The 137,636-nt window shown below is 49.2% G+C and overlaps 3 protein-coding genes across 3 annotated transcripts in view; all 3 read left to right on the top strand.

Moving 5' to 3' along the window:
• The window catches only part of LOC139264168 (ubiquitin carboxyl-terminal hydrolase CYLD-like), a 34,650-nt gene extending 16,617 nt beyond the window's left edge, over positions 1-18,033 (top strand). Inside the window, exons 7-10 of the mRNA XM_070880254.1 lie at positions 915-1,023; positions 6,101-6,219; positions 8,910-9,120; positions 16,416-18,033. Coding sequence (XP_070736355.1) covers positions 915-1,023; positions 6,101-6,219; positions 8,910-9,120; positions 16,416-16,600 — 624 coding nt within the window. The 3' untranslated portion in view covers positions 16,601-18,033. The remainder of the gene's footprint in view (positions 1-914; positions 1,024-6,100; positions 6,220-8,909; positions 9,121-16,415) is intronic.
• A 13,104-nt stretch (positions 18,034-31,137) lies between these two features.
• Positions 31,138-64,096, top strand: LOC139264748 (E3 ubiquitin-protein ligase TRIM7-like). The gene is made up of 6 exons (XM_070881783.1): positions 31,138-31,921; positions 37,123-37,218; positions 39,646-39,876; positions 43,586-43,608; positions 48,984-49,117; positions 63,474-64,096. Exons 1-6 carry the CDS (start codon positions 31,427-31,429, stop codon positions 63,992-63,994), a joined length of 1,500 nt encoding a protein of 499 aa, XP_070737884.1. The 5' UTR covers positions 31,138-31,426; the 3' UTR covers positions 63,995-64,096.
• Positions 64,097-79,237: 15,141 nt separating this feature from the next.
• On the top strand, positions 79,238-125,857 carry gars1 (glycyl-tRNA synthetase 1). Its single transcript, XM_070881782.1, has 17 exons — positions 79,238-79,480; positions 82,791-82,892; positions 88,635-88,737; positions 92,920-93,061; positions 95,130-95,218; positions 95,945-96,021; positions 101,306-101,451; positions 101,698-101,847; positions 102,997-103,159; positions 103,519-103,683; positions 104,444-104,552; positions 108,590-108,734; positions 112,151-112,236; positions 117,888-117,997; positions 121,044-121,137; positions 123,230-123,420; positions 125,543-125,857. The coding sequence occupies exons 1-17, from the start codon at positions 79,256-79,258 to the stop codon at positions 125,657-125,659; spliced, it is 2,214 nt and encodes a 737-aa protein (XP_070737883.1). The 5' UTR covers positions 79,238-79,255; the 3' UTR covers positions 125,660-125,857.
• The last annotated feature ends 11,779 nt before the right edge of the window (positions 125,858-137,636 follow it).

Genomic DNA, 137,636 nt, shown 5'->3' with positions numbered 1-137,636 from the left:
CTCTCCCCTCCTCCCCCTCTCTCTCTCTCCTCCCCTCCCTCTCTCTCTCTCTCTCCCCCCCCTCTCTCTCTCTCTCTCTCTCTCCCCCCCTCCCCCTCCCCCTCCCTCTCTCTCTCTCTCTCTCTCTCTCTCTCTCTCCCCTCCTAATCCCCCCTCTCTCTCTCCCCTTCTCCCCCTCTCTCTCTCCCTCCCTCCCTCTCTCTCTCTCTCCCCCCCTCTCTCTCTCTCTCTCTCTCTCTCTCTCCCCCCCTCCCCCTCCCCCTCCTCTCTCTCTCTCTCTCTCTCTCTCTCTCTCTCTCTCTCTCTCTCTCTCTCTCTCTCTTCCCTCCTCCCCCTCTCTCTCTCCCCTCCCCTCCTCCCCCTCTCTCTCTCTCCCTCCCCTCCCCCCTCTCCTCTCTCTCTCTTTCTCTACTCTCTCTCTCTTTCTCTCCTCTCTCTCTCTTTCTCTCCTCTCTCTCTCCCCTCTCTCTCCCCTCTCCCTCCTCTCTCTCTCCCCTCTCTCTCCCTCCTCTCTCTCTCCCCTCTCTCTCCCCTTCTCCCCCCCTCTCTCTCTCTCTCTTTCTCTCTCTCTCTCTTTCTCTTTCTCTCTCTTTCTCTCTCCCCTCTCTCTCCCCTCTCTCTCCCCTCTCTCTCCTCTCTCTCTCTCCTCTCTCTCCCCTTCTCCCCCCCTCTCTCTCTTTCTCTCTCCTCGCCCCCCCCCCCTTCTCGTCTCCCGGATATGCCCCCCCCCCCCCCGCCCCGTGTGGGTGGGACCCGGGAAATTCCAGACCCCAGGCATCTCTTAATAAAACCAAGGTGTGTTTTTTTTTAACAACCTTCTCAACTTGCCCTGCCTCCTTTTTGATTTGTGTGTCTGAACCCCTGGGTCTCTCTCTTCCTGCACCCCCTCTAAAATCAATTGCTTTGTTGCTTAGGTTCCGTCTTGCTTCATAATCCAGATGCCTCGCTTCGGGAAGAATTACAAAATGTTTGAGAAAATCATCCCGTCGATGGAACTCGACATCAGTGACCTGCTGTGCGACAGTAGGTAAAAGCGGTCACGGTGCGCGGTACAGCGTTGGTTCGCCGCCTCCCGCCCGCAGCGGCGAACGCCCAGTCTCCGCACCTCTGCCGGCTCTTGCCGGGGGGGAATGGGTGAGGAGGGAGGGAACTTCGGGGGCCGGGGGAATGCAAGTCACGGAATTTAGAAGAATGAGAGGGGATCTCATAGAAACGTTTAAAATTCTGATGGGATTGGACAGGTTAGATGCAGGAAGAATGTTCCCGATGTTGGGGAAGTCCAGAACCAGGGGTCACAGTCTAAGGATAAGGGGTAAGCCATTTAGGACCGAGATGAGGAGAAACTTCTTCACTCAGAGAGTTGTGAACCTGTGGAATTCTCTACCACAGAAAGTTGTTGAGGCCAGTTCGTTAGATATATTCAAAAGGGAATTAGATGTGACCCTTCCAGCTAAAGGGATCAAGGGGTATGGAGAGAAAGCAGGAATGGGTACTGAAGTTGCATGATCAGCCATGATCATATTGAATGGTGGTGCAGGCTCGAAGGGCTGAATGGCCTACTCCTGCGCCTATTTTCTATGTTTCTATGTTTCTATGTTTCCCTGCAGGCACGGAGGGCATTGAGAGAGCGGTCGAGTGCGGGTTAGCCAGTGCTGCCTGCCCGCCCTGTCACACTGCACGGTGTGTGGGGCAACGGCTCATATCAAGCCCAAGAAATCACAGAGGGAGAAATGTTCCCATTATAAAGTAGTAGAATGTCACCCATTGATTTCAGGCACACTCTGAGGAAGATAGAAACAAGAGTAGGCCTGTTGTGCCATTTTTCTGAAGCGGTATCAGAGAGAGAAGACCAGGGTGATGCAGTAGATGTAATTTATGGAGATTTTAAAAGGCCTTTGATAAGGTACTCCATAATAGACTGATGAACAAGGTCAGAGAGTCAGGGGACAAGTAGTAGAATGGATAGTTAGCTGGCTTCAAGACAGAGAGCAAGGGTAAAAGGTAGCTATTCTCAGTGGCAGAAGTTGGGCAGTGGTGTTCCACAAGGATCAGTGCTGGGACCACTGTTGTTCACAATTTATATTAACGACTTAGACTTTAGAATGAAACACACACGGGGTGAAATTGCCCCTTTTTATAGTGCTGTTAGCGTGTGCTAACGGGACGCGAATGATTTATCGCCTGGGGGTGGGCGATGGAAGCGACCCGCCCAGAATGCCACGGTCAAACGGGTTTGCGAGGCGCCTCTTACTTTTCTCTCCGGGCGGGGGTTCACACGGCAATGATGTCATCAGTGCGCGTGCGCCGAACCCTTATCGTGGGACGTGAGATTGGCACGGGGCGATGTCAACGACGGGCCGCCCTTAAAGGGAGAGGGCCTTGTGCGCAGCCGACGCATTTTTATTTTGTCGGCCCGACAATGGCGCCCACTGGTTCGGCCGGGCTGCCAACATGCAGCCCAGCACCGCCCCCCCCTCGCCCCCCCCCACCCCCTCTTGGGTGCTGTGTCACTGGCCCAGCCGAAACCTTCTCTGGTGGCCGAGTCATTGCTAGGTAAGAAGGGGAGGAACAGGTGATGTGTCAGCACAGTGCTGAGCCTCACGTCCCGCTACCGCCCCCTGGAGGCGAGTCATGCCTCTGACACCGCCCCGCACATTTGTTTCAGACAAAGACCCCAATTCAGCAGCATTTAGCGGCCCATCTCTCACTAAGCGCTAAATATTCATTTAATTGAAATTGTGTGCCCCAAACAAGGTGCCTGGCAATTTCGCCCCCTACAATTTCTAAATTTGCGGACAACACCAAATTAGGGGGGATAGTCAATACTGAGGGGGACTGCAACAAATTACAGAAGGACATTAATAAACTTGCAGAATGGGCATATAATTGGCAAATGAAATTCAACTCAGATAAATGTGAGGTATTACATTTTGGTAGGAAGAATAGGGAGGTCACTTATTTAATGGAGGGTGCAAGCCTGGGTGGGGTTAGAGGATCAAAGGGATCTCGGAGTACAAATACACAAATCGCTAAACATAGCGACACAGGTTAACAAGGCCGTAAAAAAGCAAACCTTCACTCGGGTTTATTTCTAGAGGTATAGAATTGAAAAGTATAGAAGTTATGCTAAACTTGTATCGAACCTTGGTTAGCGAACACTTGGAGTACTGCGTACAGTTCTGGTCGCCATATTATAGAAAGGATATAGAGGCACTGGAGAAGGTGCAGAGAAGATTTACAAGGAAGATACCAGAAATGCGAGGGTATACATATCAGGAGAGGATGAACAGGCTGGGTCTCTTTTCTCTTTAAAAAAAAAAAGGCCGAGGGGTGACCTAATAGAGGTCTTTAAAACTATGAACAGTTTTGATAGAGTGGCTACAGAGAGAATGTTTCCACTTGTGGGGAAGAGCATAACTAGAGGCCATCGATATAAGATCGTCACCAAGAAATCCAATAGGGAATTCAGAAGAAACTTCTTTACCCAGAGAGTGGTGAGAATGTGGAACTCACTACCACAGGGACTGGTTGAGGCGAATAGTATAGATACATTTAAGGGAAGGGTAGACAAGCATATGAGGGAGAAAGGAATAGAGGGTTATGCTGATAGATTTAGAGGAAAGACGGGAGGAGGCTGGAGTGGAGCATAAACACCGGCATGAACTGGTTGGGCCGAATGGCCTGTTTCTGTGCTGTATATTGTGTGTAATCCTACTGTGCCGTGGCTGATCTGTACCTCAACTCCAGATATCTTCTACCTCCTAATCCTTTCCCTCTCTCTTATATCTCGCTTTTCTCTCACGTTCTCTCCTTCCTCCACCTGGGTGAGCAGTGGCAGACCCAACGCCCGAACCCCAGCAAGGTGCCCGCGCTTGGCAGAGCACAATCTGTCCCGTAGTTTTGCCTCAGTCGAACATAAGAACATAAGAAATAGCAGCTGGAGTAGGCCATACGGCCCCTCGAGCCTGCCCCGCCATTCAGTAAGATCATGGCTGATCTTCGACCTCAACTCCACTTCCCCGCCCGCTCCCCATATCTCTTGATTCTGGTTTCCTTTCACAGATTCTTTCTCTCCGGTGTGGGGAGCAGATTGTGCCCAGACAGTAGGGGTGGGCCGAATGAGCCTATCCCCTTATCCACCCCTTTCCTTACAACCCATTGTATGAACAGGATTGTAACGCGACAGGATGTCTATAAAATTCAGTGACACAGAAGAAACCCAGTTTTAGGGATGGGTAACTAAAATCGACAACAACAACTTGTATTTATATAGCGCCTTTAATGTAGTGAAACGTCCCAAGGTGCTTCACAGGAGTATTATGAGATTTAACAGTTTGACACCGAGCCACATAAGGAGAAATTAGCCCAGGTTACCAAAAGCTTGGTCAAAGAGGCAGGTTTTAAGGAGCGTCTTAAAGGAGGAAAGAGAGGTAGAGAGGTTTAGGCAGGGAGTTCCAGAGCTTGGGGCCTAGGCAACAGGAGGCACGGCCACCAATGTTTGAGCGATTATAATCAGGGTTGCTCAAGAGGTCAGAATTAGAGGAGCGCAGACATCTCGGGGGGTTGTGGGGCTGGAGGAGATTACAGAGATAGGGAGGGATGAGACCATGGAGGGATTTGAAAACAAAGATGAGAATTTTGAAATTGAGGGGTTGCTTAACTGAAAGCCAATGTCGGTCAGCGAGCACAGGGGCGATGGGTGAACGGGACTTGGTGCGAGTTAGCACACGGGCTGCCGAGTTTTAGATCACCACAGTTTGCATAGGGTAGAATGTGGGAGGCCAGCCAGGAGTGTGTTGTGGAGTAGTCAAGTCTAGAGGTAACAAAGGCATGGATTAGGCCTTCAGCAGCATATAGATTGGTATTTGAGATCCAGTTAGGGTCATTCTCCTTGGAGAAGGGAAGGTGTACAGGAGATTTGATAGAGGTTTTAAAAATGAAGAAGAGTTTTGATAGAGTAAATAAGGAGAAACTGCTTCCATTGACAGGAGGGTCGGTAACCAGGGGACATGGATTTAAGGTAATTGGTAAAAGAAGCAGAGACAACATAGTTTCTCCTGATTTACTCTATCAAAACCCTCCATAATCTGGAACACCTCTATTAAATCTCCCATTAACCTTCTCTGCTCTAAGGAGAACAACTCTTCTTCAATCTAATCAAGTAACTGAAGCCCTTCCTCTCCGGAACCATTCTCATAAATCTCCTCTGCACCCTCTCCAAGGCCTTGACATCCTTCCTAAAGTGTGGTGCCCAGAATTACTCCCAACTGAGGCCTAACTAGTGTTTTATAAAGGTTTTGCATAACTTCTGTTTCCCAAATGCTCTCCCACTGAAACATGCTCCATGTGCCCAATTTCATTCCCCACGACTAGATCCAGCTCTGCCCCTTCCTCGTTGGACTGGAAACACACTGATCAACAAGGTTCTCTTGTAGACATTTCAGCAATTCCTCCCCCACTTTGCCCTTTATACTGTTATTTTCCTAGTCTACATTGGGATAATTAGTCTTCCATTATCACGACTCCACTAACATGGCTCCGGTAGGGGAGGAGTGTAGAATGTTTCAGTGTAAGGGGTGTCACAGTTGTGTGAGGCGGACTGGTTGGGCTGGGTGCTCTTTGCCTTTCCGTCATTGTTCATGGGTTTATTTGTAACCTTCAGGGCTGCTGACCGAGGGCCGTGCGGCTCTTTGTCGGCCGGCACGGACACGATGGGCCAGAATGGCCTTCTGCACTGTAAACTTCTATTTCTATCTTGCCATTTGCCTGCAAATTTGCTGCTCTATCTCCGACTGTGAGTCCTGCATCCTCCCTTTCCCTGCAACCAAACTCCTTGGGAGCCATTGAATCGCCTTTTTTGTCTATTTATCAATGCTTGGGATGTGGGTCTCGTGGGTGAGGCCAACGTTTATTGGGCATCCCTGGTCGCCCTTGAGAAGGTGGTTCCGCCTTCCTGAATCGCTGCAGTCCGTGCGGTGAAGGTGTTGGGTTGGGAGGGCCAGGATTTTGACCCGGCGACATTGAGCGAACGGGATATTGACCCGAGTGTTTCCCGACCACGCTGACCAGGACCAGCCTAAATGTTTTCCGATCTCTCCAGGTCCCAGAGAATGCTGTCTGTGCGGAGTGCTGGCCACTCTGGAGTGTGACGAGTGCTTCAGGGACAAGCTGTTTTCGAAAACGGGACTCAAGCAGTACTGCGACACGTGTTGGTGTCAGGTATGTGACCTGCGTCCCGCCCATGGGATAGAGCACGGTTCTCTTGTTGTATGTGTGATCGGACTGTGAGGGTATCACAGGATTGGCCAATCTTCTCCCAGAGTGTCGATTATCGCCACTGTGTCAACCAATGAGTTGGAAACTGTAATGTATTTGCTTCATGGGTTCTTTGCTTAAGAATTCATTCCAACACATTGCTATTAAGAACCAGTTGGTTTATTAACAAAGGTTTAACAATCACACTACACATTACCAATTCATCCACTAGGCTCACAACTGCATACTTCATCGTGGATGGCCCAGACCCAACTGGCTGGGGTTTTATTGAGTCTTGTGAAGGTCACGTGACTGGCTGAGCCACTCACAACGCAACAGCTGTGAGCGTGCTCACAGGTCCATACATTACAGAAGCTGGGGCGGAACTTACGGCATAACTCGCAACAAACAGTCTATATACAGGTGCAACTTCCCGAATCCGGAACTCCGAAAACCGGAATTGTCCAAAAACTGGACATTTTGCGCATAGCTGATGCTAGCGTCCGGAATCTGGAATTATTGTCCAAAAACTGGACATCTTTGAGGCAAAACTCGAAACTTGGCAAGGATTCGATCAAGGATTCGGATTTCAGACAAGAAAATCAAGTATGAAATCCGGATTCCTCGATCGAATCCGTGCCGGACTTTGGGTTTTGCCAGATTACAGACCTCGCCGCTCAAAACTCGCCGCGGATTCAGTCGAGGATTCCAGATTTCAGATTATTGATTTTCCTGTCTGAAATCCGGAAAACCCCAAAAAATGGAATGCACTCAGTCCCAAGGATTCCGCATTTTGGATGCTGTACCTGTACTTAGCAAACAGCAAAACAAACCAAGTTTATTTACAGTGTCTATTTAAACAGTCTCTATGAACGACAGCAAACAGAGCTCATGACTGAAACTATAGCAACCTCTCCCGATAAAAGCAGGTCATTTCTCCAGCAAAATGCAGTCAGTGGAGGATAGTTGCATAATACAAGTTGTGTGGGTAAAGTCAGTCTCGGTCACTGACACTGCCGTCTCCAGGCCTGATTGACGGAGCAATTACCCAATCATCTCCAGTCTGGTATCATGACATGCAGCCATGCTCTCCTGCCTTATTTGGGATCGGACTGTGAGAACATCACCTTCCTGTCCAATATCCTTCCCACACCTGGTCCTCAATGCATGCATCATGCTTTTATTGTATTTGTTTGTAAATCCATGTTTAAAGGGAATGTTTATTCATCTGAATTGGCTTAATCCTGAGAGCCTGTGAAAGGGAAGCGCTTACACACCCAAGACCCACTACTGTGCCTCTAGGTGTTGCTGTAAATCTGTGTGGAGAACATTTCCTCCGCTTGAACTACCAGGAATTGCTTTATCACCAGTATGCTACTGAAACTGACTGAACCTCCTAAAGCACAATTTGTATAAAGGCCTCAGGACATCCCAAAGCGCTTTACAGCCAATGAAGTACTCCTGGAGTGTAGTCTTTTTTTTAATTGCAAAATATACTTTATTCATATAAAAATTTGTACAGTACATTCAAAAGCAGTTCAGTACGTTTAGCTGCGGTCAGCAATCCCATAACACTACATTTGGGTGCTGACGGCAGTTCCGTTCGATACATTCCCTTGTTTTCCAGTTCAAGTACAATTCGGTACAATACAGGATACATTGTAGTACATTCGACAAATGACATTACATGTGTCACAATACAGTACACGGAATGGGTGACGGTACATTTACACTTTTCCTTTCCAACGTGCATCACGAAACAGACCTTGCATTGTACATGGCACAACATAAGTGTTTACAGATCATGGTGCTCCATGTACACAAAAAGGAAGTTACAAGTACGGCCCGAGGGGGGGTTTTGTACTGATTCCTGCCCCAGGGTTTATCGGGGCAGAAGGGCTTTAAACTGTGGCCCCTCCCCCACCGTGCCTTTACGGCAACTGCACCAATTTTAAGTACGTCCCTCGGCACGTAATCCTGGATCCGCTCAGGGAACCACCCGACAGGGTCCGTCCTCTCCTTCTTTCCTGGAGTGTACACTCTTGGAGTGTAGTCACTGTTGTAATGTAGGAAACGTGGTCGCCAACTTGCGCACAGCAAGCTCCCACACACAGCAATGTGATAATCATCAGCTACTCTCTTTTCAGTGGCGGTGGTTGATTTCTAAATATTGGCCCGGGCACTGGGGATAACTCTTCTTCGGATTAGTGACGTGGGATCTTTTACGCCCACCCGAGAGGGCAGACGGGACTTCGGTTCAACGTCTCATCGAAAGACGGCACCGCAGACAGTGCTGCACTGCACTGCTAGTGTCAGTTCTCATGTTCGCATGTGCAAAATGTCTAGTGAGGGACTTGAACCCACGACCTTCTGCCTCCGAGGCGAGGGCTGACAATTGTCTGGTACCTCCTCATGCCCTACAACCCTCCGAGATCTCTGTAACCTTCTCCAGCCCTTAAATGTTGTTAATTCGGACCTTTCTGTTTGCCTCCCGAGTAAAGTTCAGTGCCCCCGGCCCTCCCCATTCGGCAATGGTTTCATGATGAGGCGACTGTTTGGTTGAATCGGGCCGGCGTTTGAGTCTTGTTTCTCACCGGACAACGTGGATCCTGGATTTAACGTTCCCTCCTGTTTTTTGGGGATCCCACCCCCAGGTACATTCCCACTTGGCCAGAAGGAGCCACAAGTCCACAAAGCTGATGTGCCCGGCCGAGTACCTGCGCAGCCCCAAGGTGATGGTGCCACGGGAGAAGATGCAACTGTTCGCCGTGCTCTGCATCGAGACCAGCCACTACGTCTCCTTCATCAAATACGGAGCCGAAGACCATCACTGGATGTTCTTCGACAGCATGTCCGACCGGCACGGTGAGAGCGGGGCAACGGGATGGGCAGCAACAGCTTGCATTGATATAGCGCCTTGCGCTTCACAGGCGCGCTATTGGACAAAGAGCCGACAGAGCCATATAAGGAGATGTTGGGACAGGTGACCAAAAGCCTGGTCAAAGAGCACCTTAAAGGAGAGGTTGTGAGGCGGAGAGGTTTAGGGAGGGAATTGCAGAGCTCAGAGCCCAGGCACCTTAAGGCACGGCCACCAATGGTGGAGCAATTAAAATTGGGAAGGCATAAAAGGCCAGAATTGGTAGAGTGCAAATATCTCAGAGGTTTGTAGGTTACAGAGATAGGGAGGCTTGTAGGGCTGGAGGAGGTTACAGAGAAAGGGAGGCTTGTAGGGCTGGAGGAGGTTACAGAGTTGGGGAGGGTTGTAGGGCTGGAAGAGGTTACAGAGTTGGGGAGGGTTGTAGGGCTGGAGGAGGTTACAGAGATAGGGAGGCTTGTAGGGCTGGAGGAGGTTACAGAGATAGGGAGGGTTGTAGGTCTGGAGGAGGTTACAGAGATAGGGAGGGTTGTAGGGCTGGAGGAGGTTACAGAGATAGGGAGGGTTGCAGACCTGGAGGAGGTTACAGAGATAGGGAGGGTTGTAGGGCTGGAGGAGGTTAGAGATAGGGAGGTTTGTAGGGCTGGAGGAGGTTACAGAGATAGGGAGGGTTGTAGACCTGGAGGAGGTTACAGAGATAGGGAGGGTTGTAGGGCTGGAGGAGGTTAGAGATAGGGAGGTTTGTAGGGCTGGAAGAGGTTACAGAGCTAGGGAGTGTTGTCGGGCTAGAGGAGGTTACAGAGATAGGGAGGTTTGTAGGGCTGGAGGAGGTTACAGAGCTAGGGAGTGTTGTAGGGCTAGAGGAGGTTACAGAGATAGGGAGTGTTGTAGGGCTAGAGGAGGTTACAGAGATAGGGAGGGTTGTAGGGCTGGAGGAGGTTGCAGAGATAGGGAGGGTTGTAGGGCTGGAGGAGGTTACAGAGATAGGGAGGGTTGTAGGGCTGGAGGAGATTACAGAGATAGGGAGGGTTGGAGGAGGTTACAGCGATAGGGAGGGTTGTAGGGCTGGAGGAGGTTACAGAGATAGGGAGGGTTGTAGGGCTGGAGGAGGTTACAGAGATAGGGAGGGTTGTAGGGCTGGAGGAGGTTACAGAGATAGGGAGGGTTGTAGGGCTGGAGGAGGTTAGAGATAGGGAGGGTTGTAGGGCTGGAGGAGGTTACAGAGATAGGGAGGGTTGGAGGAGGTTACAGAGATAGGGAGGGTTGTAGGGCTGGAGGAGGTTACAGAGATAGGGAGTGTTGTAGGGCTAGAGGAGGTTACAGAGATAGTGTTGTACGGCTAGAGGAGGTTACAGAGATAGGGAGGGTTGTAGGGCTGGAGGAGGTTGCAGAGATAGGGAGGGTTGTAGGGCTGGAGGAGGTTACAGAGATAGGGAGGATTGTAGAGCTGGAGGAGGTTACAGAGATAGGAAGGGTTGTAGGGCTGGAGGAGATTACAGAGATAGGGAGGGTTGTAGGGCTGGGGGAGGTTACAGAGATAGGGAGGGTTGTAGGACTGGAGGAGGTTACAGAGATAGGGAGGGTTGTAGGGCTGGAGGAGGTTAGAGATAGGGAGGGTTGTAGGGCTGGAGGAGGTTACAGAGATAGGGAGGGTTGGAGGAGGTTACAGAGATAGGGAGGGTTGTAGGGCTGGAGGAGGTTACAGAGATAGGGAGGGTTGTAGGGCTGGAGGAGGTTACAGAGATAGGGAGGGTTGTAGGGCTGGAGAAGGTTACAGAGATAGGGAGGGTTGTAGGGCTGGAGGAGGTTACAGAGATAGGGAGGGTTGGAGGAGGTTACAGAGATAGGGAGGGGTGAGGACATGGAGGAATTTGAACACAAGGGTGAATCTGGCAGTGCAGTGCAGACGAGGGGGTTTAAGATGGTGGCTGAATGTCAAATGAAAAGTCTCCTTTTTCAGTTTGATGCTGTAGAAATGGCCTTAAAAACCAAGCTGTCGGCATAACGACGGCAAAGTCCTGTGCAATATTCACAATTTGTCACTAGATGTCGCTAACTCCTTTAGTGTACAATATGTCTGCTCATGTCTAACAATGCTCCCCCGCCCCACCATGCATGATAACAGGACCCAATACTCCCTCACGCCTCTGACTCAGAAGGTTGTGAGTTCAAGTCCCAGTCGTTGGATTTGAGCACAAAATCTAGGCTGACGCAGATTATCTGGTCATTATGACGGTGCCGTTTGTGGCAGCTTGCTGTGCGCAAATTGGCTCCTCGCTTACGACATTACAGCAGTAACAACACCAAAAATACTTCATTGTAAAGGGCTTTGGGATGTCCTGAGGCCTTTCACACTACATGGTTGATCTTTAAGGCACTCCGTTGTCATGGCACCTATGGATGGGCAGTAAATACTGCCTATGGTCAATTTATTTTTTAAACAGTATTATTTTCAGCAACTGAGTAGGGGAACATAGTATGAGGATGAACAGTAAAGAGCACAGAGGCTGCAGGTTTGGTCCATAGTCTGTCCACTGGGAGTGAATCTGTGCTGGGCCAGGCCCTGGGGACAGTGAGATTCAATGTTTTCACCAACAACACAACCTGTATTTATATAGCGCCTTTAACGGAGTGAAACGTCCCAAGGCGCTTCACAGGAGTGTTATAAGACAATAAAAAATATTTGACACCGAGCCACGTAAGAAATTAGTTCATAAGAACATAAGAAATAGGAGCAGGAGTAGGCCATTTGGCCCCTCAAGCCTACTCCGCCATTCAATAAGATCATGGCTGATCTGATCATGGACTCAGCTCCACTTCCCCGCCCGCTCCCCATAACCCTTCGCCCCCTTATCGCTCAAAACTCTGCCTATCTCCGCCTTAAATATATTCAATGACCCAGCCTCCACAGCTCTCTAGGGCAGAGAATTCCACAGTTTTTGACCCTCTGAGAGAAGAAATTCCTCCTCATTTCTGTTTTAAATGGGTGACCCCTTATTCTGAAACTATGCCCCCTAGTTCTAGATTTCCCCACCTGCTCAACCTTTCTTCATAAGGCAAGCCCTTCATCTCAAGAATCAACCTAGTGAAGCTTCTCTGAACTGCCTCCAATGCAAGAATATCCTTCCTTAAATACGGAGACCAAAACTGCACGCAGTACTCCAGGTGTGGCCTCACCAATACCCTGTACAGTTGTAGCAGGACCTCTCTGCTTTTATACTCTATCCCCCTTGCAATAAAGGCCAACATTCCATTTGCCTTCCTGACCACTTGCTGTACCTGCTTGCTAACTTTTTGTGTTTCATACACAAGGACCCCCAGGGGCCCTCTGTACCACAGCATTTTATAATCTCTCCCCATTTAAATAATAATTTGCTTTTTTATTTTTCCTACCAAAGTGGATAACTCCCACTTTATACTCTATCTGCCAATTTTTTGCCCTCTCACTGAGCCTGTCTGTAGCCCTTTGTAGATTCTTTGCGTCCTCCTCACATGTGACCAAAAGCTTGGTCAAAGAGGTGGGTTTTAAGGAGAGTCTTGAAGGAGGAAAGAGAGGCGGAGAGGTTTAGGCAGGGAGTTCCAGAGCTTTGGGCCCAGGCAACAGAAGGCATGGCCACCGATGGTTGAGCGATTACAATCGAGGATACTCGGGAGGGCAGAATTAGAGGAGCGCAGATATCTCTGGGTGGGCCGGGGGGTGGAGGGGCTGGAGGAGATTACAGAGATGGGGCGGGGAGGGGGGGGGGGGGGGAGTGGCGAGGCCATGGAGGGATTTGAAAAGAAGGATGAAAATTTCAGCAGACGATTGGACGGGACCTTCCTGCACTGTTAAAGACCAAAGTGCTGACTCTTGCTGGTTTGCATTCCGTCGCATTCGGAGGCGAATCTGGACAGGACCGTGTCGCAGTGCAGGTTTGAGTGAGGGGCCGTCACCACCCAGCCCATTCCCCCCCCCTCGCCTGACCCACGCATACTGTGCTCAGTCTGGGAGCCGCACTTCCGATGGAAGGAATGCAGAGCAGATTTCCCAGAGTGTTACCAGGGCTCCAAAGATTAAATTACGAGGCGCGGTTACATGAACTCGGCTTGAGTTCCCTGGAATGTCGAAGGTTAAGGGGTGGTTTCAGCGTTTTTTAGGGTTTTGAAAGGAATTAATGGGGGTAGATGGAGAGAAACTTTCTTGCACTGGTGGGCAGTCTTAAGCCAAGGGGACATACCCTTAAAATCAAAGCCAGGCCATTCAGGAGCGATGTTGGGCAACACTTCAGGCCAAGCGTAGTCGCAGTTTGGTGCACTCTCCCACAAAAAGCCGGAGCCCTGTGCACCCGGAGCCTCGGCAACCTGAGTGTGCGGAGCACGTGAGGCCTGGCTTTTGGGGCCTGGTTTCACCCTCTTGCCTCCGGGCCCAGGTGCGCAGGGTTTGAGCGGGCTGGGGTGGTCCCTGATTTCCCCCCAGGCCTGGGGAGGGAGGTGTTTCTGTGAGGGCCCTCCTCCGGACCCTGTGTGGGGAAGCAGGGAGCCGCTCCTGCTCTCGATGCCCGGGAGCCGGGAGCGCAGTGGCTTGAAAGCGGTGCTGAGAACGGACTGGCCCGGGCAGTGGGGGGAGGGCAGAGGGAGGGGGCTGAGTGGTATTGCCCTGGGTGGATCAGGCCCTCCTCCTCCTGTCCAGGGCTTTTGCTGCAGGTTGGAGAGGAGGGGGATGGCATTGCTCTCCCCAGGCTCACAGCCCCCATCCTGGCTGCTGCCTCACCTGAACCTTCCTTTGTATTCGGAAGGAGGGGCTTCTCCCAGAACTTGTCGCGGGATTTGTTCCAACTCTGGTTCGGGTTGTGCTGCTCTTCGGATGAACACGGAAACCTAACACGCCGTGCAACCTGATTTAAAAAAAAATACACAACGGTGTTAATGTTTGGTATCAACTTACATTGAAAGTTGGCATGCAGGTACAGCAGGTGGTGAAGAAGGCAAATGGCATGTTGGCCTTCATAGCTAGGGGATTTGAGTATAGGAGCAGGGAGGTCTTACTGTAGTTGTACAGGGCATTAGTGAGGCCTCACCTGGAATACTGTGTTCAGTTTTGGTCTCCTAATCTGAGGAAGGACATTCTTGCTATTGAGGGAGTGCAGCGAAGGTTCACCAGACTGATTCCCGGGATGGCAGGACTGACATATGAAGAAAGACTGGATCGACTAGGCTTATATTAACTGGAATTTAGAAGGATGAGAGGGGATCTCATAGAAACATATAAAATTCTGACGGAATTGGACAGGGTTAGATGCAGGAAGAATGTTCCCGATGTTGTGGAAGTCCAGAACCAGGGGTCACAGTCTAAGGATAAGGGGTAAGCCATTTAGGACCAAAGTGAGGAGAAACTTCTTCACTCAGCGAATTGTGAACCTGTGGAATTCTCTACCACAGAAAGTTGTTGAGGCCAGTTCGTTAGATATATTCAAAAGGGAGTTAGATGTGTCCTTTACAGCTAAAGGGATCAAGGGGTACGGAGAGAAAGCAGGAATGGGGTACTGAAGTTGCATGATCAGCCATGATCTTATTGAATGGTGGTGCAGGCTCGAAGGGCCGAATGGCCTACTCCTGCGCCTATTTTCTATGTTTCTATGTTTGGTCTAAGAGGAATCGATTGGATTGAAATTCGATCGATTCAATTGAAACTTTCAAGATTGCGATGGATAGCTTTGTATTGGGTAAGGGTGTCGGGGGATATGGAACAAATGTGGGCACAACGAGTTGAGGTACAGGATGTTTTTAACCGATTTCTGTAATTTGTCTCGCACAGTACTTTCCAGGTGAAGCCTGACCATCCATCCTTGTCTGGTAACCTAGGGGTCGGGATTCTCTTGGGTAAGGAGATAGTGCAGGAAAGTGGAGTTGAGATGGAATATCAGCCATGATCTTATTGAATGGTGGAGCAGGCTCGAGGGGCCGAATGGCCTGCTCCTGCTCCTATTCCTTATGTTCTTATGCTGGTTGCTAGCCAAGGGTATAAACGGATATGGACCCAAAGTGGATGGATGGCGTTAAGATACAAATCAGCCGTGATCTCATTGAATGACGGAACAGGCTCGAGGGGCAGAATGGCCTCCTCCTGTTCCTGTGTTGCTGTATTGTGGATTTCCAGCAGGAGTCACTGTATCACCATCAGGAGTGGGAATGTTGGCTAATTGAATTCCTTCCCCCCCCCCCCCACTCCTTCCCCCCCCCCCCCCCCCACACACTCCTTCCCCATTCCTTCATCCAGGGATGCTGAGTCCAGAGAATGAGAGTTCAAATCCCACCATGGGCAGTTTGAGAATTTGAATTCAGTTTTGAAGAAAATCTGGAAATAATAAGCTGATACCAGTAAAAGTGGCCATGAAGCTGTCTTGATTTGTCGTTTGAAAACCCAGCGGGGTGCAGTAATGACCCTACTCGGTCTGGGCCTACATGTGACTCCATTCCCACACCAGCGTGCTTGGCTCTTAACTGCCCTGTGAAGTGGCCTAGCGAGCCACTCGGTTGCGACAAAACTGCTGGAAAGAAAACCTCGGGAACCGAACAGTCGCCTCGCGAAGGTTCGTGGCTCTGCTGCTCCAGAATAACGCCGGGATTTAGCGGGTTAGAGTATGAGGGAGAGACACAGAGAAACCATTTCCTGCGTTGGGGAATCAAGGGGACATGACCTTAAATTTGGAGCTAGGCCATTTAGGAGTAAAAGCAGTTTTTCACACAAAGGGTGGTGGAAATCTGGAACCTTCTTTCCCCCAAAAGGCTGTGGGAGCTGGGGGGAAGTTGGAGCTTTCAAGACTGATATTTTTGTTGGGTCAGGGTATCAATGACGATGGAGATAAGGCAGATAAATGGAGTTAAGATACAGATCAGACATGGCGAAACAGGCTTAAGGGGCTGAAGGGCCTCCTGCTGTTTCTATGTTCTAATGGTACTCACTTGGCGAGCACATTGTGCCACCAGAGTAAAGGCCCTGTAATGACCTAATGTTTGTCCTTAGACTTTATTTGTGTGTCGCTCAACCAACATTACTAAAAACAGGTTACCTGGTCATTATCTCGTTTCTGTTTGTGGGATCTTGCTGTGTGTAATTGGCTGCTGCGTTTCTTGCATTACCACAGTGACGACACTTCAAAGCTACTTCACTGGCTGTAAAGCGCTTTGGGACGTCCTGAGGTGGAGAAAGGCGCTATATAAATGTATGTCTGTCTTTCCTTCTTTATGTATTTATTTTTTTGGCTTGCTCCGTCTGTTGAACTGACCCCGGTGTGACCCCCCACAGGTGGTGAGAGCGGCTACAATATCCCCACGGTGACTGCCTGCCCCGAAGTGGCCCAGTACGTCAAGTCTCCGGCGGCCAAGCTGGCCAAACAGCGTCCTCGCGACATGGAAGGGGTGGCCAAGCGGCAGTTCTGTGACGCCTACATGTACCTGTACCAGAACCCCAGGATGGCCGTGTACAAATGACCCGCTGGACCACAGGCGGAGGGGGAGGGGGAGGGGAGGGGAGGGGAGGGAACGGCTATTTTAACAGAACAACAAATTAAGTTGAGCTTGTATATCGGTCAGAACAAGTTAGAAATGGTGAACACGGCAGCACTGGGGAGCTGGAACTGATATTGTCACTGAGCATCAGCGGGAGGGAGGAAGGGAGGACGGAGAATGGAGGATGGATTGCAATGGCTCACCACCTTGTCAGAGCAGTGAGGGAGGGGCAATAAACTCTGGCCTTGCCAACGCCATTAACAGAGAGGTCTGAGATTGGGTGGAGGAAAGGAGATGATCAAATAGCACAAGATACGACAGTGCAAGGAAGCGAGTCTTTGAGCGGAGGAAGGGCCAGCTGGAATCCCCAGCCTGATATTTACTCTGCTTTTGTCCCAGCCACTCGATTCAGCATTTGGCATTGTGTGATTAGGTCAGCGAGTTCCAGTGGAGCTGAGCCCTCGCCTCCCCAATCCCCTGTGCTACCAGTCACACACCTACATCCTGATTTACGCTCTCCTCCCATGCTTGCTGTAAAAGCTGCTCTTTTTCCGGGACAGGCTAGTGTTTAACTCTGTCGCGGGACTGTACCGTGGGGCTCTACAGACAATATGAAAGTGCCCAGTCTCAGCAATGTTTTTTTTTTGCTTCATATTCATTCGCGAGATGTGGGCATCGCTGGCAAGGCCCATCCCTAATTTCCTTCGAGAAGGTTATGGTGAGCCGCCCCCTTGAACTCGCTGCAGTCCGTGTGGTGAAGGTGTTCCCACGCAGTGCTGTTAGGGAGGGAGTGCCAGGATTGTGACCCACGATATATGTTGGGTTGAGCCGCAAGTGTGTGTTTTTGTTTTCGTCTGTCGTGTAATGTTTGATATTATGCAAATTTATGCTAGATGTGTCTTAATTTAATGTTGTAATTGCCCCGTATATTTAACAGTGAGAACCTCGGCCTTTGCACATTTCCAAAGCTGATGACACTTCAGGTTTTGCTTTTCTGTTGATGAGTTTGTCAGATTTGTATTTGGAAATAATTTTATGTTTATAAATAAAGATTTATCTAATTTTACATTTTTGGGGAGGGCTGGCAGGGGAAAAAAACATTTGCGATTTGGCTCGGGCGGGTGGTTTGATTCGGGGCTCGTGTCTCGGTACCTGCGAATGACCCTGTTGAAATCTCGACTCTTGATACAAGACTCTAACACAATCAGCTGCGGTAGATGTTCCTTTAATAAGTTTTACTTGCAGCAAGGGAGAGTCTCACTCAGTCAAAGGCTAAGCGGAGACTCCCAATAAGGTACAGATTCACAATATATTTATACAGTAGAACAAACAAGGTATGGTTCCATCCTGTGTATTGGTTCTGCCGTGGCAGTCAACGAAAACAGATAAAGAGTTCTCCAATCAGTTAATGATTACCACATCCTTGTCTTTACATTTTTTCAAATGTCTCCTTTGTCAGTGTTTTTGGTGGGCTAGTCAGCAGTAACTCGATTAGGGTGTGATAATGTGCTATCACTGGTTTTGCATTGTTTTAGGATTGTCCAGTTTCCTGGCCATCTATTTGGGCCCATGATTTCCATAGTGGTTGACTGGGTTATTGGCTTCTTGCATATTATGGATGAGTTCTGTACAAGAGATAATGGCTGGTAATTTGATTATCTCTTAGGGGGTGAATTGGTGCTGCATCTTTACAACCTTTATCTAACCCTTCTAAGGTCTGGCATAGCGACAGACTATTGCTAATACAGGGGAGCATGGGTGGTACTTATCTCAGCAGGACAGTCTTAATGTTGTCTGGTGGCTATTAATCAGCTATCAGCAGTTTCAGTCAAGGTGAGCATGTTTATGCAAACAGACTGTTTGCTGCAGAAGCTTCTGGCAGGACTGGGACTCCATTTTGTTTCATTGCAAAAGGGTACAAACAACAGTGTATGCAACTTTAAAAGTACATTTCCATCCCCGCCCCATGGGGTCAAAGTGCGAACCTTGAGTTGTTGTCCTCTTGCTGTGAACTGCTGTTAATCCCGCCCCCTCAATCCTTCGGGAGTTGGCACGGTAACTGGCTGAAAGTGCGGCTAAACCCACCGGAAAAAAGGCCAGGATCAAAAATCCTGGATGCTGGTAATCTGAAACGCAAGCGGAAGGTGCTGGAAGCATTTGGCCGGTCAGGCAGCACCTGTGGAGAGGGCGTATACTGAGCTCACGTTGCAGGTGTAGACTCTTCATCGGAACTGGGAAATATTACCGATGTACAGCATTAAAAAAATATAGCAACCAGGCAGTGGGGGGGGGAAATCACACACATACTAAATCGAGTGAACTGTAAAGTCCTGAAGTGGCAAACGAGTTGGTTAAATTGGCAGAAGTGATAATGACCTGACACAACAGGGGGCATAGGATCTTGACTCCATCCACCCATCCTGGCTCCATATCCCTTAATACCCTCGGCTGGCACAAACCGGCCTTCTCAGATTGAAGATTATTAATTGAGCTCGCATTTGCTGCTTTTTGTGGGGGAGTTCCGCATTTCTCCCACCCTTTGCCTGGAGAAGTGTTTCCCGACTTCTCTCCTGAATGGCCTGCTCTCATTTTAAGGTTATGTCCCCTCGCCCTAAGCTTCCCCTACCATAGACTCTCAGAAATTTACAGCACGGAAGGAGGCCATTCCGGCCCATCGGGTCTGCACCGGCCGACCAAGAGCTATCCAGCCTAATCCCACTTTCCAGCTCTTGGTCCGTAGCCCTGCAGGTTATGGCACTCTAAGTGCACATCCAGGTTTATTTTAAATGTGATGAGGTTTTCTGCCTCTTTCAGGCAGTGAGTTCCAGATCCCCACCACCCTCTGGGTGAAGAAATTTCCCCTCAAATCCCCTCTAAACCTCCTACCAATCATTCTAAATCTATGCCCCCTGGTTATTGACCCCTCTGCTGAGGGAAATAGATCCTTCCTATCCACACTATCTAGGCCCCTCAAAATGTTATACACCTCAATAAGGTCTCCCCTCAGTCTCCTCTGTTCCAAAGGAAAACAACCCCAGCCTATCCAATCTTTCCTCACAGCTAAAATTCTCCAGTCGAGACAACATCCTTGTAAATCTCCTCTGTACCCTCTCTAGTGCAATCACATCTTTCCTGTAATGTGGTGACCAGAACTGCCCGCAGTACTCCAGCTGTGGCCTAACTAGTGTTTTATATAGTTCGAGCATAACCTCCCTGCTCTTGTATTATGCCTTGGCTAATAAAGGCAAACATTCCATATGCCATCTTATCTACCTGGCCTGCTACTTTCAGGGATCTGTGGACCTGCACTCCAAGGTTCCTCTACACTTCTCAACGTCCTACCTTTTATTGTGTATTCCCTTGCCTTGTTAGCCCTCCCCAAATACATTACCTCACACTTCTCCAGATTGAGATCCATTTGCCACTGTTCTACCCACCTGACCAGTTCATCGATATCGTCCTGCAGTCCACAGCTTTCTTCATTTTCAACCATACAGCCGATTTTAGTATCGTCAGCAAACTTCTTAATCAAACCCCCAACATTCAAGTTTCAATTATTGATATATACCACAAAAAGCAAGGGACATCGTACCGAGCCCTGAGGAACCCCACTGGAAACAGCCTTCCAGTTACAAGAACACCCATCGATCATTACCCTTTGCTTCCTACCTCTGAGCTAATTTTGGATCCAACTTGCCACTTTCCCTTGGATCCCATGGGCTTTTATTTTCGTGACCAGTCTGTCATGTGGGACCTTATCAAAAGCTTTGCTAAAATCCATATACACTACATCATACGCACTGCCCTCATCGACCCTCCTAGTTACCTGATAACAAAATTCAATCAAGTTAGTCAGACACGACCTTTGCTTAACAAATCCATGCTGACTGTCCTTGATTAATCTGTGTCTTTCCAAATGAAAATTTATCCTGTCCCTCAGAATTTTTTTCCAGTAATTTTCCCACCACTGAGGTTGGGCTGACTGGCCTGTAATTACTCGATCTATCCCTTTCTCCCTTTTTAAACAATGGTACCACACCTGTAGCCAAAGAGCATTGGAAAAGATGGTCAGAGCCTCTGCTATTTCCTCCCTTGCTTCCCTTAACAGCCTGGGATACATTTCATCTGAGCCTGGGAATTTATCCACTTTCAAAGCTGCTAAATCCCTTAATACTTCCTCTCTCACTGTTTATTTCATCTAATATTTCACACTTCTCCCTGATTGCAACGTCTGCACCTTCCCTCTCTTGTGAAAACAGATGCAAAGTATTCATTAAGAACAATACCCATGTCTTCTGCCTCCATGGTCTCTAATAGGCCCTATTCTTTCTTTTGTTATCCTCGTTTTCTTAATGTATTTATAAAACATCTTTGGGTTTTGCTTGATTTTACTTGCCAAAATATTTTCAAGCCCTTTGCTTTCCTAATTTCCTTTTTAATTTCACCCCTGCACTTTCTATACTCTAGGGTTTCTGCAGTGTTGAGCACTTGGTATCTGTTATAAGCCTCCCTTTTTTTCTTTATCGTACCCTGTATGCTCCTTGACATCCAAGGGGCTCTAGATTTGTTAGTCCCACCCTTTTTCTCAAGGGAACATACTTGCTCTGAACCCTCACAAATTCTCCTTGAATATCTCCCACTACTCTGACAAGATTTACCTTCAAGTTTGCCTCCAGTGCGGCCCTGACCTGCGAGGAACATCTGCGGCAGGTCAGGGCCTTAAAAGGAGCAGCGGGGTGACATAACCACTCCAGGGAGCAGCGCGAGCTGGCGCAGGAGAGCGACAGCCGCGAAGAGAGCGGCTGGATTGAACATCACCAAGGTCCAGGTTGCTGATTGGATCGCGGGCAGGTACAGCAGGATCGGTGAGGTTGGGGCACAGGAGTGACGAGTGATTATGAGGCGACGTGATCGGGGCCCAGGAGAGGCGAGGTCCCAGGGGCCAGCCCACACTGCGATGTGTGTGCGCACTAGGTCTGTGCACCAGAGCAGCTCTCCAGTCGTCTTGGTTAACCCTTGCCACTGGACCAAGACCTAGCTCTGTCAAGCCCGTGTGGTGGCCGCTGTGCAATGGCCATCACATGTTAAAAAAATCCACGCACAGGCATCTTCCACCCTTCAATATGTAGTTCCGGACCTGGAATATTAGGTCCTTCATTGAAAAGCCTGTGAACTCATCCCTTTTTTGACGTGGAAGCAAGTCATCCTCGTTTCGAGGGTCTGCCTAAGAAGAAGAAAACCATCAAGTAGCTGTTTCCAGTCCATTTTGGCTAAATCCCATCTCAGCTTAGTAAAATTGGCTTTTCCCCAATTGGGAACTTTTATTCCTGGTCTATCTTTGTCCTTTTCCACAACTTCCCTAAATCTTACTGAATTATGATCACTAGCACCTAAATGCTCTCCCACTGATACCCCTTCCACCTGCCCAGCTTCATTCCCTAAAACTAAGTCCAGAACCGCCCCCTCCCTTGTTGGGCTTGCTACGTACTGGCTAGAGAAGTTCTCCTGAATGCATTTTAGAAATTCTGCTCCCTCTGTACCCTTCACACTAATTTTATCCCAGTTAATATTAGGGGAGTTGAAATCCCCTACTATTGCCACCCTACAGTTTCTGCACTAGCGGGAGAGGTTTCTCTCTATCCGATCAATTCCTTTCAAAATCCTAAAAACCTCAATCAAATCTGCCCTTGACCGATATTTCAGCGAACACATGCCTAGTTTAATGTAATCTCTCGTCATAAGCTAATCCTGGGAGCCCTGGGAACACGCTGGTGAATCTGTGCTGCACCTTCAAAGACCAAAGTGAGGGAAAACAAAAACTGAGTATTGACAACAATGTGTCAGCCAATGAGTTGGAGGCGAGGGTGGGACTTACGTCAAAGGAAGTCTCTATGAACTACAGCAAACAGAACTCACGACCAAAACTACAGCAAAGTCCCCCGATAAAAGCAGGCTTATTTCTCTTGTATATTCCGGGGTGAGGAGGATAGTTACGCAGTACTGACTATGTGGGTAAAGTCAATCCCAGTCACTGGCAGTGCGGTCTCCAGGCGTGATTGACGGGGCAATTACCCAATCATCTCCATTCCGGCCGGGCCTTGTGATGTCACTGCACGCAGCCTTAATAAACAGAGACATTTGTGAGAACGCCGAGGAATATGTGAATAGCAGAGGAGCAGGAGGTGATGGTGGTGAAAGGCAGGTAGAAATGGAGAAACTGGGAAAACAAGGCAGGCTCCGGGGTGGCCTGAGGGAAGATAATATCAGCCCAGGCCAGGCATGCAGACTACCTCCACCCTCGAGATGTTCGGGCACCGATTGTGCCAGGTCTCCACCGTTTCCAGAATTTCCTGCCCGTCCTTTACATGAAGAGAATAGGAGCAATGAGCTACCCTGCCAGCAGGGGCACCTTATCGTAGGAGGAGGCCATTCGGCCCATCGTGCCTGTGCTGGCTCTTTGAAAGAGCTGTCCAATTAGTCCCACTCCCCCTGCTCTTTCCCCACAGCCCTGCACATTTTTCCAATTCAAGCATTCCTTTTTCAAAGTTACCATTGAATCTGCTTCCTTCGCCCTTTCAGGCAGTGCGTTCAGATCATAGCAACTCACTGCATAAAAAGTTTTTCCTAATGTCCCGTCTGGTTCTTTTCTCAATTACTTTGACCGATCTGCTCAACTCCACGAACATTCCAATGTGCTCCTTCAGTTTGACTCAGCCTTTATTGTTCCAAGTGTTTGTGCCCAAGGTGTCAGCCTAGGGAATTCCAGCAATGAGAACTCAGTCGGCTGCCATTGCCCACCACGGGGGTGGAAATGGCGCAGCCTGCAAACCTGTTGATGGTGGCACAGCCCGCAGACTTGTTGATGGTCATCGAAGCGTTTGAAAATGATAAATCACCTGTCACGGCCCACCAGATTAGGACTTGGACCAGCCAAGATCCTCTGCTGTCCCTAGTAAAAAAACTGTGTACTGCATGGGAGCTGGGCCAGCATCCCCGTTGAAATGCAAGAGCTAATCAAGCCATTCCAGCGGCGAAAGGACAAGCTGTCCATTCAGGCAGACTGCCTGTTGTAGGGTAACCGCGTAATGCTACCCAAGAAGTGCAGGGAGACGTTCATCTTGGATCTCCACACCCGGGTACAGTAATGATGAAACGCTAGCCAGATCCCATGTGTGGTGGCCCGGTATCCACTCTGACTTAGAGACCTGTGTACGGCAATGCAGCGTGTGTGCTCAGTTGAGCAACCCGCCCAGAGAGGCACCACTAAGTTTGTGGTCCTGGCCCTCCAGACAATGGTCGAGGATCCATGTCAACTATGCGGGCCCATTTCTCGGTAAAATGTTGCTGGTGGTGATGGATGCTTTTTCAGAATGGATTGAATGTGAAATAATGTCGGGAAGCACCGCCACCACCACCATTGAAAGCCTGAGGGCCATGTTTGCCACCCACGGCCTGCCTGACATACTGGTCAGTGACAACGGGCCATGTTTCACCAGTGCCGAATTTAAAGAATTCATGACCCGCAATGGGATCAAACATGTCACCTCGGCCCCGTTTAAACCAGCCTCCAGTGGGCAGGCAGAGCGGGCAGTACAAACCATCAAACAGAGCCTTAAACGAGTCACAGAAGGCTCACTCCAAACCCGCCTGTCCCGAGTACTGCTCAGCTACCGCACGAGGCCACACTCACTCACAGGGGTGCCCCCGGCTGAGCTACTCATGAAAAGGACACTTAAAACCAGACTCTCGCTGGTTCACCCCAACCTGCATGATCAGGTAGAGAGCAGGCAGCAGCAACAAAATGTAAACGATGGTCACGCCACTGTGTCACGGGAAATTGATCTGAATGACGTGTATGTGCTTAACAAGCCGTTCCAGCAGCGAAAGGACGAGTTGTCCATTCAGGCAGACTGCCTGTTGTGGGGTAATCGCGTAGTGCTACCCAAAAAGGGCAGTGAGACGTTCATCTCGGATCTCCACAGCACACACCCGGGTATAGTAATGATGAAAGCGCTAGCCAGATCCCACGTGTGATGGCCCGGTATCGACTCTGACTTAGAGTCCTGTGTACGGCAGATTTGCAGAAAGCACCTGGATCAAACGAGGCTACGGTTCACAGACTGCCCTGAACAACCCACAGCAGACACCACCTTTTTCGAGCCCACAACACACACCCAAAGGATCAACGACACCACCCCGGACCAGGAAATCGAACCCATCACGCCTAACAGCCCAGCAAGGCCAGACTCACCCAGCAGCCCTGCAGGACCAACAACACGCCAGCCCAGCGAGGGCACAGCCAACCATCCAGAACAGACATTTGTACCAAGGCAGTCCACCAGGGAAAGAAAGGCTCCCGACTGCCTCACCTTATAAATAGTTTTCACTTTGACTTTGGGGTGGGGAGTGATGTTGTGTATCTGTAAAGCATGCACTCCCATGTTCCGCCACCAGGGAGCGCATGCCCTGAAGTCCCAAGGGATCCCAGCATCCCTTGGGAGCACTGTATATAAGCCGGCTCCTAAGGCCTGTTCCTCACTCTGGAGTGTCTTAATAAAGACTGAGGTCACTGTTACTTTAACCTCCGTGTGCAGTCTCATCTGTGTTAGAAACACAACATTCCCCTCCTCTCTCTCCCCTTCTCTCCTTTCTCTCTCCCCCCCCTTTTCTCTCTCTCCTCTCCCTCGCCATCTCCCTCTCTTTCCCTTCTCTCTCTCCTCCTTCTATCACCCCTTCTCTGTCTCTCTTCTCTCCAGTTCTCTCTCCCCATTCTCTCCCTCCTTTCTGCCCTCCTCTCTCTCTCTCCGCTCCTCTCTTTCTTTTCTCTCTCTCCCCCCTCCTCTCTCCCTTTCTCTCTCTTACTCGGCTCTCTATCCCCCTCTCTCGCCACCTCTCGCTCGCCATCTCCCTCTCTTCCTCTTCTCTCTCTCCCCCCGTTCTCTCTCTCCTCTCTCTCCAGTTCTCTCTCTCCGCTTCTTCTCCCATTCTCTCCCTCTCTCCCCTTCTCTCTCTCGCCCTCTCTCTCACCATCTCCCTCCTCTCTCTCCCCTCTCTCTCTTCCCCCCTCTCCACTTCTTTCTCTCCCCTCCTCCTCTCCCCTTCTCTCCCTTTCTCTTCTCTCTCCCCTTCTCTCCCCCTCTTGCCCCTTTCTCTCCCCGCCTTCTCTCTCACTCTCTCTCTCTCGCCCTCTCTCCCTCCCCCCTCTTGCCCTCACTCTCCACTCTCTCTCCGCTCTCTCTCTTTTGCTCTCCTCTCTCTCTCTCCCCCCTCTTTCTCTCCCCTTCTCTCACCCCCGTCTCTCTCCCCCTCTTTCCTCCCTCTCTCTCTCTCGTCCTTTCTCTTTCTATCTCTCATTCTCTCTCTCTCCCCTTCTCTCCTCTTCATGCCCCTTTCTCCGCACTCTCTCTCCCCCTTCTCTCACCCCCCCTCCTCCCTCCCTCTCTCCTCTCTCTCTCCCCCCCTCGCCCCTTCTCTCTCTCGCCCTTTCTCTCCCTCCTCTCTCTATCTCCCCTTCTCTCTCTCTCTCTCTCCCTCCCCCCTCCCTCACCCCCTTCCCTCTCTCCCCCTCTCTCTCCCTTTCCCTCTCTCTCCCTTTCTCCCCTCTCTTCTCTCTACCCTCCTCTCGCCCCTCTCTCTCCCCTCTCTCTCTCTCCCCCTTTCTCTCTCCCTCCCCCTTTCTCTCTTTCTCCCCCTCTCTTTCTCTTGCTACCCCTCTCTCCTCCCTTCTCTATCTCCCCTTCTCTGGGAGTTCCAGGATTTTGACCCAGTGACAATGAAGTAACGGACGATTATATGTCCAAGTCTGGATGGTGCTCCCGAGCACCTGCTGCCCTTGTCCTTCTAGGTGGTAGAGGACAGGGGTTTGGGAGGTGCTGCCGAAGAAGCCTTGGCGAGTTGCTGCAGTGCATCTTGTAGATGGTACACACTGCAGCCAGGGGGCGCCGGTGGTGGAGGGAGTGAATGTTTAAGGTGGTGGATGGGGTGCCAATCAAGCGGGCTGCTTTGTCCTGGATGGTGTCGAACTTCTTAAGTGTTGTTGGAGCTGCACTCATCCAGGCAAGTGGAGAGTATTCCATCACACTCCTGCCCTGTGCCTTGTGGATGGTGCAGAGACTCTGACAGCACCTCCTGAACCCCGTGACCTCTACCACCGAGAATGACCAGAGCAGCAAGATCATCAACTTCCTCTCCAAGTCACACACCATCCCAACTTGGACATATATCAGCCGTTCCATCATTGTTGCTGGATCAATATAGGAACTCCCTCCCCAACAGCACTGTGGGAGCACCTTCACCACACGGACTGCAGCGGTTCAAGAAGGCGTTTCACCATCACCATCACCATCACCATCACGGGCAATTAGGGATGGGAAATAAAGGCCGGCCTTACGAACATTGTGAATACCCGAGAACAAATGGCAAAAATTCAACTAAAGTGGGAGGCACTTTACAGCATTCGCCCAGGAATGCTTCATAGTTCAGTATGTTCCCAGTCCAACAACAGAAGAAACATTTGCTTGATTTAGTTCTGGGAAATGAAGTAAGGCCAAATAACTGATGTGAGATTAGGAGGACAATTGGGAAATAGTAACCACAACATCATTAGATTGAATACAAGAATAGAATAGGATAATGGAAGAGTCAACGATAAGGATGCTGGATTGGTCAAAGGTCAAATTTCAGTGAGACAAGGGACCTGGCTCAAGTTCACTGGGCAGAACAAGTAGCGGTTTAATCACATGACAGTGGGTAGCGAAAGCCATCTGAAACAAAAGCCAGCAGCAGTTTGGGTTAATAACTAGGGGCACTGAGCACAAGTAACCAAGCTAATGATCAAAATGAACAAACCACTGCTTAGGTCACTGTTGGAGTACTGAGTGCAACTTTGGCAAACAATTTGTGCACAGCAAGCTCCCACAAACAGCAGTGTGTCAAATGACCAGAATATCTGTTTTAGTGTTGTTGGTTGACAGATTAAATATTGACCAGAACACCGTGGGATCTTTTACACCCACCTGAGAGAGCAGACGGGGCCTCGGTTTAACACCTCATCCAAAAGATGGCACCTCCGACAGTGCAGTGCTCCCTCAGTACTGCACTGGGAGTGTTAGTCTGGAATTTGTGTTCTAGTCACTGGACTGGGGACTTGAACCCACAACCTTCTGACTCAGTGAGAGTGCTACCCACTGAGCCATGGCTGATACATATGGAATAGTCACTCGGGCCCCAAGTACTGAACCAGTTCCGGGCCACTGCTGAGCATCTGTAAAGATGAAGAATGCGGGGAGTGTTGTGTGTCCGCTCACACGTTACAAACTAAATCTGTGGCACCTTATCAGAGTTGTGTGCTGGAGGAGACCAGTGCCAGGACACTGTTGGGCCTGATAAATGTTTCACTGTGCTATCAGATGCTGCTGTTGTTTCAGGGGCTCAGATAGTGTCTCGGGCCAAAGTGTTACTTCGCCCAGCTTTCTGCTGACTCCAGTGAAATGAAAGGCATTTGTTTTGCAATCAGGGCCTTGACCTCTCCGTGCGGGGGTTAACACTGAACATTCCTGTCAACGGTTAATGGGCATCGTCTTCACAGAGGGAATCAGCAAATGGTTCTCATCGTTTGTTCTCCAACGCAACACGCAGTCACAAACAACACTGTTATCCCCGTTAAACTATCGGATTATTCTCCCCAAAGGCAAGAAGGGGCTTGGAGAGATAAATTACGAGGACAGGTAGCATAGACTAGGTTTGGATTCCCTCGAGTAGAGGCGATTAAGGGTGATCTAATTGAGGTGATTATTTGATGGGGTAGACAGAGAGAAACTATTTCCTCTGGTGTGAGGGAATCCAGAACAAGGGGGTGTGACCGTAAAATTAGAGCCAGGCCGTTCAGGGGTGATGTTAGGAAGCACTTCTTCACACAAAGGGTGGTGGGAATCTGGAACGCCCCCAAAAAGCTGTTGAGGCTGGGGGGTCAATTGACAATTTAAAAACTTAAATTGATAGATTTTTGTTGGGTTAGGGTTGTAAGGAATGTGGAACAAAGGCAGGTAGATGGAGCTGAGGTGCAGATCAGCCATGATCTGATTGAATGGCGGGGCAGGCTAGATGGGCCAAATGGCCTCCTCCTGTTCCTAAGGTGGACGTGCACAAGGTGACCCTCCCCAAAATGGCACTCAGTGCAGTCACTGAGATTCTTCCAATAGCAGCGGTTCAATAATATCGAATAACCGTTACTTGGGTCAATAACGCAATCAGATTAGCTGGAGGTGCTGCCAGTATTAATTGCTCATCCCTAGTTGGCCTGAGGAGCATTAAGAATCAACCATAAAGTATGGGACTGGAGTCACATGTAGGCCAGAACAGGTCGGGTTGGCAGGTTCCCTTCCCTAAAGGACATTAGTCAATCCGTTGGGGTTTTGTGCCAGTTTGATAGCTTTTGTGATCGTATATCTTGGTGGCCACCCAAGATTTGCCAAATTTACCAAACTCGAGCAGCGTGCGACAGCCCGGCTCGGAAATCGGCACGGTTCCGGCCTGCAAGACCATCAGCAGGCCGGAGCCATTGGAGGGAGCAGCGAGCTGCTGCAGGAGGATGACGGCTGCGAAGCCAGGTCGCTGATTGCAGTGCGGACAGGTATAGCAGGAGGGCGAAGGAGCAGCTAGAGTTTGTAGAGGGAAGTGACCGGGGCTCAGTAGCGGCGCAAGTCTGGGGCTCAGAAGAGGCGAGGGCCCAGGGACAGCACGGGCCAGCCCACAATGCGATATGTGCGCGCACTAGGGCCCGTGCAGCAGAGCAGGTCTCCAGTTGTCTTGGGTAACCCTTGCCACTGGACCAAGACCTAGCTCTGTCAAGCCCGTGTGGTGGCTGGTGTGCAACGGTCACCACACGTTAAAAAAATCCAAGCACAGGCATCTTCCACCCTTTAAGATGTAGTTCGGGATCTGGAATATTAGATCCTTCATTGAAACACCTGTGAACTCATCCCATTTTGGCATGGAAGCAAGTCATCCTCGCTTCGAGAGACCACCTATGATGATGATATCTTGGTGGCCCAGAATTTACCAAATTTACCGAACTCGATTTGACAGCTGGTGGGATTGAACTCTCAACGTCTGGTTTGCTAGTCCAGTGCCACAATCATTGGGCTACTCATCCTTGTATTCAAATCCCTCCATGGTCTCGCCCCTCCCTATCTCTGTAACACGTCTCCAGTCCTACAACTCCCTGAGATGTCTGCGCTCCTCTAATTCTGGTCCCTTGCGCATCCCCTGATTATAATCGGTCCACCATCGGTGGCCGTGCCTTCAGCTGCCGAGGCCCCAAGCTCTGGAACTCCCTCGCTAAACCTCTCCGCCTCTCCACCTCTCTCTTTCCTCCTTCTAAGACACTTGATTGGCTGTAACGTGCTTTGGGCAATGTTCCCCGTTAATCTGTGCGGCCACACAGCAGTCTGGAGGTCCCGTTCAGGCCGTTCGGGCTCAACAATGTGAAAAACGCCCATGCGCGCAAGTGTGAATGGGCCACGCAGCCCATTAAGGGGGCCGTGCACCCCACAAATAAAATACACGCCCTGTCTTTTCACCGCCCCATTAATGTAATGAAACTCTTTTAGAGTCTACCTGCAAAACATAAACATTAAACTGTGCCACCCGACCTGGGTGACACACCAGACATTTACAAGGCCCTTTTTTCCCCCCCTTTTTTTTTTTTTTTTTTCTTTTTTTTTCGTTTTTTTTTGGGCACTAAAATCACAATTTTTCCCCAGTGCCCCCTATAAAAGGGAAGGGGACACTAAAAGCACCGGCAATTAAAACAAATTAACTTTAAAACGTAAAATCAAATTAAAATTTGGTTGCCGGGCGTGATGATGCACTCCAGTCCCTCCGGTGCCCACCTCTCGCGGAAGGCCGCGAGCGTACCGGTGGACACCGCGTGCTCCATCTCCAAGGACACCCTGGACCGGATGTAAGAGCGGAAGAGAGGCAGGCAGTCAGGTTGAACGACCCCCTCGACCGCCCGCTGCCTGGACCGGCTGATGGCACCCTTGGCCGTGCCCAGGAGCAGTCCTACGAGGAGGCCTTCGGACCTACCCGCTCCCCTCCGCACAGGGTGCCCAAAGATCAGGAGAGTGGGACTGAAGTGCAGCCAGAATTTCAGGAGCAGCCCCTTCAAATAGTGGAACAGGGGCTGCAACCTCGTGCATTCAATAAAAACATGGAACACGGACTCCATTAATGTAATGAATGCCCCGTTTGGAAGATTAAGGGTGTGATCTAATTGAGATGATTATTTGATAGGGTAGACAGAGAGAAACTATTTCCTCTGGTGAGGGGAGTCCAGAACAAGGGGAACCTTAAAATTAGAGCGAGGCCGTTCAGGGGTGATGTCAGGAAGCACTTCTTCACACAAAGGGTAGTGAAAATCTGGAACGCTCCCCCCCCCCCAAAAAGCTCAGGTGGATGCGGGTTAAACCCAAATAGAGACGGCTCCTGACAACTAGGGACGTGTCGGCCAGCCCACCCCTTGCAGAGGGAGTTATGAAGTTGAGTTCGGGAAGCTGTACTGCACTGGTCCCAGGGAGCCATTGTGCAGGGGGAATGGGGGGGAAGCTGTGAGATCGCAGTCTGCTCTATCTCCTGCAGCCGACAAAGGGTTAATCTCCAGCCAGAGCGAACCTTGAAACTGTAACAGCCGGTCTCCAGTCCCTCCCAGTCAGTTGCCTGTAAGCCGCAGACCTTTCCCCAGCTCTGGACTGCACGCTCTCTGCCGTGCCGTGCCGTGCCGAACCTCTCCGCAAGGTCCCGGTGAGGATGGAGGGCTGGGCTTCATCGCAGGAGCAGGCTTGTGTGGTGTGCCTCTCGCAGTCCCCGGACGCCGTGCAGTTGCCCTGCGACCACAGCCTTTGCTCAAAGTGTAGCGAGGAGGTCCAGGCCCAGGCCACGGGCGAGAACGAGTTCGACTGCCCGGGGTGCGGAGTCACCTTCGCCTCCGAGCCCGGCCTGGGGCCGAGCCCCGGGCTGTGTGACCCGGCCGAGCCCGAGGAACCGGAGGTGGGGGTGGCTGCCCACCCTGCCCCCGCTGCCGACCTTCCCTCGGCCGGAGGAGACCCACAGGAGGCCGGCAAAGGGGACGCTCCCATCGAGGCCACGGGCGATCTCCCAGAGACACAGTGCCACGAGCACAACGAGGTCCTGGAGTTTTACTGTGAAGACGATGGAGAATGTGTGTGCGGCCCCTGTACAATAACAGGCAGACACAAATCCCATACACTGATGAGCCTGGTGAAGGCACAAGCTAATATAAAGGTGAGTGGCAATGGGTTGAGGGACTTCAGGTACATGGGAAGCTGGAGTTGTTCTCCTTACAACACAGAAAGCTAAGGGGAGCTTTAGGAGGGGTGTTCAAAATTATCAAATGTTTTGATAGAGCAAATAAGGAGAAACGGTTTCCAGTGGCAGGAGAGACGGTAACCAGAATTAAGTAAAAGAATTAGAGGGGAGATATGGAGAGATTTTTACGCAGCAATTTCTTGTGATGTGGAACGCGCAGCCTGAAAGCAGATTCAACGGTAACTTTCAAAAAGTAATTGGATGAATACTTGAGAAGGGGGAATTTGTTGGGCTGTGGGGAAAGAGCAGGCGAGTGGGACTAATTGGACAGCTCTTTCATAGAGCCGGCACAGGGGCAATGGGCCCAATGGCCTCCTTCTGTGCTCTAAGGGTCTACGGCATGAAGGAGAAGGGTTAGCTTCAGATTTAAGGAAACTGTTTTAATGTCAATGATGTGATGGAGATGGAGGGGATTGAGCCTGTTCTGGCTGGGCTGGGCAGGGCTGGGATGGATGGTCTGGGTGGACGGAGCTGGGATGGGTGGTCTGGGTGGTCTGGGCTGGGCTGCGTTGGGCGGGGCTGTGATGGGTGGTCTGGATGGGTGGGTCTGGGTTGGTCTGGGTGGGCGGGGCTGGGTTGGGCGGGGCTGTGATGGGTGGGCTGGATGGGCGGGGTTGTGCTGGGCTGGGTTGGGTGGGTCTGGGATGGGTGGTCTGGATGGGCTGGGGTGGGCGGGGCTGGGTGGTCTGGGCTGGGGTGGGCGGGGCTGGGATGGGTGGTCTGGGTGGGCTGGATGGCCGAAAGGATGCAGGAAGCTGAGAGTGCCCCAGGGCGGCTATCCCTCCGCTCTGCTCTGCACCTCCCACTCACAGCGCCATTAATCTCAGAGACCCACGGTGTGTGGACCTGGGATAGAGCCATGGAGTCCCAGTGCACCATACCTTCCGGAGGAGGCAGGAGTGTGGGACACCCACCCCACTCCAATCCCCCGTGCCACACTGCGACACCCACCCCTCTATCCCCGCCCTACATCCCATCCCCCCACACTACACCGGGACAACCACCAAACTCCAGGCCACCTCCCACCCCAAAACCCTGGGACACCCAGCCCACCCCCATCCCCCAACCCTGGGACAACCTACCCAACCCCCCATCCCCCAAAACCCCGGGACACCCAACCCAATCCCCCAACCCCGGGACACCCAACCCAACCCCCCTTCCCCCAATCATGGGACACCCGACCCAACGCCCCCCCATCCCCAACCCCAGCACCCCCAACCCAATCCCCCAACACCCAACCGACCCCGATCCCTCAAAACCCTGAGACACCCAACCCAACCCCATCCCCCAACGTCTCAAACACATATTGGGGAGCCTCCTTCTGTCTGTCTGCCCCAAATCATGACAGAGTGGAGAAACTGTGCGAACCAGGCCAGGGCTCCAGACGAATATCAGGCCCAGAGTGTGTGACTGTGGAGGAGAAAAAGGCCCCTTTAGATCTCTCTAATTCCCCCTTTCCTCCTCCCCTTGTCTCCCCACTGGGGTTGGTCCCATGGTTCCAGGGCACCTCTCCCAAGTGGCCATTACTCCTGGGGTGAGCCTAGGTGGTGGGTGTCATCGGGGTATTTGACCACAGAAGGGACAACGCATCCGGGCCCTCCCCTCCCCTCACTCTGCGTCCACACATGCACACTCCCAGCAGGGATCTCCGGATAGTAATCAGGAGCAAGAATCCTGGCCGATCGATCTACTCCTCCTTAACCTGGAGTCCACCCACCTCCCCTACCCCAGCTGAGAGCAGCTAACTCCTTACAGCCCAGGGATTCAATCCTGGCTCCTTCCTCGTCTGTGGAACTCGGATACTCACCGGAAAACTATCCGAGACCTCGGGCAGCCTGGACCAGGTCTTTCGGACTTTCCTGTACCAAGTGGCTTTCATCATAGGCAGTCCCTCGGAATCGAAGAACACTTGCTTCCTCTCTTAACATGAGTCCTTAGGTGGCTGAACAGTCCAATATGAGAACCACAGTCCCTGTCACAGGTGGGATAGATAGTCATTGAGGGAAAGGGAGGGTGGGACAGGTTTGCCGCACGCTCTTTCCGCTGCCTGCGTTTGATTTCTGCATGCTCTCGGCGATGAGACTCGAGGGGCTCAGCGACCTCCCGGATGCACTTCCTCCGCTTAGGGCGGGTCTTTGGCCAGGGACTCCCAGGTGTCGGTGGGGATGTTGCACTTTATCAGGGAGGCTTTGCGGGTGTCCTTGTAACGTTTCCGCTGCCCACCTTTGGCTCGTTTGCTGTGAAGGAGTTCCGAGTAGAGCGCTTGCTTTGGGAGTCTCGTGTCTGGCATGCGGACTATGTGGCCGGCCCAGCGGAGCTGATCAAGTGTGGTCAGTGCTTCAATGCTGGGGATGTTGGCCTGGTCGAGGACGCTAATGTTGGTGCGTCTGTCCTCCCAGGGGATTTGTAGGATCTTGCGGAGACATCGTTGGTGGTATTTCTCCAGCGACTTGAGGTGTTTACTGTACATGGTCCATGTTTCTGAGCCATACAGGAGGGTGGGTATTACTACAGCCCTGTAGACCAGGAGCTTGGTGGCAGTTTTGAAAAATGGCTTTATAACAACATCAACAACTTGCACCTTTAAAGTACTAAAACTTTCCAGGGCGCTTCACAGGAGCGTTATCAAACAAAATATAGCACTGAGCCACATTAGGGAATATTAGAGCAGAAGAAGTAGGTTTTATGGAACGTCTTAAAGGAGGAAAGAAGACGAAGAGAGGTTTAGGGAGGGAATTCCAGAGTTTAGGGCCTCGGCAGCTGAAGGCACGGCCACCAATGGTGGAGCAAATAGTTCTGTTCAAGGCAAGAGGAGGTGAATTGGTGAGAAGTTATAAAGGGATTGAATAGGTCTTCTTTGAAGAGGAAGAATATCAAAGGATATGGGGAAAAGGCAGGGGAATGGGATGAGAATAAAGTGAGCCTGTGGAAGAGCTGGCACGATGGGTCGAATGAACCTCTCTCGCCCTGTGACCCCCAGGGACTCCACGAGTAGTGGCCAAAAGCTGACAGTTTGGGTACTCGGGTTGCCAACTCTGATTGGATGCGGTCCAGGAGGCTTCATCACATGACCTGTTGCCGCCGATTGCCCCGCCCCCACCCTCCCGCCATTGGTCGCCTTGCGGCGCCTCGCATTCCTACAGCCAATCGGAAAGTGAAAAGGCCCTTATTACCCCATTGGATGTTCCTTGAATGTCAGTCAAACAGACTTTTTTAAACCCCGCCCCGTCTCCAATATTTTTTATGACTAATTGAACAGAAAGCATTCAAAGAAAATGGGAAAAAAAATGCACAATTTCTTTCAATGCCCCTATGAATTTACTCCCGGGTCTTGCTAGCAGCAGCTGCTAATCTACAATTCTTGGAGACTCCATGCCAATCCTGGAGGTTTGGCAACTCCTAACGGGTGCCCCAAAACCTCTTTCTACTCGTTCCCGGTGGTGGAGTCACCACTGGTGCAGAGTATTTTTTAAATGGTGAGAGATTGGGAGATGTTGGTGTTCAGAGGGACCTGGGTGTCCTTGTACACAAACCACTGAAAGTTAACATGCAGGTACAGTAAGCAATTAGGAAAGCAAATGGTATGTTGGCCTTTATTACAAGAGGATTTGAGTATAAGAGTAAAGACGTCTTACTGCAATTATATAGGGCCCTGGTGAGACCACACCTGGAGTACTGTGTACAGTTTTGGTCTCCTTACCTAAGGAAGGATATACTTGCCATAGAGGGAGTGCAACAAAGGTTCACCAGACTGATTCCTATCAAGAAAGATTGGATCAATTGGGCTTGTATTCACTGGAGTTCAGAAGAATGAGAGGGGACCTCATAGAAACGTTTAAAATTCTGACGGGTTTAGACAGGTTAGATGCAGAAAGAATGTTCCCAATGTTGGGGAGGTCCAGAACCAGGGGTCACAGTCTGAGGATAAGGGGTAAGCCATTTAGGACCGAGATGAGGAGAAACTTCTTCACCCAGAGAGTGGTGAACCTGTGGAATTCTCTACCACAGAAAGTAGTTGAGGCCAATTCACTAAATATATTCAAAAGGGAGTTAGATGAAGTCCTTACTACTCGGGGGATCAAGGGTTATGGCGAGAAAGCAGGAAGGGGGTACTGAAGTTTCATGTTCAGCCATGAACTCATTGAATGGCGGTGCAGGCTAGAAGGGCTGAATGGCCTGCTCCTGCACCTATTTTCTATGTTTCTATGTTTCTATGAAGGGATTGTCCTATGAGGAGAGATCGAGTCGACTAGGCCTATATTCCATAGAGTTTAGAAGAATGAGAGGTGATCTCAGTGAAACATACAAAATTCTTACAGGGCTTGACAGGTTAGATGCAGGGAGGATGTTTCCCCCTGGCTGGGGAGTCTAGAACCAGGGGTCACAGTCTCAGAATAAGGGGTCGGCCATTTAGGACTGAGATGAGGAGAAATTTCTTCACTCAGAGGGTGGTGAATCTTGGGAATTCTCTGCCCCAGAGGCTAGGTACTGCAGGAGCGGCGAGGTCGGGGCGAAGGAGCAGCGAGAGATTGTAGAGCGACATGATCGGGGCCCAGGAGAGGCGTGAGTTCAGGGATCAGAAGAGGCGTGGGCCCAGGAGCAGCACGGGCCAGCCCACACTGCGATATGTGTGCGCACTAGGTCCGTGCAGCAGAGCTGGTCTCCAGTCGTCTTGGATAACCCTTGCCACTGGACCAAGACCTAGCTCTGTCAAGTCCGTGTGGTGGCTGGTGTGCAACGGCCACCACAGGTTAAAAAAATCCACGCACAGGCACCTTCCACCCTTCAAGATTTAGTTCGGAACCAGGAATATTAGGTCTTTCATTGAAACACCTGTGAACTTTTTGGTGTGGAAGCAAGTCATCCTCGACTCGAGGGACTGCCTGTGATGATGATGATCAAGATAGAGATCGATAGATTTTTGGATATTAAGGGAATCAGGGGATAGGGCAGGAAAGTGGGGTTGAGGCAGAAGATCAACCATGATCTTATTGAATAGCGGAGCAGGCTCGAGGGGCCGAATGGCCTACTCCTGTTCCTATTTCTTATGTTCTTATGGTAAATGAATCATTTCCTACATTCTACTTCATGCTGCAGTATATCTACTCTCTTTACAGGGGAAATTGCTAAGCGGTATGAAGATTCTGCTGCAAAATCAACAGAGTTGTCACTTCAAACACCAAGAGCTGCAGCAATCAGAAGCGGAAGTAAAGGTAGGGGGCGCGCACTGGGAGTGGGTTCGCTTGGGGCGGTGTCTCTGATTGCATTGGGCTCTCCCTCTGGAATGGGTGCGGCAGTGAAAGTGGTTGTATGAGTGGACTCATAATCCAGCAGAACGTGAGTTCAGATCCCACTGTGGGCCGTTCGAGAATTGTGTGAATCCGGTTTTAATTTTAAAAATCAGCAAATACAAAGCTGGCGTCAGTAAAAGTGGCCATGAAGCTGTTGGATTGTCGTTAATAACTCAGCAGGTTCACTAAATGACCCTTTAGGGAAAGGATCCTGCCCTCTTTTCCCCGGTCTGGCCTCTATGTGACTCCATCCCATACCAACATGGTTGACTTTTAACCGCCCCTCTGCAGTCAGGCCTAACAAGCCACTCAGTTGTATCAAACCCATGCAACAGTTCACGAAGAGCGGCAACTGGGGTTGGACAATAAACACTGGCCTTGTCAGTGATGTCCACAGCCCAAGTATGCCAAGGGGTCGCAGGATCTGGCTCTGGTTAAAGGGCACCATTCTCTGCAGGGAGTGTCGGATCATGGGAAGGCCCCTGATTAATCCATCACTAGCTGTCTGCATTCTCTGCGACCCACGGCTTGCTTCGCAACGTGTTGCAGCGACTGTATCGCCACGCTCAGCAATTTACTGACACATTTTCTCGTGAAACCGTCGCTTGAGTCGCCTCGAGGCCTTCTCTTTTGAGAAGGCTGACTCTCTCCCACGCTGTCGATAACAGGAATTATTGCTGCTGCTCACTCCTGTACCGTTCCGAAGACAGTGAGGTCCAGCCCACAATCTGGTGACCAAGAATCTCCAGATCTCGTTCCTCTTTCAGTCGTGCTTATAGCAGAGGTTACTGGTAGGCACTTAGCGGTAGGATTGCTTAATTTACTGGTGCACCTCTTTTCCAAAGGACACAAGCCCAGATTCAGTCTCCGCCCCTGCCACAGCTCTTCCACTGCTGAAACCCTCATCCATGCCTTTGTTACCTCGAGACTTGGACCACTCCAACACACTCTTGGCTGGCCTCCCACATTCTATCCGACATAAACTAGAGGTGGTCCAAAACTCGGCTGCCCGTGCCCCAACTTCACCAAACCCCGTTCACCCATCACTCCAGTGCTCGCGCTTGCAGTCGGGGCTGCTGGTTGGCACTTCGCGGCAGGATCGCTTCCAGTTGGATTCTGGTTATACAACGCCTCGATTTCAAAATTCTCATCTTTGTTATCAAATCCATCCATTGCCTCGCCCATCCTTTTAGCACAAGGGAACCTACCAGGTCTGGCCTGCACATGACTCCAGTCCTATGCTACGTGATGAACCCTTAAGCCACTCGGTTGCATGGGAAACTAAGGATGGGCAATAAATATTCATTTCATGTACAAAATCCCCCTCCCCCCCCCCCCGGGTTTTTGGATACATGAAACACCCTTGGATCGATCTGGACGTCAAGCTAGTGAATTTCCTCAATGCTTCTCCTATAAGGCCGCCATGCCTGTGGCGAAAACCCTGTTCACACCTACAGCGGGAAGAGGAATGCCACAGTGTTTCCGCACGCCTACAGTATTGGCTCCCTTGTGGAGTCCAGTGCTTTGTCTTGGTGTCCACCTGCAGTTCTTGCCTCCTAGACGCTGGCCGTGGCTGGGGAGAGAACCCTTGGTTACCCAAGACCCATTCACCCAAGGTGGAAGGGCCTTGAGCTAACAGAGAGGTGACACAATTCAGCGGCAGGCCACTCCTTACTCCTGCTCAGAATTTGCTATCTCAGCTAGACCAGCACAAAATTCACACACAATCAAGTGATGATTCCGGTTTGGCATGAAACCGATGGTCCAGTAAAGTGCCCCGTGTTCACAGGGTAACCAAAGCAGCTTGTAATCATAGCAACACAGGAATAGGAGGAGCCCATTCAGCCCCTCGAGCCTGCTCCGCCATTCAATGAGATCATGGCTGGTCTGTATCTTAACTCTATTTACCCGCCTTGGTTCCATACCCTAATACCCTTGTCTAACAAAACTCTATATCGATCTCAGTTTTGACATTTTCAATTGGCCCCCAGCCTCAACAGCTTTTTGGGGGGAGAGAGTTCCAGATTTCCATTACCTTTTGTGTGAAGAAGTGCTTCCTGACATCACCCCTGAACGGCCTGGCTCTAATTTTAAGGTTATGCCCCCTTGGGGAATTGTATATATACTTGACAAGAAACAATTTGCGGGTCTTTGGGGAAAGAGCAGGCGGAGTGGGACTAATTGGATACCTCTTTCAAAGAGCCGGCACAGGAACGATGGGCCGAATGGCCTCCTTCTGTGCTGTATCATTCTATGATTCTATGAGATCTTTCAGCAGAGGAAATAATTTCTCTCTATCTACCCTCCCCTAATCACCTTAAACAATAAGACCATGCTTTGGCATTTCAGACGCAGATCAATCGGCTGAAAGGAAACCTATCGAAGAAGTTCTCGGAGTGGAGGAAGAGCCTAGAAGAAGATGAAGAAAATGTGCTGAAGGTGATTGAAGAGCAGAGCCTCCGATTGTTGACACAGAGCACCAACTGTTCCGAAACGTTAAACAAGAGGATGAATCAGATTCGGCTGATAGATGATGAAATACAGAATCTGGTAGAAAGGGACCCTCTGTTGTTTATCCAGGTACCTCTATTTATAATACATTAAAATACTCACTTCCTGGCAATGGTTTTTGACATTAATTTCCAGAATGGAAACTGCCTCTGTAAACTGGTCCTCCTCCCAGTGATGGGACTGTACTGCCACCACTGGCTGGATGGTGTAGTTACAGCAGGACATGTTGACCAAGGCTGTTTCCATTCTACATAAACAAAATACTGGAAATCTGAAATAAAAACAGAAAATGCTGGAAATACTCAGTGGGTCAGGCAGCATTTGTGGAGCGAGAAACACAGTTAAAGTTTCCACTCGATGACCCTTCGTCAGGACTCTGACAAAGGGTCATCGACCAGAAACGTTAACTCTGTTTCTCTTTCCACAGATGCTGCCTGACCTGCTGAGTATTTCCAGTGCTTTCTGTTTGTGTTTCCATTCTAAATGTGGACATGGGAGTTTATAATGGTAATATAAAAATTAAGGACAGGAATAACTTTAAAATGAGGCTTGAATAACCTCTCCTGCTCTGTAACACATTCATCTGAAAACTATTCAGGGGGAACCAGTGGATGTGGTGTATTTGGATTGTCAGAAGGCATTTGATAAGGTGCCACACAAGAGGTTATTGCTCAACGTTAGGGCTGATGGGATTGGGGGTAATATATGAGCATGGATTGAGGATTGGTTAACGGACAGAAAACAGAGAGTAGGAATAAGCGGGTCATTTTTGGGTTGGCAGGTTGTAACTAGTGGGGTGCCACAAGGATTGGTGCTTGGGCCCCAGCTATTCACAATCTATATCAATGGTTTGGATGAAGGGACCGAGTGCAATGTATCCAAGTTTGTTGACGATACAAAGCTAGGCGGGAAAGTAGCCTGTGAAGAGGATGCAAAGAGCCTGCAAAGGGATATAGACAGGCTAAGTGAGTATGCAAGAACGTGGCAGATGGAATATAATGTGGAGAAATGTGAAGTTATCCACTTTGGTAGGGAAATGGAAAAAAAACAGAATCTTTTTTAAGAGGTGAGAGATTGGGAAATGTTGGTGTTCAGATGAGCCTCAGTGCCTTGGACACAAATCACTGAAAGTTAACATGCAGGTACAGCAAGTAATTAGCAAATTAAATGGTATGTTGGCCTTTATTACAAGAGGATTTGAGTATAAGAGTAAAGATATCTTACTGCAATTATATAGCACTCTGGTGAGACCGCACCTGGAGTACTGTGTACAGTTTTGGTCTCCTTACCTAAGGAAGGATATACTTGCCATAGAGGGAGTGCAACGAAGGTTCACCACTCATTCCTGGGATGGGGGGGATTGTCCTATGAGGAGAGCTTGAGTAGACTAGGCCTATATTCTCTAGAGCTTAGAAGAATGAGAGGTGATCTCATTGAAACATACAAAATTCTTAAGGGGCTTAGCAGGTAGATGCAGGGAGGATGTTTCCCCTGGCCAGGGAGTCTAGAACCAGGGGTCACAGTCTCAGAATAAGGGGTCAGCCATTTAGGACTGAGATGAGGAGAAATTTCTTCACTGAGGATCTTTGGAATTCTCTACCCTAGAGGGCTATGGAGGCTCAGTCGTTGAGTATATTCAAGACAGAGTTTGATAGATTTTTGGATATTAAGGGAATCGAGGGATATGGAGATAGGGCGGGAAAGTGGAGTTGAGGTAGAAGATCAGCCAGGATCTTATTGAATGACTCGAGGGGCCATGTGGCCTACTCCTGCTCCTATTTCTTATGTTCTTGTGTAAACTACACCCGGTCTTGTCTCCCCAAGTACAACTCCATGGGAGGTCGACTACTAATATTATAAAAGTGATATATCTGTGTGCACTTGTATACAAGACCTCACTTACTCTTTTTGTCACACTTTTATGCCACCTTTTTCTCCCCATCACAAGCTCCTATGTGTAGAATTATAATGGAAACTTTTTTTAAATTTTAAAATATACTTTATTCATATAAAAAATTTGTACAGTACTTTCAAAAGCAGTTCAGTACATTTAGCTGCGGTCAGCAATCCCATACACTACATTTGGGTGCTGACGGCAGTTCCGTTTGATACATTTGCTTGCTTTTCAGTTCAAGTACAATTTGGTACAATACGGGATACATTGTCGTACATTCGACAAATTACATTACATGTGTCACTATACAGTACACGGAATGGGTGACGGTATAGTTACATTTTCTTTTCTTTTCAGCGTGCATTACGAAACAGACCTTACATTGTACATGGCACTACATAGGTGTTGACAGGTCATGGTGCTCCATGTACATGAATTATAATGGAAACTGGCTATGGAAACATATCACGCTGTAATAACAGCCTCCTACCAGTGGCGGGGCTGTAGCATCTCAGTTCGTGCATCTCCCAGCTCCTCAGTGTGTGCGGCAGAAAAATTCCTACCTTCCAACCAATTCCACTTCCCTGCTTCCCAAATTGCCGTTAATTTTCCGCATTTAACTGTAACTAAAATCCAAGCTTTATATAAAAATAAGGGACAAAATGTATGACTTTAAAATGGGGACTGAATTGTATGTGCGTGCAATTATTCTGCACGATTCAGCCCTTGCTTCACCTAAAGATTGCACATGCTGTTAACTCCTCGTGCAATCCACTGGTATATTAAAAATCCAGTGTGTGCACACATTTCCTGCTCACAAACTTCAACGTTCAATTGTCACGATTTTTTGGCCTTTTACATCAACAGCTAACAGCGAAAATGCTGGTTTAATCGGCTTGGGTGGAAATTTCCCTTGTGGACAGGTCCCGGTGACACTGTGGTTGCAGGCTGGGGCCCACTGGATTCCCGTACCACTGCATCCTCTGTGAGCAATGCCACGGGGTGGTCTACTAATCTGCAGCAAACAGTGGCGAGGTACTGGTGAATGAGGCCTTTCTCTGAGGTTGACCATTGTTTGAGTGTTGCCAACGCCTCCCAGCGTGGTTGGTGGGGCCTCACACCTGACCCGGGGAGCGATGGTGTCATCTCGTGTCTAATGATTGGGTCCCTGCGACCCGCCCTGATGCACCACACCCTCTAATATCAGCCTTACTTTGTTTCATTTCACTCTGAGGCCCTCATCCATGCCCTTGTTACCTCTAGACTTCACAATCCCAACGTGCTCCTGGCTGGCCTCCCACATTCTACCCTATGTAAACTAGAGGTGATCCAAAACTCAGCTGCCCGTGTCCTAACTCGCACCAAGTCCCGCTCGCCCATCACCCCTGTGCTCGCTGACCTACATTGGCTCCCGGTTAAGTGGCGCCTCGATTTCAAAATTCTCAGCCTTGTTTTCAAATCCCTCCATGGCCTCGCCCCTCCCTATCTCTGTAATCTCCTCCAGCCCCACTATCCCCTGAGATGTCTGCGCTCCTCTAATTCTGCCGCCCTGAGCATCCCTGATTATAATCGCTCAACCATTGGTGGCCGTGCCTTCTGTTGCCTAGGCCCGAAGCTCTGGAACTCCCTGCCTAAACCTCTCCGCCTCTCTACCTCTCTTTCCTCCTTTAAGACGCTCCTTAAAACCTACCTCTTTGACCAAGCTTTTGGTCATCTGCCCTAATTTCTACTTATGTGACTTGGTGTCAAAGTTTTATCTCATAACACTCCTGTGACGCGCCTTGGGATGTTTCACTACATTAAAGGCGCTACATAAAGTTGTTGTTGTTGTGTGTTGACCTATGCACTCAATGCTCTAACCTTCTCTCCTTTCTCCCCCTACAGAAATCCAGCCAGTTCCTTTTGAAGTAAGTTTCTTTTAGCCGCTTGGGAACCTGTGCCCTTGTCTGTCACAATGGTTATTACATTGGGGCAAATTGTCCACTTTAGCGCCCGGGTATGAGGCGTGGCCTGGGTGGCGAGGAAATCGGGCCCAGAGGATCGCAGGACAGCTGTAAGAGAGCCCGCCCAATTTTGCCATCACCCGTGAGAGACTACATATCCGGGGAACAAGGGCCAACATCCTGCCTACTTGTTATTGAACCCGTGCCCGACTCCAAGTCCCATTCACCCATCGCCCCCTGTGCTCGCTGATCTACATTGGCTCCCAGTCCACCAGCTCCCCGATTATACCATTCCCTTTCTGGTGTTCAAATCCCTTTGTGACCTCGTCCCTCCCTGTCCTTCTCCTGCCCTACAACTCCCCGAGATCGCTGCGCTCCTCCAATTCTGGCCTCTTGTGCATCCCCACTTCCCACTCCCTTCCCGACACCACTGGTGGCCGGACCGGATCAGACCTTCAGCCGCCTAGGCCGTAATCTCCTGGAATTCCCTCCATAAAGTTCCCCACACAGTGGGGGGGGGGGGTTGTTGATGGATGAACGAGCCTTGGTGCGAGTTAGGATACAGGCAGAAGAGTTTTGGATTGAGTTGACATTTATAGAGGGTGCAAGATGGGTGGCCGGCCAGGAGAGAATTGGAATAGTCGAGTATGGAGCTAACAAAGGCACGGAGGAGAGTTTCAGCAGCAGATGGGCTGAGGCAGGAGCGGAGAAGGGCCATGTTACGGAGGTGGAAGTAGACAAGTAGGCAGTCTGGGAGAGGCTGTGGGGTCGGAAGGTCAATTCCGGATCAAAGCGGACATTGAGGATGCGAACAGTCTGGTTCAGCCTGAAGCAGTTGCTGGGGGAGGGCGATGGAATCGCCGGCTGGAGAACGGAGTTTGTGACAGGGATCTGAAGACAGTGGCTTTGGTCTTCCTAATAAGCAGTCTAACAAGATGGTGATAGTGGAGGGGGAGCGAGAGCTGGTGCTGAGGTAGAGCTCGGTATTGTCAGCGTACATGTGGAAACTGACGTTGTGTCTTCGAATGATGTCACCGACGGGCAGCATGTAGATGGGAAATGTCCTCATTTCAGAAGCTCCTTGAAACCTATGGCTTTGACCAAATATTTATTCACCCATCCTCATGTCCCCTTCTGCTGTCAATTTCCTACATTAAAGGCGCTATATAAATATTGTAGGGTCATCATAGGCAGTCCCTCGGAATCGAGGAAGATTTGCTTTCACTCTAAGAGTGAGTCCTTATGTGGCTGAACAGTCCAATACAGGAATTACAGTCTCTGTCACAGGTGGGACAGGCAGTGGTTGAAGGAAAGGGTGGGTGGGAAGTCGGGTTTTCTGCACGCTCCTTCCGCTGCCTACGTTTGCTTTCTGTATGCTCTCGGCCCAACTTCCTGAGTGTGTGTGTGACAGAGTGTGTGTGTGACAGAGTGTGTGTGTGACAGAGTGTGTGTGTGACAGAGTGTGTGTGTGACAGAGTGTGTGTGTGACAGAGTGTGTGTGTGACAGAGTGTGTGTGTGACAGAGTGTGTGTGTGAGAATTGTGTAAGAGTGTGTGTGTTATTAATGGTGGTGATCTCAGCGCAATGCCTCATTCCTACACTCACATTTACCTGAGCGTACTCCCAGCTACCACTCTCCATAAACTTGTGCTTGTCCAAACCTCTGCTGACCATGTCCTAACTCGCACCAAGTCTCGTTCACCCCTGTGCTCGCTGACCCACATTGGCTCCTGGTCCAGCAATGCCTCAACTTCAAAATTCTCATCCTTGTTTTCTCGTCCCTCCATCATGACCTCTCCCCTCCCTATCTGTTCCAGCTCTACTCCCCTCCGAGATCTCTGCGCTCCTCCAATTCTGGCATCTTGTGCATCCTTGATTTTAATCGCTCCACCATTGGCGGCTGTGCCTGGGCCCTTAGCTCTGGAACTCCCTCCCCAACCCTCTCCGCGTCTCTATCTCGCTTTCCTCCTTTAAGATGCTCCTTAAAACTTACCTCTTTGACCAAGCCTGTCCTAAATTCTCCTTATGTGGCTCGGTGTCAAATTTTGCTTTATAACTCTCCTGTGAAGTGGCTTGGGATGTTTTATTATGTTAAAGGCGCTATATAAATACAAGTTGTTGTTTATAACACTGTTGGTTACCTAACTGTTGGCCCCATTACACCAGTGTGTACAGTTTAAGGAGTGACTGGGTGGGTGGAGAGTTAAAAAGGTTCCCCCCCCACCCCCAGCATGTCTGAGCAGGCGGGGTCCTGACTGACATGGGCAGATGATGGGGGGGAGCGGGAATGGGGGGTTGGGATGGGTGTCTGATGACGTCAATGGAAGCCCGACGATGTCCCGTTCCTCCGGGCCCCACAGGGAATGCTGAGGCCTCCCCTGCCCCGAATACCCCCGTACCCCCCCTATTCCATCCTCCAAGACCCTCCAGTGAAGCCCCTTCCCTACACCTATAAGCAGGCAGGCAGTGACGGGTTGCCCGATTCCCACCAAACCCCACGGCAATGAGGCCTAACGGTTAGAATCAGCAAAGCCTAGGGCGGATCGAAAACTACCTGAGCCCCGGGCTTTCTTGCTGGGAGTTGATACCCACCCCATGCAGGCCAAGGCCTGGCTCTCCATTGGCTCGTTAGGCCATGCTGCCTGGCACCTGACCCCAGGGTGGGGGTGAAGGGCCTTCATTCCGTGGGTGCACTTCAAGAGCCAGTGTTTCCAAATCTCTCCACGGCCTCAACCCTCCCTATCCCTGTAACACCCTCCAGCCCTACAACCCTCCCTATCTCTGTAACCTTCTCGAGCCCTACAACCCTCCCTATCTCTGTAACCTCCAGCCCTTCAACCCTCTCTATCTCTGTAATCTCCTCCAGCCCTCCAACCCCCTCTATCTCTGTAACCTCCTCCAGCCCTACGACCCTCCCTATCTCTGTAACCTCCTCCAACCCTACAACCCTCCCTATCTCTGTAAACTCCTCCAGCCCTACAACCCTCCCTATCTCTGTAAACTCCTCCAGCCCTACAACCCTCCCTTTCTCTGTAACCTCCTCCAGCCCTAAAACCCTCCCTATCTCTGTAACCTCCTCCAGCCCTACAATTCTCCGAGGTCTCTCTAACCTCCTCATGTACTACAGTCCTCCCTATCTCTATAACCTCCTCTGGCCCCACAACCCTCCCTGTCTCTGTAACCTCCACCAGCACTACAACCCTCCGTATCTCTGTAATCTCCTCCAGCCCTCCAACACTCCCTATCTCTGTAACCTCCTCCAGCCCTCCAACACTCCCTATCTCTGTAACCTCCTCCTCCCCTACAAACCTCCGAGATCCCTGTGTTTCTTCAATTCTGGCCTATTGCGCATCCCTGATTTTAATCACTCCACATTGACGACTGTGCCTTCAGCTGCCTGGGCCCTAAATCCTGGAACTCCCTCCCTAAACCTCTCCGCCTCACTATCTCTCCCTCCTCCTTTAAGACGTTCCTTAAAACCTACCTCTTTGAACTTTTGGTCACATAAGAACATAAGAAATAGGAACGAGTAGGCCATATGGCCCCTCGAGCCTGTTCCGCCACTTAATACGATCATGGCTGATCTGATCATGGACTCAGTTCCACTTCCCTGCCCGCTTCCCATAACCCCTTATGCCCTTATCGTTTAAGAAACTGTCTATTTCTGTCTTAAAGTTATTCAATGTCCCAGCTTCCACAGCTCTCTGAGGCAGCAAATTCCACAGATCTACAATTCTCTGAGAGAAGAAACTTCTCCTCAACTCAGTTTTAAATGGGTGGCCTCTTAGTCTAAGATCATGCCCCCGAGTTCTAGTCTCCCCATCAGCGGAACCATCCTCTCTGCATCCACCTTGTCAAGCTCCCTCATAATCTTACACTTTTCGATAAGATCACCTCTCATTCTTCTGAACTCCAATGAGTAGAGGCCCAACCTCCTCAACCTTTCCTCATAAATCAACCCTCTCATCTCCGGAATCAACCTAGTGAACCTTCTCTGAACTGCCTCCAAAGCAAGTATATCCTTTCGTAAATATGGAAACCAAAACTGTACGCAGTATTCCAGGTGTGACCTCACCAATACCCTGTACAACTGTAGCAAGATATCCCTGCTTTTATACTCCATCCCCTTTGCAATAAAGGCCAAGATTCCATTGGCCTTCCTGATCACTTGCTGCACCTGCATACTAACCTTTTGTGTTTCATGCACAAGTACCCCCAGGTCCCGCTGTACTGCAGCACTTTGCAATCTTTCTCCATTTAAATAATAACTTGCTCTGTGATTTTTTTTTTCTGTCCTAATAACTCCGTAGCTATGTGTCAAATTTTGTTTGTTAACACTCCTGTGACGCCGTGAGGTCAAGTTCGGATGTTTGACAGGATGGATTGTATAAATGGGGTGCCTGGAACAGGAACAGGAGGGGGCCACTCAGCCCCTCGAGCCTATGGCCCCATTCAATGAGATCATGGCTGATTGGTATTTGAACTCCATCTACCCACCTTGGTTCCGTGTTCCTTAATACCCTGGTCAAACAAAAATCTATCGACCTGTTTTGCAACTTTCAATTGACCACCCCCATCCTGAACAGCTTTTTGGGAGGGAGAGTTCCAGATTCCCACTGCTCTGTGTGTGAAGAAGTGCTTCCTGACATCACCCCTGAACGGCCTGGCTCTAATTTAAGGTCACACCCCCTTGTTGTGGACTCCCCCCGCCAGAGGAAATAGTTGCTCTCGATCTACCCTAGCAAATCCTTTAATTGTCTTAAACACCTCAATTAGATCGCGCCTTAATCTTCTCTACTCAATGTGGAATTTACTGCCTGAAAGGACGGTGGAAGCAGGTTCGGCAATAACCTTCAAAAGTTAATTGGATAAATACTTGAAAAGGAATAATTTGCTGGGCTTTGGGAAAAGAGCAGGAGGGTGGGACTAATTGGATCACTCTTTCACAGAGCCGGCACAGACATGATGGGCCGAGTGGCCTCCTACTGTGCTGTGTCATACTATGATTCTATGAGGTCTTCTGTGGCTCGCTGTCAGATAATGTTTGATAATGCTCCTGTGAAGCACCTTGGGACCAATGTTCCCCTTAAGCTGCGAGGCTGTGTGTGGGCTGTGTAACTGCGCGACTGCGCTCTGCACCTCACGCGTAGCTGGCTCACTGCCTTTCAAGTAGGAAAAACCGCGCATGTACGGTATTTTGAATGGGCTGCACAACCCCTTAAAGGGATCCTGCACCCCCAACAAATGAAAGGGAACATTGCTTGGGACGTTTTACTATGTTAAAGGCGCTATATCAATGTGCGTTGTTGTTACCAGGATTGTTCCCTCCTTCGTTGCAGGACTGCTGAGCTTCAAAGCCAACAAAACCCAACTGTTCACAAGGAAACGTTGAACACACGTTTTATATCCGAACACATCAAGCAGTTGATGGATAAATCCATGGTGTACCACTCGGTTATATTGAGCATGATAGGTAAGAGAGTGCGGCGTTTATAAATACAAGAAACCCATGTCCTGGCAACGTCCGTAAACACTGCAAGAAAGGAGACAGACTTTGGCAGACACAGGAGCATAATTAGAAACAGGGAGACAGACAGATGGACATCGATGCAAACAGGTCATAGAATCATAGGACTGAGATGAGGAGAAACTTCTTCACTCAGAGTTGCTAACCTGTGGAATTCCCTGCCGCAGAGAGTTGTTGATGCCAGCTCATTGGATATATTTAAGAGGGAGTTAGATATGGCCCTTATGGCTAAAGGGATCAAGGGGTATGGAGAGAAAGCAGGAAAGGGGTACTGAGGTGAATGATCAGCCATGATCTTATTGAATGGTGGTGCAGGCTCGAAGGGCCGAATGGCCTACTCCTGCACCTATTTTCTATGTTTCTATGAAACAGCACAAAAGGAGCTGTTCGGCCGATCGAGTCTGCACCGGCTCTTTCGAAGAGCAATCCGGTTAATTCCACTCCCCGCTCTGTCCCCATATCACTGAAATGTTTTCTCTTTCAAATATTTATCCAATTCCCTTTTGCAGGCTGTTACTGAATCTGTATCCACCGCCCTTTCCGGCCGTGAATTCCAAATCCTAACCACTCGCTGCGTAAAAAAGTTTTTCCTCATGTCGCTTCTGGTTCTTTTGCCAATCACCTTAAATCTGTGCCCTCTGGTTACCGACCCTTCAGCCATTGGAAACCATTTCACTTTATTTACTCTCTCTAAACTTCTTTACTCAGAGAGTTGTTAACCTGTGGAATTCCCTACCGCAGAGAGTTGTTGATGCCAGTTCATTGGATATATTCAAGAGGGAGTTAGATATGGCCCTTACTGCTAAAGGGATCAAGGGGTATGGAGAGAAAGCAGGAAAGGGGTACTGAGGTGAATGATCAGCCATGATCTTATTGAATGGTGGTGCAGGCTCGAAGGGCCGAATAGCCCACTCCTGCACCTATTTTCTATGTTTCTCTGTTCCATGAATTTAAATACCTCTATCAAATCAGATGCAGACACTCAGGCCGGTATGTGCACATGGGCACAGATGCATAGATGTTGATATGGAACCACACACACAGGTACAGCCAGAGACTCCCATTCTGAGAGGCAACCAGCACAGATACAGAAACACGGACCAGAGACCTCCGTGTAGAATTTCTATTATGGATGTTCCTCAAGGGAACAGTTCACAGAGGGACATCTGCCCAACCATTTATCCACAGCCCTCCCTCGCAGGGCTGTCAGTTTAAGCCCTCAGCAAATATGCAAAGTGAGACCCTGTGTAAGCAGTTTGATGCTGACCCCAGAATAGGGTTTGCAACTTCTCTGTTTATTTGTATTTGACCAAGTGATGGAAGGTGTTGTCGACAGTGCTATCAAGCGGTACTTACTCACAATAACCTGCTCACCGATGCTCAGGTTGGGTTCCACCAGGACCGCTCGGCTCCAGGCCTGATTACAGCCTTGGTCCAAACATGGACAAAAGAGCGGAATTCTAGAGTTGAGGTGAGAGTTACTGCCCTCAACATCAAGGCAGCATTTGATTGAGTGTGGCATCACGGAGCCCTAGTAAAATTGAAGTTAATGTGAATCAGCGGGAAAATTCTCCACCGGCTAGAGTCATACCCAGCACAAAGGAAGATGGTTGTGGTGGTTGGAGGTCAATCATCACAGCCCCAGGACATCGCTGCAGGAGTTCCTCAGGGCAGTGTCCTCGGCCCAACCATCTTCAGCTGCTTCATCAATGACCTTCCCTCCATCATGTCAGATGTGGGGATGTTCACTGATGACTGCACAGTGTTCAGTGCCATTCACAACACCTCAGATAATGGAGCAGTCTATGCCCGCATGCAGCAAGACCTGGATGACATTCATGCTTGGGCTGATAACTGGCGGGTAACATTCGCGCCACACAAGTGCCAGGCAATGACCATCTCCAACAACCGAGTGTCTAACCACTGCCCCTTAACATTCAATGACATTACCATCGCCAAATCCCTCACAATCAAAATCCTGGGGGTCACCATTGACCAGAAACTTAACTGGACCAGCCACAAAAATACTGTGGCTACAAGAGCAGGTCAGAAGCTGGGTATTCTGCGGCGAGTGTCTCCCCTCCTGACTCCCCAAAGCCTTGCCACCATCTACATGGCACAAGTCAGGAGTGTGATGGAATACTCTCCACTTGCCTGGATGAGTGCAGCTCCGCCAACACTCAAGAAGCTCGACACGATCCAGATCAAAGCAGCTCGCTTGATTGGCACCCCATCCACCACCTTAAACATTCACTCCCTCCATCACCGACGCACCGTGGCTGCAGTGTGCACCATCTACAAGATGCACTGCAGCAACTCGCCAAGGCTTCTTCCGCAGCACTTCCCAAACCCGCGACCTCTACCACCCGGAAGGACAAGGGCAGCAGGTTCATGGGAACACCATCACCTCCACGTTCCCTGACTTGGAAGTATATCGCCATTCCTTCATCGTCACTGGGTCAACTCCCTCCCTAACAGCACTGTGGGAGTACCTTCACCACACGGACTGCAGCAGTTCAAGAAGGTGGCTCACCACCACCTTCTCAAGGGCAGTTAGGGACGGGCAATAAATGCTGGCCTTGCCAGCGATGCCCACATCCCATGAACGAATAAAATACAAAGTCCAGATACACACATTATTTTTAATCAGTAGATATCCGAAGAAATAAACGATACTACTCCGGGTAGAGACATATAGCCCTCTTGTGGTTCCTTTCCAATCCTGACTCTCTCTACAACTTGTTCACAAAAGACTGAGATCGTTATAGTCTGTTTTGCATTGAATACTGATTCATTATGGCATGACAAGTGTTATAAAGGATGTATTTTCTTCAAAACAACAGATGCCGACTTGTTTTCCATCCTGTTCTTCTATTGTTACATTACTTATCTCAAAGCTACCTTGGCTAAGTGTTTCCCAATATGGCTGTGAAAACAAGTCAAGCGACATGAATCTTGTACATCCTGTCGTTTCTGCAAACACCTCACCCATCATGTCAGCTAAATTGTAACCTGGCAAATTAAACCCGAAAGCATCCTGGGAATAAACAACTTTTAACCATTTCATTCAGCAAAAAGAAACCAGAAAGTTTAATCACATGAGATTAAACCAAATCCAAATCCTACGTATATATGTACACACAAATAAGGTATCTTGCACCTGCCATTACAGTGGGCTGCATGGAGGGGCTGACACATGGGCAGGTGGGATAGGAAATACTGCTGCACCTGTTTTAAGCAAAATACAGATTTTATTTTCTTCCCCCATGGCCATAATACAGTCATGGATAACATTATGTAACTAGTGAAATAAATCAAATTACAGCTGGCACATCATACATAGAATTACATAGAATTTACGACACAAAAACAGGCGATTCGGCCCAACTGGTCTATACCAATGTTTCTACTCCACATGAGCCTCCTTGTACCCCACCTCATCTAACCTATCAACTTACCCTGCTATTCCTTTCTTTCTCATGTACTTAAAGGCATCTATGCTATTTGCCTCAACTACTCCATGTTATTATGTCTGTAATGTACCTATGAATGACTCCACGAGGCAATGTGTTGTGCTCAAACTGTAATGACCTTGGTCTTTTATTCATAGGAATTCATAGAATGCATACGGGATTGTTTCTTAGAACAGTATGTAACAGAACCTACAAGGGAGCAAGCCATTTTCGATCTGGTCCTGTGTAACGAGACAGGAAAAATAAACGATCTCCTCGTAAAAGATCCTCTTGGAATGAGTGATCACAATATGGTTGAATTTGTAATACAGATTGAGGATGAGGAAGTTGTGTCAGAAACGAGCGTACTATGCTTAAACAAAGGGTTTAGGGATGAGGGCAAAGTTGGCTAAAGTAGACTGGAAACAAGGACTAAACGGTGGCACAATTGAGGAACAGTGGAGGACTTTTAAGGAGCTCTTTCATATTGCGCAAAAAAAATATATTCCAGTGAAAAAGAAGGGTGGCAAGAGAAGAGATAACCAGCCGTTAAAGGAAATAAAGGAAAGTATCAAATCAAAGACCAATGCGTATAAGGTGGCCAAGGTTAGTGGGAAACTAGAGGATTGGGAAGATTTTAAGCAACAGCAAAGAATGACTAAAAAAGCAATAAAGAAAGGGAAGATAGATTACGAAGGTAAACTTGCGCAAAACTTAAAAACAGATAGTAAAAGCTTTTACAGATATATAAAACAGAAAAGAGTGACTAAAGTAAATGTTGGTCCCTTAGAAGATGAAAAGGGGGATTTAATCATTGGGAAATGTGGAAATGGCTGAGACCTTAAACAATTATTTTGCTTCTGTCTTCACAGTGGAAGACACAAAAACCATGCCAAAAATTGCTGGTCATAGGAATGTGGGAAGGGCGGACCTTGAGATGATCACTATCACTAGGGAGGTAGTGCTGGACAGACTAATGGGACTGAAGGTAGACAAGTCCCCTGGTCCTGATGAAATGCATCCCAGGGTATTAAAATAGATGGTGGAAGTTATAGCAGATGCATTTGTTATAATCTACCAAAATTCTCTGGACTCTGGGGAGGTACCAGCGGATTGGAGAGCAGCTAATGTAACACCTCTGTTTAAAAAAGAGGGCAGGCAAAAGGCAGGTAACTATAGGCCGGTTAGTTTAACATCTGTAGTGGGGAAAATGCTTGAAACTATCATTAAGGAAGAAATAGCAGGACATCTGGATAGGAATAGTGCAATCAAGCAGACACAGCATGGATTCATGAAGGGGAAATCATGTTTAACTAACTTACTGGAATTCTTTGAGGATATAACGAGCATGGTGGATAGAGGTGTACCGATGGATGTGGTGTATTTAGATTTCCAAAAGGCATTGGATAAGGTGCCACACAAAAGGTTACTGCAGAAGATAAAGGTACGCGGAGTCAGAGGAAATGTATTAGCATGGATAAAGAATTGGCTGGCGAACAGAAAGCAGAGAGTTGGGATAAATGGGTCCTTTTCGGGTTGGAAATCAGTGGTTAGTGGTGTGCCACAGGGATCAGTGTTGGGACCACAACTGTTTACAATATACATAGATGACCTAGAGGAGGGGACAGAGTGTAGTGCAACAAAATTTGCAGATGACACTAAGATTAGTGGGAAAGCGGGTTGTGTAGGGGACTCAGAGGCTGCAAGGAGATTTGGATAGGTTAAGCGAATGGGCTAAGGTTTGGCAGATGGAATACAATATCCGAAAGTGTGAGGTCATCCACCTTGGGGAAAAAAAACAGTAAAAGGGAATATTATTTGAATGGGGAGAAATTACAACATGCTGTGGTGCAGAGGGACCTGGGGGTCCTTGTGCATGAATCCCAAAAGGTTAGTTTGCAGGTGCAGCAGGTAATCAGGAAGGCAAATGGAATATTGGCCTTCATTGCGAAAGGGATGGAGTACAAAAGCAGGAAGGTCCTGCTCCAATTGTATAAGGTATTGGTGAGGCCGCACCTGGAGTACTGTGTGCAGTTTTGGTCACCTTACTTAAGGAAGGATATACTAGCTTTGGAAGGGGTACAGAGACGATTCACTAGGCTGATTCGAGAAATGAGGGGGTTACCTTATGATGATAGATTGAGTAGACTGGGTCTTTACTCGTTGGAGTTCAGAAGGATGAGAGATGATCTTATAGAAACATTTAAAATCATGAAATGGATAGACAAGATAGAGGCAGAGAGGTTGTTTCCACTGGTTGGGGAGACTAGAACTAGGGGGCACAACCTCAAAATACGGGGGAGCCAATTTAAAACCGAGTTGAGAAAGAATTTCTTCTCCCAGAGGGTTGTGAATCTGTGGAATTCTCTGCCCAAGGAAGCAGTTGAGGCTAGCTCATTGAATGTATTCAAGTCACAGATAGATAGATTTTTAACCAATAAGGGAATTAAGGGTTATGGGGAGCGGGCGGGTAAGTGGAGCTGAGTCCACGACCAGATCAGCCATGATCTTGTTGAATGGCGGAGCAGGCTCGAGGGGCTAGATGGCCTACTCCTGTTCCTAATTCTTATGTTCTTATGTTCTTTATTCGTAACTCCAGAGTGAGGCAGCCGCACGGTGGCTACCCTTTTATACAGCCCTTGCCACCAGGGTAGGAAACCCCGGTCTCCACCAGTTGCACCCTCTAGTGGTGCCAGCATAGTATATACACAGTGTAAACCTTACTGATAGTACATCAGGTAAACAAGTCTCCATCTTATGCAACTATACAGTGACTACACAGAGAGTTATGATAGGCTTGAGAACTGGTTGTCAGACAGGAAGCAAAGAGTAGGAGTAAATGGGTACTTTTCAGAATGGCAGGCAGTGACTAGTGGGGTACCGCAGGGTTCTGTGCTGGGGCCCCAGCTGTTTACACTGTACATTAATGATTTAGATGAGGGGATTAAATGTAGTATCTCCAAATTTGCGGATGACACTAAGTTGGGTGGCAGTGTGAGCTGCGAGGAGGATGCTGTGAGGCTGCAGAGCGACTTGGATAGGTTAGGTGAGTGGGCAAATGCATGGCAGATGAAGTATAATGTGGATAAATGTGAGGTTATCCACTTTGGTGGTAAAAACAGAGAGACAGACTATTATCTGAATGGTGACAGATTAGGAAAAGGGGAGGTGCAAAGAGACCTGGGTGTCATGGTACATCAGTCATTGAAGGTTGGCATGCAGGTGCAGCAGGCGGTTAAGAAAGCAAATGGCATGTTGGCCTTCATAGCAAGGGGATTTGAGTACAGGGGCAGGGAGGTGTTGCTACAGTTGTACAGGGCATTGGTGAGGCCACACCTGGAGTATTGTGTACAGTTTTGATCTCCTAACCTGAGGAAGGACATTCTTGCTATTGAGGGAGTGCAGCGAAGGTTCACCAGACTGATTCCCGGGATGGCGGGACTGACCTATCAAGAAAGACTGGATCAACTGGGCTTGTATTCACTGGAGTTCAGAAGAATGAGAGGGGACCTCATAGAAACATATAAAATTCTGACGGGGTTAGACAGGTTAGATGCAGGAAGAATGTTCCCAATGTTGGGGAAGTCCAGAACCAGGGGTCACAGTCTAAGGATAAGGGGTAAGCCATTTAGGACCGAGATGCGGAGGAACTTCTTCACCCAGAGAGTGGTGAACCTGTGGAATTCTCTACCACAGAAAGTTGTTGAGGCCAATTCACTAAATATATTCAAAAAGGAGTTAGATGAGGTCCTTACTGCTAGGGGGATCAAGGGGTATGGCGAGAAAGCAGGAATGGGGTACTGAAGTTGAATGTTCAGCCATGAACTCATTGAATGGCGGTGCAGGCTAGAAGGGCCGAATGGCCTACTCCTGCACCTATTTTCTATGTTTCTATGTTTCTATGTAACACATGTGGTAGCTAGTTCCACATTCTCACCACTCTCTGGGTAAAGAAGTTTTTCCTGAATTCCTCATTGGATTTATTCGCGACTATCTTATTCATGACCCCGCGTTTTGGACTCTCCCACAAGTAGAAACATCTTCTCGACGTCTATTGAATCTCTTCTTAATTTTCACTTTTCCTGATGGTTATAACCTCTCAGTTCTGAACAGTAGGATAAAAGATTCTGCAAACAAGGAAAGTGATTACACTGTTTCATCCAAATTAAAGATCACTGGGTCGTGAACACAGTGGAATAAGACGTTCAGTGCTGAGATGATGCTGAGTGTTCAATGTTTTCCAATTACTTGTTTGCAATTTATCCGAGAGGCAGAGATCTTTAATAGCAGTGAGATTACTTTTAAAAGCGGCCTCAGTAGGTTGCAAATGTAATGATGAACCAGCTGTGGAAATAATCTTATCTAAGGGAGCCTAATAATGTAAAAGGGATGAGAGACTTCAATTACAGGGATTGTGTCAGCTGTGGCTCAGTGGGTAGCACTCTTGTCTCTGAGTCAGAAAGTTATGGGTTCAAGTCCCACTCGAGTACAAACAAAATCCAGGCTGACACTCCAGTGCAGTGCTGAGGGAGTGCTGCACTGTCGGAGGTGCCGTCTTTCAGATGAGATGTTAAACTGAGGCCACATCTGCTCTCTCAAGTGGATGTAAAAGATCCCATGACACTATTTCGAAGAAGAGCAGGGGAGTTATCCCTGGTGTCCTGGCCAATATTTATCCCTCAATCAATATAACAAAAACAGATTATCTGGTCATTATCACATAGCTGTTTGAGGGAGCTGGCTGTGCACAAATTGGCTGCTGCATTTCCCAAATTACAACCGTGACTACATCCCAAAAGTACTTCTTTGGCTGTAAAACGCATTGCAAAGTCCGGTGGTCCTGAAAGGCGCTATATAAATGCAAGTCTTCTTTCTTTCCTTGGACCAGAGAAGGTTAGGGAGAGATTTAATAGAGGCGTCAAAAATCGTGAGGGTTGTTGATAGAGAAATAAGGAGACACTGTTCCGGCTGGCAGGATGTCGGTAATCAGAGGACACAGATAGAAACATAGAAAATAGGTGCAGGAGCAGGCCATTCAGCCCTTCTAGCCTGCACCGCCATTCAATGAGTTCATGGCTGAACATGAAACTTCAGTACCCACTTCCTGCTTTCACGCCATACCCCTTGATCCCCCGAGTAGTAAGGACTTCATCTAACTCCCTTTTGAATATATTTAGTGAATTGGCCTCAACTACTTCCTGTGGTAGAGAATTCCACAGGTTCACCACTCTCTGGGTGAAGAAGTTTCTCCTTATCTCGGTCCTAAATGGCTTGCCCCTTATCCTTAGACTGTGACCCCTGGTTCTGGACTTCCCCAACATTGGGAACATTCTTCCTGCATCCAACCTGTCCAAACCCGTCAGAATTTTAAACGTTTCTATGAGGTCCCCTCTCACTCTTCTGAACTCCAGTGAATACAAGCCCAGTTGATCCAGTCTTTCTTGATAGGTCAGTCCCACCATCCCGGGAATCAGTCTGGTGAATCTTCGCTGCACTCCCTCAATAGCAAGTATGTCCTTCCTCAAGTTAGGAGACCAAAACTGTACACAATACTCCAGGTGTGGCCTCACCAAGGCCCTGTACAACTGTAGCAACACCTCCCTGCCCCTGTACTCAAATCCCCTCGCTATGAAGGCCAACATGCCATTTGCTTTCTTAACCGCCTGCTGTACCTGCATGCCAACCTTCAATGACTGATGTACCATGACACCCAGGTCTCGTTGCACCTTCCCTTTTCCTAATCTGTCACCATTCAGATAATAGTCTGTCTCTCTGTTTTTACCACCAAAGTGGATAACCTCACATTTATCCACATTATACTTCATCTGCCACGCATTTGCCCACTCACCTAACCTATCCAAGTCACTCTGTAGCCTCATAGCATCCTCCTCGCAGCTCACACTGCCACCCAACTTAGTGTCATCCGCAAATTTGGAGATACTACATTTAATCCCCTCGTCTAAATCATTAATGTACAATGTAAACAGCTGGGGCCCCAGCACAGAACCCTGCGGTACCCCACTAGTCACTGCCTGCCATTCCGAAAAGTACCCATTTACTCCTACTCTTTGCTTCCTGTCTGACAACCAGTTCTCAATCCACGTCAGCACACTACCCCCAATCCCATGTGCTTTAACTTTGCACATTAATCTCCTGTGTGGGACCTTGTCGAAAGCCTTCTGAAAGTCCAAATATACCACATCAACTGGTACTCCTTTGTCCACTTTATTGGAAACATCCTCAAAAAATTCCAGAAGATTTGTCAAGCATGATCTCCCTTTCACAAATCCATGCTGACTTGGACCTATCATGTCACCATTTTCCAAATGCGCTGCTATGACATCCTTAATAATTGATTCCATCATTTTACCCACTACTGAGGTCAGGCTGACCGGTCTATAATTCCCTGCTTTCTCTCTCCCTCCTTTTTTAAAAAGTGGGGTTACATTGGCTACCCTCCACTCGATAGGAACTGATCCAGAGTCAATGGAATGTTGGAAAATGACTGTCAATGCATCCGCTATTTCCAAGGCCACCTCCTTAAGTACTCTGGGATGCAGTCCATCAGGCCCTGGGGATTTATCGGCCTTCAATCCCATCAATTTCCCAACACAATTTCCCGACTAATAAAGATTTCCCTCAGTTCCTCCTCCTTAATAGACCCTCTGACCACTTTTATATCCGGAAGGTTGTTTGTGTCCTCCTTAGTGAATACTGAACCAAAGTACTTGTTCAATTGGTCTGCCATTTCTTTGTTCCCCGTTATGACTTCCCCTGATTCTGACTGCAGGGGACCTACGTTTGTCTTTACTAACCTTTTTCTCTTTACATACCTATAGAAACTTTTGCAATCCGCCTTAATGTTCCCTGCAAGCTTCTTCTCGTACTCCATTTTCCCTGCCCTAATCAAACCCTTTGTCCTCCTCTGCTGAGTTCTAAATTTCTCCCAGTCCCCAGGTTCGCTGCTATTTCTGGCCAATTTGTATGCCATTTCCTTGGCTTTAATACTATCCCTGATTTCCCTAGATAGCCACGGTTGAGCCACCTTCCCTTTTTTATTTTTACGCCAGACAGGAATGTACAATTGTTGTAATTCATCCATGCGGTCTCTAAATGTCTGCCATTGCCCATCCACAGTCAACCCCTTAAGTATCATTAGCCAATCTATCTTGGCCAATTCATGCCTCATACCTTCAAAGTTACCCTTCTTTAAGTTCTGGACCATGGTCTCTGAATTAACTGTTTCATTCTCCATCCTAATGCAGAATTCCACCATATTATGGTCACTCTTCCCCAAGGGGCCTCGCACAATGAGATTGCTAATTAATCCTCTCTCATTACACAACACCCAGTCTAAGATGGCCTCCCCCCTAGTTGTTTCCTCGACATATTGGTCTAGAAAACCATCCCTTATGCATTCCAGGAAATCCTCCTCCACCGTATTGCTTCCAGTTTGGCTAGCCCAATCTACGTGCATATTAAAGTCACCCATTATAACTGCTGCACCTTTATTGCATGCACTCCTAATTTCCTGTTTGATGCCCTCCCCAACATCACTACTACTGTTTGGAGGTCTGTACACAACTCCCACTAACGATTTTTGCCCTTTAGTGTTCTGCAGCTCTATCCATATAGATTCCACATCATCCAAGCTAATGTCTTTCCTAACTATTGCATTAATCTCCTCTTTAACCAGCAATGCTACCCCACCTCCTTTTCCTTTTATTCTATCCTTCGTGAATGTTGAATACCCCTGGATGTTGAGTTCCCAGCCCTGATCATCCTGGAGCCACGTCTCCGTAATCCCAATCACATCATATTTGTTAACATCTATTTGCACAGTTAATTCATCCACCTTATTGCGGATACTCCTTGCATTAAGACACAAAGCCTTCAGGCTTGCTTTTTTAACACCCTTTGTCCTTTTAGAATTTTGCTGTACAGTGGCCCTTTTTGTTCTTTGCCTTGGGTTTCTCTGCCCTCCACTTTTCCTCATCTCCTTTCTGTCTTTTGCTTTTGCCTCATTTTTGTCTCCCTCTGTCTCCCTGTATAGGTTCCCATCCCCCTGCAATATTAGTTTAACTCCTCCCCAACAGCACTAGCAAACACTCCCCCTAGGACATTGGTTCCGAACCTGCCCAGGTGCAGACCGTCCGGTTTGTACTGGTCCCACCTCCCCCAGAACCGGTTCCAATGCCCCAAGAATTTGAATCCCTCCCTGCTGCACCACTGCTCAAGCCATGTATTCATCTGCGCTATCCTGCGATTCCTACTCTGACTAGCACGTGGCACTGGTAGCAATCCCGAGATTACTACTTTTGAGGTCCTACTTTTTAATTTAGCTCCTAGCTCCTTAAATTCTTTTCGTAGGACCTCATCCCTTTTTTTACCTATGTCGTTGGTACCAATGTGCACCACGACAACTGGCTGTTCTCCCTCCCATTTCAGAATGTCCTGCACCCAATTGGCAAAAGAACCAGATGGGGAGGTTGAGGAGAAATTATTTTTAACTGCGCACTTGTTTCTAAAATCTGTGACATTTTCAAGGGTGATGGACATGGGATAAGATGCCGATAAAAAGATTACTTTGATGATAGGAAACAAATAGGAGTGATGCAAAAGAAGAAGAAACGATCACTCAAGCTTACAAGGAATTCAGCAGAGAGCCAGCACATCAATGTAGCAAGCTAGAGTAGTGACTATTCAGCACTCACTGTCCTTCAGATGTAACCAGCGACTGGAGCAAATAGTTACAACTGCCCCTCAGATGTAGCAAAGAGTACAGCCCAGAAATTCATCTTTTCTTGCAGGAAAGAAAGCTTAACTGAGAATTGCTTGTTTTTTTCAGCATCCTCAGGAATGCAGTTTGATTTCATTTTGTTTAAATGGAGGATCCCATGGTGTCATAGTGACAGGCCATGAACGGTTAAACAACGTTCATTATAGCAAGTGTCGCAGTGCAGTCGTTTCATGAGAAACCCCTTCCACTGGGCAGGAGGGTCGGTAACCAGGGGACACAGATGTAAGATCATTGGCAAAAGAACCACAGGGAAGATGAAGTGTTTTTTTTAACGCAGCGAGTTGTTACGATCTGGAATGCTTGGTCTGAAAGGGTGGTGGAAGCAGATTGAATAGTAACTTTCAAAAGGGAATTGGATACATACTGGAAAAGGAAAGGTTTTGTGAGGCTATAAGGAACGAGAAAGGGGGAGTGTGGCTAATTGGACAGCTCCTTTAAACATCCGGCACAGGAACGATGGGCCGAATGGCCTCCTGTGCGGCATGATTTTATGATTCAATTGCTGAAATAGAAAGTAAAAGGCACAGGAAGTTCAATTTCGATGATCAGGCACTTAAGGCTCTGTTTCCATGAGTAAGGTGACGTAAGCAGCAGAAGGGCATGTCCATCACGGGTTTGGCAAGAATGGAAAGTAATTTAAACCAGTGAATGCTGCCTCATAAACTTGCCGGACTTGGGGAGGGGGTGTGGAAGGGGGGAGGTGGGAGGGGTGGAGGGGGGGCAAAGGGGAGTGGGGCGGGGTGGAGGATTTGGAACCATCCACAGGAAAATGGGGGACCTGATGAATTCATCTTTTCGACCTTATGCCTCTCATAAGAACATGTACGCTGACTCCGTCCAGCTCTACCTCACCCCCACCTCCCTCGACCACGCAACTGACTCTAAAGTGTCAGATTGCTTGTCCAACATCCAGTACTGGATGAGCAGAAATTTCCTCCAACTAGGTACTTGGAAAACCAAAGCCGTTGACTTCGGTCCCTGCCACAAACTCCATCCCTCTTATAAAAGCAAAATACTGCGGATGCTGGAAAACTGAAATGAAAACAGAAAGTGCTGGAAATACTCAGCGGGTCAGGCAGCGTCTGTGGAGAGAGAAACAGAGTTAATGTTTCAGGTCGGTGACCTTGATCCTCAACCTGAACGGTTAACTCCGTTTCTCTCTCCACAGGTGCTGCCTGCCCTGCTGAATATGTCCAGCGTTTTCTGTTTTAATGTTGGCGCCATTCCTCTCCCTGGAAGCTGTCTGCGGCTGAGCCACACCATTCACGCCCTTAGTGCCGTATTTGACCCCAAGCTGAGCTTCCCACCACATATCCTCGCTATCACCAAGACATCCACCTCCGCCCCTGCTTCAACCCGCCTGCTGCTGAAACCCACATCCAGGCCTTTGTTACCTCTAGACTTGACTATTCCAACAAACTCCTGGCTGGCCTCCCATCTTACACCCTCACTAAAGTTGAGCTCATCTAAAACTCAGCTGCCCGTGTCCTAACTCGCACCAAGTCCCACTCACCCGTCACCCCCTGTGCTCACTGACCTACATTGTCTCCTATTCGGCAACATCTCAATTTTAAAATTCTCATCCTTGTTTTCAAATCCGTCTATGGCCTCGCCCCTCCCTATCTCTATAACCTCCTCCAGCCCTACAATCCCACGAGATGTCTGCACTCCTCTATTTCTGCCCTGTTGAGTAGCCCTGATTTTAATCGCTCCACCGTTGGTGGCTGTGCCTTCAGCTGCCTGAGCCCTAAGCTCTGGAACTCCCTGCCTAAACCTCGACCTCTCTTTCCTCCTTTAAGACGCTCCTTAAAACCTACCTCTGACAAAGCTTTTGGACATCTAATGCCTCCTTGTGTGGCTTGGTGTCAAATTTTGTTTTATACCGCTCCTGTGAAGCGTCTTGGGACATTTTACTACGTTAAAGGCGCTAGATAAATGCAAGTTGCTGTTTGTTGTTGCGACGCAGGGCTTGTACTGGTGAAGACTTACCCTGAGGCTGTTGGTCATGGATAGCGCTGTAACCGAAAGCTGTTTCCCTCTCCTTGTCTAGGCGAATGGGCAAGGCTCACCTTGGACCCCAAGACTGCATACTGGTTCCTGACTCTCTCCGAAGATGCCAGGTCACTGTCGTTCGGGTACGATTTGCAGCCCTACCCCTCCAACCCTGAGAGGTTCAGGACCCATCGCCAGATCCTCTGCTGCCAGAGTTTCACCTCGGGCTTCCACTCGTGGGTGGTGCAGGCCGACGGGATCGCCTGGGGAATAGGGATTGCGTACGGGAGCATAGCCAGGGAGGGAGACAGCTCTGATCTGACAAACAGCAGGAAAGCATGGTGCCTGCACTTTAATCACGGCGGCCTCGTAGCCAGTCACAACGGGCTACATATCGACATTGTTAGGAACCCAGTATACAGCATGTACCAAGTTGAGTTAGACTATGAGTCCGGGTGTGTGTCATTTTACCAGGTCAGTAATATTCTGCAACACTTATACACATTTAAAACCACGTTCACAGAGCCTGTGTTTCCAGCATTTTCTTGTTTCTACATTTCCTCCTTAAGACTGTGCTAAATGGCTTGTTACATCGAATCTTACAGCACAGAACAGGCCATTCACGCCTGTGAGTCAACCCCAATCTGGGGATCATGGGTAGAACAAGTCACATGAGGGTGTGTGGGGGGGGGGTGGGGCGGAGAGTGGGTGGGGGACGGGGAGGGGGGTTCAAAGGTTATTATTTGTAGTAATATGTGATGGGGGGGGGGGGGGGGGGGGAAGGGGAGCTGTATGACCTTGCTCTTTATATTCCATTAATATATTGCTAATAGTTATCTCTAACTTTGCTGGAACAGAGGAATCTTTAATACACGCAAGAAAACACAAGGGTTTGATCTGAAATTATTTCTTCACCATTCCAATGACTGTCTGGGTGACGTGGGGATTTTAATTTTTTACTGACCTCCGACACTGTGCCTTTAACTGATTGTGCGAGCAGTCGATTCTTCGGCTCTAGATATTTACACTGCGTTTCACCAAGTAATCTCTGTAAAATGCTCTGAAGTGCTCTGTATTCGTCTTCTGGCGTCATGGTTTCCTGCAGTAAACAAACTGTAAATCCTCCAGCTGGAAGTTGCATTCTCCTTTGGTTGTGAAGTCAGTCAGTCAGTCGTAGGCGTTCCCTCGAAACGAGGATGACTTGCGTCCACGCCAAAAAAGGACGGGTTCACAGGTGTTTCGAATGAAGGACCCGAACTACATCCTGAAGGGTGGAGGATGCCTGTGCGTGGATTTCTTTAACGTGGGGTGGCCGTTGCACACCAGCCACCACACGGGCTTGACAGAGCTAGGCCTTGGTCCAGTGGCAAGGGTTACCCAAGACTAACTGGAGACCAGCTCTGCTGCACAGACCTAGCCCGCACGTATATCGCAGTGTGGGCTGCCCCTGGGCCCCTGGCCTCGAACTCGCGCCTCCCCTGGGATTCACTACGTCATCCCACCTGCTGAGACACCAGTGAGTTCACAAATGACTGCAGGGGTTGGAATCTGCTGTTACTGCTGCTGTTAATCACATAGGAAGCCTCGGGAGCGGTGAGAGAACACCAGCGGCAGGTCGGGGCCATAAAAGGAGCGGCGCGGAGGCGTACTACTTCAAGGAGCAGCGCGAGCTGGTGCAGGAGGGCGACGGCAGCGACGTGTGACATCATCGAGGTCCGGGTCGGTGATTGGAGCGTGGGCAGGTACAGCAGGAGCGGCGAGGGACTGGAGGGATGTGGTGTAATGAGAGGGAAAGACCGAGCAACACTGCCAGCAGGACAAAGTCGACCAAATAAACAAAGGGGCATTCTTCGCCTAAAATCTCTGCCGGGGTTGTGGATTTTCCTGATCTTTCCCGCCGTAACTTTGACGGAAATCCTGATGGGACCCGCCACCCCGCGCCCTCCCCCACCTCCTGCGGAAATTCGCTCCCATCACAATAAAGGTCTGAGACACATTTGGACAGGCCGAAGTCTGCCCTAAGCTCGGTCCATAAACATGTACTCGTGGAGAGTAAGGGCCAAATATTCGTTATAGCCCGGTTTGAGGCAGTGACACCGATTGGGCGCTAACTTTAGCGCTGGGCGATGTTACCGCCTCCAACCAGGCTATTCACTATTAGCGCCCCAAGAGGGGAGTGGAGCGCTAGTGGATGTGATACGCGCTGCTCTTGGGGCGCTCAAGGCCCATTGTGGGCGGGAGCGCTTCTCAAGTCGAGGCGGGAGGATATTGGCATCCTAGCGCCCAAAGAGTTGGTGAGGTCAACCATCTGAAACCTGCAAAACAATGGAAGGGAGGCTACCAAGCCTTCCACAGGTAAGAGAGGTAAGAACATTGTTAAAAATTTGACTCTCACCTCATCATTCCCTGCAATATGGCCCCGGGATCCCCTGTGCACCGTCTGTCGGGAGCAGCGCCAGGCGCTACGGCAGGCCAAAGCGGTCAATTTCGGAAACGCGTCGCAAAGGGGGCGTTGCACACTCTTGACTTCACCAAGTGGGTGGCCCTAGTGTGCGCAGCATTAATTAATGACAGCTCCAACACTAAACCACCAGTGAAATTCGCGGCAGGCTGCCACAGCGCGGTGTTCGGGCGGTAGCTGCTTAGCGCACCATTAGTGCCCCCTCTTGGGCGGTAGCTGCTTATGGCTCCATTAGTGCCCCCTCTTGGGCGGTAGCTGCTTAGCGCCCCATTAGTATCCCCTCTTGGGTGGTAGCTGCTTAGCGCCCCCTCTTGAGCGGTAGCTGCTTAGTGGCCCATTAGCGCCCCCTCTTGGGTGGTAGCTGCTTAGCGCTCCATTAGCGCCCCCTCTTGGGTGGTAGCTGCTTAGTGCCCCATTCGCGCCCCCTCTTGGGCGGTAGCCGCTTAGCGCCCCATTAGCGCCCCCTCTTGGGCAGTAGCTGCTTAGTGGCCCATTAGCACCCCCTCTTGGGCGGTAGCTGCTTAGCGCCCCCTCTTGGGCGGTAGCTGCTTAGTGGCCCATTAGCGCCCCCTCTTGGGCGGTAGCTGCTTAGTGGCCCATTAGCGCCCCCTCTTGGGCGGTAGCTGCTTAGCGCCCCATTAGCGCCCCCTCTTGGGCGGTAGCTGCTTAGCGCCCCCTCTTGGGCGGTAGCTGCTTAGCGCCCCATTAGCGCCCCCTCTTGGGCGGTAGCTGCTTAGCGCCCCATTAGCATCCCCTCTTGGGCGGTAGCTGCTTAGCGCCCCATTAGCGCCCCCTCTTGAGCGGTAGCTGCTTAGCGGCCCATTAGCGCCCCCTCTTGGGCGATAGCTGCTTAGCGCTCCATTAGTGCCCCCTCTTGGGCGGTAGCTGCTTAGCGCCCCATTCGCGCCCCCTCTTGGGCGGTAGCTGCTTAGCGCCCCATTAGCGCCCCCTCTTGGGCAGTAGCTGCTTAGCGGCCCATTAGCGCCCCCTCTTGGGCGGTAGCTGCTTAGCGCCCCCTCTTGGGCGGTAGCTGCTTAGCGCCCCATTAGCGCCCCCTCTTGGGCGGTAGCTGCTTAGTGGCCCATTAGCGCCCCCTCTTGGGCGGTAGCTGCTTAGCGCCCCCTCTTGGGCGGTAGCTGCTTAGCGCCCCCTCTTGGGCGGTAGCTGCTTAGCGCCCCCTCTTGGGCGGTAGCTGCTTAGCGGCCCATTAGCGCCCCCTCTTGGGCGGTAGCTGCTTAGCGCCCCATTAGCGCCCCCTCTTGGGCGGTAGCTGCTTAGCGGCCCATTAGCGCCCCCTCTTGGGCGGTAGCTGCTTAGCGCCCCCTCTTGGGCGGTAGCTGCTTAGCGCCCCCTCTTGGGCGGTAGCTGCTTAGCGGCCCATTAGCGCCCCCTCTTGGGCGGTAGCTGCTTAGCGCCCCATTAGCGCCCCCTCTTGGGCGGTAGCTGCTTAGCGCCCCCTCTTGGGCGGTAGCTGCTTAGCGGCCCATTAGCGCCCCCTCTTGGGCGGTAGCTGCTTAGCGCCCCATTAGCGCCCCCTCTTGGGCGGTAGCTGCTTAGCGCCCCCTCTTGGGCGGTAGCTGCTTAGCGGCCCATTAGCGCCCCCTCTTGGGCAGTAGCTGCTTAGCGCCCCATTAGCGCCCCCTCTTGGGCGGTAGCTGCTTAGCGGCCCATTAGCGCCCCCTCTTGGGCGGTAGCTGCTTAGCGCCCCCTCTTGGGCGGTAGCTGCTTAGCGGCCCATTAGCGCCCCCTCTTGGGCGGTAGCTGCTTAGCGCCCCATTAGCGCCCCCTCTTGGGCGGTAGCTGCTTAGCGCCCCCTCTTGGGCGGTAGCTGCTTAGCGGCCCATTAGCGCCCCCTCTTGGGCGGTAGCTGCTTAGCGCCCCATTAGCGCCCCCTCTTGGGCGGTAGCTGCTTAGCGCCCCCTCTTGGGCGGTAGCTGCTTAGCGCCCCCCTCTTGGGCGGTAGCTGCTTAGCGCCCCATTAGCGCCCCCTCTTGGGCGGTAGCTGCTTAGCGGCCCATTAGCGCCCCCTCTTGGGCGGTAGCTGCTTAGTGGCCCATTAGCGCCCCCTCTTGGGCGGTAGCTGCTTAGCGCCCCATTAGCGCCCCCTCTTGGGCGGTAGCTGCTTAGCGCCCCCTCTTGGGCGGTAGCTGATTAGCGCCCCCTCTTGGGCGGTAGCTGCTTAGCGCCCCCTCTTGGGCGGTAGCTGCTTAGCGGCCCATTAGCGCCCCCTCTTGGGCGGTAGCTGCTTAGCGCCCCATTAGCGCCCCCTCTTGGGCGGTAGCTGCTTAGCGCCCCCTCTTGGGCGGTAGCTGCTTAGCGGCCCATTAGCGCCCCCTCTTGGGCGGTAGCTGCTTAGCGCCCCATTAGCGCCCCCTCTTGGGCGGTAGCTGCTTAGCGCCCCATTAGCGCCCCCTCTTGGGCGGTAGCTGCTTAGCGCCCCCTCTTGGGCGGTAGCTGCTTAGCGCCCCATTAGCGCCCCCTCTTGGGCGGTAGCTGCTTAGCGCCCCATTAGCGCCCCCTCTTGGGCGGTAGCTGCTTAGTGGCCCATTAGTGCCCCCTCTTGGGCGGTAGCTGCTTAGTGGCCCATTAGCGCCCCCTCTTGGGCGGTAGCAACTTAGCGCCCCATTAGCGCCCCCTCTTGGGCGGTAGCTGCTTAGCGCCCCCTCTTGGGCGGTAGCTGCTTAGCGCCCCATTAGCGCCCCCTCTTGGGCGGTAGCTGCTTAGCGCCCCCTCTTGGGTGGTAGCTGCTTAACGGCCCACTAGCGCCCCCTCTTGGGCGGTAGCTGCTTAGCGCCCCATTAGTGCCCCCTCTTGGGCGGTAGCTGCTTAGCGGCCCATTAGCGCCCCCTCTTGGGCGGTAGCTGCTTAGCGCCCCATTAGTGCCCCCTCTTGGGCGGTAGCTGCTTAGTGGCCCATTAGCGCCCCCTCTTGGGCGGTAGCTGCTTAGCGCCCCATTAGCGCCCCCTCTTGGGCGGTAGCTGCTTAGCGCCCCCTCTTGGGCGGTAGCTGCTTAGCGCCCCATTAGCGCCCCCTCTTGGGCGGTAGCTGCTTAGCGCCCCCTCTTGGGCGGTAGCTGCTTAGCGCCCCATTAGCGCCCCCTCTTGGGCGGTAGCTGCTTAGCGCCCCATTAGCGCCCCCTCTTGGGCGGTAGCTGCTTAGTGGCCCATTAGCGCCCCCTCTTGGGCGGTAGCTGCTTAGTGGCCCATTAGCGCCCCCTCTTGGGCGGTAGCTGCTTAGCGCCCCCTCTTGGGCGGTAGCTGCTTAGCGGCCCATTAGCGCCCCCTCTTGGGCGGTAGCTGCTTAGCGCCCCATTAGCGCCCCCTCTTGGGCGGTAGCTGCTTAGCGGCCCATTAGCGCCCCCTCTTGGGCGGTAGCTGCTTAGCGCCCCATTAGCGCCCCCTCTTGGGCGGTAGCTGCTTAGCGCCCCCTCTTGGGCGGTAGCTGCTTAGCGGCCCATTAGCGCCCCCTCTTGGGCGGTAGCTGCTTAGCGCCCCATTAGCGCCCCCTCTTGGGCGGTAGCTGCTTAGTGGCCCATTAGCGCCCCCTCTTGGGCGGTAGCTACTTAGCGGCCCATTAGCGCCCCCTCTCAGGCGCGTACGGGTGGCGCTTAGCCACTGAATTTTTCGCCCATGTGTTCTGCATCAAACAAGGGCAGCTGGGGCAGGATATGTTATATAAGTACATTAGATTTTTTAGAAGCAGGCAAAGGATCATTAGGCCCAACAGAAACCAGCCCCTTCTGACAGATAACTCCTCCTATTGCTCATCATATTCCCCAAACCTTCTCTCCCCAGAAACGCATCTTTGTCTCTTGGTCTGTCCACTATTGCCCTGGTGTTTCAAATAAAATAATTCTGTCTGATTCTCCCTGCTAACCTTCTAAATTAAAGACTGTGGAGGTATTTTAAAGTCCAATCATGATAAAATCAGACAGCCTTGTACAGGAAGGGGGTGGGGGAAGAAGAGCAGGGAAGCAATAATTGGGTCCAGATCTCCCTCACAGAACGACGATTTGTTAACACCCAATAAGCTCAGAACTTTGAGCTTTGGTCTGAATCTGCATTGTCTGCAAAGTCTTGCAAAGCTAGGGCTTTAGTGTTGCAATGATAAGCCCACAACTGTGTGGCTCACCTTTGCGATCCAAACACTACCAGAACAGGAATTGCTCATTTTACACAGGATGGTGAGATAGGTACAGGTCAGGAGGGCCTTTAGCCTATCTGAGCTGATCCATCCACCCAGAAAGACCCTTCAGATCCTCATTACCTCATACAACTGTTTCTGAGATGGTTGCATAGGTTTCGCCTCCACTAGTCCATCAGGAGTCCATTCCACTTGTTGGGGCAAAGAAGAACATAAGAAAATAAGAACATAAAAATTAGGAGCAGGAGTAGACCATTCGGTCCCTTGTGCCTGCAATAAGATCATAGCTGATCTTCAATCTCAACTCCACTTTCCCGCCCGATCCCCATATCCCTTGATTCCCTTAATATCCAAAAACATATCGCTCTCTGAGCTTCTGGGCATAGGTTATAAATGCACCCTTCGCCCATTTGAACCATGATTCTAGCTTTTCTATACCACTTACTACCTTAGATACCCATATAGGGTTAGCCCTCAGTCCCCTCAGTATTAAAGTAAGTTTAATAACTTACCATTTCTTACCATTGGGATCTTGGAATTTCTGTGCACCAAATGAAAGAGCACGTGCTTCCTTTTCAACATTGTGAAACACTTTTTTTCTGTAGAGGGCAGTGTTCAAAGATTTATCCCATACTGGTCTTCCTTCAGCCACTGTGAAGATTTGTGATGTGACAGCACCCAGTGCATGGGACAAAGCCCCCATGGACACTAAACTGGCCAACACCAGAATCTGGTTTAATCTGCCGAGAAACTGCCAATCCAATTTCCTTTCTGAAGCAAACTGCTTAAGGAACCTAGGTTGACAAACTCATAATGTGCTTTCCAAAGTAGTTCACCAGCCCAAGGAAAAGACTGCAATTCAGTCACACTTCCAGGTGAAGATGCTTCCAAATTTTAGTTCCAATCTTCTTGAAAGATGGAACCTTGTGTGGCAGTCTCAGCTCAATGGTCGCATTTTCTTGCTTCTGAGTCAGAAGGTTGTGGCGTGACTTGAGCCCACAATGTAGGCTGACACTTTAGTGCAGTACTGATGGAGTGCTGCATTGTTGAAACATAGAAACATAGAAACATAGGTGACATTTTTCAGGCGACATGTTAAACCAAGGCTCTATCAGCCTGTTTAGCTATAAGGTTTGTGTCAGGAGTATGGTCGAATACTCAGCACTCGCCTGGATGGGAGCAGCCATCACAACACTCAAGAAGCTCGGCATTGACCAGGACGGAGCAGCTCGCCTGATTGGTGCCCTGCCACGGGGCTCAATAACCACCCCCTCCATCACCGGCACACTGTGGCCACAGTGTGATCTGGAGAATGCACTGCCACATCTCACCAAGGTTACTGCAGTAGCACTTCCCTCCCCCATGAGCTCCACCCACCGAGAAAGACAAGAGCAGCAATTCTGTCGGAGGACCATCACCTCCAAGTTCCCCACGAAGTACACACACTATCCTGACCTGGTCATATATCACCATTCCTTCATTGTTGCTGGACCAATACTCCGGAATTCCATACCGAACGCCATTATGGGAGTGCCTTCAGCACAAGGATTGCAATGGCTCACCACCTTGTCAGAGCAGTGAGGGAGGGGCAATAAACTCTGGCCTTGCCAACGCCATTAACAGAGAGGTCTGAGATTGGGTGGAGGAAAGGAGATGATCAAATAACACAAGATATGACAGTGCAAGGAAAAAGGGATAATATTGAGAAATTAGAGTTGGGCCCAGAAAGAAAGACTTGGATTTATGTAGCGCCTTTCACGACCACCATACGTCCCAAAGAGCTTTACAGCCAATGAAGTACTTTTTTTGAAGCGTAGTCACTGTTGTAATGTAGGAAACGCAGCAGCCAATTTGCACACAGCAAGCTCTCACAAACAGCAATGTGATAACAACCAGATTATCTGTTTTAGGTATAATGGTTGAGGGACACCGGGGAGAACTCCTGCTCTTCTTCAAAATATTTTACATCCACATGAGGCCTCGGTTCAACATTTCATCTGAAAGACAGCATATCTGGCGATGCAGCACTCACTCAGTACTGCACGAGAGTGTCAGCCTCGATTTTTGCACTGGAGTGGGACTTGAACCTGCAACCTTCTTAATGAGAGGCAAGGGTGCTACCTAGTGAGCCACAGCTAACAAAGTGTGAATTGTTACAGCAGAATAGCAAAGGGAGAGGGAAGCATGGAAAACTTGGCAAAGCAGAGAAGGTTCCTAATGCCCAGGAATGACATAATAAAAATGCATGCTGACACCACCCCACCGACTGTGCATCGATAGGAGAACCCAAGCACCAGCGCACAACCCCACCATTCCCAGTAGTTCTCCACCAATCCTGCTATGAGAGATAATGGGAGCTGTAGTTAAAGTTTGAAACTGTTGAGGCCAAAGGGCTGTAAAGTGCCTCCCAGAAAGATGATGCCTGGGCTCTCTGCCTTTCCCTCCTCCAGCCTGGTGGTGGTGCTGTTACTGAGCCTGGGCTCCCTGCCCTTCCCTCCTCCAGCCTGGTGGTGGTGCTGTTACTGAGCCTGGGCTCCCTGCCCTTCCCTCCTCCAGCCTGGTGGTGGTGCTGTTACTGAGCCTGGGCTCTCTGCTCTTCCCTCCTCCAGCCTGGTGGTGGTGCTGTTACTGATCTCTGGCTCCCTGCCCTTCCCTCCTCCAGCCTGGTGGTGGTGCTGTTACTGAGCCTGGGCTCCCTGCCCTTCCCTCCTCCAGCCTGGTGGTGGTGCTGTTACTGAGCCTGGGCTCTCTGCTCTTCCCTCCTCCAGCCTGGTGGCGGCGCTGTTACTGAGCCTGGGCTCTCTGCTCTTCCCTCCAGCCTGGTGGCGGCGCTGTTACTGATCCCTGGCTCCCTGCCCTTCTCTCCTCCAGTCTGATGGTGGCGCTTTTACTGAGCCTGGGCTCACTGCTCTTCCCTCCAGCCTGGTGGCGGCGCTGTTACTGATCTCTGGCTCCCTGCTCTTCCCTCCTCCAGCCTGGTGGTGGTGCTGTTACTGATCTCTGGCTCCCTGCCCTTCCCTCCTCCAGCCTGGTGGTGGTGCTGTTACTGAGCCTGGGCTCCCTGCCCTTCCCTCCTCCAGCCTGGTGGTGGTGCTGTTACTGAGCCTGGGCTCCCTGCCCTTCCCTCCTCCAGCCTGGTGGTGGCGCTTTTACTGAGCCTGGACTCTCTGCCCTTCCCGGGTGAGGCCACACCTGGAATACTGCGTACAGTTTTGGTTTCCATATTTATGAAAGGATATACTTGCTTTGGAGGCAGTTCAGAGAAGGTTCACTCGGTTGATTCTGGAGATGAGAGGGTTGACTTATGAGGAAAGGTTGAGGAGGTTGGGCCTCTACTCATTGGAATTCAGAAGAATGAGAGGTGATCTTATCAAAACGTATAGGGGGCTTGACGAGGTGGATGCAGAGAGGATGTTTCCACTGATAGAGGAGACTAGAACTAGAGGGCATGATCTTAGAATAAGGGGCCGCCCATTTAAAACTGAGATGAGGAGGAATTTCTTCTCTCAGAGGGTTGTAAATCTGTGGAATTCGCTGACTCAGAGAGCTGTGGTAGCTGGGACATTGAATAAATTTAACAGTGATAGACAGTTTCTTAATTGATAAGGGGTTATGGGGAACGGGCGGGGAAGTGGACCTGAGTCTACGATCAGATCAGCCATGATCGTATTAAATGGTGGAGCAGACTCGAGGGGCCGTATGGCCTACTCCTGCTCCTATTCCCTATGTTCTTATATTCTTATGTTCCTTCCTCCAGCCTGGTGGTGGCACTGTTACTGAGCCCTAGCTCCCTGCCCTTCCCTCCTCCAGCCCTGCAGTGGCGCTGTCCATGAACCCCTTCCTGCCCCCTAGATTTCATCCTCCTGCAATTACTTCTCCCTCCAGAGGCAACGCTACCACTGAACACGAGGCTGAAACTCTTCCAGATTTCATCATCCTCCACTTGCACCTCCTTCTCGCTCCAGAGATGGCGCTGTCCCCTGAGCCCCGGGCTCCCAACCCCTGGCTCCCAACCCCTGGATTTCATCATCCTCCTCCTGCACTTCCTTTTCCCTCTGGAGATGGCGCTCTTGCCCCTGAGTCCCGGGCTCCCAGCCCCCTAGATTGCTGTTGGTGGGATTTTGTTGTGCACAAATTAGCTGCTGGGTTTTACGGGAGACAAGACTTTAGAGGCATAGAGTGCAAAAGCAAGGAAGTTATACCAAACCTTTATAAATCACCTTTATAGGCCCCAGCAGGGCTATTGTGGCCAATTCCGAACACCTCATTTTAGGCAGGATGTAAAGGCCTTAGAGAAGGTGCTGAGAAAGTTTACTAGAATGGTACCAGAGATAAACAACTTCAGTTACATGAAGAAACTGCCGTCGTTCTCCTTACACTTCAAAAGTACTTCATTGGCTGCAAAGCACTTTGAGAGGCGCTATATAACTACAAATCTTTCTTGTCTTACAGCAGAGAAGGTGAAGGCGAGATTTGATAAAGGTGTTCAAAATCATGGGTTGTTGTAGAGTAAATAAGGAGAAGCGTTTCTAGTGGCAGAAAGGTCAGTAACCAGAGGACACAGATTTAAGTATTCCAATGCTCACCTGGCTAGCCTCCCACCTTCCATCCTACATAAACTTAAGCATATCCAAACCTCTGCTGTCCACATCCTAACTCACACCAAGTTCTGTGCTGATTAGCACTGGGCTTGCAGACCTAGATTGTCCTTTGGTCCGAAAATGCTTCAATTTTCAACTTCTCGTCCTTGTTTTCAAATCCCTTCATGGCCTCGCCTGTCCCTATCTCTGTAACTTCCTCTGAGGCACATGAAAGCATGGGCCTTACGCTAAACATCCGTAAGGCAAAGGTCCTCCACCAGCCTGTCCTCACCGCACAGCACTGCCCCCCCAAGTCATCAAGATCCACGGCGCGGCCCTGGACACCGTGGACCACTTCCCATATCTCAGGAGCCTCCTATCAACAAAAGCAGGCATCGACGACGAGATCCAACACCGCCTCCAGTGCACCAGTGCAGCCTTCAGCCGCCTGAGGAAAAGAGCGTTTGAAGACCAGGCCCTCAAAACTGCCACCAAGCACATGGTCTGCAGGGCTGTAGTAATACCTGCCCTCCTGAATGGCTCAGAGACATGGACCACGTACAACAGACACCTCAAGTTGCTGGAGAAATATCACCAACGATGTCTCCGCAAGATCCTACAAATCCCCTGGGAGGACAGACGCACCAACATCAGCGTCCTCATCCAGGCTAACATCCCCAGTATTGAAGCACTGACCACACTCGATCAGCTCCGCTGGGCGGGCCACATTGTTCGCATGCCAGACACGAGACTCTCAAAGCAAGCGCTCTACTCGGAACTCCTTCACGGCAAATGAGCCAAAGGTGGGCAGCAGAAACGCTACAAGGACACCCTCAAAGCCTCCCTGATAAAGTGCAACATCCCCACCGACACCTGGGAGTCCCTGGCCCAAGACCGCCCTAAGTGGAGGAAGTGCATCCGAGAGGGTGCTGAGCACCTCGAGTCTCAATGCCGAGAGCGTGAAGAAATCAAGCGCAGACAGTGGAAAGAGCGTGCAGCAAACCTGTCCCACCCTCCCCTTCATTCAACGACTATCTGTCCCACCTGTGACAGAGTCTGTGGCTCTCGTATTGGACTGTTCAGCCACCAAAGAACTCACTTCAGGAGTGGAAGCAAGTCTTCCTCGATTCCGAGGGACTGCCTATGATGATATGATGATGAACTTCCTCCAGCCCCACAATCCTCTGAGATCGTTGCTCTTCTCCAATTAAGACCTCTTGCGTATCTCCAATTTTAATCATTCTACCATTCAGCTACCTAGCTGTTAAGCTCAGGAATTCCCTTCCTAAACCTCTCTGCCTCTCTACCCACTCTCCTCAAGACAGAAATCAAGCGCAGGCAGCGGAAGGAGCGTGCGGCAAACCTGTCCCACCCTCCCTTTCCCTCAACGACTATCTGTCCCACCTGTGACAGAGTCTGTGGCTCTCGTATTGGACTGTTCAGCCACCTAAGGACTCAATTTAAGAATGGAAGCAAGTCTTCCTCAATTCCAAAGGACTGCCTATGATGATGATGAGGATGTAAAATGGGCGGACACACGGCAGATGAAATTTAACGCTGAAAAATGTGAAGTGATGCATTTTGGTAGAAAGAATGAAGAGAGCACATATAAACTAAACGGTACAATCCTAAATGGGGTACACAACCAGAGAGACTTGGGGGTATGTGTGCATAAATCATTGAAAGTGGCAGGGCAGGTTGAGAAAGCAGTTGAAAAGGCTTTCAGGGTCCTGGGCTTCATCAATAGAGGCATAGAGTACAAAAGTGTGGAAATTAGAATGAACCTGTAAAAAACACTCAACTGGAGTATTGTGTCCAATTCTGGGCACCGCACTTTAGGAAGGATGTGAAGGCCTTAGAGAGGGCGCAGAAAAGATTTACGAGAATGATTCCAGGATGAGGGACTTTAGTTACATTCATTGACTGGGGAAGCCAGGGTTCTTCTCCTTAGAGTATGGTTGATACTGAAGAGGAAAGTCATGGGCTGCAGGAGGATATCAATCTATTGGTCAGGTGGGCAGATCAGTGGCAAACGGAATTTAATTCAGAGAAGTGTGAGATAATGCACTTGGAGGGAGGGCTAATAAGGAAAGGGTATAAACATTAAATGGTAGGCCACTTAGAAGTGTACATGAACAAAGGGACCTTGGAGTGCTTGTCCACAGATCCCTGAAAGTAGCAGGCCAGGTGGATAAGGTGGCTAAGAAGGCATACAGAATGCTTGCCTTTATTGGCCGAGGTATAGAATATAAGAGCAGGGAGGTTTGCTTAAATTGTATAATACTTTGGCTAGGCCAAGGCTGGAGTATTGTGTGCAGTTCTCGTTCGCCGTATTATAGGAAGGACGTGATTGCACTAGAAAGGGTGCAGAGGAGATTTACTAGGATGCTGCCTAGAATGGAGATTCTTAGCTATGAGAACAGATTGGATAGGCTGGGTTTGATCTCATTGGAACAGAGGAGGCTGACAGAAGACCTCATTGAGATGTATAAAATTTTGAGGGGCCTGGATATAATGGATAGCAAGGGCCTACTTCCCTTAGTGGAGTGGTCAATTACGAGGAGACATAGGTTTAAGGTGGTTGGTGGAAGGTTCAGGGGGGATTTGAGGGAAAGCTTCTTCATGCTGCCTGGGAAGGTGGTGGATGCAGAAACCCTCACCACATTTAAAAGGTGCTTGGATGGGCACTTGAAGTGCTGTAACCTGCAGGGTTACGGACCTAGAGCTGGTAAGTGGGATTAGACTGGATGACCTTTTGTTGGCTGGCGCAGATACTTCAGGGAATCTAATACGGTCAGGGTGATCTCCTGGACTAGTTTCGATCACCTGGATGGGTCGGAGAGGAATTTTCCCAGATTTTTTTTCCCCAATTGGCTTGAGATTTTATCTGGTTTTTTTTTGCCTCTCCCAGGAGATCGCATGGCTCTGGTTGGGGTTAAGTGTAAAATGTTGCGATGCAAGGGGTATCGCAGTTGTGTGGGGCGGACTGGTTGGGCTGGGTGCTCTTTACCTTTCCGTCATTGTTCATTGTTCCTAGGTTTATATGTAACCTTCAGGGCTGCTGACTGAGGGCCGTGCGGCTCTTTGTCGGCCGGCGCGGACACGATGGGCCGAAATGGCCTCCTTCTGCGCTGTAAATTTCTATGTTTGTTTCTAGAGCAGTGAAGATTGAGAGGAGATTTGATAGAGGTGTTCAAAATCATGAGGGGTCTGGACAGAGTAGACAGAGAGAAACTGTTCCCCTTGGCAGAAGGGTCAAGAAACAAGCATGGGCTCGACGGGCCGAATGGCTTTATTCCATGCTGTAACCACTCAATGATTCTGTGTATTTGCTACCCTCAGTGCTTCTTCCAAATGGTGTGCAACATGGGGGAGTACTGATTCACCAGCTGAGGGAGGGCATTAGGTGGTAATCAGCAGGAGGTTTCCTTGCCATGATACCATGAGATTTCATGGGGTCAGGAGTCAATGTTGAAGCGTCCCAGGGCCACTCCCACCCGACTGTAGAGCACTGTGTCACCACCTCTGTCCTGCCGGTGGGACAGGACATACCCAGTATGGTGATGAAGGAATTGACTAAAAGGTAGGATTCTGTGAGTATGACTATGTCAAGCTGTTGCTTGACTCGTCGGTGGGACAGCTCTCCACCGCCTGCTCCCTCCATAGCAGGCACTGTCCTGCCACTGCCCAACCCGGCCCCCCAACCACCTGGAGCCCCGCCCATCACCCGAGCCCCGCCCCTCTCCCCCAGCCCCGCCTGGAGCCCCGACCCTCTCCTTCGCTGAGCCCCGTCCCGCCGGACATGCGCCCCCACCCTCGAGCCCCGCCCTCCCTCTCCCTCTCCCTCTCCTTCAACCCCTTCGCTCCCCCTACCCCGCCCTCTCCCTCAGAGCCCCTCCCCTATAGCCCTTCCCCCCACCCTCTACCCCTAGCCCCTCCCTCTCCCTTGGCCCCCAGCCCCTCTTTCTCCCTCTATAGACCCTCCCCCTGTAGCCCCCTCCCCTGTAGCCCCTATCCCCTGTAGCCGCTCAGCCCCTCCCCAATAGCTCCTCCCCCACCCTCTACCTCTAGCCCCTCCCTTGGCCCCCTAGCCGCTCCCTTTTCCCTAGCCCCTCCCTCTCCCTCTGTAGCCTCGCCCCTGTAGCCCCTGACCCTCCCCCTCCCCTATCTCCCCTCCCCCTGTAGCCCCTCACCTGTAGCCCCTCCCCCTCATCCCTCCCCTATAGCCCCTCCCCCTCCTCCAGAAGCCCCTCCACATCACATCCCCTGTAGCCCCTCCCCCATGCCCCTATAGATCCTCCCCCGTAGCCTCGCCCCTGTAGCCCCATTCCCCTATAGCCCCTCCCCCTCCCCCTGAAGCCCCTCCCCCTGTAGCCCCTCCCTTCCTCCTGTAGCCCCTCCTCCTATAGCCACCGTCCTCCAGTCGCCCCCCCCTCACTCTGTAGCCCCTCCCCCTGTTAGCCCCGCCCTCTATAGCCCCTCCCTCTCCCCCTGTAGCCCCTCCTCCTCCCCTCGCCCCTCCTCCCCCTATAGCCACCGTCCTCCAGTAGCCCCCCCTCACTCTGTAGCCCCGCCCCCTTGTCAGCCCCGCCCTCTATAGCCCCTCCCTCTCCCCCTGTAGCCCCGCCCCTGTAACCTGTAGCCCCCTCCCTGCCCATGGTGGTGTGTGCGGCCGCCTGGCGCTCAGTGTTGTCCCGGGTGTGGAGCCGCGGTGTGTGTGTGTCAGCCCCGGCCCGCGGCCCGCAGCAGCTCGGCAGCAGCAGCAGGAGGAGGAGGGACAAGCCGCGGCCGCTGTGGCAGCGCCTGGCCGCCAACATGGAGGGAGATGCCGGCAGCGAGGAGCAGATCCTGGCGCCGCTGAGGCAGGCGGTGCGGGAGCAGGTAGGCGAGGCCGGGGATGGAGTAGGCCGCACGGGAGCTTTGCCCCCAGCCCGAGGGCTCAGGGATCCCGCCTCCAGTCACTGAGGGACTTCTCACTTCATACACAGTACCACTCACCAGATTTAACACATGTGTTTTATACACAATCTGTCACTTATTTAGTATTCTGTCATTTGATTCTCAATTGCTGAACCTTTAATAGTTATTTCATTATCATTTTCTATTTGAATTGCTCCATCATTGAGCTCCCTCCATCTGGCAGAAAGTTCTTTCCTTTGATTTAAAGAAAATATTAAAGGAAAGATACTGCATTTATATAGTGCCTTTCACAACCTCAGGACGTCCCAAAGTGCTTTACAGCCAATGAAGTATTTCTTTGAGTGTGGTCACTGTTGTAATGTCAGAAAACGAGGCAGCCAACTTGTGCACAGCAAGCTCCCACAAACAGCAATCTGTTTTTAGTGATGTTGGATGAGAAAGAAAGACCTGCATTTATATAGTGCCTTTCACAACCACCGGACATCTCCAAGTGCTTGACAGTGTGGTCGCTGTTGTAATGGGATACATGTTGCCTGGGACACCACTATGTCTCCTCTGGCCACCTTTGAGATAGTGCCATGGGATCTTTCACATCCACCCGAGAGGGTAGACAGGGCCTCAGTTTAATGTCTCGTCCAAAAGATGGCACTTCCGACAGTGCAGCACTCCCTCAGTACTGCACTGGAGGGTCGGCCTGGATTATGTGCTCGTCTCCGGAGTGGGACTTGATCCTAGAACATCCCACAACCTTCTGACTCAAGTGGGAGTGCTACCCAATGAGCCACGGCTGACACTTAGCATTTTATATAATAATATAATTTTCCTTACTGAATGCTTTGTGTAATATTGTACTGCTCGCAGTGTATGAACCCTCATTCATTGTAACTTAGCCTAATATATATCTGTTCTCTGCTTATAGTGATATTGATATAATGTGTTGTTTTGGAAATGTTGGATCTAGAGTGGCAGGTTTTGGTATTTTTTGATCTGTTAAGTTTTGGGGGGAAAAAATCTATACCTTGTGATATTTTATTACTGATTTTAAAATGTGTTTCCACACAATCCATTTTGCTTTGTGGTGTAATGAGAGTGAACGATGAGATGAGAGCAGGCTCCTTAATCTAACTGAAAATGAGTGAAACATCAAACATTTCACATCAGCGATTAGGGACATTGTGATTTTGAAATATTGGTTGGAGTCAATTCATTGAGAGAATTTGCCAAGAATAAAATGTCATCTCGGATCGTTGAAGATCGAGGCAATAACTTAAAAAATTAAGTCTCGGCACCAAAATCCGATCGACTGATTGTCTCCCCTCCCATATTTTAAGTGAAGAGCTGAATGGGTGGTGGTGTGCTTGTGGCTGCAGCACTGTATCTCTGGCCAACACGTGTTTCTCAGTGCAGTCTGTACTCCCGACTGACTGGTGTCTCAGCACACTCTGCCTGCTGCAGTTTAAATTTCCAGATCCCGCCCCCTGCCACGTTTCTCTCCTGCAGCAGCGGGCTGCAGCCGGACCCTGTCCAATGACTGACTGATTTTCTTCTAACAAGCCTTCCCGTACACATCGCTGTTCAGTGATCCCACCCGATCCCTCCCAGGTTTCGCATTTTCAGTGATGTGCCTTCTATGTCCTCCCCTTTCTCTTCCCTTCCTCTCCATCTGCAGTGCCTTGGGGTAGATTTTTAAGCCAGTGCTGCATTGGGAGTGTCAACCTAGATTAGGTGCTCAAGTTGCTAGAACGCGAATTTGAATCAGTGTGGATAGGAGAATGGCTGGGGCACAGAAAACACAAACATTGGGGTGTGTGGATGTTTTTTGGATTAGTGGGTAAAGGTATGTAGGGCGGGTAAAAGGTATTGAGTTACAGATCAGCCATGATCTGATTGAATTGGGGGGGAGGGGGGGGGCAGGTTAGAGGGGCTGAATGGCCTACTTCTGGTCCCATGGTGTAATGTGGGTACTGGTGTGCCCTTGGAATCTGTGCTGGAACCTTGTTTTATGTTCCCTATTCATACAAGTGATTTGGACTTGAAGACGAGGAATGATAATTGAGGTTTGCTGATAATACTAAATTAAGATTGCTACTGCGGGGGAGACTGCAGGAAGCCTTAGGTTGGCAGAGTGGGCAGGCACAGTTCAATGCTCACAATTTAGCGCAGTTAATTACCTTTGAATGGGAGGATCTTGTGGACCTGGTTTTGGGCCATTTCTGGTCTATGGGAAAAATCGTAGTTGTGCCAAATGATTTGTTCACAATATACGGGACTTCAGTTATTTGGATAGGCTGGAGAAGCTGGGGTTAAAGCAAAGAAGGTTGAGAGGAGATTAGATAGAGGTGTTCAAAATCATGAGGCGTCTGGACAGAGTAGATAGTGAAACTGCTTCCGTAGGCGGGAGGACACAGATTTAAGGTGATTGGCAGAAGAACCAAAGGCGACATGAGGATAAACAATTTTTACACAGCGAGTGGTTAGGATCTGGAATACACGGCCTGAAAGGGTGGGGGAGGCACATTCTATCGTGGCTTTCAAAAGCGAATTGGATAAGTACCTGAAGGACTTCCCCTAAAATGTATCTACGCTATTTGCCTCAACTATCCCATGGTGTAACGAGTGTCACAGTCTAATCCAATGCTCCACCCAGTTGCTGCCACTGCAGTTTACAAGGGTTTACTGGAAATTTGTTCACGGTTCTGTCCTGACTCATGGTGAAAGCCAGTCTGACCAAGCGCTCTGATAGTGAAAGGGGAACACTGCGGGGAAATCTCCCTGTATCTACTGCCTTCGCACTATGCGCGCAGAACCTGACTCCAGAGCGAAGCAGAAGTGAAGCCTTTGGAGTAGTTTCACCCAGGTTTACTCTGCAACACCTCAGCATCGATGGCCAGTGAACCCTCACTGGGCCAGGAGTTTGTGAATATCACATCACACCCCCCCCCCCGGCAAGAAACTGACTTAAATAAATCTGATAATTTCCTGGGCTGGCACCAGGAAAAAAAAATAATACGTCCAAGAAAACTGTGGGATTACCGTTAAATCCCAACTCATTCCCTGAAGCTCTTCAGATGGATGTCAGCCATGCATCAGTGGGTAGCACTTCCGCCTCTGAGTCAGAAGGTTGTGGGTTCAAATCCCACTTCCATGTGCAGTGTTCCCAGTCTCAGCACTCTGTGTATACAGTGAGCGCCCTGATAATGGAGAAGCCCCCAGCCCCATGTCTACATCGCTTGGACATGTCCTAATTTAGTTCTTTGATGTTCCTTTCCAGGGAGAACTTGTTCGGAAGCTGAAAACAACGAATTCTCCGCAGGTGGATGTCGATAAAGCCGTGTCTGAGCTCAAAGCTCGTAAACGGTTCCTGGAGGCTAAGGTATGAGCTGCAATCTTGCTGTAAGCCACGAATTAAATGTGACACTGGTTCCATAGAAACATAGAAAATAGGAGCAGTAGCAGGCCATTCGGCCCTTCGAGTCTGCACCGCCATTCAATATGATCATGGCTGATCCTCTATCTCAACACCATATTCCCGCTTTTCCCCCATACCCCTTGATGCCTTTTGTTTCTAGAAATCTATCTATCTCCCTCTTAAATATATTCAGTGACTTGGCCTCCACAGCCTCCTGTGGTAGAGAATTCCACAGGTTCACCACCCTCTGAGTGAAAAAATTTCTCCTCATCTTGGTCCTAAATTTCCTACCCCTTTTCCTGAGACTGACCCCTTGTTCTAGACTTCCCAGCCAGGGGAAACATCCTCCCTGCATCCAGTCTATCCAACCCAGTCAGAATTTTATACGTTTCAATGAGATCCCCTCTCATTCTTCAAAACTCGAGTGGATACAGGCCTAAACAACCAATCCCTCCTCATACGACAGTCCTGCCATCCCAGGAATCAGTCTGGTGAACCTTCGCTGCACTCCCTCTATGGCAAGTATATCCTTTCTTAGGTAAGGAGACCAAAACTGCACACGAGACTCCAGGTGCGGTCTCACCAAGGCCCTGTATAACTGTAGTAAGACATCCTTGCTCCTGTACTCAAATCCTCTTGCAATGAAGGCCAACATACCATTTGCCTTCCTAACTGCTTGCTGCACCTGCATGTTTGCTTTCAATAACTGGTGTACAAGGACACCCAGGTCCCTCTGTACATCGACACTTCCCAAGCCAGCACCATTTAAATAATACTTTGTCCTTATGTTTTTCCTACAAAGTGGATAACTTCACATTTATCCACGTTATTCTGCATCTGCCATGTATTTGTCCTCTCACTCAACCTATCTAAATCACCTTGCAGTATCTTTGCATCCTCCTCACAACTCACAATCCCACCTAGTTTTGTGTCGTCAGCAAACTTGGAAATATTACATTTGGTTCCCTCATCCAAATCATTTATATATATATTTATTATATAATATATGTGAATAGCTGGGGTCCAAGCACTGATCCCTGTGGTACCCCACTAGTCACTGCCTGCCACCCCGAAAAAGACCTGTTTATTTCTACTCTCTGTTTCCTGTTAGTTAACCAATATTCAATCCACGCCATGACATTACCCCCAGTCCCATGTGGTTTAATTTTGCACACTCTTTGTTCCACTCTTGTCTATCCTGCCATAGCCAGAGAAGGCCCTGCATCGTTCCATCCTTGGGGTCCCCTCTTATTTCTCATTTGTGCACTGCCCCTCGGCGACATCATCTGAAGACACACCGTCAGATTTCACATGCATGCTGACGACATCCAGCACCATCTCACCACCCCCTCTCTCGACCCCTTCATTGCCTCCGATGTGTCACGCTGCTTCTCCGACATCAAGTCTGGAATGAGATGCAGATTCCTGCAATTAAAGATTGGCCAGAATGAAGCCATTGTCTTCGCTCCCTGCCATCACCTCTGTTCCCTCGCCACTTATTGTATCCCCCTCCCTGGCCACTGTCTCGGGCTGAACCAGACTGTTCACAAACCTCAGCGTCCTATTTAACGCTGATCTGAGCTTCCGGCCCCATATCCTCGCCATCTCCAAGACCACCTCCATAACATCACTCGTCTCCACTCCACCCCACGCCACCTCATCTGCTGCTGAAACCCTGATGTGTGCTTTTGTTACCTCCGTTCTTGACTATTCCAATCCTTTCCTTCCCGGCCCCCCATCTTCCACCCTCCGTAAATTTGAGCTCATCCAAACCTCGGCTGCCCATATCCTAACTCGCACCAAGTCCTGTTCACCCATCACCCTTGTGCTCGCCGACCTATATTGGCTCCCGTTCCATCAACGCCTCAAATTGAAAAATTCTCATCCTTGTTTTCAAATCCCTCCATGGCCTCGCTCCTTCCTATCTCTGCAACCTCCTCCAGCACTACAAGCCTGCGCTCCTCCAACTCCGGCCTCTTGCACATCCCCCACTTCCTTTGCCCCACTATTGGTGGCCTTACCATCAGCTGCTGAGGCTCTAAGCTCTGGAATTCCCTCCCTTAACCTCTCCACCTCTCTTTTTTTTAGGAAGCTCCTTAAAGCCTATGTTGACCAAGCATTTAGTCAACATCCTGATATCTCCTTTAGCTCGATAACAATTTTTGTCTGATTACGCTCCTGCGTCGCGACTTGGGACATTTCCCTACGTGGAAGGCAAGCTGTTGTCACGTGACCCCGAATAAAACGAGTCAGATGACCCTTGTTCCCGTTAAGCTGCGAGGCTGTGCAGCGGTCCGGAGGTTCTGTGCAGGCCGCTCAGTGGTTTTACAGTGGAAAACAGCTCATGCACAGGAAACAAAAGAATATAAGAAATAGAAATAGGAGCAGGAGTAGGCCATACGGCCCCTCGAGCCTGCTCCGCCATTCAATAAGATCATGGCTGATCTGATCATGGACTCAGGTCCACTTCCCCGCCCGCCCCCCCATAAACCCTTATTGGTTATGAAACTGTCTATGTCTTAAATTTATTTAACATAAAAACATAGAAAATAGGTGCAGGAGCAGGTCATTCGGCCCTTCGAGCCTGCACCACCATTCAATAAGATCATGGTTGATCATGGCAACTTCAGACTTCAGTACCCCATTCCTGCTTTCTCTCCATACCCCTTGATCCCTTTAGCCGTAAGGGCCACACCTAACTCCCTTTTGAATATATCTAACGAAACTGGCCTCAACAACTTTCTGTGGTAGAGAATTCCACAGGTTCACAATTCTCTGAGTGAAGAAGTTTCCCCTCATCTCAGTCCTAAATGGCTTACTCCTTATCCTTAGTCTGTGACCCCTGGTTCTGGACTTCCCCAACATCGGGAACATTCTTCCTGCATCTAACCTGTCCAATCCCGTCAGAATTTTATGTTTCTATGAGATCCCCTCTCATTCTTCTAAACTCCAGTGAATACAGGCCTAGTCGATCCAGTCTTTCTTCATATGTCAGTTCTGCCATCCCGGGAATCAGTCTGGTGAACCTTTGCTGCACTCTCTCAACAGCAAGAGTGTCCTTCCTCAGATTAGGAGACCAAAACTGTACACAATATTCCAGGTGAGGCCTCACCAAGGCCCTGTACAACTGCAGTAAGACCTCCCTGTTCCTGTACTCAAATCCCCTTGCTACAAAGGCCAACATACCATTTGCTTTCTTCACTGCCTGCTGTACCTGCATGCCTACCTTCAATGACTGATGTACCATGACACCCAGGTCTCATTGCACCTCCCCTTTTACTAATCTGTCACCATTCAGATAATCTGCCTTCCTGTTTTTGCCACCAAAGTGGATAACCTCTGTATTTACTTATCTACATTATACTGCATCTGCCATGCATTTTCCCACTCACCTAACCTGCCCAAGTCCCCCTGCAGCCTCCTAGCATCCTCCTCACAGCTCACACTGCCACCCAGCTTAGTGTCATCTGCAAACTTGGAGATATTACATTCAATTCCTTCGTCTAAATCATTAATGTATATTGTAAATAGCTGGGGTCCGTGGTCTGAGCCCTGCGGCACTCCACTAGTCACTGCCTGCCATTCTGAAAAGGACCCGTTTATTCCCACTCTTCGCTTCCTGTCTGCCAACCAGTTCTCTATTCACATCAATACATTACCCCCAATACCATGTGCCTTAATTTTGCACACTAATCTCCTGTGTGGGACCTTGTCAAAAGCCTTTTGAATGTCCCAGCTTCCACAGCTCTCTGAGGCAGAGAATTCCACAGATTTACAATGCTCTGAGAAATGATCTCAGTTTAAAATGGGCAGCCCCTTATTCTAAGATTATGCCCTCTAGTTCTAGTCTCCCCCATCAGTGGAAACATCCTCTCTGCATCCACCTTGTCACGCCCCCTCATAATCTTATACTTTTCGATAAGATCACCTCTCATTCTTCTGAATTTCAACGAGTAGAGGCCCAACCTATGCAATCTTTCCTGATAAGCCAACCCCCTCATCTCTGTAATCAACCTTGTGAACCTTCTCTGAACTGCCTCCAAAGCATATATATCCTTTTGTAAATATGGAAACCAAAACTGCAGTATTCCAGGTGTGGCCTCACCAATACCCTGTACAACTGTAGCAAGACTTCCCGGCTTTTATACTCCATCCCCTTTGCAATAAAGGCCAAGATTCCATTGGCCTTCCTGATCACTTGCTGTACCTGCATACTAACCTTTTCTGTTTCATGCACAAGTACCCCCAGGTCCCGCTGTACTGCAGCACGTTGCAATTTTTCTCCATTTAAATTTTCTCCATTTGATTTTTTTCTGCCAAAGTGCATGACCTTACACTTTCCAACATTATACTCCATCTGCCAAATTTTTGCCCACTCACTTAGCCTGTTTATGTCCTTTTGCAGATTTTTTGTGTCCTCACACATTGCTTTTCCTCCCATCTTTGTATCGTCAGCAAACTTGGCTACGTTACACTCAGTCCTTTCTTCCAAGTCATTAAAATAGATTGTAAATAGTTGGGGTCCCAGCACTGATCCCTTGACACCCTACTAGTTACTGGTTGCCAACCTGAGAATGAACCATTTATCCTGACTCTCTGTTTTCTGTTAGTTAGCCAAACCTCTATCCATGCTAATATATTAACATAGAAACATAGAAAATAGGTGCAGGAGTAGGCCATTCAGCCCTTCTAGCCTGCACCGCCATTCAATGAGTTCATGGCTGAACATGCAACTTCAGTACCCCATTCCTGCTTTCTCGCCATACCCCTTGATCCCCCTAGTAGTAAGGACTTCATCTAACTCCTTTTTGAATATATTTAGTGAATTGGCCTCAACAACTTTCTGTGGTAGAGAATTCCACAGGTTCACCATTCTCTGGGTGAAGAAGTTTCTCCTCATCTCGGTCCTAAATGGCTTATCCCTTATCCTTAGACTGTGACCCCTGGTTCTGGACTTCCCCAACATTGGGAACATTCTTCCTGCATCTAACCTGTCTGAACCCATCAGAACTTTAAACGTTTCTATGAGATCCCCTCTCATTCTTCTGAACTCCAGTGAATACAAGCCCAAGAAAATATTACCCTCAACCCCGTGAGCTTTTATCTTGCGCAGTAACCTTTTATGTGGCACCTTGTCAAATGCCTTCTGGAAGTTCAAATACACCACATCCACCGGTTCCCCTTTATCCACCCTGTTCATTACATCCTCAAAGAATTCCAGCAAATTTGTCAAACGTGACTTCCCCTTCATAAATCTGGTTCGCAAAGCCCGTTGAAGGGGTCGCGCACTCAAAAAGAAATTAGTGGGGACATTGGACGCGACAGTGCCCTGTGGGGTATGAGAGTCACTGTGTGTACACACTCACTGCCCTGTGGGGTATGAGAGTTATTGGGTGTACACACTCACTGCCCTGTGGGGTATGAGAGTTATTGAGTGTACACACTCACTGCCCTGTGGTGTATGAGAGTCACTGTGTGTACACACTCACTGCCCTATGGGGTATGAGAGTTATTGGGTGTACACTCACTGTGGTGTAGTTCACTTCTGCCAACACTAGAGTGGTGTTGATTTGGATCCCTGTACTTACATTCGAGCTGTAATGAATCCTGAATGATTCAAAGAGAAAAACACTGCAAACGTGGGGCCTTATTGACTTATTACAGTCACGTACAAACCCCTCTCTCTCTCTCTCCCTTTCCCCACAGGAGCTGGCTCTGCAGCCAAAGGATGACATTGTCGACCGAACAAAAATGGAGGACACGCTGAAGCGGAGGTTCTTCTACGACCAGGCCTTTGCCATATATGGAGGTAGGAGAGCCAATCTCCGGGGTTGTTGAGCAAGTGAGCATGTATACCAAAATACAAAATTGATGGTCAGGAAAAGGCCAGCTGCTCCATCAAGCCTGCCCCACACTGTGGTGGCTGGAGGCTGGAACATCATGACAGACACTCCTCCCACCCCACCCCCGCACTCTGGTAATCTTCTGGGAGAGTCAAAACACCAGAGGAAAAACTCAGGGCCAATAAGGGTAAAAATACACTTTTAAATGCCTCTCCGACCTCCCTCAGGCGATCGAAACCAGTTCAGGAGATCACACTGACCAAGTGTTGTCTATGAAGACACTGACCTTCTGTATGATGTGACCTCTGCCCCAGTCACAAACTGGTCCAGCTCCCTCTGGAAGGCAATGCAGAGAGTCAGCACCCACCACACCAGCCGGCATTGTATTCCAGAGGCTCACACAACGAGCATCCCCCTACTAACCCCCTCTCCGTACACAACGAGCGTCCCCCTACTAACCCCGTCCCCGCACACAACGAGTGTCCCCCTACTAACCCCCTCTCCGTACACAACGAGCGTCCCCCTACTAACCCCCTCCCCGCACACACCGAGCGTCCCCCTACTAACCCCCTCCCCGCACACAATGACCATCCCCCTACCTCCCTAACCCCCGCTCCTCGTCTCAGTTCATAATGGCCGACCCCTCATCCTGAGACGGTGACCCCTAGTTCTAGGCTCTCCAGCCAGGGGACACATCATCATCATCATCATCATCATCATCATCATCATTGGCAGTCCCTGGGAATCGAGGAAGACTTGCTTACACTCCGGAAGTGAGTTCTCTGGTGGCTGAGCAGTCTAATACGAGAGCCACAGACTCTGTCACAGGTGGGACTGATATTCGTCGAGGGAACGGGTGGGTGGGACTAGTTTGCCGCACGCTGTCTGCGCCTGACCTTTTCACGCTCTTTGCGTTGAGACTCGAAGAGCTCAACGCCCTCCCAGATGCACTTTATCCTCCTCGGGCGCTCTTCAGCCAGGGTCTCCCAGGTGTCAATGGTGATGTCGCACTTTACCAGGGAGGCTTTGAGGGTGTCCTTGTAACGTTTCCGCTGCCCACCTTTGGCTCATAAGAACATAAGAACATAAGAATTAGGAACAGGAGTAGGCCATCTAGCCCCTCGAGCATGCTCCGCCATTCAATAAGATCATGGCTGATCCAGCCGTGGACTCAGCTCCACTTACCCGCCCTCTCCCCGTAACCCTTAATTCCCTTATTGGTTAAAAATCTATTTATCTGTGACTTGAATACATTCAATGAGCTAGCCTCAACTGCTTCCTTGGGCAGAGAATTCCACAGATTCACAACTCTCTGGGAGAAGAAATTCCTTCTCAACTCGGTTTTAAATTGGCTCCTCCGTATTTTGAGGCTGTGCCCCCTAGTTCTAGTCTCCCCCACCAATGGAAACAACCTCTCTGCCTTTATCCTGTCTATTCCTTTCATGATTTTAAATGTTTCTATAAGATCACCCCTCATCCTTCTGAACTCCAACGAGTAAAGACCCAGTCTGCTCAATCTATCATCATAAGGTAACCCCCTCATCTCCGGAATCAGCCTAGTGAATCGTCTATGTACACCCTCCAAAGCTAGTATATCCTTCCTTAAGTAAGGTGACCAAAACTGCACGCAGTACTCCAGGTGCGGCCTTACCAATACCCTATACAGTTGCAGCAGGACCTCCCTGCTTTTGTACTCCATCCCTTTCGCAATGAAGGCCAACATTCTATTCGCCTTCCTGATTACCTGCTGCACCTGCAAACTAACTTTTTGGGATTCATGCACAAGGACCCCCAGGTCCCTCTGCACCTCAGCATGTTGTAATTTCTCCCCATTCAAATAATACTCCCTTTTACTGTTTTTTTTTTCCCAAGGTGGATGACCTCACACTTTCCGACATTGTATTCCATCTGCCAAACCTTAGCCCATTCGCTTAATCTATCCAAATCTCTTTGCAGCCTCTCTGTGTCCTCTACACAACCCGCTTTCCCACTAATCTTAGTGTCATCTGCAAATTTTGTTACACTTCACTCTGTCCCCTCTTCCAGGTCATCTATGTAAATTGTAAACAGTTGTGGTCCCAGCACCGATCCCTGTGGCACACCACTAACCACTGATTTCCAACCCGAAAAGGACCCATTTATCCTGACTCTGCTTTCTGTTCGTCAGCCAATTTTCTATCCATGCTAATACATTTCCTCTGACTCCGCGTACCTCTATCTTCTGCAGTGACCTTTTGTGTGGCACCTTATCGAATGCCTTTTGAAAATCTAAATACACCACATCCATCGGTACACCTCTATCCACCAAGCTCGTTATATCCTCAAAGAATTCCAGTAAATTAGTTAAACATGATTTCCCCTTCATGAATCCATGCTGCGTCTGCTTGATTGCACTATTCCTATCTAGATGTCCCGCTATTTCTTCCTTAATGATAGTTTCAAGCATTTTCCCCACTACAGATGTTAAACTAACCGGCCTATAGTTACCTGCCTTTTGTCTGCCCCCTTTTTTAAACAGAGGCGTTACATTAGCTGCTTTCCAATCCGCTGGTACCTTCCCAGAGTCCAGAGTATTTTGGTAGATTATAACGAATGCATCTGCTATAACTTCCGCCATCTCTTTTAATACCCTGGGATGCACTTCATCAGGACCAGAGAACTTGTCTACCTTGAGTCCCATTAACCTGTCCAGCTCTACCCCCCTAGTGATAGTGATTGTCTCAAGGTCCTCCCTTCCCACATTCCTGTGACCAGCAATTTTTGGCATGGTTTTTGTGTCTTCCACTGTGAAGACCGAAGCAAAATAATTGTTTAAGGTCTCAGCCATTTCCACATTTCCCATTATTAAATCCCCCTTCTCATCTTCTAAGGGACCAACATTTACTTTAGTCACTCTTTTCCGTTTTATATATCTGTAAAAGCTTTTACTATCTGTTTTTATGTTTTGCGCAAGTTTACCGTCGTAATCTATCTTTCCTTTATTGCTTTTTTAGTCATTCTTTGCTGTTGTTTAAAATTTTCCCAATCCTCTAGTTTCCCACTAACCTTGGCCACCTTATACACATTGGTCTTTGATTTGATACTCTCCTTTATTTCCTTGGTTATCCACAGCTGGTTATCCCTTCTCTTACCGCCCTTCTTTTTCACTGGTATATATTTTTGTTGCGCACTATGAAAGAGCTCCTTAAAAGTCCTCCACTGTTCCTCAATTGTGCCACCGTTTAGTCTGTGTTTCCAATCTACTTTAGCCAACTCTGCCCTCATCCCACTGTAGTCCCCTTTGTTTAAGCATAGTACGCTCGTTTCTGATACAACTTCCTCACCCTCAATCTGTATTACAAATTCAACCATACTGTGATCACTCATTCCGAGAGGATCTTTTACTTGGAGATCGTTTATTTTTCCTGTCTCATTACACAGAACCAGATCTAAGATAGCTTGCTCCCTTGTAGGTTCTGTTACATACTGTTCTAAGAAACAATCCCGTATGCATTCTATGAATTCCTCCTCCAGGCTACCCCGTGCGATTTGAGTTGACCAATCGATATGTAGGTTAAAATCCCCCATGATTACTGCCGTTTCTTTTTCACATGCCTCCATTATTCCCTTGATTATTGCCCGCCCCACCGTGAAGTTATTATTTGGGGGCCTATAAACTACGCCCACCAGTGACTTTTTCCCCTTACTATCTCTAATCTCCACCCACAATGATTCAACATTTTGTTCATTAGAGCCAATATCGTCTCTCATAACTGCCCTGATATCATCCTTTATTAACAGAGCTACCCCACCTCCTTTCCCTTCTTGTCTATCTTTCCGAATCGTCAGATACCCCTGTATGTTTAATTCCCAGTCTTGGCCACCCTGCAATCATGTTTCTGCAATGGCTCGCTTACCATGAAGGAGCTCCGTATAGAGCATTTAGTTAGGGAGTCTCGTATCTGGCATGCGAACTATGTGGCCTGTCCAGCGAAGCTTATCAGGGGACAACTTCTCAGTATCTACCGTGTTAATCCCTCCAGTCCTAAGATAGTCCGTTGAGCTATTCCTCAGCTATGGAGAGTGAGGGAGAAACCGTGGTGCGGGTTTGGGGAGTGGAGTTTGTCCCGAGTGTGTAAGGTAAATGGGGTCTATTGTACCTTGTTCAGGTGTGAGTGGCCTGTACGACTTTGGTCCTGTCGGCTGTGCGCTGAAGAACAACACCCTCCAGATCTGGCGGCAGCACTTCATCCAGGAGGAGCAGATCCTGGAGATTGACTGCACGATGCTGACTCCTGAACCCGTCCTCAAGTAAGTCTCCGAACTCCAGGCACCGAGGATCACGTCCGGAGCGGGGGTTAGGGAGGTCAGGGGACGCCCATTGTGTGCGGGGAGGGGGTTAGTAGGGGAATGCTCATTGTGTGTGGGGAGGGGGTTAGGGAGGTCAGGGGACGCCCATTTTGTGCGGGGAGGGGGTTAGTAGGGGGATGCTCATTGTGTGTGGGGAGGGGGTTAGGGAGGTCAGGGGACGCTCATTGTGTGTGGGGAGGGGATTAGTAGGGGGACGCTCATTGTGCGTGGGGAGGGGGTTAGGGAGGTCAGGGGATGCCCATTGTGTGCGGGGAGGGGGTTAGGGAGGTCAGGGGACGCTCAAATTGTGCGTGGGGAGGGGGTTAGTAGGGGGACGCTCATTATGTGTGGGGAGGGGGTTAGTCGGGGGACGCTCATTGTGCGTGGGGAGGGGGTTAGGGAGGTCAGGGGTCGCTCATTGTGTGCGGGGAGGGGGTTAGGGAGGTCAGGGGACGCTCATTGTGCGTGGGGAGGGGGTTAGTAGGGGACGCTCATTGTGTGTGGGGAGGGGGTTAGTAGGGGGACGCTCATTGTGTGTGGGGATGGGGTTAGGGACATCAGGGGATGCTCATTGTGTGTGGGGAGGGAGTTAGTAGGGGACGCTCATTGTGTGTGGGGAGGGGGTTAGGGAGGTCAGGGGACGCTCATTGTGCGTGGGGAGGGGACTGGGGCGGTGAGCACAGCCATGCAACTTCAGCGACAGAACAAAGGCACCGGGACAACAAAAGCAAAAGGTGCCGGAAATCCGAAATAAAAATAGGAACGGCAGGAAATCGCTCGGCAGGCCAAGCAGCATCTGTGGAGTGAGAGAGAGAAACAGTTAACGTTTTAGATTGATGAGCTTCCGTCAGACCTGGCAAATGTTCGAGATTTAACAGTTTCTAAACAAGTATAAATCTAGAGGGAAACAGGGTGGCAGGAAAACAACAACGTGTATTTATATAGCGCCTTTAATGTAGTGAAACGTCCCAAGGTGCTTCACAGGAGTATTATGCGATTAAAAATTTGTCACCGAGCCGCATAAGTAGAAATTAGGGCAGGTGACCAAAAGCTTAGTCAAAGAGATAGGTTTGAAGGAGCGTCTTGAAGGAGGAAAGAGAGGTGGAGAGGTTTAGGGAGGGAGTTCCAGAGCTTGGGGGCCCAGGCAACAGAAGGCACGGCCACCGATGGTGGAGCGATTATAATCAGGGATTCTCAGGAGGGCAGAATTAGAGGAGTGCAGATATCTCTGAGGGTTGTGAGGCTGGAGGAGATTACTGAGATAGGGAGGGGCAAGGTCATGGAGGGATTTGAAAACAAGGATGATAATTTTGAAATCGAGGCTTTGCTCAAAAGGGAAGGCGTGTGATAAGGTGGAAGACGGGAGAGGTTAAATAACAAAAGCAACGATGGTGCCAGGCAAAAGTGGGTGTTAATTGGACAAGTAAAGAAACGAAAATTGGTCCAGGGGAGGGATAATATCTTGATAACATTTTGCCAAATGGAATTTAAACAAGAATCGTAACCAAAAGGTGTTGAGCCGAGATGCTCGACTGGTGTTCCCAGGACCAGGGGATGCTCATTGAGCGGTGGGGTGAGCTGGGAACCAAGGGCAGGCGACCATGTGCCTTCCTTTCAGGGTCCGGCTCAGAAACGGGTTGGTGAGGATGGAGGCCAGCGATCGTGTGAAACTTTATTGGGAAGTGATTTTTTTTTTTTTTAAGTAACAAATGAAGGTGAAGGCAAGGCCATTCTGGGGCAAAGTATTTATTTGTGTGTGTCGGTGGTCTGTAGTGTTGTGCGGAGTCAGCGCTGATCTCTCGTGACATCCCTGCACCCAAGCAGTTTACATCCGGGGTTAGTGAGTGGGAGGCACTGCGGACTTAAAATTTAAAAAATGATTATTATTCCGGGCGTTGATGGAGTTGCCCTTCACCCAGCACTTTGGAGAGGGGCGGTTTCGCAGGCTCGGGGGGGCTCGTAGTTTTTTAAAAAAGGAAATGCTCTGGCTTACATTCTGTGGGTTGAGCTTTGGTGATTGGAATTGCAGAACATCTGGGCACGTGGACAAGTTTGCCGACTACATGGTGAAGGACCTGAAAAATGGGGAGTGTTTCCGTGCCGACCATCTGTTGAAAGGTAAGGGTTTGCACCTGGAGTGAGAGAGGGCTGCTCTGGCTGAGCACGCCGTGATCCACCTTGCTTTAAACAGCGCTGAGCCTTGGCGGACTCTGGTGCTGGGGAGATACGGCAACAGATTGTTGCTGGCACTCCCGCTGCCCCTGGGAATTCTGGCTCGGGATATCACAGAACAGAAGGAGGTCATTCGGTCCATCCTGTCCGTGCCGGCTCTTTGCTAGGGCAGTTCCAAACCGATTTCACTGTCGTATGCTTTCCCCATTGCCCCATATCTTCCCCAGTATCCTCCCCTGCAGGCCTGGTGTCTGTCACCCCCAACCCGGAGGCCCAGTGTCGTCGTCCCCCGAAGGCCCTGGGTTCCCCCGCCCCCCCCCCCCCCCCCCGAAGGCCCAGTGCCTCGCCCCCCCGAAGGCCCAGTGCCTCACTCCCCCCCCCCCCCCCCCCTCCCGAATGCCCTGGGCTCTCCCCCCCCCCCCCCCCCCCCCCCCCGAAGGCCCTGCTCTCCCCACCCCCGAAGACCAATACAATCGGACTCTGTGCCGGTACCTTGATGCCCAGCACACAGGCTCGAAGTGAAACGCAGTGTTAGACACATCCCTGAACAAGTGAGGATAACATGGAGACCTTTTGTGTCGCCTGTTGGTGGCTGATTTCAATCAATTGTGTTTAGTCGACCCGGTGTTTCTGTATAAAACCTAAGCTGCCAATCATCTTCCGCTGTTGTAGCTCATTTGCAGAAACTGATGTCCGATAAGAAATGCTCCGTGGAGAAGAAAGCAGAGATGGAAAGTGTTGTCACCCAGGTAAAAGGAACCACTTCGCTTGCCTTAATCCCTTTGATCTGTTTTTACCCCGTTATTTGTCCCTGCATGGTGTCCATTCCTGTTTATCTATCACATTAACACAGAGAAACGCAGCCTAGTTTTGATTTAAAGACCTGTTGTTAGTGCATAGATTTTGCACATTTCCTCTGTTTCTCCTACCCCTTGCTGTTTTTATCCTTGTGTTCCTGCCTTGAAGGGGTTGACTTCCACTGGGGTTCAGCTCGCCCTGCTCTGTTGGTTTATCTGGTCACTAAAGATCCCAGGGCATTGTTTGAAGAAAAGCAGGGAGTTCTTCCAGTGTCATAGGAACATAAAAAGACTTGCATTTATATAGTGCCTTTCACTGGGGGATTATCCTATGAGGAGAGATTGAGTAGACTGGGCCTACATGCTCTAGAGTTTAGAAGAATGCGGGGTGATCTCATTGAAACATGCAAAATTCTTACAGGGCTTGACAGGGTAGATGCAGGGAGGATGTTTCTCCTGGCTGGGGAGTCTAGAACCAGGGGTCACAATCTCTGGATAAGAGGTCGGCCATTTAGGACTGAGATGAGGAGAAACTTCTTCACTCAGAGGGTGGTGAATCTTTGGAATTCTCTACCCCAGAGGGCAGTGGAGGCTCAGTCTTTGAGTATATTCAAGACTGAGATCAATAGATTTTGGATATTAAGGAAATCAAGGGATATGGGGATAGTGCAGGAAAGTGGAGTTGAGGTAGAAGATCAGCTGTGATCTTATTGAATGGCGGAGCAGGCTCGAGGGGCCGAATGGCCTACTCCTGCTCCTATTTCTTATGTTCTTGTGTTCACGACCACCGCACGACTCAAAGTGCTTTACAGTAAATGAAGTACTTTTGGAGTGTAGTCAGTGTTGTAATGTGGGAAATGCGGCAGCCAACTTGAGCACAGCAAGCTCCCACAAACAGCAACGTGATAATGACCAGATAATCTGTTTTTGTTATGTTGTTTGAGGGATAAATATTGGCCAGGACACGCGAGCAGGAGGAGAACATTCAGCCCCTTGAGTCTGCTCTGCCATTCAATTAGATCCTGGCCGATCTGTACCTCAACTCCATTTACCCGCCTTTGCTGCATATCCATTAATACCCTGAGCCAGCAAAAACCTATCCATCTTGATCTTGTGAAAGATCCAATTGTCCCCCTGCTCCCACAGCCTTTTGGGGAGAGAATTCCAGATTTCCACTGACCTTTGTGTGTCCTGGACAAGATCACTCCCTGAACCAAATCGGTATAAATTGCATTTATATAGCACCTTTCATGACCACCAGACGTCTCAAAGTGCGTTACAGCAAATTAATTGCTTTTGAGGTGTAGTCACTGTTGTAATGTGGGAAACACAGCAGCCAATTTGCGCACAGCAAGCTCCCACAAACAAAAATGTGACGTCGATTGAGAGATAAACATTGGCCAGGACACCGGGGATAACTCCCTTGCTCTTCTTCGAAATAGTGCCAAGGGATCTTTTACGTCCACCTGAGAGAGCAGACAGGACCTCGGTTTAACATCTCATCTGAAAGAACATAAGAACATAAGAATTAGGAACAGGAGTAGGCCATCTAGCCCCTTGAGCCTGTTCCGCCATTCAACAAGATCATGGCTGATCTGGCCGTGGACTCAGCTCCATTTACCCGCCCGCTCCCCATAACCCTTAATTCCCTTATTGGTTAAAAATCTATATCTCTTTGACTTGAATACATTCAATGAGCTAGCCTCAACTGCTCCCTTGGGCAGAGAATTCCACAGATTCACAATCCTCTGGGAGAAGAAATTCCTTCTCAACTCGGTTTTAAATTGGCTCCCCCGATTTTTTTGAGGCTGTGCCCCCTAGTTCTAGTCTCCCCGACCAGTGGAAACAACCTCTCTGCCTCTATCTTGTCTATCCCTTTCATTATTTTAAATGTTTCTATAAGATCACCCCTCATCCTTCTGACTGAAGTCTACTCAATCTATCATCATAAGGTTAGCCCCTCATCTCTGAATCTGCCTTGTGAATCGTCTCTGTACCCCCTCCAAAGCTAGTATATCCTTCCTTAAGTAAGGTGACCAAAACTGCACGCAGTACTCCAGGTGCGGCCTCACTAATACCCTATACAGTTGCAGCAGGACCTCCCTGCTTTTGAACTCCATCCCTCTCGCAATGAAGGCCAACATTCCATTCGCCTTCCTGATTACCTGCTGCACCTGCAAACTAACTTTGTGGGATTCATGCACAAGTACCCTCAGGTCCCTCTGCACCGCAGCATGTTGTAATTTCTCCCCATTCAAATAATATTCCCTTTTACTGTTTTTTTTTCCCAAGGTGGATGACCTCACACTTTCCGACATTGTATTCCATCTGCCAAACCTTAGCCCATTCGCTTAACCTATCCAAATCTCCTTGCAGCCTTTCTGTGTCCTGTACACAACCCGCTTTCCCACTAATCTTTGTGTCATCTGCAAATTTTGTTACACTACACTCTGTCCCCTCTTCCAGGTCATCTATGTATATTGTAAACAGTTGTGGTCCCAGCACCGATCCCTGTGGCACACCACTAACCACTGATTTCCAACCCGAAAAGGACCCATTTATCCCGACTCTCTGCTTTCTGTTCGCCAGCCAATTCTCTATCCATGCTAATACATTTCCTCTGACTCCGTGTATCCTTATCTTCTGCAGTAACCTTTTGTGTGGCACCTTATCGAATGCCTTTTGAAAATCTAAATACACCATCGGTACACCTCTATCCACCATGCTCGTTATATCCTCAAAGAATTCCAGTAAATTAGTTAAACATGATTTCCCCTTCATGAATCCATGCTGCGTCTGCTTGATTGCACTATTCCTATCTAGATGTCCCACTATTTCTTCCTTAATGATAGTTTCAAGCATTTTCCCCACTACAGATGTTAAATTAACCGGCCTATAGTTACCTGCCTTTTGTCTGCACCCTTTTTTAAACAGAGGCGTGACATTAGCTGCTTTCCAATCCGCTGGTACCTCCCCAGAGTCCAGAGACTTTTGGTAGATTATAACGAATGCATCTGCTATAACTTCCACCATCTCTTTTAATACCCTGGGATGCATTTCATCAGGACCAGGGGACTTGTCTACCTTGAGTCCCATTAGCCTGTCCAGCACTATCCCCCTAGTGATAGTGATTGTCTCAAGGTCTTCCCTTCCCACATTCCTGTGACCAGCAATTTTTGGCATGGTTTTTGTGTCTTCCACTGTGAAGACCGAAGCAAAATAATTGTTTAAGGTCTCAGCCATTTCCACATTTCCCATTATTAAATCCCCCCTCTCATCTTCTAAGGGACCAACATTTACTTTAGTCACTCTTTTCCGTTTTATATATCTGTAAAAGCTTTTACTATCCGTTTTTATGTTTTGCGCAAGTTTACCTTCGTAATCTATCTTTCCTTTCTTTATTGCTTTCTTAATCATTCTTTGCTGTCGTTTAAAATTTTCCCAATCTTATATTTTCCCACTAACCTTGGCCACCTTATACGCATTGGTTTTTAATTTTATACTCTCCTTTATTTCCTTGGTTATCCACAGCTGGTTATCCCTTCTCTTACCGCCCTTCTTTTTCACTGGAATATATTTTTATTGAGCACTATGAAAGAGCTCCTTAAAAGTCCTCCACTGTTCCTCAATTGTGCCACCGTTTAGTCTGTGTTTCCAGTCTACTTTAGCCAACTCTGCCCTCATCCCACTGTAGTCCCCTTTGTTTAAGCATAGTACGCTCGTTTGAGACACTACTTCCTCACCCTCAATCTGTATTACAAATTCAACCATACTGTGATCATTCATTCCGAGAGGATCTTTTACTAGGAGATCGTTTATTATTCCTGTCTCATTACACAGGACCAGATCTAAGATAGCTTGCTCCCTTGTAGGTTCTGTAACATACTGTTCTAAGAAACAATCCCGTATGCATTCTATGAATTCCTCCTCCAGGCTACCCCGTGCGATTTGATTTGACCAATCGATATGTAGGTTAAAATCCCCCATGGTTACTGCCGTTCCTTTTTCACATGCCTCCATTATTCCCTTGATTATTGCCCTCCCCACCGTGAAGTTATTATTTGGGGGCCTTTAAACTACATCCACAAGTGACTTTTTCCCCTTACTATCTCTAATCTCCACCCACAATGATTCAACATTTTGTTCATTAGAGCCAATATCGTCTCTCACAACTGCCCTGATATCATCTTTTATAAACAGAGCTACCTCACCTCCTTTCCCTTCTTGTCTATCTTTCCGAATCGTCAGATACCCCTGTATGTTTAATTCCCAGTCTTGGCCACCCTGCAACCATGTTTCTGTAATGGCCACCAAATCATACCCATTTGTAATGATTTGTGCCGTCAACTCATTTACTTTATTTCGAATGCTGCGTGCGTTTAGGTAGAGTGTTTTAATACTAGTTTTTAAACCATGATTTTTAGTTTTGACCTCTCCTGCAGCCCCTTTATATTCAGTGGCCCTTTTTGTTTTTTGCCTTGGGTTTCTCTGCCCTCCACTTTTACTCATCTCCTTTCTGTCTTTTGCTTTTGTCTCCTTTTTGTTTCCCTGCGTCTCCCTGCATTGGTTCCCATCCCCCTGCCATATTAGTTTAACTCCTCCCCCAACAGCACTAGCAAACACTCCCCCTAGGACATTAGTTCCGGTCCTGCCCAGGTGCAGACCGTCCGGTTTGTACTGGTCCCACCTCCCCCAGAACCTGTTCCAATGTCCCAGGAATTTTAATCCCTCCCTGCTGCACCACTACTCAAACCACGTATTCATCTGCGCTGATTCCTACTCTGACTAACCCGTGGCACTGGTAGCAATCCTGAGATTACTACTTTTGAGGTCCTACGTTTTAATTTCGCTCCTAGCTCCTTAAATTCGTCTCGTAGGACCTCATCCCTTTTTTTTACCTATATCGTTGGTACCAACATGCACCACGACAACTGGCTGTTCACCCTCCCCTTTCAGAATGTCCTGCACCCGCTCCGAGACATCCTTGACCCTTGCACCAGGGAGGCAACATACTATCCTGGAGTCTCAGTTGCGGCCGCAGAAACGCCTGGCACCTCCGACAACGTAGCACTCCCTCAGCACTGCACTGGAGTGTCAGCCGAGATTTTTGTGCTCCAGTCTCTGGAGTGGGACTTGAACCCACAACCTTCTGACTCAGAGGAGAGAGTGCTACCCACTGAGCCACAGCACATATCATAAAGTAATGGCCATTATTTGTCTTTGTTTTCATTATTAGATGGACAATTATAGTCAACAAGAGTTAACGGATCTGTTTGTGATATACAACGTCAAGTCTCCAATCACCGGGAATGATCTGTCTGCTCCCATCTCCTTCAATCTGATGTTCCAGACATCCATTGGACCAGGAGGCAACATGCCGGGGTGAGATACAATACCCACTGTGCGCAGTGTAAGGACTGTACGTTTACTCTCAGTCCCTCAGGGCTGGCAAGCAGTGACATTGAATGTATTCGCTTCCAACCCTTGTAAAAGAGGGAGTGAAACTGGAGGGGATTTAAAGTGTGTATGTCAGTCTGTCTGTATCATTCGCCACAGAGGCTTTCAATTGATGTAGTTGCCATGCGGAGACCGATTTTAACCCCTCCCCACCCCCATTTATATTTCCAGGTACCTCAGGCCGGAAACAGCCCAGGGAATCTTCCTGAACTTTAAACGGCTGCTGGAGTTCAATCAGGGGAAACTTCCCTTTGCCGCCGCTCAGATAGGAAACTCGTTCCGGAATGAGATCTCCCCGCGATCAGGCCTCATCCGGGTCAGGTACTGAGCTCTCTTTCTGCAGTTTATTGTTGTCTCTCTCCCTCTCTGGCCGAGCTGTTCTCCATCGGTTATCTTGTAAGTAAGTTGCGTTAAATATTCGCTTCTGCCGATGGTTATTGGGTAGTTTGTGGACATTTTGGGGCAACCGTCTCTGAATAGTGGACCAGGCTTGCGGAGCTGAACGGCCTCCTCCTGGTCCTAGGACCAAACGGCCTTTTCCTTTCGTATGTTCATATGGAACATCATCATCATCATAGGCAATCCCTCGGGATCGAGGAAGACTTGCTTCCACTCTTAAAATGAGTCCTTAGGTGGCTGAACAGTCCAATACGAGAACCACAGTCCCTGTCGTTGAGGGTAAGGGTGGGTGGGACAGGTTTGCCGCACGCTCCTTCCATTGCCTGCGCTTGGTTTCTGCATGCACTCGGCGGTGAGACGCGAGGTGCTCAACGCCCTCCTGGATGCACTTCCCCCACTTAGGGCGGTCTTTGGTCAGGGACTCCCAGGTGTCTGGGGATGTTGCACTTTATCAGGGAGGCTTTGAGGGTGCCCCTGTAACGTTTCCTCTGCCCACCTTTGGCTCATTTGCCGCGAAGGAGTTCCGAGTAGGAACAAAGGAACAGGAGGAGGCTGTTTGGCCCCTTCGAGCCTGTTCCACCATTCGATTAGGACACAGCTTATCCCATCCATCTGCTAAATGGTCTTTAGGTTGATGAAAGAAGACACATAATGGCTAGTCTCAATGCAGAGCACATGATCTAATTGAATGGTGGGTCAGGCTTGAGGGTCTGAATGGCCTAGGTGCCTATCTCTTATGGGAGGGAGCCTACTGGTATATGGTACTGAGCTCAAACCCCATCACGGCCCGATTGTGAAATTGAATTCAATAATCTGGTGATTTGCGGGCTGGTACAGAAAAAGACCTTTGAACAACTGGGAGAGAAAACCCGATAGGCTGATTAATGCCCTTCAGGAGTGGAAGCCTCTCACTGTCTGCCCCAGGTCTGGCTTACACAGGGTCCCACTAGAGGAGAGGAGAGGAGAGGAGAGGAGAGGAGAGGAGAGGAAGCGAGAGAGATGTACTACTGCAAAGCGGCTTAGGAAGAGAATTTCTGAGTCATGACTCTTAAAATTCCTCTTGCTGTTCAGGGAGTTCACGATGGCGGAAATCGAGCACTTTGTGGATCCCAGTGAGAAGAATCACTCCAAGTTTTCCGCTGTGGCAGATCTCCAGATAATGCTGTATTCTAGCCAGGCCCAGACCAGTGGACTGTCAGCACAGAAAATGCGACTCGGGGATGCCGTGGAACAGGTAACGCTCGTGTGTGTGTGTGTGTGTGTGTGTGTGTGTGTGTGTGTGTGTCAGGGTCTGGGTGATGCCATCCACTGTTTAATTGGCTCCACTCCAGACGGAACCGTGTCCTTAAACAGGAACTCCAGACGGAACCGTGTCCTTAAACAGGAACTCCAGACGGAACCGTGTCCTTAAACAGGAAGTCCAGACTGAACCGTGTCCTTAAGCAGGAGCACCCGATGGAACTGGAGGAAAAGGCTGTGGGGTGATTGGACAGATGCGGGGAGGGAGCGGGGTTAGTTTTCCAGATGCACCGCAGAGTGACCCGGTCCCCTGCACTCACCGCTAACTAATTGGTGCCTTGTCTTCCACTGCAGGGGATCATCGATAACTCGGTGCTGGGATACTTCATCGGGAGGATTTATCTGTTCCTGGTGAAAGTGGGCGTGTCGACCGGCAAGCTGCGCTTCCGGCAGCACATGGACAACGAGATGGCCCACTACGCCTGCGACTGCTGGGACGCTGAGGCCAAAACCTCCTACGTAAGCGCATTTCCCGTCGGTGCAGACAGGCTCGTGAAATTAAACTCGCATTACAGTCTGTTTAAACCAAGGGTCGCTAACCTCGTCACTTGTTACTGTTTGATGCTGCTCCAATAGCTAAACAGGCGAATCGCTTTTTCCACCTCCATTTCTCCCGAAGGCCTGCCCCTTTGTTGTGTGCTGGGCCAGCCTCCTCACCCAGTCAAATAGCCACTTCCCCCATCGTCAATATTAAATCAAAAAGTTGAAAGGAAACGGGTGGAGGGGTGCAGAGGACACGCACTATTTACCCCCACCCCACCTGCTCCCAACGATTAATCTTCAATTACTAGAGACTCCAAGCCAATCCTGGACGACTGGCAAATCCCACCGTGCGGCATTCCCTATCGGGAGGGGTTCTGAGCCACTGTCAGCCCTCTGTTCCCGTCCGCTGTAACTTTAGCCGCAGCGGCTCCGGTTAACTTGCCTCTCCTCCCGTTCCCTCAATCCCCGGTCAGGGGCGCGGGGCTTGCCGGTCAGGGATAGAGATCAGCCATGATCTGACTGAATGGCATCCTCCTTGTTTCTATGAATAACGGTGGCCTGAGTTGAACTATATTTTGTTCATGCCAGTCAGGCGAAGACAGTTAGAATAATTTTCTCCACATCCTTCGAGTTTTTGTTGTAATTTGGGTTTTGACGAGCGACCATTGCAGGAGTGAACGGATGACGTATGTTCCTCTCTCGTGCGATCACTCTTTCTCTCTCCATTTCTGTGCAGGGCTGGATCGAGATAGTCGGCTGTGCTGATCGATCGTGCTACGACCTTGCCTGTCACGCCAGAGCGACCAAAGTGCCTCTAGTTGCTGAAAAGCCTCTGAAGGAGCCCATATCCTTATCGGCCAGGAGCCCCCAGAGGGGGTTCAGTGGAATGAGTGTGTGAGAGATTGCAGTGCAGGAGGAACCCCCCCACCTCCCCTTCCTCACTCACCCATGGTATTCTACCTGTTCCACGGTCACTTGCAGTCAATATGGGGTAAAGATCAAGGGGTCGGGCAACATTTAAAGGGTGGCTCGGGGCCATGGCGAAACCCCGAGTCCTAAAACCAGCCGTGCACTTAGCCCAGGAGAAAAGAAAGAACGGACTTGCATTTCTATAGCGCCTTTCACGACCTCGGGATTTCCAAAGCATTTTACAGCCAATGAAGTACTTTTTGAAGTGTAGTTACTGTTGTAATGTGGGCAACGCGGCAGCCAATTTGTGCACAGCAAGCTCTCACAAACAGCAACGTATTAATGACCAGATCATGTTCTTTAGTGATGTTGGTTGATGGATAAATGGATGGTATACAGCGGGGATTACCCCTGCTCTTCTTTGAATAGTGCCATGAGATCTTTTACGCCCACCAGAGTGGGCAGACGGGGCCTTGGTTTAACGCCTCATCCCAAAGACAGCACCTCCGACAGTGCAGCGCTCTCTCAACACTGCACTGGAATGTCAGCCTGGATTTTGTGCTCAAGTCTCTGGAATAGGACTGGAACCCACAACTTTTTGATTCTGAGGCGACAGTGCTACCCACTGAGACACAACAGACACGGTGAGATATAAATAAACCTCACGTCGGTCTCCAACTATTCCGTGTGAGCTGCCACTTGTACAGAAGGTGACGATGTCGGTAGGGGTGAGTGACCACATTGCCTGCTCACCATCCTAACCGGGTTCTCCTTCCAGGTCGGTGCTGATCGTCCTCCAGCCGTGGCTCAGTGGGTAGCACTCTCGCCCCTGAGTCAGAAGGTTGTGGGTTCAATTCCCACTCCAGGGACTTGAGCACACAAATCTAGGCTGACACTCCCAGTGCTGCACTGTCGGAGGTGCCGTCTTTCAGATGAGACGTTAAACTGAGGCCCCGCCCGCTCTCTCACTTAGACGTAAAAGATCCCATGGCACTATTTCGAAGAAGAGCAAGGGAGTTATCCCGGGTGTCCCGGCCAGTATTTACGATGTAGTTATTTGTACTGCTATTTGTTTTGACAGGCGTTTCTCCAGCCCCTGCCCGTACTGCATTTTTTTGACCAACAGGCGATGAGCCCCGTGCCCCTGTCAAGGTCTCTTCCCCCCCCCCCCCCCCCCCCGGAAGCAGGCACCTGAGGCTCTGACGCTTTCTCACCCACCCCCGAGGGCAGCGGGGTTGGGGGCAGCTAGAGAGAGACTGTGGGGGGGGGGGTGAAAAGAGAGACACTGGGGGGGGGGGTGGAGACGGATCACGTTCTTCCAACCCCCGTTGGGAGTGGATGATATCCAGAAGTCACAACATTGTCAATATTCACTGTTAACATTCCGTACACAATGCCTGCCCCATCTATGGTGGTGGAGTGGGGGGGGAGGGATGTGCTTGGACTGGGGTAAGGGACTTTGGCTGGGGGAGGGATGCACTTGGACTGGGGTAAGGGACTTTGACTGGGGGAGGGATGCACTTGGACTGGGGTAAGGGACTTTGGCTGGGGTAGGGATGCACTTCGGCTGGGGTAAGGGACTTTGGCTGGGGGAGGGATGCGCTTGGACTGGGGTAAGGGACTTTGGCTGGGGGAGGGGTGTACTTGGACTGGGGTAAGGCACTTTGGCTGGGGGAGGGATGCGCTTGGACTGGGGTAAGGGACTTTGGCTGGGGGAGGGGTGTACTTGGACTGCGGTAAGGGACTTTGGCTGGGGGAGGGATGCGCTTGGACTGGGGTAAGGGACTTTGGCTGGGGGAGGGGTGTACTTGGACTGGGGTAAGGGACTTCGGCTGGGGGAGGGATGCGCTTGGACTGGGGTAAGGGACTTTGGCTGGGGGAGGGGTGTACTTGGACTGGGGTAAGGCACTTTGGCTGGGGGAGGGATGCGCTTGGACTGGGGTAAGGGACTTTGGCTGGGGGAGGGGTGTACTTGGACTGGGGTAAGGGACTTTGGCTGGGGGAGGGATGCGTTTGGACAGGGGTAAGGCACTTCGGCTGGGGTAAGGGACTTTGGCTGGGGGAGGGATGCGCTTGGACTGGGGTAAGGGACTTTGGCTGGGGGAGGGATGCGCTTGGACTGGGGTAAGGGACTTTGGCTGGGGTAAGGGACTTTGGCTGGGGTAAGGGACTTTGGCTGGGGGAGGGATGCGCTTGGACTGGGGTAAGGGACTTTGGCTGGGGTAAGGGACTTTGGCTGGGGGAGGGATGCGCTTGGACTGGGGTAAGGGACTTTGGCTGGGGTAAGGGACTTTGGCTGGGGGAGGGATGCGCTTGGACTGGGGTAAGGGACTTTGGCTGGGGGAGGGATGCGCTTGGACTGGGGTAAGGGACTTTGGCTGGGGTAAGGGACTTTGGCTGGGGGAGGGATGCGCTTGGACTGGGGTAAGGAACTTTGGCTGGGGGAGGGATGCGCTTGGACTGGGGTAAGGGACTTTGGCTGGGGTAAGGGACTTTGGCTGGGGGAGGGATGCACTTGGACTGGGGTAAGGGACTTTGGCTGGGGTAAGGGACTTTGGCTGGGGGAGGGATGCGCTTGGACTGGGGTAAGGGACTTTGGCTGGGGGAGGGATGTACTTGGACTGGGGTAAGGCACTTCGGCTGGCCCTTGCTGTCATCTGGGGAGCTCTGTCTTCTGTCGCTTCAGGAAGTCAAAGTGGATCGAGTTACAATTTGCAAAGTCAGTGAAACCAGTTGCACATTCCTGTGAAACTTCAGGGTGTGGCTTATCCTCTAAGGGGACCAATCAGAAACAAAGGGTGGAGCATGTTGGCCGTTTTTGCAGTACAAATAAGCGCATCCCAATATGTATCCCTCAATCAGCATTATGAAAGCAGGTTATCTGGTCATTATCACATTGCTGTTTGTGGGAGCTTGCTCTGTGAAAATTGGCAGCTGCTGCGTTTCCACTTCCCACATTACAACAGTGACTACACTTCAAAATTACTTAATTGGCTGTAAAGTGCTTTGAGGCATCTAGTGGTCGTCAAAGGCGCTATATAAATGCAAGTCTTTTTCTTTCAATCCCTCATCCCAAGTTGCCATTTCTGTTTTCTGTCGCTTACAGAGCTTCTCGAGTGATGGGCAATAAATGCTGGTCTTGTCAGTGACACCCACTTCCAATGAATGAATTTAAAAAAAAAAAGAATAGGGATCAGTCCTTGCTGATCTGCGTGGCTCAGCTACTTGCTGGATGTGTGTGTGTGTGTGTGTGTGTGTTTGGATTTTAGTTATATTATGCACTCCAGCAACAGCTTAATTCTGTGGACTCGTGAGCCTTGCTGCGGCTGTGGTTGAACAGGGTGGAGGGAGGGCATCTACTCTTCGGTCTCCGGTACTGCCTCATTGAACTGCAGGCTGAGAGCCTGTGAGATAGGTGAGACGCTCATTATTTAACGCACCCTCTTCCCCTGACAAACTGCTGGGATGAAATGATGCCCTCTCTGCGGACTGTCTGGTTCTATTGCTGAATGAGTCTGTGTCTCCATCCAGTGCCTAATGGTCTTTTCCCACAGAAAATTGTCTCCCAAGTTGGCAGTCTCGCTCCGAGATGCCATGTGACGGCTGGCGGGAAAATGGTGTAATGTTACCCTGCTGCATGGAGTGGGTGCTCTTGAGCGCCTGGATTGAGGCAGGTTGTTGAGGCAGTATAGAGGAAGCTTTAGCTCCACGTCTGACCAACTTCTCCCTCACCCAGGAGTGCTCGATGCCTGGATTGGAAACTACTCTGCTCTCCAGCACTGACATAGCTCACCACCTTCTCTTTAATAAAAAACACACACACACACACACACACACGGCCACTACCAAAAGTGAGGTTTGGTGGTGTTTGATGAGGAATAGAGAAACTGGTTATACCCCGCGGCAGCCAGCGTGAGTGGACTGTGTTGATGGATTTGGATGCAGGGTGCCTTTCCCTTAACTTCAGTGAACAAAACTGTCAATGTTGTTCAGTTCGAACCCAACAAGGGGGCCATTGGCAAGGAGTTCAAGAAGGATGCCAAGATTGTGATGGAGTACTTAAATATCTGTGACGAGTGTTACATCACAGACATGGAGAAAGAGTTGAACGAAAAAGGGTAGGTTTCCCAAATTCACTTTGGTTAATGAATAAATTGGAACGGTCGGGACTGGGTTAGTTCAGGACCTATCACTTCCACCTAGTCTGGAATCCACCGGAAGTTTCTTGGCACTTTAGGGTCCTCAGTGGAATGAGTGGGAGCCAGTGCCTCCTTGCTCTTCCCCCCCCCCCCCCGCCCCCCCAAGGTTATAAGGAACAGGGCCCGCAGGTCTCTGCCCAAGCCACTAGGGGCAGCACCGCACTGTCCTTGTTTCATTGCAATACCAAGTTGAAGGGACATCACTAAGGTTGGAGGGAGACCAAATGGTTTGCCAAATGGTGGCCAGCTTGACGTTGAGCTTGGGAGAGCAGGAAGATGGAGAGAGTAGGAAGTTCCAGTGCTGAGGTACCTATTTGGGCCTTTTCATCTTTCCCGCCAGGTCCTGACTCGCTTCAGCCTGGCCTTAAACCTTGCTACTTTACTCGCTCGCACCAGAGTTAAAATCACAGTCGGGGATGACGTCATCGGACTGGACTTGGTCCTCATCACCCGGGCAGAGGCTTGAGGCAAGCCGCTGGATCTGGCGGCTATGTAACCTGGGGCATTTTAAGCACCTGACGGGTGGGGTTAGAATGTACCCCGCCCCCCCCCCCCCCCCCGGGTGTCTTCAAAACATAGACATCGACAGTGCAGAAGGAGGCCATTTCGGCCCATCGTGTCCGTGCCGGCCGACAAAGCCACATGGTCCTTGGTCAGCAGCCCTGAAGGTTACATATTAACCTATGAACAATGGCAGAAAGGTAAAGAGCAACCAGTCCGCCCTACCACAACTGCGACGCTCCTTGCACTGAAACATTCTACATTCCACCCCAACCGGAGCTATGTGATCTCTTGGGAGAGGCAAAACCCAAGCCAATTGGGGGAAAAAAACCTGGGAAAATTCCTCTCCGACCCATTCAGGCGATCAGAACTAGTCCAGGAGATCACCTTGGCCGTATTCGATTTGCTGCAGTACTTACCATCGTATCTGCACCAGCCAACAAGAGATTATCCAGTCTAATCCCACTTACCAGTTCTAGGTCCGTAACCCTGCAGTCTTTGAACTAGTCGGTTATCCCACTGAACGTTGGTCACAATGTCGATTCAGGACTTGGAGAGGGTACAGATGAAATTTAGCAGAATCGTACCAGGCATGATGGATTGCAGTTATGTGGAGAGACTAGAGAAGCTGGGGTTGTTCCCCCTGAGTGCAGAGAAAGTTATGGGGTGATTTAATAGAGGTGTTCAAAAATTATAAGGGGTTTTGATAGAGTAAATACCTTTTCCAGTGATAGAAGGGTTGGTGACCAGAGGACACAGATAATTGGCAAAAGAACTAGAGAAATGAGAATTTTTTTAACGCAGCGAGTTGTTGTGATCTGGAACGCGCTGCCTGAAAGGGCGGTGGAAGCAGATTCAGTAGTAAGGTTCAAAAGGGAATTGGATAAATACTTGCAGGACTATGGGGTAAGAGTAGGAGGGGAGTGGGACTAATTGGACAGCTTTGCCAAAGAGCTGGCACAGACACGATGGGCCGAATGGTTTCCTGTGCGGTATGATTGAACGTTGCACTGTCTGCCAGTTTGGAGCTGGCCTGGTGCTTACTGTACTGACACAGCATTGATGGGATGTGTGGGACAGTCGCACTCCAGCTGCTGGGTGCTGGTGCAAACGTCTGAAAGAAGACAGAGCTACTTGAACAGCAAACTAGTATTTCCTGAATTCCCAATTTTATAATCCCTGCTTCAAAACTGAGTGTCATAAGAACATATGAATGTACATGCCGGGAAAAATTGCAAATTCCCAGGACACAGCCTCAATATCCCTTCCGTTGGTTTTCCCATTGGATGCCTATCTTAACTCCTCTGAAAATGACTGTTGTAATCAGCCCCGTGCAGTCCATTCCAGACATACACCCCACCCCCTCTCTGATAACTTACTCAAGATATATAAATTCTTTATCCTTCCTCATTAAGGAGAGGAGAAAGAAAATCTGCATTTGATGGCAGCTGGCCCCTGTGTCTAACAACATAAGAAATAGGAGCAGGAGTAGGCCATATGGCCCTTTGACCCTGTTCCACCGGTCAGTAAGGTCATAGAAAATAGGTGCAGGAGTAGGCCATTCGGTCCTTTGAGCCTGCACCACCATTCAATATGATCATGCAACTTCAGTACCCCTTTCCTGCTTTCTCTCCATACCCCTTGATCCCTTTAGCCTTAAGGGCCACATCTAACTCCCTTTTGAATATATCTAATGAACTGACCTCAACAACAGAGAATTCCACAGGTTCACAATTCTCTGAGTGGAGAAGCTTCTCTTCATCTCGGTCCTAAATGGCTTACCCCTTATCCTAAGACTGTGACCCCTGACTGATCTTCGACCTCAACTTCCCACTCGATGACCATATCTCTTAATTCTCTTAGAGTCCAAAAATCTAGCGATCTCAGTCTTGAATATACTCAATGACTGAGCCCCCACAGGTCCCTGGGGTAGAGAATTCCAAAGATTCACAACTCTCATCTCAGTCCTAAAGGGCCATCACCTGAGACTGTGACCCCTAATTCTAGACTCCCCAGCCTGGGGAAAGAGCCACTCGGCAGTTACCCTGCCAAGCGCCTCTCAGAATCTTAGATGTTTTAATGAGATCACCTCTCGTTCTTCTAACGGCCAAATCTACTCATTCTCTCCTCATAGGACAGTCCTCTGATCCCAGGAATCAAGCTAGTGAACCTTCATTGCACCTTTTTCTAAGGGAAGTATATTCTTCCTTGGGTACGGAGACCAAAACTGTGCACAGTACTCCAGGTGTGGTCTCACCAAAGCCCTGTACAATTGCAGCAAGACAACAACAACCTGTATTTATATAGCGCCTTTAACGTAGTGAAAGGTCTCAAAGCAAGACCTCAGAAGTAGTATGAGAGAAAAAATTTAACACCAAGCCGGATAAGTAGAACTTAGCGCAGGTGACCAAAATCTTGGTCAAAGAGGTAGGTTTTAAGGAGCGTCTTGAAGGAGGAAAGAGAGTCTAAGAGGTTTAGGCAGGGAGTTCCGGAGCTTGGGGCCTAGGCAACAGAAGGCACGGCCACCAATGGTTGAGCGATTATAACCAGGGATACTCGGGCGGGCAGAATTAGAGGAGCGCAGACATCGCCGGGGGGGTGGGGGAGAGGAGTTGTGGGGTTGGAGGAGATTACACGTCCTTATTCTTGTACTCCAGACCCCTTGCGATAAAGTCTCTGAGGCTCGAGCTCCAAGTGCAACCCAGCTGTCAATGTCACAGCTCACACTCGCTGGACAAGCACTGTGAAATATTGCTGATCACAGGGTGGTCGGTTTTGTTAAGTGTGTTTTGAAATGTGCACAGCTGATGTCGCTTTCCCGCTACCCTCTCCAGGGAATTCACTTTTGATTCGGAAGGAAAAAGCTTCACTCTGAATAAGAAGATGGTTGGAGTGAAAAGGTTCCAGAAGACTTTACACGGTCAGTGGCTTCCTCCCCACTTGTAGAACTGTGTCTTTATTTCCAAATGAACCCTCAAGTTGTTTTCACACTGTTTTGCTCACTGTCACTTTCTCCCCCTCCTCCCACAAGCAGGTGTGTAAGGTTGTGAATTGTATCCGGTTCCTTTGGTTGTGAGTAGTGTGTGTCTGCTAACGCAGCATTCACTGTTCACCAGGGGGCCTCTTTGTTAGTACAGGTACAACGACTGAAATCCGACAACCGCGTGACAGAGTCTGTGCCAGTTTTTGGATTTTGCCGGATTCCGGACCTCGCTGTTGACGTTCCTCGCCATCCGCCGCTTCTCGCCCCCACCCCCCCCCCCCCCCCCGGTGCTGCGTTTTTTACCGGTTTCCTCGTCCCTCGCCACCCGATGTCGCCATTTTGGCCTCAAAAATGTCTGGTTTTCGGAAATTCCGGATTCGGGATGTTGTATCTGTAGCAAAGGATTGGGGGGGAGAGCAGGGTGGGGGTGGGGGGGGGGGGGGGAATTGCAGTCGCAAACTTCCTTCAGGCGAACGGCTCAAAATAAGAATTTTTTAAACGAAAATACCTGGTGGTCCCGGAGGAACGCAGGATTGCGGTCGGAGGTCTAGTTTCACAGTCCAGCGTACAGGAACATGTCTTCCAGGTACGTATTCGTAGCCTGAGATCATGTGGGCCTGGACCACCAATGAATATCTAGTGTTCTCAGTGATAATAATGGGCTCTCTGTTTGTACGAGCTCCCATTATTATCAATAAGAAAACCCCCCCCAAATAAGAAACGCAGCACAATAAATTAAAAAAAACAACTCACATATTTAAAATTAATTGGCTATAGAATAGAAAACAGAGTGTTTTGGTGAACGGCTGTTTTAATGACTGGAGGGAGGTATACAATGGCGTTCCCCAAGGTTCAGTACCAGGACCACTGCTGTTTTTGATGTACATTAATGACTTGGACTTGGAGGGGGGGGGTGCAGGGCACAATTTTGAAATTTGCAGGTGGCACGAAACTTAAGTGTAGTCAACATTGAGGAAGATAGCAATAGACTTGAAGAGGCCATTGATAGGCTGGTGAAATGAGTGGACACATAGCAGATGAAATTCAACACAGAATAGTGAGGGGTGAGGCATTTTGGTAGGAAGAATGAGGAGAGACCATAAACACTAAATGGTGCAATTTTAAAGTGGATGCAAGACCAGGGAGACCTGAGCGTGTTTGTACACAAACCTTTGAAGGTGGCTGGACAGGTTAACAAAGCATATGGGATCCTGCTTTATAAATAGAGGCATAGAGTACAAAAGCCAGGATGTTATGCTAAACCGACATGAAACACTAGTTCAGCCCCAGCTGGAGTATGGTGTCCAATTCTGGGCTTTGGAGAGGGTACGGAAAAGTTCCCGGGTACTCTGGAAGAGTTCCCTAAAATGGTTCCTGGGATGTTACATAGAAAATAGGTGTAGGAGTAGGCCATTCGGCCCTTCGAGCCTGCACCGCCATCAATAAGATCATGGCTGATCATTCCCTCAGTACCCCTTTCCTGCTTTCTCTCCATATCCCTTGATCCCTTTAGCCATAGGGCCATATCTAACTCTCTCTTGAATATATCCAATGAACTGGCATCAACAACTCTCTGCGGCAGGGAATCCCACAGGTTAACAACTCTCTGAGTGAAGAAGTTTCTCCTCATCTCAGTCCTAAATGGCCTACCCCTTATCCTAAGACTCTGTCCCCTGGTTCTGGACTTCCCCAACATCGGGAACATTCTTCCTGCATTTAACCTGTCCAGTCCCGTCAGAATCTTATACGTTTCTATGAGATCCCCGCTCATCCTTCTAAACTCCATTGAATAAAGGCCTAGCTGATCCAGTCTCTCCTCATATGACAGTCCAGCCATCCCGGGAATCAGTCTGGTGAACCTTTGCTGCACTCCCTCAATAGCAAGAATGTCCTTCATCAGATTAGGAGACCAAAACTGAACACAATATTCCAGGTGTGGCCTCACCAAGGCCCTGTACAATTGCAGTAAGACCTCCCTGCTCCTATACTCAAAACCCCTAGCTATGAAGGCGAACATACCATTTGCCTTCTTCACCGCCTGCTGTACCTGCATGCCAACTTTCAATGACTGATGAACCAAGACACCCAGGTCTCGTTGCACCTCCCCTTTTCCTAATCTGCCATTCAGATAATATTCTGCCTTCATGTTTTTGTCCCCAAAATGGATAACCTCTCCTTTATCCACATTATACTGCATCTGCCATGCATTTGCCCACTCATCTAACCTGTCCAAGTCACCCTGCAGCCTTTTAGCGTCCTCCTCACAGCTCACACCACCACCCAGTTTAGTGTCATCTGCAAACTTGGAGATATTACACTCCATTCCTTCATCTAAATTGTTAATGTATATTGTAAAGAGCTGGGGTCCCAGCACTGACCCCTGTGGCACTCCACTAGTCACTGCCTGCCATTCTGAAAAGGACCCGTTTATCCCAACTCTCTGCTTCCTGTCTGCCACCAGATCTCTATCCACGTTAGTACATTACCCCCAATACCATGCGCTTTTATTTTGCACACCAATCTCTTGTGCGGGACCTTGTCAAAAGCCTTTTGAACGTCTAAATACACCACATCCACTGCTTCTCCCTTGTCCACTCTGCTAGTTACACCCTCAAAAAAGTCTAGAAGATTCGTCAAGCATCATTTCCCTTTCATAAATCCATGCTGACTTGGACCAATCCTGTCACTGCTATTTCATCTTTAATGATTGATTCCAACATTTTCCCCACTACTGATGTCAGGCTAACCGGTTTATAATTCCCCGTTTTCTCTCTCCCTCCCTTTTTAAAAAGTGGTGTTACATTAGCTACCCTCCAGTCCATAGGAACTGATCCAGAGTCGATAGATTGTTGGAAAATGATCACCAATGCACCCACTATTTATAGGGCCACTTCCTTAAGTACTCTGAGATGCAGACTATCAGGCCCCGGGGATTTATCGGCCTTCAATCCCATCAATTTCCCTAACACAATTTCCTGCCTAATAAGGATATCCTTTAGTTCCTCCTTCTCACTAGACCCACTGTCCCCTGGTACATTCGAAAGGTTATTTGTGTCTTCCTTCGTGAAGACAGAACCGAAGTATTTGTTCAATTGGTCTGCCATTTCTTTGTTCCCCATTATAAATTCACCTGAATCTGACTGCAAGGGACCTACGTTTGTCTTCACTAATCTTTTTCTCTTCACATATTTATAGAAGCCTTTGCAGTCAGTTTTTATGTTCCCTGCAAGCTTCCTCTCGTACTCTATTTTGCCTCTCTTAATTAAAACCTTAGTCTTTGTCTGTTAAATTCTAAATTTCTCCCAGTCCTCAGGTTTGTTGCTTTTTCTAGCCAATTTATATGCCTCTTTCTTGGTTTTAACACTATCCTTAATTTCCCTTGTTAGCCATGGTTGAGCCACCTTCCCCATTTTATTTTTACTCCAGACAGGGATGTACAATTGCAGAAGTTCATCCATGTGATCTTTAAATGTTTGCCATTGCCTATCCACCGTCAACCCTTTAAGTATCCTTTGCCAGTCTCTTCTAGCCAATTCACGCCTCATACCGTCGAAATTACCTTTCCTTAAGTTCAGGACCCGAGTTTCCGAATTAACTGTGTCACTCTCCATCTTAATAAAGAATTCTACCATATTATGGTCACTCTTCCCCAAGGGGCCTCGCACAACAAGATTGCTAATTAGTCCCTTCTCATTACACATCACCCAGTCTAGGATGGCTAGCTCTCTGGTTGGTTCCTCGACATATTGGTCTATAAAACTATCTCTAATACACTCCAGGAAATCCTCCTCCACCACATTGCTACCAGTTTGGTTAGCCCAATCAATATGTAGATTAAAGTCGCCCGTGATAACTGCTGTACCTTTATTGCACACATCCCTAATTTCTTGTTTGATGCTGTCCCCAACCTCACTACTACTGTTTGGTGGTCTGTACACAACTCCCATTAGTGTTTTCTGCCCTTTGGTATTCTGCAGCTCCACCCATACCAATTCTACATCGTCCAGGCTAATGTCCCTCCTTACTATTGCATTCACTTCCTCTTTAATCAACAACGCTACCCCGCCTCCTTTTCCTCTCTGCCTATCCTTCCTAAATGTTGAATAGAGTGGATAGACTGAAGAAGTTGGGGTTATTTTTCTTGGAGCAGAGAAGGCTGAGAGGAGATTTTATTTCGATGTTCAAAATCATGAAAGATTTAGATAGACCAAATAATGGCTGAAAGGTTGATAACAAGAGGGCACAGATTGAAGGTGATTGGCAAAAGAACCTGAGGCGACATGAGGAAAAACGTTTTTACATAACGAGTGGTTAAGATGTGGACTGCACTGCCTGATCAGGCGGTGGATACAAATTCAATAGTAGCCTGCAAAAGCGACAGTCTGCCCCGACAGTCTGCCTCACTCCGTGTGATCCCCGAGGGCGGCTGGGGTCCGGTCCGGCAAGTGGCGCTGCCGAGGCGGTCAGTGTGCACGGAGCCAGCTGCCCCAAGGCCCAGTCGTGCCCACGCCTGACCCCTGTCTGCCCTGGCGTGGTTCAGCGGGGCAGAGGGCCGGTGGGAGAGCTCCAGTCATGTCGGTCCTTTGTCTGGGCCCTCTTGGAGCTGACCTGACCCAGACTGTCATGTATTCTACATGGTTACTGTTGGTACTATCACAAGGTGTGCCACCAGAGGGCACAGCAGCGGGAGACTTGTAGGTTACCTGTACAGGTATGCCTGGCCTGGTATAAAAGGCAGGCCACCAGGTGTGATCCTCACTCTGGAGTTAGCAAATAAAGGACTAAGGTCACTACAGTTCAAGTACAACACACTGCCTCGTGGAGGCATTGTTAGAGCATCTAAGGACACAACACAGACCAGGATCAAACCCACTTGGCACGTTTCTGGCCTGTCCTGGACTTGGTAACACAGAGAAAGAGAGAGAGAGACACACAATACTCCAGCTGGGGCTAACCAGCATTTTATAAAGGTTTAGCATAACTTCCTTGCTTTTGTACTGTCTGCCTCTGTTTATAAAGCCCACGATCCCGTATGACATTTTAACAACTTTATCACCTTCAAAGATTTGTGTACATTCACCTCAGTGCACAGTTGCCTGTAGTTAGGAACAAAGCAGTAAGAGACAGGCAGCCAATCCCCAGCCCTGTGATCACTGGTGACTCTGTCCTTGATAAATGTCACGTATGAAATGCGTCACCACTTGTGTTATCGCTTGGCTTTTTGCGTATTTGTATAAACTTAAAACCATGCGGTTGACAGAGTCACCAGACTGAGACTCAGATTTATAGCACGTCTTCCAGAGCTTCGCACATGCTGAAAATCGAGTGAGTCATGCTGGCAAACGTGTCGAGTGCGGCAAATGAATTTTGTTCAGGTGTAACATCCCGAGAGGGACTGTCTCTCTTGCTCTTTCTAACACGACGGTATTGAAGCGATCTTTTTTGGTTTCCACTCATGCACGGAGTGGAATATTTTTAAAGTTTCTGCGGATGTTAAGGGTAAGTGGGTTTAACCCCAGCAGCCCCTGTCCTCAGTTTTCCACTTTCTAGCGCTAATGAAGCTTTTTTGTTTGTTTTTGGTGCTTTAGTCGAGGAAATTACTCCCAGTGTGATCGAGCCGTCCTTTGGAATCGGAAGAATCATGTACACGGTGTTCGAGCACACCTTCCACACACGGGCAGGGGACGAACAGAGAACAGTAAGTCTGCACTCACTCCCTGCACGTCCTTTAGTGCACCGAGGGACAAGCAGAGGGAGGGAGGGAGGGACGGGGAGATAGGCGGAGGGGGAGGGACGGGAGGGTGGGGAGCACCAGGGGAGGGGGGGCAGAGGGGGTTGGAGGGGACGGGGAAGGAGGGGTAGGACAGGGGAGGGGGGAACATCGGTGGAGAGGGGGGGCAGGTGGGTGGAGGGAGATGGGGAGGAGGTGTTGGGGGGGGAGACGGACCTAAAGGGTACGGAGGAAGACAGATGGGGAGGGGGGGGAGGAGGGCGAGATAGACAGAAAGGGGGGCAGTGGGAACAGAGGAGGATGGAGGAGGGGCGCGGAGGGAGACAGAGAGAGGTAGAACGCGCCTAGCAAGTGAGGCCACAGAGGGATTTGAAACGCGAGGGTGAGAATTTTAAATTTGAGGCAGGGATGGAGGGCGAGAGCGAGAGACAGTGTTGGTCAGCGAGGGCTGGGGCAATAGGTGAACACCACTCATTGTGCAATAGGATAAGCAGAGCAGTTTCAAATGAGCTGAAGTTTTCAGAGGATGAGAGAGCATTGGGATTGTGGATTGTGGAGGTGACTGTGGTATTGATCTTGAGTAATCACTATTGATTTATTGTTGATTATGGAGGTGACTGGCCTGGATCTATTAAAGGCACCACTGGATAACCTCCTTTCAAGGTTTAGGAACCCCACTACCTTCCGTCTTTCCCCATTACTGATGCAATGGCTCTGCATCACCTTCGGGTTTGAATGTCCCGCTTGTATCTTGCTACCCAGGAGCTCCCAGCTCTCGCTCCAGTTGTCTGAAATGCCCTTCAGTTATTACAGTCTGTTTCCCCAGGAGCGGAGGAGCTCATCGAATCTCACAGCACAGAGGGAGGCCATTCAGCCCATCGAGCCTGTGCCGGTTCTTTGACAGAGCTGTCCAATTAGTCCCACTCTCTCCCCCCCCCTTGCAAAATCTTCCTTTTCACATCACTTTTATTTTTATTTAGAAAGGGTCCCTGGCGCTCCTGTGTACTCGGAGAGCCCAGATTGAGCTTTCTCAGACCTTCAGTGCTTGTTCGGTACCTCAGGCACTGCTCGCTTAAGGTTCTGAGGATTTCCAGGACTCGGAACGGGCTCAGTTGGGCCAAAAAATGGCGTCCCTTTTTAAACTGTTGGGGACGAGGAGATGGAGAGACTAGCGGATCAGTCGTGCAATAGACTGGGAGCATCGGAAATAGAAACCGAAGGGGATGAGGCCGTTATAAAAGAAGTGGGCAGATGTGAGCAGCTTGAGAGTAAATGATCAGTTTATGATTAGCAGAAGAGCTGGGGGGGGGGGGTGGAGATGAGACTTTTATTCTCACACTGTGTGTTATGATCTGGAACGCACTGCACTGCCTGAAAGAATGGTAGTAGCAGCTTCAATAGGAACTTTCAACAGGGAATTGGCAAAATACTTGAAAAGGATAAATTTGGGGAAAGCGCAGGGAAATGGGATGAATTGGACAGCTCTTTCAAAGAGCCAGTACAGCCACGATGGGCCGAATGGCCTCCTTCTGTGCTGTACGACTCTATAATTATAAATATGCTATAACATGTAAATATTACATTGACATCACATTTAAGTAAAATCTTCAAAGAAATGAAGAGGTTGGAAATCCCACGGTTGGGAGGGCAATGTGAGAGAGGAATGTGATGGGGATGTGGGAATGTTGAAATATCATGGAGCGTGACTTAAAACCTGAATTAACAGTCATTTGGACAAGTGTGGATTAATTAAGGAAAGCCAGCATGGATTTGTTAAAGGCAAATTGTGTTTGACCAACTTGATTGAGTTTTTTGATGAGGTAACAGAGAGGTTTGATGAGGGCAATGCGGTTGATGTGGTGTACATGGATTTCCAAAAGGCGTTCGACAAAGTGCCACAGAATAGGCCTGCCAGCAAAGTTGAAGCCCATGGAATAAGGGCAGCATGGATACAAAATTGGTTGAGTGACAGGAAACAGTAGTGGTAAACGGTTGTTGATCGGACTGGAGGAAGTTATACAGTGGTGTTCCCCAGGGGTCAGTACTAGGACCACTGCTTTACTTGAAATATATTAATGACTTAGACGGGTGCACAGGGCACAATTGCAAAATTTGCAGATGATACAAAAGTTGGAAGTATAGTGAACAGTGAGGAGGAACTCAGTGATGGACTTCAAGAAGACATAGACAGGCTGGAGGAATGGGCGGACACGTGGCAGATGAAGAACGAGGAGAAGCAATATAAACTAAAGGGTACAATTCTAAAGGAGTGCAGTAACAGAGACTTGGGGGTATATGTGTACAAATTGTTGAAGGTGGCAGAGCGGGTGGAGAAAGTGGTTAAAAAACTTACGGAATCCTGAGCTTCATGAATAGAGGTATAGAGCACAAAAGTGTGGAAATTATAATGAACCTGTATAAAACACTCAACTGGAGTATTGTGTCCAATTCTGGGCACCGCACTTTAGGAAGGATGTGAAGGCCTTAGAGAGGGTGCAGAAAAGATTTACAAGAATGGTTCCAGGGATGAGGGACTTCAGTTACATGGATAGACTGGAGAAGCCGGGATTGTTCTTTTTGGAGCAAAGAAGGTTGAGAGGAGAGTTGATGGAGGTGTTCAAAATCATGAGTGGTCTGGACAGAGTAGATAGAGAGAGAAACTGTTCCCATTGGCAGAAGGGCAGAAGAACCAGAGCCGACATGAGAAAAATCTTTTTTACACAGCAAGTGGTTAGGATCTGGAATACACTGTCGGAAAGGGTGGTGGAGGCAGACTCAATCGTGGCTTTCAAAAGGGAATTGGATAAGTTCCTAAAAGAAAGATTTTCAGGGCTACGGGGAAAGAGCGGGGGAGTGGGACTGGCTGAGGTGCTCTTGCAGAGAGCCGGCACGGGCTTGACGGGCCGAATGGCCTCCTTCCGTGCTGTAAACGTTCTATGATTCTATGAATGCAGGTGCCCCTTCCTGTCGGTACGGTGCAAAGTCTGAACATTCCTTCCATTTCTCCCGACAGTACTTCAGCTTCCCGGCGACTGTGGCTCCCTATAAATGCTCCGTGCTGCCCCTCAGTCAGAACCAGGAGTTTGCTCCGTTTGTGAAGGAGCTCGGTGAGTAGTCACTGACCAACATCAGCTCGGTCAGCCTCCAAAGGAGATCTTGTCTCTCCGGTGTTAATCGATCTGTGTGTTACCACTGTAGTTTAGTTTTTTTGGTTGTTATTTTGCCATTTGGTTTATTCTTGATTTGGGTTGTTTGACGGAACGCGAAGTGGGGCGCGAGGGGGGAAAGAGAAAGACTTGCATTTATATAGCGCCTTTCATGGCCTTGGGGCGTCTCAAAGCGCTTCACAGCCAATGAAGGAGTTTTTGAAGTGCAGTCACTGTTGTAATGTGGGAAGCTCTGGTCATCTTGGTCACCTGCCTCGCCCTGTGAACTGAGCCTGGTGGTGTCCTGACACAAGGCAGCAGCAGGCCGCTGGGCCGGCACATTAACCTTTCACCTCTGGGACTGAGGGGATCCAAGGCTTGTTCTCCGATAGCTACAAGGGTCCAGTATGAGATGAGCTGAGAACAAAGAATTTACAATGAATATATTGCCTAACCAGGTCTCAACCAATGAACCCCAACAGCATAAAAATCTAGGCTGACATCGAGGGAGTGCTGCACTGTCCGAGGTGCCGTCTTTCGGATGAGACGTTGGACCGAGGCCCCGTCTGCTTTCTGCGTTGGATGTGAAGGATCGCATGGCATTGTTTCGAGGAAGGGCGGGAGATTCTCCCCAGTGTCCTGGCCGGTGTTTGTCCCTCAACCAACACCACTAAAACAGATTGTCTGCTCATTATTTTATAAGAACATAAGAAATAGGAGCAGGAGTAGGCCATCCGGCCCCTCGAGCCTGCTCCACCATTCAATCAGATCATGGCTAATCTGATCCTGGACTCAGCTCCACTTCCCTGCCCCTTCCCCCTAACCCTTTACCCCCTTAGCACTCAAAAATCTGTCCATCTCCACCTTAAATATATTCAATGACCCAGCCTCCACAGCTCTCTGGGGCAGAGAATTCCACAGATTTACAACTCTCTGAGGGAAGAAATTTCTCCTCCTTCAGCTTATGATTTTTTTTTTCCTTCAAGTACTTCTTCAATTCCCTTTTTGTGGCTTTCAAAGGCGAATTGGATAAGTACCTGAAGGAAAATAATTTACAGAGCTACAGGGAAAGATTGGGGGAGTGGGATTAACTGAGGTGCTCTTGCAGAGAGCCGGCACGGGCTCGATGGGCTGAATGGCCTTCTTTTGTGCTGTAACCATTCTGTGGTTTTATTCACATCCAGTCACTTATATTGTACGCTGAGGTACATCGAGCCGACAGCACAGAAAGAGGCCATTCGGCCCAACTGCTCCACACCAGCCTCCTCCCAACCTTTATTCCAGGTCTGCCTTTATTACGGAGTGCTGCACTGTCAGAGGTGCTTTCTTTTGTTAAACTGAGGAAGAAAGACAGACTTGGATTTATATAGCGCCTTTCACAAGCACCAGAGGTCTCGAAGCGCTTTATAGCCAATGAAGTACTTTTAGGGTGTAGTGACTGTTGTAATGTAGGGAACTCAGTTCAGTGGATGAGGATTAAGTCCCGATCACTATTTACAGGCTGCACTTGCCTCGACCACCTCGAACGGCAAACGCACCACCTCCTCCAGGCCACACACCATCCCGATTTGGACGTACGTCGGCCGTTCCTTCATCGTCGCTGGGTCAAAATCCCCAAACTCCTCACCTAACAGCACTGTGGGAGCACCTTCACCACACGGACTGCAGCGGTTCAAGAAGTGTGCCCTCCACCACCTTCTCGAGGGCAACTCGGTGACGGGCAATAAATGCCGGCCCTTCCAGCGGCACCCACATCCCGAGAATTAATCTTTAAAAACTGAATAATGTGCTAGTTTTTGTAAAATACGAGAAGGATATGTAAGCTCAGCAAGTAGCTGGACCATGGAGAGGCCAACGGTCTGTGCGGAATTAGCCACCACTAGAGGGGGACTGGGGCTACTGTTGGCTTCAGAGACCCCGGGGAAATGCTCCCGAGGAGGTCGGGAGAACCCCTGGTGGGGGTGGGGTGGGGGTGGGGGGGGTTATCCATTGCAATCGCTGACCCTCCTCTGATGGCGCCATGCTCTCTCTCTCTCTCTCTCTCTCCCCGCAGCTGAAGCACTGACCAGACACGGCGTCTCCTACAAAGTCGACGACTCGTCCGGTTCCATCGGGCGACGGTACGCGCGAACGGACGAGATCGGCGTGGCTTTCGGCATAACCATTGACTTCGACACGGTCAACAAGGTGCCCCACACCGCCACGCTGAGGGACCGCGACTCGATGCGGCAGATCCGCGCTGAGGTAGGCGCACGGAGCACGTGCACTGGTCACACCCCACTCCCTCTGCTGCTGTGTGCACCCCACTTTAATACCGCAGTAAGGGTGTGCAGAGATTGGGGCGTCACTGTTGCTTTTTGTTGTAGAATTCGGGGGTGGGGGGGCGGGGAGTGTATTACATCGCATTTACAGCACAGGGAACAAGCCTTCAGCCCAACTGGTCTACCCGCCACATGAACCTCCTCCCACACTGGTTATCTCTTCGCACCCTGTCCCCATATCCCTCTATTCCTTTCTCCTTCTTGTATTAAGGGTTGGAAACTGCTCTTTCGTCCAGATCCGGTAAACCGATTCGACGATACAACCAACAAAGATACAATCAGCAATTTTACTGATCAAGTACAACGAGTTACACACAGCAACAGGTACGCACGCTGGGTCTTACCCAATCCTGTGCGAGTAGGTGATCGTGTGTTCACGATGCCTGGTCCTTTGTGCTGCTCCTCCCCCCCCTCAAGGCACGTTGTTTATATATCCCCCCAACTCCTTGCAACATCCACATGACCATCACACAATCCATGACTCTGCGGTCAGTTGTACCCCTTCCATTTTGTTCCACCCTGATTTTCAGCAGTTGCGATTTTAGACAAATCCCTGATTTTCTCGCCCGTCCTCCCCCGCCCCTTTTTATTCCAGTGCTCCTTGAGGACAAGAACAGAAGCATTAGGAGCAGGAGTAGGCCATTCGGCCCCTCGAGCCTGCTCCAACATTCAGTAAGATCATGGCTGATCTTCTACCTCAACTCCACTTTCCTGCACCATCCCCATGTCCCTTGATTCCCTTAATATCCCCAAATCTATCGATCTCTGTCTTGTATATACTCCAATGACTGAGCCTCCACAGCCCTTTGGGGTAAATAATTCCAAATATTCACCACCCTCTGAGTGAAGAAGTTTCTCCTCATCTCAGTCCTAAATGGCCAACCCCTTATTCTGAGACTGTGACCCCTGGTTCTAGACTCCCCAGCCAGGGGAAACATTCTCCCTGCATCTACCCTGTCGAGCCCTGAAAGAATTTTGTATGTTTCAATGAGATCATCTCTCATTCTTCTAAGCTCCAGACAATATAGACCTAGTGTACTCAATCTCTCCTCATAGGACAATGCCCCCATCCCAGGAATCAGTCTGGTGAACCTTTGTTGCACTCCCGCTATGGCGAGTATAATCATAAGGGCCACAAACTGCCTGTGGCCGAGAGGCCAGCATTGTATGAGGCGTGAACCTGTGCTCCTGGTACAGTAACAGGAGTGTGAGCAGTTCTCTCAGTGACCTTTTCCTCAGTGAGTAGCTGAGCCATTCATCATCGTAGGCAGTCCCTCGGAATCGAGGAAGACTTACTTCCACTCTAAACATGAGTCCTTTGGTGGCTGAACAGTCCAATACGAGAGCCACAGTCTCTGTCACAGGTGGGACAGATAGGTGTTGAGGGAAGGGGTGGGTGGGACAGGTTTGCCGCACACTCCTTCCGCTGCCTGCGCTTGGTTTCTGCATGCTCTCGGCGATGAGACTCGAGGTGCTCAGCACCCTCCCGGATGCACTTCCTCCGCTTAGGGCGGTCTTTGGCCAGGGACTCCCAGGTGTCGGTGGGGATGTTGCACTTTATCAGGGAGGCTTTGAGGGTGTCCCTGTAACGTTTCCTCTGCCCACCTTTGGCTCGTTTGCCGTGAAGGAGTTCCGAGCATTACAGGGAAGGTAGATGGTGGGTTCGATCCCCAAACTGAGGAGCTTGCTTATCTCAGCACCAACTCATCTCGCTCAGCAACGATACCTCTCTGCCGTTTCCGGAGCTTCACAACACCTCCCCGTGTCTGTCATTAAGCCCCTCTCACACGCACTCTTGTTTGCTAACTTCTTAACTTGAGTCTGTATCCAGAATTCTACTCCCGATTTCCTATAGCTTTAAGTTTGTCCAGACGACTGTGTGGAGCAATAGGACACCGGATTGCTGAAGTGATTCCTCATGCAGTGCGAGCTGCTGGATGTGTAATAGTTGGAACGCCGAATTGCATGCAACACAGACGCACACACACACACACACACACACACACATACACACAAACTATTCATTATTTTAATTTTATTGACAGGTTTCAGAACTGCCCCAAGTTGTCCAAGATTTAGCCAACGGCTCTCTGACCTGGGCCGATATCGAGGCCAAGTACCCCTTGTTTGAAGGGCAGGAAACCAGCAAGAAAGAAATGTGAACATTGCCTCTCAGCATCTCCCTCTCCCGTCCTCTGTGCAGCCCAGGCGCAGTGAGCCACGCTGTTAATGTTAATAATACAGGCCAGGCTGAAAGCACACGCAAGAACTAGTGACTGTTACACCCGTGGAACGCCAGCCTGTCGTCGCAGGGTAATGGAAGATTTTAACGATCCTCTGCAATAAAATCTGAAAGTGAACTGGCTGATTGTCTTTTCTGCTCCACCAACCTCCAGCTCGAGAGGCAACTGAACATCGGACACAATTTGATCGACGCGGTTCACTCACAGTTGGGAAGGCACCTGAGGAATTTGCTGTGTCTGTTCAGTGAATAACTGGGATGGGGTGGGGGATTCTAGCGAGTGAACATGGTCACCATCAGTCAACTGAGGGGAAAAAGCCACCCGCCCCACACAATTCCACAAAAATGACCTTCACTGAATGGAACTAATATTTCCAAGTACTCTTTTAAAGTATAGAGAGTAACTGATACGTACCAGTATAGAATGATGGCTATTGGATCAAATCGAGGGGTTCGGGGGTTTATAGAATAACGGATATCCGGGAGTGAGTTACAGGCTGGAGTCTAATAGAGAGGTTCGGGGGGGGGGGGGGTTTATATATAGAATCATGGATACCTGGGAGTGAGTTACAGACTGGAATCTAATAGAGGGGTTCGGGGGGATATATATATATATATATATATTTGTCGGAGGAAATATTTAGCTTAAATTAACTCAGGCGGAGACGTTCAGAAGTGCACTTCGAGAGAATTTATTTTAAAAAGCGAGATATATCTCGGAGAGCCTGCTTGGACTGTACCAAGGCAAAAACTCTGCCATACAGGCAAATTGTCCCTATCTTTATACAGAAATTGAATACAGAAATATAAAAGGAATCTTATTCATTAGTCCCGCGAGTACAAAGGTCGTCTCGGGAGGTACACACTCTATCTTTCCTTGCATAGTTTCTCTCTGTTCACAGTCTGATAAGCAAAATAAAAGGAGACTCCCTTTTAATACCAGATGGTCATTTAATTGCATCTCTAAGTTTCAAGGCTAAAAAAAGCGTGGCTATTTTTCTAGTCCTATTATTTCTTTAAGCATAGCAAAAACAGAATTTAACCCTTCCCTTTTCCATAAGCCATAGATTCATAGATTCTTTCTTCCACAATTCCCTCCTTGTTGATCTTTTTATTTTTTAGATCAACACGATTTCCTATATTCTCTTCTTGAGCAAAAGGGGGTTTATTACTTGACTAATTACATTTTTTTATTTTATCCACATTCCGCAAAGGATTATTAATAATACAAGCATAACCACACCTACGATTACTATGGGGTGTATAGCAAGCTTCAGTACTGCTGTAGCTTTTGGGGACCATCCGGTAAACACATCCCACCAGTGGTGTACTGTCAAAGAGGTGACTTCGTCTGCGATTCTTACTAGCTGCCCCTTCTTGTAACTCATTTTGACTCTAAATTGGTGGATGTCTCTGCCTTGCTTTGAAAGAGCTTCCTCAATTTTCTTGTCGTTCCGTATCAAATTGTGCAGTCTGGTCAAATTAATTACAGGGGGTAAGGGTTCAATCTTGTGCATAGACAGATACTTTTCTACATTTTGCCACTGCCCAAAGGTATAAGTTCTTTTTACTTCAGGGTCATACAGGGTGTAGACTCTTCTCACGCATTTATTAATGGGGGGTTTATACAAAATTCCATCCAGATAGACAGGTTTATTTCCTGTCACACAGATCTCATTCTGTTCTATTTCCATTATATCAGTGTCATTGGTTGGCTTTAATTCCCATTTACATACTCCAATGGAGTGCTGCAGTGAGCATAGTTCGTATATGGCGGTCTGATAGGGACATACCATTCCGAATGGCCACCTAGCACATCCCCTCTGGTGATGTGTCATATTCTTCTCATCGACCCAATCTCCTTTAAATTCTGGGTACCAGAAGTTCTGTCCAAACAGCTGGGGCATTACTTGGAACTGACACCAAATTTCTTTTCGTGTCATACTTACTATCTCCAGTAACGTTACATCCTTTTGAATTACAACTGGTATATCTTTTTTGAGGGCTAATGGTTAAATTAAGAAGCTTATCTCTTTTGTTAATTTCCAGCAACCTTTCCCATGTGTTAGCATGGAAGGATAATATTTTCCTTTCTAACTCGGCTCTTAATAGCTGTCTGATCATTTCTTTAAACAGGCAATGGGTGTACTTGTTTACTCCCTGTTGTCTTTCATTAGGTTCTCTATTTCCTTCTCTATCCCTTCATTCTGTTGCCAGGTCATTTCATTTATGACGTAACCTGATATCTGTAATTACTGTAATCCTTCATCCCAGGCATTTCTGATTTTTATATCTTCCCCTACCAGTCCTTCGACAGCCTGGATTTTATTTTGTAGGGTCTCGATATCCATGGAGTTCAATGCTCCTATTCCTGCTCCCACTCCACCTAACACAGTCTCTAATACATCCCGTTTCTTTCTTTGGGGTCTTTCTTTTTCAAAAGATACCTTAACACTGGTTGTGTGGCAACCATCTTCTTTCTTTGGGGGATATTCACCGGGGTGTTATTCATGCACAGCATCCGCTGCCCTTCTACCATACTTGTAAATGAATAACGGAGGAAGTCTTTTCTCGTCCGGCCCTCCTATGTACCCCCATCTCTTGTTTTTCCCTGTGCTCCGGTCACACTTCATCCACACATCGGCCTGGTATTCTATGAACAACTGATACCCTTTCCCCAATATAAATTGGAACTCCCCTCTTTCTTCCTTCATTCCACATGCCTCACATCGTGCCGTAAAATTCCCTACCTTACAACTTTGGCCTACTGGGCATATAAAATTGCCTTGCTGCCTTATACTATTACTTCTTTCCCATACCATATTTCCCTTCCATACTCTTCCTTCTTTTAGGACTTCTTCCTCCTGCCGGGAGTACCCTGTCGCTAAAATGATCAGTATACCTAACGTCCATTTATAATTTTTCCAAGAGTCCCTTCCCATCTTCCCTTTCTTGTTTGTTTCTATACCACTCTTGAATTAAGTCGTTACAATAACAACACGTCCACACGATAGTAACAGTGACCCAAATAATAAAGGCCCAAACTGGCACACAAATGAGCTCTGACATCCGTCTGTGAATTTTGGGCAATAATTTCAAGTCCAAATATTTAATACAAGAGCAGGTACAGTTCTTTCAGCGAGAAGATGGCTGTTTTCTTAGTCGGGCGACCGTAGTACGTCCTGGTTCAATGCCTTTTCCTTCGGCTGTAATTCGTCGGGGAAATGATATTTACAGCGGGTTGCATGCACCCAGTTCGGGTGCTTTTCCAACTTCAAAGCGGTTCGTGTTGTGAGAATTATCTGATACGGTCCTTTCCACCTAGGAGAAAAGGATTCTGTATTTAATGTTTTTACTAACACTTGATCTCCAGGTCTGAAAGGGTGCATATTTCCTTCCGACGGGGGCACCTGTGTCTGCTTTATTTGTTCATGCAGACTTCTTGCTATTTCACACATGGCCTGAGCATACTTTAGTGATTTTTCATCATTCCAAATTAATGCTATTTTTTCATCTGCCAGTGGTGGTTTTACGCCAGTAAGCATTGGTCTTCCCAATAAGGCTTCATGTGGTGTTAAATCAGTGTTTCGGTTTTTCTGGTTTCTCATTGTATACAATACAAATGGTAAGGCTTCTGGCCACTTCAGTCCAGTCTCCTGACATACCTTGGTAAGGGTAGATTTTATTATCCCATTTACTCTTTCTACCATTCCCGAGGACTATGGCTGATATGGTATATGTAACTTCCACTGGAACCCTAACGCTTCTGCAAGGTTTTGCACTATTTTTCCGGTGAAGTGGGTTCCCCTGTCACTGTTGATTCCCATAGGTATCCCATATCTTGGTACTATTTCTTTAAATAGAATTTTTACTACTGTTCGGGCATCGTCTCTCCTAGTGGCGTACGCTTCTACCCACCTTGTGAACATATCTACTATGACTAATAGATACTTAAGACCTGATACTGGAGGCATGTGGACAAAGTCAATTTGCAAATTTTCAAAGGGCATACTTGGTTGGGGTAGATGATCATATCCAGCAGGTGTTTTACCTCTGTTATTTTGTTGACAAATTTGGCATGTTCTAGCAACTTTCTCAATTACTACTGTTATTCCTGGTGCATACCACTGTGCATTAATAGCATGTAGCATCCCTCCTTTGCCCATGTGAGCCTGACCGTGTACTAGGCGAGACAGGGGCAAAAATAGAGATCTAGGGCAAACAGTTCGCCCATCAGGGTGACACCAAATGTCGTTTTTTAGAAAACAACCCTGGTTTTCCCAAGTTCTTCCTTCCTGCGTGGTAACTTCTTGTTGGGCTGTTTTAAGTTGTTGGATGTCAAGTACCTGTGGAGGGGAAACTGAGACTGCTTGAAGGCAGTCTGCCTGTGCCGAAGCGGCCTGTTTGGCTGCTTTGTCAGCCCTCCTATTTCCTACTGATACTTCATCCTCACCGGTTGTGTGAGCTGCACATTTGATAACGGCTACCTTACTTGGCAACTGAATGGCGTCAAATAGATTAAGCACCAGTTGAGAGTGCTTAATATGCTTTCCACCAGAGGTGATAAAGCCTCTGTTTTTCCACAGTTGTCCAAAATCATGGACTACACCGAATGCATATCTAGAATCAGTATAGATATTAGCAGTTTGATCTTTAGCTATTATACAAGCTCTAGTGAGGGCAAACAATTCAGCAACCTGAGCCGAGGTTCCGGGAGGCAGGGCGAATGCTTCAACAGTTTCATGGGGATTTACAATAGCATAGCCTGCCAACAGCAAGTCATCTGATGGCCTATACGATGATCCATCCGTATAGAGAATAAGATCAGGATTGTCCATGGGTTCTGTGAGCAAATCTGGTCTTGGTAAGGTGGCTACTTCCACCGTTAACAGACAATCATGCTGGTCTGGATCCTCTACTTCTTTAGTAGAAAGAAAGGTGGCTGGGTTCACTACCGGTGCACGTCGAAAGGTATAGTTAGGGTGGGACAGCAGTAATACTTCATAACCTGTTCTTCGAGACGCTGTAAAGTGTTGTGTGGCAGCTGAATTCAAAAGTAATAACACAGCATGGGCTGTAATGACAGTACATGGATGATCCAAAACAATAGGTACCGACTTTTCCACCATGACCGCAGTAGCAGCTACAGCACGTAGACATGCTGGCATTCCCCTTACTACTGGAGGCAGCAAAACCGAATAATAAGCAACTGGTCTATTTCCCCCACCATGTTCTTGGGTTAGTACTGTTGCAAATCCTTCTTTCTCATTCACATACATCTGAAAAGGTTTACCATAATTCGGAAGTAATTCGCATTAGTAATGGCTTTCTTTAACTGTTTAAATGCCTCCTCTCTCTCTGGGGTCCACTCCACCTTGGGTGGGGCATCATTTAGGGCAGCTGATCTTAGGACTGCATCCCATTCTCGATTCTTTCTGGTCCTAGCTGCCTCTGCTCTTGAGATATGTGAAAACCCAGGTACTGGACTTGAGTCTGACAAAATTGTAACTTTTGTAACGACACTCGGTGCCCTCTTTCACATAGGTGCTGTAACAGTTTCAGGGAAGCTTGCATGCACCTGTATCCGTGGCTGGAAGCCACAAGCAAATCGTCCGCATACTGCAGCAGTACAGACTGGTCTGATAATGAACAGTCTTCGAGGTCTCTTTTTACTGCTGCTGCATATACTGCGGGGCTTTCGGTGTATCCTTGGGGCAACCTGGTCCATGTGTACTGCTGCTTCTTGTGGGTGAAAGCAAACAGATACTGAGTTTCTTGATTTAACGGGATAGAGAAAAAAGCTGAACACAGGTCTATTACAGTAAAGACAGTTGGCTGTTGGTGGTATAGCAGATAGTATAATGTTGGTGTCCGGTACCACAGGGGTGATAGGGACTACTATTTTATTAATAGCTCTCAGATCTTGCACAAATCTCCATTCCTACAATTGGACCCATATCTTTAGGTTTCGCTGGCGGTTTTACAGCCAATGTCGGATGGGGTATCGAGTTCGCTTCTCTAAACCGCTGTTGCTGTAAGGGTGTCAAATCGATGGCTACCCCCAATCCTTCTGGTCCAAAATAAATGCGGGGCGTAGCTTCTACTATTTCTTCTCTATTTAAAAAGGATTGTACCAAACACTGGTAAGTTTCAGCTTTTTGTCGAGTGCACCAGGCTGTACAGTGAAGCTGAACTGCCTCAAAGCTTGTCAAAATTATATACATCAATTCTTCAGTATTAGAGTCAAATTTAGCTTTTAAGTTTTGTATAACTTCATGTATCAAGGGGGAATAGAAGTTGCCATTCAATTGCCAACAATAGAGGGCAGCCTTTTCTTCGTTATCCTCCCTTTTCTCTTCAATCCCATTAAAGAACTGATGAATTTTATTTGGAGGGAGCTCCATGTACATTCCTTCCTTTGTGCAATAAATTGTGGCTCCTAGTTTGCACAAAGTCTGTCTTCCCAATAAAGGGAGAGGTGTTGTTTTAGAGACTATCAAAGTCTCATCATTAACTGATTGTCCTTTAATTATCAATTTGGTAGGTTCAGATAAAAATTCTTTCATGGGGATACCGGCCACACCCAAACTTAAGACGGTGGTGTTGCTTACAGGTAATCCCACAGAGGATGGTACAGAAGACATAGTAGCACCGGTATCCACCAGGAATTTCACATAAGTGTCTCCTACTTTTACTACTGCCAGAGGGTTTTCTTCTATGTCTGCCGATAAGCGGAGGGCTGCCGCCTGTACCACTAAGCCTCCGGGGCATCCCTATGCTGATTATTCTGTGCCTGTCCTCGTCCCTTTTGCTGATTTGCTGACCTGTTTTAGCTTTATTTTCCTTATAGGTAAATAGTCCCTCTCTATCCATGTTAGCCAGTACTGTAACTGTCTCTTTCCAACTTTTTCCTTGCCAGTCCAAAACCTTTATTTTGTATGTTCTTGCTTGTTGTGGCAACATACAATTTAACAAGGTTTGCACTGCCAAAGGTTCATCTTTTACCCCTTGCCAAGAGGACCCATATGCTGCCTGCAGTAATAATTTCACATCTCCGGGGAGGGGGTTATAAATGGTACAGGTTTGCTCAAGCCAGTTGTGAAAGGCTACTGGCTTCTTAACAGGATTAGGGGCGGCTGATATTTTTTTTTAAAAACAATTCTCCATATAATCTTTATCCCAACTGGGGTCCCCTGTCCCATTTTTGGTGGTCTGTCTCCATTCCTCAATTAAGGACAATTTAAAACTTCCTCCATATGGCCAATCCCCATCAGACCAACCGTACAAATCGCTACTAAACGTTACCGCGTATCTGTCGTCTCCTGTTTCTTTAATTACAGTGTCCGCCGGCGAGCCGGGCGGCACAATGGGATCTCCTACCTTCTCTCGTTGCTTTACTACCTTACGGATTATTTTCTCAGTCTTAGGATGTACTTTCATTCTTTCAGTCGAGGGATCGTCCTTCTTTCCTTTTCTAGGAGCTGGGCGCGAGCGCCCTGCTCGATTAGAGCCGTTTCCCATTCTTCCGGGTGCAACGTCTCGCGATCTTTTCTGAAATGAGACTGAGGACAATCCTACAAAATATACAATAATTTACAAAGCGCTCACCGGTGTTCTCTTTTCTGCTCAGCTCGGGGTCTCCTTTTGCCTTTTTGTTATTTTAGCTTCTTTGCGGTAGCTACCTTATGCCTCACCCCCGAGGGGATCTCGGCGGCCCGTCCCCCTTTTAGCTAGGACGGCCTAGGCACCTTCCTCCTTTCAGCTAGGAAGGTCCTTAAAATTCCTCTTTTCTCTTTAAAAGTTAAATTTAGTTCTTTAGGATCTCGTTTTTTTAGAGATCCTGCCGACTACGCCAGAATCTGTCGAGGAAATATTTAGCTTAAATTAACTCAGGCGGAGACGTTCAGAAGTGCACTTCGAGAGAATTTATTTTAAAAAGCGAGATATATCTCGGAGAGCCTGCTTGGACCGTACCAAGGCAAAAACTCTGCCGTACAAGCAAATTGTCCCTATCTTTATACAGAAATTGAATACAGAAATATAAAAGGAATCTTATTCATTAGTCCCGCGAGTACAAAGGTCGTCTCGGGAGGTACACACTCTATCTTTCCTTGCACAGTTTCTCTCTGTTCACAGTCTGATAAGCAGAATAAAAGGAGACTCCCTTTTAATACCAGATGGTCATTTAATTGCATCTCTAAGTTTCAAGGCTAAAAAAAGCGTGGCTATTTTTCTAGTCCTATTATTTCTTTAAGCATAGCAAAAACAGAATTTAACCCTTCCCTTTTCCATAAGCCATAGATTCATAGATTCTTTCTTCCACATATATAGAATAATGGATACCCGAGAGTGAGTTACAGCCTGGAATCTAATCGAGGGGTTCGGGGGTTTATATATAGAATAATGGATACCCAGGAGTGAGTTACAGCCTGGAATCTATATGAGAGGTTCAGGGGGGGGTTTATATATAGAATAATGGATTCCCAGGAGTGAGTTACAGGCTGGAATCTAATTGAGGGGTTTGGGTGGTTTATGTATGAAATAATGGATACCCGGGGCTGGAATTTAATCAAAGGATTCAGATAGTTTATTATATATATATATATTTATACATATATATATAATAATAGATACTTTGGAAAATGGATCTTAAGGTTGGATGTTAGCCATGTCCTGCTATATGCTAGCGTAGGCTGCTCTGTTATTGGAGGACTTGTGAATGGAACTAAACGCTGGAATTATCAGGAGCCCTGCTCCTGACCTTATGGCCATTGCTGAAGCAGCTGAAGATGATTGAGCTGAGGACACTGGCCTGAGCAAGTCCAGTAGCAATATCCTGGGGCTATGGTGTTTTCAACAAGTATGATCATCTCCCTGTGTTGTGTGTGAATCCATTGTTTGCCAGGGCTCCTTCATGCAATTCTTGGGTCAATTGGTAGCTTGATCAAGTTCCACATAAAATGCTACTCAAAGCTATGGGGCTTGCTGTAAGACTTGGGGACTGGATCGGGAACTGGTGACAGGTAGGATGCAACATGTTCCTCAGAGGAGTCATGTGAAGAGTGGAGAAGGTACTGAGTTGGTGTCTGGATTCAGAAACTCCATGCCAGGGTCAGATTTTCAGAGTGGCAATAGAATTGGAAGAGGCAACTCAAACTTCAGAATGGATTGGACCAGATGTGAAAATGGAAAGAATAATGGCAGGTGAAAGTTGGTGGAGACATGTCAGTGCTACTCATAGGAAGGGAAGGCAGAGAACATGTGTGCTGCATGACTGGGTTGAAGTGTTTTGATAGAGTAGATTGGAAGAAACTGTTTCCACTGGCGGGTCGGTCGATAGCCAAAGGGCACAGATTTAAGATCATTGGCAAAAAAAACTAGGCGGGGTGGGGGGCAGAGATGAGATTTATTTTTAACACAGCAAGTTGTGATCTGGAATGCACTGCCTGAAAGGGTGGTAGAAGATTCGACAGTAACTTTCAAAAGGGAATGGGATATATATTGGAAAAGGGAAAATTTGCAGGACTGTGGGGAAAGAGGAAGGGAGTGGGACTAATTGTCCATGCGATGGAATAAAATGCAGTGGCGCTCCCCACACATGCTGGGTGATGGAGGTCCTGGAATAGGTACATCGGAGGGTCACTAGAACAATTCCTAGTTTATAGGCTTAAGGAGCTAGATCTTTACTGTAGACAAGCGAGATTGGGCTATGTCTGGACAGACTATTTTAACTAGACGGGTTCGGGAGAAGCAGTGGACCACACGTATAAACTGCAAACAGGACCCGGTCAGATCGGGAGGGTTTTCTTTGAGCAGAGGGTTGTCAACACTTGGGACATATTACCGGTGAGTGCAGACCTCTCTGAAACAGTTAATAAAGGAGCTGGAGGAGTTCCTCGCTGGGACTGATATCACTGCGTACTAAAGGTAAGTGGGACGTTGGGTATGTACCTCGCGGTCACTCCGAACTCTTGGGACTTGTTTTCATCTACCGTTGGGAGTCAGAAGAAATCCCCAGATTTCCCCCCTGAATTGGCCTAAGGTTTTTTTAAGCTGTTTATTTTGTGCCTCTTGCAGGAGATGACATAACTACAGGTGGGAGGAAACGTTGGAGTTGCAGTGTCTCAGTACTTCTTGACTGGGACAAACCAGATGGACATAAGAACATAACATAAGAACATAAGAATTAGGAACAGGAGTAGGCCGTCTAGCCCCTCGAGCCTGCTCCGCCATTCAAAAAGATCATGGCTGATCTGGCCGTGGACTCAGCTCCACTTACCCGCCCGCTCCCCATAACCCTTAATTCCCTTATTGGTTAAAAATCTATTTGTGACTTGAATACATTCAATGAGCTAGCCTCAATTGCTTCCTTGGGCAGAGAATTCCACAGATTCACAACCCTCTGGGAGAAGAAATTCCATCTCAACTCGGTTTTAAATTGGCTCCCCCGTATTTTGAGGCTGTGCCCCCTAGTTCTAGTCTCCCCGACCAATGGAAACAACCTCTCTGCCTCTATCTTGTCTATCCCTTTCATTATTTTAAATGTTTCTATAAGATCACCCCTCATCCTTCTGAACTCCAACGAGTAAAGACCCAGTCTACTCAATATATCATCATAAGGTAACACCCTCATCTCCGGAATCAGCCTAGTGAATCGTCTCTGTACCCCCTCCAAAGCTAGTATATCCTTCCTTAAGTAAGGTGACCAAAACTGCACGCAGTACTCCAGGTGCGGCCTCACCAATACCCTATACAGTTGCAGAAGGACCTCCCTGCTTTTGTACTCCATCCCTCTCGCAATGTAGGCCAACATTCCATTCGCCTTCCTGATTACCTGCTGCACCTGCAAACTAACTTTTTGGGCAGAGGATGCGAGAGTGCCAGGAGATTTACTCGGCCGCGTCCTCCGCCAGGATCAACTGGGAGAAATGTTCCGGACTCCTGGTGGGTCAGTGGCGGGTGGACTCCCTGCCAGAGGAGCTCAGGCCTTTTGCCTGGAGCACGACCCATCTCCTCTATCTGGGAGTCTACCTTAACCCCGACGAGGGAGCCTGGCCGGCGAACTGGCAGGAGCTGGAGGCCAAGGTCGCCGCTCGCCTAGGGCGCTGGACAGGACTGCTCCGAGTGCTGTCCTACAGGGGTCGAGCGCTAGTCATAAACCAGCTGGTGGCCGCAATGTTGTGGTACCGGCTGGTCACTTTGACCCCTCCCCCTGCGTTTGTCGCCAAGATACAGAAGAAGCTGGTGGACTTCTTCTGGAACAACAGGAAGCACTGGGTCTCTGCCGCGGTCTTGAGTCTCCCGCTTGAGGAGGGCGGTCAGTCATTGGTGTGCGTCAGCGCCCAGCTCGCGACTTTCCGTCTTCAGACCCTGCAGAGATACCTTTACGTCGAGCCCCCTCCTAGGTGGTGCGCTCTGGCGACGTATTTCTTCCGCCAGCAGCGCGACCTCAATTACGACACGCAGCTCCTGTTTGTGAACTTGGGGGGTGTCAGGACCGCCCTCCGGGAGCTGCCTGTCTTTTACAGGGACCTCATCAGGGTCTGGAACAAAGTCTCCACCAAGCGCAGCTCTCCGCCGGCTGGAGTGGCGGCTGTCCTGCAGGAGCCGCTGCTCGGGAATCCGTACCTCCATGACCGAGGTTTTATGTGGCGGTCGGAAGAGAGGGCTGTGGCTGGTGAGGTGACCAGGGTCAGGGACCTGCTCGATGGTGGAGGAGCGGGCTGGATGGCGCCAGACACGCTGGCGCGGCACCTAAATTCTGCCAACGTCCGCCACGCGGCCGATGCCATCGAGTCGCTAAAAACAGCTCTGGGCCCTGACTCCGTTAGGTGCATCGAGGAGGCTCAAGCACGTGGGGAGATCCCGTCTGAACTGACCCCCGTCCGGACGGAATT

Source organism: Pristiophorus japonicus, chromosome 5 (assembly GCF_044704955.1).
Source record: "Pristiophorus japonicus isolate sPriJap1 chromosome 5, sPriJap1.hap1, whole genome shotgun sequence".
In the NCBI taxonomy this organism is placed as follows: Eukaryota; Metazoa; Chordata; class Chondrichthyes; family Pristiophoridae; genus Pristiophorus; species Pristiophorus japonicus.
This window is presented reverse-complemented; position numbering and strand designations above follow the sequence as displayed.

Bases quoted from the DNA above. Each gene is read 5' to 3' on its own strand.
- gars1 (XM_070881782.1), top strand. From the start codon at position 79,256: ATGGTGGTGTGTGCGGCCGCCTGGCGCTCAGTGTTGTCCCGGGTGTGG. The intron at 95,219-95,944 runs GTAAGGGTTTGC...CCGCTGTTGTAG, and splicing joins TGCCGACCATCTGTTGAAAG to CTCATTTGCAGAAACTGATG. The intron at 108,735-112,150 runs GTAGGTTTCCCA...TACCCTCTCCAG, and splicing joins AAAGAGTTGAACGAAAAAGG to GGAATTCACTTTTGATTCGG.
- LOC139264748 (XM_070881783.1), top strand. From the start codon at position 31,427: ATGGAGGGCTGGGCTTCATCGCAGGAGCAGGCTTGTGTGGTGTGCCTC. The intron at 37,219-39,645 runs GTAGGGGGCGCG...TTGGCATTTCAG, and splicing joins AATCAGAAGCGGAAGTAAAG to ACGCAGATCAATCGGCTGAA. The intron at 43,609-48,983 runs GTAAGTTTCTTT...CCTTCGTTGCAG, and splicing joins TCCAGCCAGTTCCTTTTGAA to GACTGCTGAGCTTCAAAGCC.